This window comes from Cupressus sempervirens, chromosome 11 (assembly GCF_028749045.1).
Source record: "Cupressus sempervirens isolate cs-2001-9-10 chromosome 11, ASM2874904v1, whole genome shotgun sequence".
NCBI classification, from domain to species: domain Eukaryota; kingdom Viridiplantae; phylum Streptophyta; class Pinopsida; order Cupressales; family Cupressaceae; genus Cupressus; species Cupressus sempervirens.
In genome coordinates, this window is record NC_143128.1 from 813,369,294 (window position 1) to 813,513,472 (window position 144,179).

The 144,179-nt window shown below is 34.3% G+C and overlaps 1 pseudogene; it reads right to left on the bottom strand.

Annotated features, from left to right (window-relative positions):
• Positions 1-8,508: 8,508 nt before the first annotated feature.
• On the bottom strand, positions 8,509-118,700 carry LOC149532047 (isoprenylcysteine alpha-carbonyl methylesterase ICME pseudogene; annotated as a pseudogene).
• Between the last annotated feature and the right edge of the window lie 25,479 nt (positions 118,701-144,179).

The following is a 144,179-nucleotide window of genomic DNA, read 5'->3' on the forward strand; positions in this document are numbered from 1 at the left end:
TAATATTATACTCTTTATGTATACTACTTATTATTAGTTAATTTATATAGTGAAATAGGGATATCACAGTCCCCTCCTATCAAATTTGCCTGTCCTCAAGCAAAATCATTCATACACAAACTCCTTCATAGATACAAAACAAAGTTGCATAAAAAAAAGTCCTAAAAGATTTATGAAATATACATCTTAATAAATGAAAACACAAAGCAAACATGATGGAGACAGATAATATATACATTATGTGATTCCTTGATTGTGAACCTGAAATAACAAAATATTATTAGTACACATTTATATATAAATTCTCCTTTTTAGGATTTCCTTATATCAATCCACTGACTTGTCAAAAAAACTCATCATTTTCTAAGTACAAGGGGAGAAACTATAATAGGGTGCCTTGTTACCCAATCATGGGCCTCACCATTCTCCCTCATTATTGTTATCTCTCTCTCTGATCGTCATCTCCAAGATAGTGCCTTTGTATGATGTACCCTGGGATATATGCTCCATCATAGGCCTTACCTAGTACCTATAGGCTTTACCCAGTACCTTCAAGTGGTGTCACCCAACCCATTCCACCACAGGCCTTATCTTATCTTGGAAGATGATGACCTTAAATATTTTAATCTATTTTTCTTAATAAAATTATTTGTGATAACGATAGAAATTAATCTCACTTAGAATTCAATATGAAAATTTGCAAACTTAATTCTAATCACTCATTACTTAATTGTAATCATCTTATTTGATAAAAATTTAATTATAACCCTACCATCTTAAGGATTCAATCAGTTCATTATAAGTAATCAATCATAAGTATTGATAATAGATATTCAAATATTCAATATTCATCAAAAGAAATAATCCTTGTTTCCCACTTACAAGTAAATTTTTACATAATAGTTATTGGTAAAAATGACTTGGAACTACTTTCAATTAAGATTCAATATCAAAGTTGTAGAACTTAGTAATCGAGAAAACATTATTGATTGCTACTTGTAATAAGATATTGAATAATATACATTTATGCAATTATTATCATTCCATTTAATGCTTGTATATAGGAACAAATAAGTGTGACATGAATATTTACCTTTAAGCATGTACCTCACTCACCTTTTCCCATCATTGATGCCACTAGGAGTATCTCTATAATAATTGGATGATGTTCCTCCTTCATTGATAGTTTCCTTTTATTCTCCTTAGTTGGCGGTATCTAATAAATTTAATCATGGGTATAATATTCTTTCTTATCACCCTATCCTTTTAAGAGATGTGAGCTGGCACTTTAGGTGGACCCTTCAATATTTGGCATCCCTAAAAATTCTTGTCTTGTGGCTAACTATCTTGTCATCCATTTGTATTAGCAGTGGGTAATATATTTTCCCTACCTTAATTTTGTAGACTCCATTCCCTTGGTGTTCCAGTGGGTAATTAAACTTAGTGTTCCATAAGAAAATATGATGCGCAATGTTAGATATTCATGAATTAGATTGGGAAATTGTTGTGAAAATTTTTCAATAGGAGCACACGAATTTTTAAGGGAAAGTGTCAGCATATGATTGAGTAGCCTCATAGGCTAATGCCACTGACAGAAATGAAGCCAATGTCACATGCTAGGAACAACTAATATTGATGTTGATTTGTTCTTCAATATTATATAATTTTTTGTTGAATATCTTTAAATCCTGCATCTATGGTTCAATATTTACATGAATATTGAAAGGAACGTTGCAAAGGTGATGCAACTCACTCTTGTTACCAAACTATTATTATCTTTCCTAATGGAAAAATGAATAATTTTACCTAAACAACTCGTATACTTGACTATTATTAATTTTAGTTTGGTCTACCTTCTCTCTGCTACAATTTTTTATAGGGCGCTATAATGGTAATATTTCTATGACTTCCTTCTAACAAACTAACCAAGTTCAACAAATCTCCTAAAGAGCCCTTCTCTAAATCGATTCACTTCTCAAAAGACTCTAGTTTGTGGTGCCATTTTTATTCCTTGACCATCAGCAAACATTTTTCCTTGTTTTCCTCTAGATATTGATCACCAATAAATTGTACCTCTTCTTGTTTTTGGCAGCTTCACCTGTCTGCACTCTATTTGGATGAGTTTTGACTGCAACAAAAAATAGTGATCTCCTTTTTGAGCAGCAACAGAGTTTTCTTGCAGCAATTCTTGAAGTTCTCTTTCTTTAGCAGCAATGAGAATTCTTCTTCTATCTATTTTGGATCATTATCCAATTTAGCTTATTGTTAAATATAGAACTATATTTATCCAAATGTATATATTTTTGGGTGTAAATCTAATATGTATGCAGGTGTTCCTGACATCCTGCTCGGTGTGAGTGCAATATGAACTATATTGTTCCAAATTATACATTGACCGCTATTTATTCCTACTACCAATTCTGTAATATCAAGATGAATACATGTGATCTCTAATATGATGAACCGATCTACAATATATCTTGATCTTTGGATCACAATATTTAAATCATTCAAAAGTTCTTTCTATCTTTATTTATGGCAACGCTGAGAATAATGAAATATTTTTCAAAGTACTCATACATATTCGTCCATTAATATCATCTAAAATCAACTTGACATGTAAATATTATTTTTGTACACAAGCTGGCAAGAAAACATAAGCTCTAATACCACTTGTAATGTCCCCAATTAGGACATTAGGGTTTATAACCTTACTATGCATATATTTTCTCCATTTTCCATTTCTTCCTCCCTATCATATCCCTCAATATTTAAAATTCGTTATGTATATATAGTTTTCAATTCTAGGAGTCACGTCTTTCCATAATATTAATTATATTATATTAATAATAATATAATTATATAATTATATTAATTATATATATGTATATTAATAATGTCATATATTATATTTATATATATATATATAATTTATATATGTTTAATAACATATATTATATCTATAATGATATCATTATTAATAGTATTAGCATTATAAATATTATTTATTAATTTTATATATCATATATATTATTTATATTCAATAGTATATTAAAATAGTTGATATATATATTATTTATAGCATGACAATTAAATATTTAATTATATATAGATAATAATATTCATATATTCATATATATAATTAATATTTATAATTATATAATATATACCGATTTATATTTGTAACTTAGTAAAATTATTATTTATTTTATATAAATTATCAATTATTAATATTATAATCTTTATGTATAATACTTATTATTAGTTAATTTATATACTGAAATAGGGATATCACACTTTTGGTAAGATTATGACAAAGAATCATCCACCAGAGTAGATCATCGGCAGAAAAGATAAAGGTGTGATGACAAGAAGTAGAATCAATAAAGAACTATATCTGATATCTCAAGTAGAACCAAAGAATGCAGATGAGGCCTACAGAGATGATGATTGGAGGCAAGCTATGAAATAAGAATTGGATTAGATAGTGAAGAATGAGACATGGGAATTGGTTCCTAGACTAGCACACAAGAATGTGATAGGAACAAAATGGGTATTCAAGAACAAGATGAATGAACAAGGTGAAGTTGTAAGGAACAAAGAAAGATTGGTATGTAAAGGTTACTCATAGCAAGAAGGAATAGACTATGAAGAAACCTATGCTCCTATGGCAAGAATTCAAGCAGCAAGGTTATTCTTAGCCTATGCAGCACATAAGAAATTGAAGGTATATTAGATGGATGTCAAGTTAGCATTTTTGAATGGAGAACTTGAGGAAGAGGTATACATAGAACAACCTGAAGGTTTTCCTTTAATAGATGAAAAGGACATGGTATGTGTTAGTGTTTTGAAATGTTACAAGTTTCAAATTACCCTGATGAGAACAAGACACATCTAGGGGTAGCTAACTCCCATCCTTAACATGTCCTTTTAGACACCGAGCCAACTATAAGGCTAGACCCTTCTTCTACTTAAGGCTCTACAAAAACTTAGGTGGGTGGACCTCAAATTCACTTATATGGTACCAGTGTAAAACATATTCCTGAATCTAATAAGAAAATTTGGCCCATATTTTTCCTATTGACTCATGAAATAACATATATCTGCAATAGCTAAATTCAAGATAATGCAATTCATAAGCTAAGTGAGGGCACTCTATTATAGCTCTTCAACATGAAATGGAAAAGCATTTGATTAATGATGTTGAGTCTAGCAAAGCCCAAAATTTTTAGCAATAAGAACTAATTGATCCTATAACTAATCAGTGCCTTATCCATTGGGAAATTCTATGAATCAAACACATGCATATGGATACTTGAGACATATTCATGTACAGATATCTGATCTATCCATTCAACATGTAAATAGACATCTATCTTCATAAAGATTCTCACTATTTACTAAATATCCTCCTAATGAAACCTACAATCATGTCAAGGTAAATAAGTGTTTACTTGGCTCTTTGTTCCAATAACAAACTTATCTAGACATACAACCTTAAGGGATGGCAAATGAGTTTAAGCTCTTTGTTCTTAAATGAAAAACATTATAGGTAGTAGAGGAAGAAGATTAGAATTAGAATGAAACTAAACAAATTTCTACTCAATTGTATTCATTTCCTTGAAATTATGCATTCATATGCTTGAAATTAAAACATAGAAATGCCTAATAGATCAGAACTAGTTGTATTATCTTCACTATTGTTGTTCATACAAGAGAAATTGTTGAAGAAAATTTGGTGTCACAATAATGAAAACACATCAAAACTGGAATCATTGGTCTCACAGATCTGAGAAAACTCTAGATTGGAACCCCTATGGTATCACAGCAGTGAGTCTTTTTTCCTCCAAAACTAGAACCAACTAGCTTCATAGTGAAAAACTGGAACCCTTACAATGGATGAAAGAAAGAAAGATAGAGAAGACAGTGAATTCCTAGATCTTTTGTGCATCTGACATGTGTCCACTTGGAAAACATCTCCTAGCAGTGAAAATAATCTCTCTAATCTCTCTCTGCAATTACATATCAAATCCTCAACCATTTTGGCTCTCAAAAGTACAAAATATATCAAATATTTGATGGAAACCATTTTGTTTATCAAAATATCTAAAAGTAACATGAAATGCTGGTAAAACTTTGGGTTTAAACTTTTTTAAGGTGACCAAAATTGACCCCAACTGCATTTTTACCATGTTTTACCAAGCCTATAATTGCATTTTCAATTTTTGCCCATTTCACTAAGAAGGCCCAAATTTTACATTTCTAGCTATAACTTGAACTAGTGAATTCCTGTGCAAAAGCAAACTCCATAATCAAAAATTTCATCTTCTCCTAGTTCCAATGATATATAATATGTCTATATTCGCCTACAAGAAACCCCCTGAATCTCAATTTGAAAAATCTACCCCTCTACTATGGCTCTAGTTTGAACTTTGAAATTTTAAAAAAAAAATTCCTAAAGTTCACACTTTAGAGAAATACTTCTTTAGATTTAAAAGTCTGTACGTGCATTTTTTTGAAAAAAAAATTAAAATTTATTTTTTATCATTTTCAAATTTTTCCCTATCCCTAGATCTTGAGTCAAACCTAGTTTGATTAGGCTGCCATGTGGCAACACCTGATTGGATGACCTTTTCATAGTGACCTACCACTAGGTACCATGTGGCAGCCTCTAATTGGCCTACCAAGAACTGTCATGTGGCTGTATATGAGCAATATTAGTATGCTAATAGAAACCAAATTTAAATAAAGCTTCTACAAACTAAACAAAATTCATAAACTTCAAGATAGACTAAGATGAGCTCTCAATTGAAAATATGAGCCATTAATGGGCTCTCTCAATGAGAAGCTCTCTTGTTGAGTGGCTTTATCTAAATGGATAGGATGTATGCTCAATATGCTTCCAAAGGCTTCAATGGATGATTGTGGATTTTTGGTGTGGATAGATGGCTTTAGTATGAATTTGGCTCTCAAAATAGCATTATAACTTTACTTCATGGATTGTGTTATTTTGCAAAGGGAAAGGATCCAATTTATAAGCAAGAGGCTTGAGGGATTGAGGGCTAAGATGCAAGGATGGGAAAAAGCTCATGGAGGGCTTAGATTGCATGAGAGGAGAGCACATAGATTGTGCTTCCTTACAACCAATCAAAGAGTGACACATGTCACATGGTGAGAGGATGGAGGAAAGGGGAAGGATGAGTCAACAAAGGAGGCTCAAGGGATAAAATCTTCATAAAGACCCTCATAATGACTTGTAAGAGCAATAAAAGGGCTTGTAAGAGTCATTTATGACCTAGTGGACTTCATAAAGTTTTATGGTTGAGATATTTTGAGGGTGATGAGAGCAATTTTGACTTGGACTTTATTAGGAAGGTTTTAAGTTTGTTTAGGCTTGTGCAAATGATTAGAGGATGGATTAGGATGGTTTAGGATTAGCTTAGGGATAGGCAAGTGGATGGCATTTAATGAGGGTGGGTGAAGGAGGAGATATTTGTTAACTTTGGCTTGGGTTAGTAATTCTTAACCCATGTTTAGGGAATGTGACAAGGTTAGGAGGGGATTAGGATTAGGTTTAAAGACATCTTCTAGAAGAGTCTAGACTTTGGATGAGGATAAAGACTTTCTAGAATAGTCTAGAATTTCCTAGGATGAGGATGAAGACTTTCTAAAAGAGTCTAGAACTTCTTAGGATGAGGATAAATTAGATTTTTAGGAAATAAATAAAATTTTATTTATTTCAAGGGTTTGGGTTGAGGAGATATTTATTAAAACTTTTTTAATAAACATGAGGATTAATATTTAATCTTAATTAAATATTTTGAGTTGGGATTAGGGGTAGGAAATGATGGGATTAGCCTTTAATCAAAATTAAAGAAGGATTAGAAGATTTTGGAAGAGGTTAGTGGTCTTAAGGAAATTGGTCAACTTTTGGGCAAAAAAAAAAAAAATTATTTATTTTAGAATTTTTGATCAATTTATTAATTAAATAATTAATAAATAAGGAAATAATGTTTAAATAAGATTTAAACATTTTTGGGAGGGATTCCTTAATTAAATATTTTTAATTAAGATAAAGGGATTTAATGGCATAAAAATTTATTAATTAATTAATTAATTAATGATGATGTCATCAGAGATTTTTTCAAAAAATAAAAATATTATTTTCTAAAGGATTTTTAGGTGTCTACAGTGGCAACTTGTGATTGGCTACCTGATTGCTCTATCGCCTGACGCGTCACTATGCCTTTTCATCTTGACACATCATCACTGGCCAAGTCTGTGGTAGCTTGGTGCTTGCCCCACTTTACTTAACCTCTACGCATCTTCATAATGTGAGCAAGCACCCACCGTAGGATTAGGCCATGTGTTATCATCTTAGCATTTGATCTCTGACATCAGCAGGTGCATTTTGGTTTAAAATTTCCTTCAAGGCTCAAATTTTAGGGTCCACCAACTGACCACAAGCCCCTACACGTGCATGTCTAGGCTTCTAAAGGCTGTTGTCTTGTGGACATCAAGAAACGCATGTGTTTGATTATATAAGCATTCAAAATGATTAATCCCTACCCAATGTGGGACTATTTGTTTTACCATTTTAACCATTCCAACTTATTTGACTGACCTCCCAAACTAATTTCAAGCAAAGTATGCACAAACTTCAATTGGTGAAGGTAAAATAAGATTACGTTTGATGCTCTTGCATCTGATACACAACAATACCTTTTATATGTTGATCCATTTGCTCTTGCTTAGTTGCAACTATCCCTTTTCACAACATATTTGCTATATTTTGAGAGTTCCCAGTCCATGATGGAAATATAAATTACCATAGCAGATGTAATATTTGCACCTGTTAAACAATGCAATTTCTACACGAGATTGGTAGAATGGAATTTAATTCCACAATTCTCCCCATAACCTCCTCAATCTTTTACTTGTACAAATTTTTGAACTTATTCAAACCAATTCTTGATTCTGAGACAGATAATAATATAATTGCAGATAAGTGTAACACAGAGAGGCATACAAATAGAGAACAAATCATGTAACCTTTGCTCTGATTTCGCATGTGTCTTCTCTTCCACAGTGGCTTCTATAATTTTTGGATCTCTTGCATAAGACAAGGTATTTGTATTTCCATGTTCCACTTTAGCAATCATTATAGGTGCTTGTTATTTAACATGAATTCCATGTTCCTTGCCTTTTATGCCTCCCCTGCTGCTCACCTCGCATGTAGAGAAGACTCTCAGGTCCCTATGATTACATAATATGTTTTCATGTGGCCATTGATGATCTAGAATTGAGTGGAGTGCAACCATAGTTGTGATCTATTTTATCACTCAAAGCAACACTAAATGACTGGTCACCAATAGCCACATGTTATGGGGAGTAGTGATTCATTGGAAGGGGATGGCTCTTGTTCTATTATTGTCTTACACTGGGGAATCATCCTTTGACTATGGCTCCTTCCATCTTATATATGTTGTCAGCCTATCTCCTACATAGTTAGAATGGGCTAACTTTGTGAGCTAGCTTCAACAGGATCAGTGGTACAAGGTGTCTTCTTGGAGGTACAGTTGCATCATTTACTAGAGCTACTAGATCTCCTGCATGAATGATAGAAAGAATATCCTCCAAAATTTTATCCTTCCCACCTCACATGGGGTCTAGTATTTCTGGAGAAAAATTAGTCAAAGAGTCTTCCCCTTCCATTACACTTAGAAAAATAGAATGATATAGGCCTAGATTATGGAAATGATCCACTAGTTGAAGTAGATTGTATTTGCTAAAAATACCAAAGTAAGCTTTAATTTAAGAGGTGCTCCATGAAAGGTTTTCTCTTCCTATTTTAGCTTCTTCTATTGCATGATGAACCAATGCACAAGAAGAAATATGTGCACCCCCTGACTACCCCACCAAATATATCCTGCTTGGATCACCACCATGTTCAGCAATATTTTAGCATACAAATGAAATGCCCTATAATCAAGGCATGCAACAATAACATCTCTTTCCACCAATTCTTGACCAAGAAGAGAACCTTCAGCTTTATACCCAATAATCTAGGCACCACCAGTTAAAATTGCTACTACTAGTTTTGGTTCATGGTTATTCTCTGGTATATACAAATCCAACCTATTCCTTCAAAATTTATCAGTCCTTGTGGAATTAGTCGGGCCCTTAAGTGGGTCCAGCTAAAAAAAATTGTTTCCAAACACCTGAAGTGCCAAAGTAATCCATTCACCCTCTCATACTAATTAGAATCAAGTTCAATCACTGAACCATCAATTAAAGCTCATTTTACCATTAATCTACACACTGTCAATTTAATGCTAGAGGGTCCTTTGGCTAGCTTTAAAAACTCACCCAAACCTCTAACCGAGCTCTAAAATCAAACATACTGATTCTATATTCCATATACTTATACCCTATCAAAACTCTTCTCATGAAAAATTATCATTCAAAAGATATTGACCACCAAAGCTTCCCTTTTAGAACTACCTGCAACAAAACATGTCAAAAAACAATAAATTGCGTACAGATTTGGCTTTGAAAACTAGGCAAACTAACACTTGGGGAAACAAAAATTAGGGCTTTAGATCACTATCATGAGGAAAACATGGATCTAGGATTTGGGCTCATTACAAATAATAGGATGCATTTGGTGAATGGTCAAAGTAGGCTACTCAAAAAATTTAGACTAGAAACAATGGTAGAAAGCAATTTTTTGCAAATGGAATGGACCTGGGAAAGTGTGCAGATGGATTCGTCAAGATTTAGAAATTGACACATTTGAAGTATTTTTAGAGTAAAATACAGTGGTACAATCCATTCAATTTCACCTATTACAGATTTAGAGTTATGACATCACAAACAGGGGTTTCAAAAAATCTGCACTTCTTGACACTAGTAAAAAGTCAAAATTTGCATTTGGAATCGCATTTGAAAATTGATCAAACGGATTGATCATAAGCTCAAATTTGATATGTAGCAAATATCTAACCTCTAAAATGCAATGCAAAAGGAATTTTAGCATTTTGGTGAACTAGGTCAAAGGTATAACAAGTCAAACAGGGCCTTCCAGAATTCTAAACAATTCACATCAGCATAACAACAATAAATGACCAAATTTGAGGGATTCAAAACCTAGTCAAACGGATTCAAAATGACTCAAAATATAAAAAATATGCTCTCTGGTATGGACACTAAACACTCCCAAAGTGGCAAGTCATGAAACATTACTGGGTGCAAGATATTCAATTCCAAACACAGCCTCTTGTCGTTATTTGACACTCGAGCAAAAATGCAAAATTGGATATTACTCAAAATGGGACTTCACGAAATGGTGTGAAATGACAATTTATCATCATGTAATGCATAGACATACTAAATTCAAGGTGTGAGAAACATTAAACACCTCTTAGGCCTCAAATGGATAGTTAGGTACACTTGTACTTAAAAAGCATTTGTGGGGTTTGATTTTTCAATGGTACTCAAAATTAGGGCTTCAATTTTGAGTCTCGACTTCAATTTTGAGTCCCAATAGTATGTATATTGAAGAAAGCATTATATGGCTTTAAAAAAGCACCTAGAACCTGATACGCAAGGTTGGACAAGAATTTGACAAAACTTGGATTTAGCAAAGGTATGGCAGACAATAATCTATACTTAAAAGAAATAGATGATGGATTGATGATTTTGGTAATATTTGTTGATGATATCATATTTGGAGGAGATGATAATTAAAGTGACAAGTTTTCAAAAGAAATGAAGAAGGAATTTGAAATGAACATGATAGGGGAAATGAAATACTTCCTAGGATTATAGATTGTGTAGGATAAAGAAGGAATTTTTAATCTCAGACTAAGTATTTGAAAGATCTATTGAAAAGGTTTGGTTTGGAAACATGTAAACTAGTTGGAACACCTAAGCTAACTAGACACAAGTTATCTACAAAGGATGAGACACCTACTGTTGAGCAAAAGAAGTACAGATCTATGATTGGAGGATTGTAATATCTAACTCACACAAAGCCAGATATAGCAAATATAGTTGGAATTATTGCAAGATTTCAAGCTGATCCCAAAGAAGCACATTATTTGGAAATTAAAAGGATATTTAGATATCTGAAGGGAACACTAGAGTTTGGATTGTGGTATGAAAGATCTAATGATTTCACTTTATATGCTTATATTGATGTTGATTAGGTAGGCAATATAGATGATAGAAAGAGCACCAATGGTGGAGCATTCTTTCTTGGAGGAAGATTGGTTTCTTACTTAAGCAAGAAGTAGGATTGTATCTCACAGAGTACAGTAGAGGTAGAATATGTTGTAGTAGCTAACAATTGTAATCAAGTTGTTTGGATGAACCAGATGCTGAAGGATATAAGGATCGAATTCAATGAATTTGTTGTCATACATTGTGATAACACAAGCACAATGAATATGTCTAAGAATCTAGTGTTGCATTATAATAATAAGCATATTTCTAACAAATATCACATGTTGAGAGAAAAAGTTACAAAAAAGGAAATCAGATTGGAGTGTATAAGCACCAAAGAGAAGATTGCAGATATTTTCACCAAGCCTCTTCCAAAATAGAATTTTGAGTATTTGTAAGGTATGCTAGGGGTTATGCCCCTACCTATATCAGAGTAGATGATGCAAGAGTGGATCAGTCCAATAATACAGAGCATTATTGTTTTTCTAGACTGAATGCTAATGCTTCCTATATGGGGGAGTATTTGTGATGGACAGAGACATCTAGGACTATTGATATATGTTGTTTTGAACATTGTCTTTGGACACTTGAGCAAGTCAAATATAGTTTTTGTAGAGATTAATAGGGTGAAATTATAGATGGTTGTTGAAACCTTTATCATGGATGTCAACAGGGGAGAAATTACAACATAGAAAACATTTTGATACATGGGAGAAGTTACAAAGCACATTGAGGTATATCAATGGGGGAGAATCATGTAGTAATTGATGTTAGTAATAAGGTTGAGGAAACATAGAAGCCATTATGATTGATGAAGATGATTTGAAAAGAAGAGATAACAGTCTTTAACAATTGGTATTTTTGGAATTGGATGTTTTTCATCTATGTTGACATCAATGTCAAAGGGGGAGATTGTTGGAAGCATGAATGCTAATGATATTCCTATGGGGGAGTATTATAAAAATATTATTAGGTCATTATCATGATGATATGTTACATTCATAACAGTGTTTCTCATTGATGTCAACATAGTAGTTTTCGGTGATATCTGACAAAAGAAAAATGGTAAAGATTAAGTTGGTACAGATAGATCATTAAGTATTTTCTCTAGCGAGATTATTGGGAGATACTACTAAGTGTCTAGTATATGAAGCTAACCTTGGATGAAAAATATGTTAAGTCTAGAAGAAGTTATACAAGTTTTGGTGAAGAATATTCTAAGAAAGAGTTTACAGAAGCATGTTCTAGTAAACTTGGTATATCTCTTAGCAGAGTTGTTATTCTAACAAGCAAGGCTAAATCCATAAAGAAGACATGTTAGAGATGATGTGACTAAGATCGTTCATCATAATATTATATGTATGGAAAGTTATTCAAGTTACAAGGTGACATATTGATGTTATCACTAAGTAAAAAGTGTTCTTAATTAGGTCCTATAATAATTAATTGAAAAGGTGTAATAGATGACTCAAGGGAATTGTTTTATGGACTTGGTATAAAGGAATGACATTTTCCTTTGTTATGTAAGAAAGAAGAAATTATGAAGTAAGAAAGAAGAGTAAAAAAGAGATGAAAAGATATGATTGTTGAGTAACTACAAAGATAAGCAAAGAAGAGCAGAGTTGAAGAAAACTTCATTGTCAAGGTTTTATTTTGAGATCTAAGGTTTGATATTTGGATATAAGGTTTGTGACCTAGTCTACAAGGTCTAATAGTGATTGGTCTAATTGATAGGATAGAGGAAAGAGGATAAAGTACAATACAAACAATTATTCTGCAAGGAATAATTGAGAGATCAATTGGATAGTGAAGTTCAGTGGTCTTGTGCTAGAAGCTATTTGGATAGTGGGTCCTTTTGCCTTCTACAACTCCTAATAGGTTTGGCACAACTCCTAATAGGGTTGGAATCTCCTAACAGGAATTCAAAGTCTCCTAATAGGGACCCTTATGTATTGAATGTATTTATAGACTCTTAATAGGGTCCATCCTCTAACAAGGAATATATATATATATATATATATATATATATATATATATATATATATATATATATATATATATATATATATATACATGTATGTATGTATGTATGTATGTATGTATACATACATACATACATACATACATACATACATACATACATATATACATATATATCTTTGTGGGCATCATTCCCACTGGGGTTTTCCCTCTGATCAAGGGTTCCCCTAGTTAACAAATCTGGTGTAATTATATGTGCATCTTGTTATGGTTGTTGTTTACTTTGATTCAATGGTTAAGATTAATTAATGTGGATTATTTCTAACAAGAGAATGAAAATTAGTGAGTTGAAGTCACGTGACCCACCATGGATTGAAATTGGTCAAGTTCGAGATCCTTAGGTATGCTAGCTTTAGTAAGAGCTTTGTCAAGAACTTGCCTATGAGTACGAAAAAAATTTAGCTGTTCAAAGATGTTTATCTAAGCATTAGTTTATTACAACTATTCTAGGATGTTGTAGTTTTCATTTTTGGGAGATGTTGTACATGTTGTGTTCTTTTTGGTTAGACCAGCAGCAATTTTTTCTTTAGTTTATTCAATTTTAGATGTAGAAGCTATAGGGCCTTTGAGAACTATTTTGGCATAAGACTATATGACAACATTCATGTAAAATTAGGATTTTCCTTTATCAAATTTAGGAGATGTAGCTCCTCTAAGAATGAATGAAGTCTTTGGTTTTGTCTTATTACTTTTCCCTTTGATTGTGATAACATCACAATATTCAATTTCTATAGGTTCAACCATATTGATTACATTATCTTTATTGGCATATGTATAGTTGACCTTGGTATTGTTTTTCAGTTTAGATGTTTCTCCCTTTTCATACAAAGGGGAAGCTTCCTAAAATTCTTTATGATCCAAGTTTTTTTATGTCCTCCCACAACTACATCACCATCGTCAATTAGGTCCTAAATCTTGTGTCTCGGTTTGATGCAATTGTTCAAGTTTTATGACCCTTTTTTTTGTGGAAATCATAGTATGCAAATTTGTTCCACCATTTAGGTCTCATTTGTGGATAATATGGACAAGAATTGTTTCAAGGAGTGATGATATGATTCTAAATAAGTGTCTTATTGACCACTTTAAGAGGCTTTCCCAAAGGTGTGTAGTTGTGCTTGGGTCTAGAAGCCCAAGGTATCCCTTTAGATTTTTTTTCACATGGTCTAGTGTCTATAGTGGCCTTCTTGGTCAATTTGGTTGCTTAAATTTTATTTTTAAGATTAAATGCATCTTTTGGAGGTTTTGGAGTCATAGTGTCCACCACTCCATCATTCACAATGTCATGGTTCTTATTGATGTACTTGGGTTTGTCTTTGCCCAACTTGGACCCTTGTTTTTTGTCTTTTTGTAAGGTCAACTCACCTTTCTTGATCATGAATTCTTGTATATATATACCATGTTTAATCATATCATCAAAGGTTATAGGTCCCTTAAGTTATATTTTATACCCAAAATCAAGTAAAAGGTTGTCCATGAAGGTGTCAAGTTTCTCATTTTCAAGTATCTTGCGAGAGTATTTGGTGTAGAATTGTCACCATCTTTAAATAAAGTTCAAGAATGGCTCTCCCAATCATTGTTTGAGGTTGAAAATATCTCTTATGTTCATTGGATGTTGTATGTTATGCTAATAGTGTTAGATGAAGATGTTTGCAAGTTCGTCCAAGGTTTTCATTACAATGAGTAACCTTAAAAACAACTTCATGGCCTTTCCACCTAGACTACGTGGAAATAAGTGCATGAGGCATGTTTGGTAATGCATGAACTCCATGGACAAAGTACTCAATTCCATCAAGTGGTCTTGTGGATCAAAAGTATATGAGTATTTTTTGTATTTAAGAAGTTCAACTTCTTTAAGAAAAGGAGGCATGTAGAGGTCTTTGTCAAAAGGAAATGGACAAATGGTGTCAAGTATGTATTGCTTGGAAGGTTTGTCCTTGTCATTCATTATTTGGAGTAGTTTTTCCTCCATGGCTATGACTTTCTTGTGAATTTTAGACATTTTAGTCTCTTCCTCTTTGATTACAATGGTTTCCACATCATAATTTGAGGGTATTTTGGCTCCTTCTTTAGTCATTTTTAGAAAGTATTTTTGTTTCTCTTCCTTCAGAAGGATTTCCATCATCTTTTGGAAGCTTCAACCTTTATGACATTTTTCTATGTCTTCTTGGGGTATTTATTCATTTTCCACATATAAATTCATAAATGATGTAGGAGCATCCTAGGTGTAAGAGCAATCTTGCATCACCCAAAAAAATTAATTTTTTTCAATCTTTTCTATTTTAATAAGGACTAGTAGACTAGGTGGTTATTATTTATGAGAATTTGCTATTTTTAGTTATTTTTTCAAACAAGCTTGGATATTCTCATTTTCTACATGAAGGTTCATTTAAGAGTTATAAGCCTACCATAAAAATCTCATTGCTCTAGCTTAAGTATAACAGAAGTTATTGCAAATTTTTGGTGGAAAAATTTGCAAAAATATCTTTAGGCTCACCATTGGAGGCCTTAGAGTGCTTAGATGAGGTCCAAAAACCGAATAGAAAGGAGCTTTTGTGGTTTTGAGCCTATAGATCAAGAGCTAGCTTTTATGAAAAGTGGTTATAATAGCCAATCGGGGCAACGATTGATGAGTTATGGCCTTCCAAAGTTGAGCTACCTAAAATTTATAAAATAATTGTCAAAGATGTATTTGGTTGACTCTAAAGCTTTGTTAGGGTCTGTCGGCCCTAGGTATTAATTTTCAATGTCTAGAACCTTGTCGGGTAGCATAAAATTGCGTATTTAAGAAAGGCTTGAACATTGTCTAGAACAGCTCTAGGTTGTAGTTCGCAGCTTAGTCTTGCAGATTATTGTAATGAAGGCACCCATGTGGGTTAGCATATTGTACTTGTAAATTCTATAATTATACATTTTTGGTTCAAATAAGAAGTCCATATTTTGTTCTCACATTGTTTTTGTTTCTTTACTTCTATTATGGTTTATGGTATTAAGGGAAGCACCCTTCATCAAGTGGTATCAAAGCTAGAGTTCTTGAGTGTGTGGATAGATCACTGATTGTGAGGCAGCTTGCACCAAGACTATGGTTTGGACTAAGCATGTAGATAGATCACTAATTTTGAGGTAGTTTGCACTAGGGTTTTAGTGGAAGTACAAAAATACCTCCAAAAAGAGTGTGGTGGAAGAGTTATAGGTGTTACACCTAGGGTTTTAGAGCCCTCTAAAGAAAAATGAAATCATTGGAAGAACAAATGTGTAGAGGAATAAATCTTGTCATAAGAGATGAAAGCAAGAATGAGGAAGAATAACAAGAAGAAAATGTTGAACCGAAGGTAGTTCTAAACCCAAAGGAAGAGAGGCTTTTTAGGGCTATCTCCAAGACTGGAAAAAGATCTAAGTTTGAGATTCCTACACTTTAAGGAAATCTTAACCCAAACAAAGCTAATCAATTGGATCAATGAATTGGAGTACTTTGAGTATGAAGATATTGAGGATCTTGATAGGGTCAAGTTTGAAAAGGCAAAACTAAAGGGACATACAAAGATTTGGTGGTAGGATATTTAGATGGAGTGAAATAGAAAAGGAAAGGACAAAATCACCAAATGGGATCGCATGATAGCTAAACTGAAGTGACAATTCATTCCCATGGATCATGAGCTTGATCTATTAAAGAAGATGCAAGGGTTGAAGCAAGCGGTAAAATTTGTTCAAGAGTATACCAAAGAGTTCTACCAAGTTCTCATTAGAACTAGCCATGCAAAAGCTAATAAGGAGAGAGTGACCCATTATCTTAATGGGTTAAGGCCTAGTATTCAAGATGAGTTGAGTCTAGTTCAAATGAATAGTATTGAGGAGGCATACCAATTTTCCCTAAGAGTTGAGGAGAAAATGAGGAATAAGTTTGACAACAAGAATAGTGGAAGAGGTCACAGTGGAAGATCTAGCAAATGATCTTATGGAGGTCATAATGATGATCAGAAGAACAAGGATGAGGCTAGAAGTAGTAGTTAGAACCAAATGGGAAAAAATTCCAATCATTTCCATGATCAGAATAATAGAGATCAAAGAGGAAGAGGTAGAGGACAAGGATCTAAAAGAGGAGGCTTCTATGGGAAATTTTTCATTATGGAGAAGAAGGGCATAGAGTGTTTGAATGTACCTAGTGCCAAGGAAGGATAGATTGAAGAATAGAAGGCTAGGCCAAAGTTTCACATGTTGATGAAGATGCCAGATCATCACATTCTGAAGATGTTGAAAGAGGAGAAGTCCTAGTTAATAGAAGAGTCATGTTAAGTGGTGAGAATAAACTTGATCAAAGAAGCTTGTTTCATGTATGGTGTAGATGTGAAGATAAGTGTTGTGATGTGATCATTGATGCTAGAAGTACTAACAATCTGGTGTCAAAAATGATGGTCACCAAGTTGAAGATGATTTTACAAAAACACCCACATCCATATCATATTTCTTGGATGCAAGATGACCACAAGGTCATGGTTAATGAGTAGTGCTCAGTGAAGTTCAAGATTGGAAGCTACCAGGATGAGTTACTATGCAATATCATACCTATGGACATATGCCATATGTTGCTAAGTAGGTCATGGAAGTTTGACAAGCGTGTTGTACATGATGGGCAAGAAAACACCTACATTCATCCAAGGATGGAGTGAAGCATAAGTTGAAGTTGTTAAAGGATAAAGAAGAAAAGGCATGTAGTGTTGCTAGAATATGTTTTGTTGATCAAAAAGAGTTTCTCAAAGGTATGAAGTATGATCATATGTGTTTTCTTATAATTCCAAAAGATAGTAAAGAAGAAGTAGAGGAGGTACCTATAGAATTTATAGATATGTTGGGAGATTTTTCTCATATTGTATCAGATAATGTACCTGATGGATTGACCCCAGTGAGGAAGATCAGACACCAAATAGATTTGGTTACAAGAGCCATTTTTCCAAACAATAAAATGCATAGAATGACACTAGCAAAAAGTGAAGAGTTGAACAAGCAAGTTCATGAATTGTTGCAAAAGGGGTTGATTCAAGAGAGTTTGAGTCCATGTGTTGTACCAGCCTTATTAGCACCAAATAAGAATGGAGAATGGAGGATGTGCATAGATTCTAATGCTATCAAAAATATTACAATCAAATACAGATTCCCATTGCCAAGGATGGATGATATTATGAACTATTTGAGTGGAGCTAAGTATTTCACAAAGATAGATCTCAAGAGTGGGTACCATAAGATTCATAACAGAGAAGGTGATGAGTGGAAGATTTCTTTCAAGACAAAAGAAGGATAGTATGAGTGGTTAGTCATGCCTTTTGGGCTAACCAATGCACTAAGCACTTTCATGAGGATCATGAATGAGGTACTAAATGAGTTTGTGGGTAAGTTTGTCATTGTTTACTCAGTTGATATATTAATCTTTAGTAAGACATTGGAGGAGCATTTGATTCATATTTGAAAGGTGTTTGATAAGTTGAGGGAAGAAAAGTTGCTGATAAATCTAAAGAAGTGCAGTTTTGTAAAGAAAGAGTTGGTGTACCTAGGATTTTTAGTCTTAGCAAAAGGTCTAAAAATGGACCCAAAGAAAGCGAAGGCTACTCTTAAATAACCTACTCCAAGAAGTGTGACAAAGGTAAGATCTTTTCATGGACTATCTAGTTTTTATAGAAAGTTCATAAGAGGTTTTAGAATTATTTCTGAACCCCTAACTAAAATAATGAGAGGGGATAGGAAAGAATTTATGTGGACTATAGAAGCATATAAGAGTTTTAATCTATTGAAACAGAAAGTTACTAAGCAACCTGTTTTAACACTTCCTAATTTTAACAAGGTGTTTCAAGTAGACTTTGATGCTAGTGATACTAGAATAGGAGTTGTTTTGAGCCAAGAAGGTAGACCTATTGCTTATTTTAGTGAGAATTTGAATGATGCAAAAAGAAAATATTATGTTTATGATTAGGAATTATATGTTATAGTTCAAGAATTGAAGAAGTGGAGACACTACGTTCTTCCTAAGGAGTTTTTTTTATATACTGATCATCAAGCTTTGCAATATTTGAATAGTCAAGGAAAACTAAACCAAAGGCATTTGAGGTGGGTTGAGTTTTTGTAGAGTTATAAATTTGTTTTTAAACATAGGAGTGGGAAGTCTAATAAAGTTGCAAATTCTCTTAGTAGAAGACAACTTTTGCTGATAGAAATACAAATAAAGGTGGTTGGGTTCAAGGAACTTAGTACTTTGTATCCAGATGATCCTAAATTTGGTGAGGCATGGAAGGCTTGTATAGAACCTATTACACTTGATAGGACAAAGTGGTTGAATTTTATAATCCAAGATAGTATGTTGTTCAAAGGAAGCCAGTTGTGCATTCCCAGAAGTTCAATTTGAGAGAATCTAATCAAGGAGAAGAAAAGTGGAGGATTGATTGGACATTTTGGTAGTGATAAAACCATATCTTTGGTTACTTAGAATCATAACTAGCCACAATTGCAGCAAGATGTGAAGAATTTTGTATAGAGTTGTAGAGTATGTAAAATGGAAAAAGGAGTAAATTAGAATATAGGGTTGTATCAGCCATTACCTATACTAGAGAATTCATGGGAGGATATTAGTATGGATTTTGTTCTTAGATTACTGAGGACTTAGCGAGGGCATGATTCTATTTTTGTGGTGGTTGATAGGTCTTCAAAGATGGCATATTTTATTCCTTGCAAGAAGACTAGTAATGTTGTTCATGTAGTAGAGTTTTTTTTAGAGAATTGGTCAGACTACATGGTTTACCAAAGAGTATAGTTTTAGATTGGGATACAAATTTGTTTGGTATTTATGGTATACATTGTGGAAGAAGTTGAAGATGGATTTGAAATTCAATTCATCACATCATCCATAGACTGATGTACAAATAGAAGTGGTGAATAGGAGTTTGGGAGATTTGTTGAGATGTTCAACTGGAGACAAACCAAAAAGATGGGACATGATTTTTCCACAAGTGGAATTTACATATAATAATTCTGTCAATAGGAGTACTAGTAAATTACTACTCAAAATTGTATATGAGAGTAGTCCCAAAAATGCTTCTGAATTGGGATAGTTGGATAAAGGTGAGATAAGTAGTGCTGAAGTGGAAGAATTTGTTGAATATTTCAAGAAAATCCATGAGGAGGTGAGGAAGCACATCATAAAGATGAATACACAGTACAAGGCTAAGGCAAATGTGAAAAGGAGGTATAAGGAATTTTAGATTGGAGATGAAGTCATGGTTCATTTGCAAAAGGAGCATTTTCTAGTGGTACATATAATAAGTTGAAGATGAAGAAGTTTAGACCATGCAAGATAGTGAAAAGGCATGATTTTGGAAATTCTTATGAAGTAGAGTTGCCTATTGAATTGAATATTTTACCAATATTTAATATTTTACATTTGATAGATTATTATGAAGAAGGTGACAGAGATGAATTTATAGAAGTGCAATGGAATATTCTAGAAGCTAGTTTAGCTACAAAGGAGATTGAGGAGATACTAGACAGTCATATTGGCAAAAGTACAATGAACAAAACTTATGAGGAATACGTGGTCAAATGGAAAGGGAGGTCAATAGAGGATTCATCATGGCTAGCAAGGGAGGAGGTCAACCATCTTGGTTTTCCTTTGAACACTTGAGACTATAAGGAAACTCAGGTGCAAAAATAGCTTCCTACACTAATCTCATAAGGAAAGTATGGTGCAAATCCTTTTAAAATCTTTTACACTTACAGATTCAATATCATGTAAACACCAATATAGCAGCCAACCATGCATACAAAAAATAGACAGAGACAAAAACGCACAACACAAAGATTTTCCGGTGGGGAAAAACCTTTCAGTAAAACAACCCCACCCCTCCAGAACCTGCACAATGTATTATCTTCAACACAAGATTACAATACACTTGCAATGCAAGTTCAATAGAAGACTCCAGCAGCACCTCAATACGTGCAAAATTTCATCTATCACACTATTGCATTACAACATGCAATATTCATTTTATGAACATCTTAAGACCCAACCAAATGCCCACAAAGGAGTTGGGCATTTTTTCATGGCTCAACCACCAAGAAACATGCACAATGCCACATGTACATCCAATACCAAGAAAAGGGCATCCATCCCTTGAATAGGCAATGACAACTTGTCATAGAATCCACCAAAAATAGCGGTCACAAGAGAAGTGTAAGGGAATCCATCATACCAACCTATTTTTGGCATATTCTCTTACACACACCAACCACTTATTCTTGGGTGCCCAAATAGGCCTCATGTCATAAGATGCTCTTACACCTATCATAGCTTATTCCTTAAATAGCTCTTATGCATCATAAGAATCTGTCATAACCATTTCAGCCATGATCTCCTTCACACACTTCAAGATGCTGACACATGTAAGTGATCAACATGCCAACTAGACATGTACACTCGCATTTACATATTATTTGCAAAAAATATATTTTACAAAACAAATAATAATAAGACTATGTAATGCCCTACCAAGGGATCCAAAGAATTTTGCTAAGTTTGCCAAACAATTTTTTTTTTTTTTTTTTAACATGAAAGATAAAACCATTCATAACATTTGCGAAAGTAATAGCAACAATTCAAATGAAAATAAACATAACATATATACATAACAGGCTACATTCTTTAAAGATCCCTTAACGTTGTATTACACCTAAACTAACTAAGATACATAAATCCATCTAGTACAACATCCACATGAATAATAATGATAAGTCCAATGTTCCTACATTACATTTCCAAATGCTCAATCATCCACTCTACATGTCATATGGTATGAAAGCTTAAAAGAATATACATATGTGAAATAAGGTACATCATCCTATTCCAATCCATGATACATCAAAGTAGAGATAATTACATGATACATCATCATAAAAGACATATATATCTATCATAAAGATCAAATAAAATAAACTAAGTGCACGGTTCCTCCCAACCGTTAATAGCATCATTAGACCATCGTGGATCCTAGCCATCCCTCCGTGTGTAACATCCCAAAGCACCGAAGAGATCATCGGCTATAACATAGTAGGAATGTCACTCCTAAAACATCCTACTAACATGCAAAGTAAAGCATAGGATACCATCGTCTAACATATGCAAATCATCAATATAAGAACATACTAGTAAATACATCCATCATAAGGTATATCATCTATCATAATGCTCCAAGAACATAATGAAAATAAATATCAACTAAGAATGCTCCAGCCATGGTGTCTTCGACGGATCTCAAATGATAAGAGTGGAAAAATTACTACCACCCGACCGCGTGGAACCTAAGTGGTCCACTCCCACCGTGCTGAGGAGATAGTCTCAAGTCCCAAATAGGATATCAAAACCACAAAGCATAAATCAATATAGTCCAAGAATCCTAAAAGTATGCTAACTCAAAGGTTCCAACACACACAAAATTGACATCTAATTCCCAGAGGCACACAATGACATGTAGGAAACCTACTCTGCAAGCGAGAAAGTGTCATCGCATTTATCTCGTACAAGTTACCCTGGCAGTTAGCTAAACTCCACGGGTCCATACAGATCTCATGCGGCCACTAGTATCCTCTCATACTGACAAGGCATACTATGGAATGTAAGGTCGCAACCATGCGTTCTCACTACTCCCATCCTAGCCTGTACAAGCACTCAAGGCATGGGTGAGAACCAAAACAATTATCTTTTTAGGTTCATTTAATCCCTATTTAGTGTGTAAATGTTATCACTTATTAACCAAACTTACAATGAGTTACCCTGGCAGCCACTTAGGGCCCCGGCCCCCATTGCAAGCCACTTCCTGACACTACAAGTAGATTGCCTACCCTAATGCTCATGGAATCATAAATCACCACAGTCCTGTACAAGCGACTGTAAAGAAAATCCATAAAAAGAATCATCAAATATCCATGATAAAAGCATCAAATATCCATAATAAGAATCATCAAATCTCCAAGATAAGAATCATCAAATCTCCATGAGCATCTGAAAAGCATCCATAGAAAATCATGATCACAACAGTTATCTATTGGCAACTGAAGGCATTACTGATAATCATAAGTATCCATTGGTTCTCAATAACCAAAATATATCATCACAATCCATTGGTTCTCAATAAGCAACCAATAATATCTTAAAATCATACTGATCGAAGACTCCAAAATAGTTGAGTCAAACATGTCACAATATGACATCATCAAGAAATAAATCAACACTTTAGTCCCATCATAGTGACTACAAAGCAATCCAAGGATAACTGATCGATGACTCAAAAATGATTAGCTCAAGTGTCTCATACACATACATCTCAGCTTCACACATGAAGACTGATGAACAAATACAAACATTTCATAGAGCATACGATCACATAACCATGGTTGGGCTTATAAAGATTGAGATCAAATAAGATCAACATACCATCACATCTCATAACCTCCGAGCCTCTGGTAACAACTTAGGACTGGTCAACGCTAGTCAACCCAAAACCCAAAACAAGAAGCATATAGAATACACAATGCAAACACATGTTTTGGTTTTGCTATCTTACATAGTTGAATCAGTGTAGAGGTTTTCTGTTTTCTGTTTGCTAGTATACTTTCAAGTGTCTTAAGTTTCATCATTTGACTTACAAGTCAACCCATTTGTTCCCCAATAGCATTATCCTTCCATTATTAAGAATTACATTCTAAGAATAACTTAAGGATAATTATTTACTTATTGGCTTTTAATTAAATTGTTCTCTTTATTTAACTATGATCCACATTTTAATTAATTAACCTTTCAACTTTTCTAGGATCATTATTCGTTATATTATAAGAGGATCAATTATCATTCTTCGAATAAGAGATTATAACTTTATTAGAATGATCAATTAATATCGGTTCACAATCCTTGACCTTTAATCGTTCTAATAATTCTCAATTATATATTACTAAGTCTTCACCATTAAAATATCTAAAGTCGTTATTCAAGTCATCGGAATAAGACCTATCAACTTGATATTAATATTTCTACAATCTCATTAAAAGAATTATATCAATTAAATCTCTATTACATAACTTAATTATTAACTAAATCCTATTAACTCTAGTTAATTGATTTAATTAATAATTTCACAACCAAACTATCAACCCAATGAATATTAGTTGGCTAATAACTAAAGGTCAGCCATACACAAATATTCAGATTTATAGTTCAATAATAATAATAGCTTGCTAATATATAATGACAAACTATATTGGGAATCTTATTAATAGATCACATTCATCATTCTACAACAATGTTCTCATTTATATTTTAATAATAACAAGTTATAATAAATCCTCAATACCAAGTATTATTATCTCAAATAAGTTTTTCCTATGTACGTTGATTCAGTTAACTGATAATCCTCCAAATTATTAACCAATTCAATTTGATTAATATCTTTTACAGTACTTCAATCATTAACTAATCTCCTTTAGAGTAACTCTGTTTGTATTAGTTGATAACTATTTAAACTATTTATACTATTATTTATTAATAGTTTGTTAGACCCAACAAACATTAATAAATAATAAACTTATCACAACTATAAATAATCAATCTAGAGAACTTTTACATAGAACTTCATTAGCTAACTCTTAATACCATTAAGGTATTCAAACGTATTAACCAATAACATAATAATTCAATCTTAATCCAATATCATTTAGAGTTTCTAAATTTAAATCAACATAATATAAATTATCATCTTACAATTATTTAATCAATATTAAAATCACCCATTAGACTCCATTTTCTAATTGTTCTAATAATATTTTGTCTATATAAAAGTTGTTTTGAAAAAGATCCCTATCAAACCAATGAGACTCATTATAGATTTTAACATGAATAATTTTCAAATTCTTAACATTATCATCTTCATTAAACAACTCTAAAATTGTTTAATAGTATTCAATATACATTATAAAAAGTCCACTATATAAACTATATTAAAATCTCTTTTCTTTTAATTTTCTCTCAATTAAAAATTCATTTACTTAGATTGACTAATAATTAATTACACTTCTTCTACTATTAACTAATCTTAATTAAATTTGATTTAATTAGATTAGATAATAGACCATATAAAACTAATGCATATTAATAAGATTCTAATAAGGGAAGATTGCAATAATATCTTTAATTCATTAAATAATCTCCACTAGATTATCTCTAATCAAATTTGTTGATAACTATTTAAACCATTATTTATTAATAGTTTGTTAAACCCAACAAACATTAATAAATAATAAACTCATCAAACTATATTTCCATAAGTCCCATTAGATATTATTTAACTAACCTTTAAGGCATATCAATAATTCAAATCGTAGCTATGTTATAACAATGTTATAATGTAACTATGACTCCTTGTCAATATAATAATTCTTATTTAAATCTAAATCCAATATCATTAAAATTTGAGTCTCTTAATAATCATCATTAAACACTTTTATAAATTATCACCTCTTAACATTAATATTAAAGTCATCCATTCTCTATTGAATTCAATATCTCTATCCATCAGCTCCATCCACAAACTTTTCATTAAAAATCTCCATTAATTCATTTAGAACATTCTTATTAGTCTTTAGACTAATTAAATAATTATTAAATCTAATTATATTACTTAGATATATTATTTTTGTGAAGTTTAAGCATAAAGAACTCTTGGTTATGGGAGATAAAGGGACATCCATTTCTTGAATAAACAGTCCCAATACGACGGCCATATCTCCCTAATGAACTGTTGGATTGGACTGAAATTTAAATATGTTGGAGAGGGCCAAGCTGCGCCGATTCTGACTAGAGCGATCGAATAAATTCGATTCCAAAAAAAATTTATGAATGACTGAATTCGGGTCTATCCAAGGGGCAGCGACAGGACAATTTGTGATGAATTAAGAATTTCCTATTAAAATAATTATTCTCTAAATTTAACCATAAAAGGGTTTGTTCATATGCATCTAAAAATATAATTGATAGAAAGATTACATCTAATCATTTGAATTTTCACTATAAAAATTTTATTTTAATTCCAAATCTTGTCTTTCTAATTTAATATAAATTCAAACCCAAACCCGATTAAGATCTAATTTCTTTCTCATTTGGAACTAGGGTTTTTTTATTGTTTTATTCTCATCCAAATAAAATATCTAGATTCCAATTTAAAATAGTAGATTCAATCATAGAGAGTATTCAGACACATTAAACAGATATGATGAAGACAGGAAGAGAAAGAGTGCAAAGGGAATATGAGAATATCATGAGTGCACCTAGACACTGATGCTAATTTTCCATGCCTCAAAAGTCCATAGAAAATTCTTCCTTCTCCATCATTCTCAATTCTTCCAAGAATCCAAGCCGATCGAATCCTCCAAGTGATTAGAGGTGCTAGGACCGTAGAAGCAAGTAGAAAATATATGAGCATATGAATTTTCTCACATGCATGTAAGTTTTGAAGCTTCTATTTTTGCTTGTAGCTCGTGGCTTCCATTAATCTTGTAGCTTCCATTAAGCTTTTCTTTTAAGCTTTTATGAATGCTTGAATATCAAGAGCTCTCAAGAAACCTTTGGAATGCTTCTTGAAACCGCTGAAAGGTGTCACCAACTAAGCATGGGTCTTTTCTAATTTTTTTTGATGAGTCATAGAATTGTAGACACCTTGTGCTTAATTGATGCACTAACCCTCGTGTTGTTGACACATGTTAATTCTCACGCAAGCTTATAACTCCAATTTACTTTACTCTTTCCAATTTAATTTACTAAGTCTCATGCACTAGCTTTAATATCTCCACTTTTCAATTTTAATATATTTATATTTTAATCATATGAGATTTAGAATCTTTTAATAATTTAAAATATATTCTCCACTTTTAAATTTCATTTCCAAAACTTTATTGCTAAAATATTTATTAGCTTTAATATTATTATTATTTAGTCATTTATTTAAAAATGAGCTCCAAATATATTATTATTAAAATAAATATTGTCACATTCCAAATTTAAACCTTTAACTTTTATCTTCAAATTTAATTATTTTATTTAATTAATTTTTCCAATTAATTAAATAAAATAAATATTAAAATATTGTATTAATTTTGTATTTAATTAAACCATTAATTAAATCTTTTAATTAGGCTTAATTAATAGAAAAAACTCCAAAGACTCACAAAGGTAAAAAAATATGAAAAATCTATCATAGCCAAAATACATACAAAATCAAACCAAGGGTTAATATCACGAATTACGTTATCCAACGTATTCGAAAGGTACTCAACTCGGATACTTGTCCTAATTTTCCAATTAGAACAAATGGCTTAAAGGGTTGGGATTTGGACTTGAGAATTTATCTCCCCTCTCTTATCATTGAGATAGTGTGATAGGGTATGCTCATCCTGGCAATTCAAGAAAGTCGATACCTGATACCTGCAACCTGCATAAAAACCATGCATGTACAAGCACAATATATACTAAACTAAACAGGCAATGGCAGGAAGTGGTGCACCGTGTAGATCCCGACTAGCAGGTGACTACGACTCCCTTCCTTAACCACATCAGACATGCCATACAAAAGCAAACACACAAAGCAAACACGCACACCATACACATGCAAGTATGGGGTAAGTATCCATAAGAAAACACATATGATAATAAATCATCTTACTAATCATCATTAATAACTGAAAGCAATGTAATAATCATCATCAATAATTGCGAATACTAAAAATAATCATCATACATACATAAAATGTAGAGTTTAAGTAATCTCATCACATATCAACTGAATCCATAGCACAATATCTGATAATCTCAAAACAATACTGCTAACCAACAACATAAAACTAGCTCTAAAAGAGTTCAACAATGATAACAAAATGCAAACTAGGGGCAGGCACTACAGAATAGGAATTATACAAGGTTGAGACACCTTATTCCTAATAGAGACGTGATGGAGTCACTTCCCAAATTACCCTAGGTGTCTGATGCAGGAGCATCCTAGGTGTAAGAGCAATCTTGCATCACCCAAAAAAAAATTAATCTTTTCTATTTTAATAAGGACTAGTAGATAGGATGGTTACTTTTTATGGGAACTTGATATTTTTAGTAAGTTTTTCATATGAGGTTAGAATTTTCTCATTTTCTACATGAATGTTCATTTTAGAGTTATAAGCCTACCATTAAAATCTCATTTCTCTAGCTTAAGTCCTAGAGAAGTTATTGTGGATGCTTGGCGGAAAAATTTATAGAAATATCTCCAAGCTCACTATTGGATGCCTTAGAATGCCCAGATGAGGTCCAAAAACTCAATGAAAGGATGCTTACGTGGTTCCAAGCCTATAGATCAGGAGCTAGCATTTTTGAAAAGTGGGTATAATAGACAATCGGAGCAACAATTTGTGAGTTGTGGCCTTCCGAAGTTGGGCTGCCCAAAATATCTAAAATAGTTGTCAAAGATGTATTTGGCTGACTCTATATGTTTTGTTAGGGTCTGTTAGCCCTAGGTATTAAGTTTCAATGTCTATAACCTTCTTCAGTGACATAAAATTGCCTATTTAAGAATGGTTCAAACATTATCTAGAACAACTCTAGGTTGTAGTTCGCAACTTAGTCTTGCAAATTATTGTAATGAAGTCACTCATGTGGGTTAGCATATTGTACTTATGAATTCTATAATTCTATATTTGTTGTACAAATAAGAAGTCCATATTTTGTTATCACATTTGTTGTTCTTTCTTTGTTTTTTTTATGGTTTATGGTATTAAGGGGAGCACCCTTCATTAGTATAGTTGTATTGCTATTTTTTGTTTGTCAATTATTCATTTTTCATCTCAGTTTTCCTCTCTACTATGTTCTCCTTTTTCTTGGTTTTGGTTTATTATTATTTTTTTTATGTAGGTTTTAAGTATGTAGAGGTTTAGTATGTAAAGGTTTTGTTTTTAGAGGTTTTGTGTTTGATGTTGCAACTATGGGTGTCTTTTTTGTAGTGACATAGTCAAGTTCAAGAGAATAACCTTCAAAGTGGCCTTTGGGATTCTCTCAAAACAATGGGTTTTGAATCTAACTATAGTTTATAGAGAATGAGCATTTGATGATAGGTCTATTAGTAGGTGACAGAGATTGTGATGACCCCTCACTAGATGTGACAGGTGCATGAGGATCCTCCATCACACTCAAACTATGTATAGAACTTGGAACAACCTCTATCTTGATTCCTACCTCTACCTCTACCTCTACCTCTTCTCACTCTATGCATGGGAAACATGTTTCCACTTCTAGTTGTAATAGTCATAGACAACAACATGCAATAGGTTTAGACTAGGACCACACTAGGAACTTCATCTCAAAGTAGGTGTAAGTGGCAGCAAAGATGATGTACACCAATGTATGATTAGTTAGGGTAGTGGCTAGAATAGCTGAGAGATTGACTATCATGATAACAAGGTGCAAAAACACAATAGGAAAAGTAAGATAAAGAAGAAAAGAGAATAATTCAGATGTGGGTCACAAATTTTTAGCCAAAAAAAATTAGTTTCTATTTTAGATTACTGTAGATAGAGAAATAGATAGAGGTTCCTTGACAAAGACCAGATTAAACCAAAGTTTTGACAAGATGACAAAAATAGGTTGTTGTTTTGGACAAGTCTTAGACTGTCTCACATGAGAGAATGCTTCTCTAGGAAATATTTTGATAGCATTGTATGATTAAATACAAAGAGCAAGTGATACAATGCCTTTCCAAGTGAGATAATGAACCAATTTGATAATATTGACAGTGTTTTGACAGCAACTTGGTAATAGCTCACATGAGAATATGGTGATTCCTAGGAAAGAGATAGTTAGTAACAAGGAAAGAAAAGGAATGCAAAAATCCCTAAGATATTAAATAGCATAATATTTTACACAAGAACAGGTGAGTAAAAAATGAGATTTCTCAATTTGTCCAATTTTGAGATAGTTTTGATAGTTTGACAGAGTTTTCAGATTCATAGAGTTCTCAATTCAACAAATTGGCAATTCGACAGGTTTTCTTTCATATTGTTTTAAAATAGACTATAGGGACACAAGAAGAAGTTGAAAAAAATCTAAATAAGGATAAGGCAACTCAGAAGGATGGGGGAGTCTTGACAAAATTTTGACAACATGGACAATTTTAACTCAAAAGACATGCATTGTCCCTAGAAACAGAAAATGCTAGAGAAGGAAAAACCTTTGTCTCACATCTGATGTGCATATGTTCACCTTGCACAGTCATGTCACCCCCTAAAGGGTGCCTGTATTTTTGGTTTTTCCAAGGACTCAATAATATATGTTCAAAGGTTTCCCTTATGGCAAGGACTAGTGTCATATACCACCTTGATGCAGGAGGATCTTGGGTTTCCTTGTAATTATTCACTTTTGTTCATTATATCATTTTAACTGAGTTTATATGTGCTTTTAGAGTTGTAGTTTTGACTAATTAGTTTAGTGTGAATTGATCTCTTTAGTGTCAACTAAGTTCCTTTAGTCTAAACTAAGATCTTCATGTGCTAACAAAGCATTTCTTCATTCACCGAGTGAACCTGTGTTGTTGATGTTAGGGTCCTTCTTTGACCAAGTTGCTTTTGTTTTGGTTCTTAGTTTGAGTTGAATCTTGTATTTAATTTAGATAGTGAATTTAATGATATGACCTTGTCTAGGGATGAGTGTTGACTATTTTGAGGTAGACCTTGTCGGTCTTGTTTTCACTTTAGGTTTATTTGAATATATCTCTAAGTGAATGTTCCAAGTTCCTTTTGTGAGAATTAGGGTTTGGTTTTTTTTAATTTTCTTAACCCTTGGAGAACCTTAAATTCTATTTCAATATTTTTTTCCCTAGGAAGCCTTGGTTTTATGTTTGTATAGTATGCCCTTTCAGAAAAAGGATTGTGCAGGAAGAATCTTTTAAAATACCTTTTTTTATTACTTCCTAGGCACCCTTTAAAATTTTGTTGCATTGTTTAATGTTTCCTAAGTCTCCAAAATAATTCCTTAACCAAAGTTTCCATTTTTTTTTTTTTTGGATTCATGTTTTTATTTGATAAAGTGATCGAGTAACTATAACCCTTGATCTTCTCAAGATCAAGGGTTGTCACTTTGTCGCCATGAGAAATCACATGTTACTTATCGCTAGCAACATAGTGACCAAGCCTGCGAGACCCAGTCAATGAAGAAACAAGGTTTTAAAGTGAATGGCCCACACCATCAAAGCTTTACATGATTGATGGTGGTCACTTTATCATCATGGGAAATCACAAGGTTTTTACCCTTAGCAACATAGCGACTGCCTGCCATGTGGATTTGTGGAAAGACCAACCCCTAAAGATGGTGTCATAAATTTTTGTGTCATTATACAGATGTCAAGCTATCAGAATGTCAAATGCCAAGGAGGATTCACACTGAAGGAAATGTATTGTTGATCCACACTATCAGATCTCCTCAAGATAGATGGAGGTCACTTTTTCATCATGGGAAGTTGCATTAACTTTATCCTTGAAGACATAGCAACCAAGAGGAAATACCATGGGCCCACTTTTTTTATAAAAAAATCATCACAATTTTTCTATCATCCAATGCTATGATCATCAACGATGGTCACTATATCACAAATGGGAGTTGCTCAACTTTTACTCTTCGTGACATAGCGAGAGCATGACATGTGTCTAGAGGCACAAGTGGGTCCAATGTAAGTTGCTAGTAATGAAAGAAGAGGCTTATGTGGAAAGTTTCAATTGGATTGACCACCAACTTGGAGGGTTGAAGTCGAGTCATTAAAGATTTTATTCCTTAATCGTCATATTTTTCAAAAATCAACAGCTTGTTTTCAAAATTGAAAGGTGGTGCCAGTCTATTTCTCTATGATCCATTTATGAGAATTAAAGCTGCTCATGTGAAGTAAAACTAGGGGTATAGTGCATAACTCAAAAAATTTCTTTGTGCAAATGTATTTCTAATTTTTGGAGAGCTAAAACCTATCAAAGAGTTATTTTCTACCTAGTTAAATTGTGGAGAATTTTCCATACCTATGATTCATTAGATAATTTAGAAAGAAGAAAATAGAGAGCCAAGTAAGCATCTCATTCCATATATCATTCAAAGAATTCTAGTTTTTTCTATGTTATTATCAAACATGCCTCTAAAAAATGGTATCTTGGGGAAAGTAGAATATGTGGCTAAAACTATGCATGATGATTTCCTCAAAAAATTGAGTGAATCCATAAATGAGTTAGCCCAAATTAAGAAGATAGTTCATGTAAACCCTAAGCTCTAGATTGCAGATGGTTTGTATGATAAGGGAAATTACACTATGGATGCCATAACATCTAAAATAGGGCTCCAATTGTTTAAGAAATGGTTCTCAGAGAGGAAATTTTTTGCCCCCCATGGGAATATTTGGAACTTTGATTTGGGAAAGCTAGTAGTCCCTGGGGTTTTCATGGATTTAGACCTTCTCATAGCTATAGCCCTAAATTATGACCCAGTAGCTAGGATGGTGAGGAGAATAGATGGGGAGTGTTTGATAAAAATCACTACAAAAAATATTCAAGAGGTTTTTGGGTTGGAACCAATCATAAATTTCCATGAGATCATTGACTTTTAGGGATTGGAAAATGAATACTTGTCTCAAAAGGATCAAGTCAAACAAGGTGCATTGAGAGGACACTTGTCCATAATTGGCAATTTGACTTTTGTCATAGCATCAACTAAAGAGCCTTTCAAGAATTAGTTTTTCAATACTAGGGCCATTGATATTTACATGACTTTATGTATGGTTTTTGGCAAAGATGAACAAGATTTTATGCCAATAAAGTTCATGTATATGATGACACAAATCTCTTCTTTTGGTGTGGATATAATTTTTGATTGGAATTGCAAAGATAAAAGTTGAGAAGACATTTGGCTATTATTCATTGTTGATTCATATGTTCTTGTTTAAAGGGGTTACTTACTTTAAAAAAGAAATGGAATTAAATAGATAATATGAGGGAGAAGCTTTGCTAGTCTAGTTATGGAGTGCAGATATGACCTAGGATGCAAAAGAGGCTAGCTTTGTGAGATTGATAGATACTTCACATCTAGGTTGAGGAGCCTCATATTAAGGGACAATCCCAAAATACCCAAGGTGATGAGAGCAATTTATGTCCTAGATTATACCATATTTTATCCTTCGTATAACCCTTCACACTCCTTTCAATCCCCGTTTTCTATTCCATTTTATCCTTCTATGTTGCATATGATACGATGTATATGAGTGATATTTAATCTAGTTATTTGATAAAATATTTGAATACATATATGTGATTTTATTTACTTAACATGTTAAGTTACAGATCTACCTATATCTCTTTCACCAATCCAAAGCTCCGTCAACTTTTAAATATATGACACATACTTACTTCTATAGAAATATTACTTAGTGTTGGTTACAATAACATGAAGACCATAAGCCTTGATTTATATTACATATCATTTATTGATAGTATGGAGACATATTTTATGAACCAAAGGATGTTGTTGAGCATTCAAGATAATGGGTGTTAGGAACTTCAAAGAAGACATTATAGTTGAGATTCATTTCCATGAATCACGTGGATAGAGAACTCATCTATCCAATTTGCTTTATATTTATACTATTCTATAATAAAACCATTTTAAAACAATGGTTCAACAAATGTAGATGTAGGAAATACCATTCTGTTGGATCAATAACAAAAATGGCCTATTCCTTGCACATAAGAGTTTTTCTAGTAAAAGTTTTCTATGTACTTCTTTGAACATATCAAAGAAATAGTATTAATGCTATGTATAGATAAGTAATAGATATATAATGTAGTTTGTGTATAGCCTTGTAAAAATGCAGAATACTGTAAAGGGGGATATTGCCATTATATTTCATGAATAAAAGGTTGCTCTGCATAATTAGAATAGTGTAGAAACAATGTTTTTTCTGTCCACTATGCAAGCCAGGGGTAAGGGCCCACTCCATGGTGAAACATGGTGTGTTATTCTATTTTGTATGAATTTATATTTCTTGCTTAGATTATCATCAGAGCATATTTTTGTGTTTGTGTCAATTGGTGAGTTTTAGATCAATAATTCAATAATTAGAATATAAATATAGAAATGATTTCATTACTATTTTATCTATAGATTATTGTCATTATTATTTTTATTTTTAGGAAGATAGTTTTGTTTCTAATCTTTTTAGCATCAAGAAGTGACAGTTCCTATCACTACAACCATTTTGATTTCCTATAGATTTAGTTTTGAGTGTTTTAGATGCATTCATAAACCCTCATCTCACAACTATCATCCCTTGATAGCACATTGTCAGATGCCTTTCACAAGCTTATGCTCTTGGGTTGACACATATAGACCAACCGAACTTCATTATAAATCATTAATTATTTACTATTATTTGCCCTAGTGTTGGTCTATCATTTTGGTGTTGTTACCGAGGAAAGGTGTCAAAGGCATGTTATTTTTCTGATTTGAGTTAGGAACAATGCATTAGGATGAAAGCTTTTGCAACTGCTAGCCTTTCTTAAGTAATTAATCTTAATTTGTGTTTTTTAAATCATATATATACATTTCTTTAGAGTTTTGTTTTAGAGTTTGCAAGTAAGCTTAGAAATTAGATTCATTAGTTGCTTTAGAAACTAGATTTAATTTTTTATTATCATCAGTTGTTGTCACCTATTGGTAAAGAAAAGACACTTTTGAGAAAAATGTTTAAAATAATGCATTCTCAAGGTTGTTCAAGTACATCAATTTTGGGTAAAAATTGCTTTAAAAATGCAAAAATTGAAGGGATCACAAAAGGAAAAATGTGCTTGCTGCCCCAGGACCTCGCAAGGGACGTTGTCCCTTGACCCCACTAGTGGTTCATGTCCCCCAAACCCCCACCTTCAAATTTAAAAACAAATGAAGAACTTGGTAGGGAAATGAAACTGACCAAAGGTGTACCTAATGAATGCATCTTAAAAGATATTGAAATTCCATCATCACAGGTATGTACAAATGGTATCTTTATGTCTGACCAAGAAAATATCATTGATGAATTCTTAGAACAATGTGATTTTGATGATGGAAATATAACCTCTTGTTCTAATTTCTATAGGGAAGATGACCAATGCATATGCTCAAACAACCAAGAGTGCATGGTGGATGAGGAACAAGTTATTTGTGAACCTTACCATGATAAGAGTGGAAGTGACCAAGTATTCCTTATAATAAATGAACAATCTAAAGCACCAAAAGAAGATCAAGGTACACATTATGTTGGTAACATGCATTGTCACTCTATTTCATTACAAATCCAACATATTTCTTCAAAATGTACTTCTCCACCTAGCATGCAAAACCAATGTAATCAAGAATGCTCACAACAATTTGTATATTTCTCTTATATTCCACCATATCCATTCTTACCATTTTTATTTTCACATCCTACTTATTTCCATCTACTTTATCTCCTTCACACTTCTTACCATATTCATTATCTCATTCACATCATATTCTACCCACCCCACCATATGCACCAAATGAAACTATATTGCCTCATAGAACACTTCATAATAAGGTGGTTAATAGTACCTATAAACTTTCACATATCCCTTTACCATATAATGATGTGCTTGAATTTGGTAAATCGACATTGGAATATATTGATGCACTTAAGGAATGTGATTTTGGTTTAATTAAATTAGAATAACAATATTATTTATTGAATTACAATCCACTTTGTTCTTCTTTTCTACTTAGTAATTCCAAATACCTACAAATGAGCCCATACTTAAAATTACATCAACTTTAATTAATGGACTCATGAGTATGTGTGTTAATATCAATCATGCACTAAGTAATTTAAGCCATATGCATTCCATACTCCACAAACATGCTACCAAATCCTCCAATATCTATATTTTATTACTCTTGTATGTATACATATTGATATTTGGAGGCCTATGGTTAAAATGTGCATCCCTCACATACTTTTTGATTTGGGACCAATAATTGATTAAGCACAATCATATGGGATTCTATGCATTAATGGCCGAAATGTTAAAACTGGATGACCATTATTCCTCATTATTGATTCTTTTCATTGTCCTAAGATGACCAAATACACTATGGATGATTCATTTATTTAGCAAGGATCAAAGTATTACTATCTATATATTTTTCATTCTTGGTTCTTGTATATCCAACTGATCATTCATTGATTACACATGTTGATTTCTTGATTCCTTGGATGATTTCAATTCCCTATACTTTTATAACCTATGTTAATTTTGGAATACATCCATTGAATTATTGAAATATTTTATTTATATATCATTCAATAAGGCTCACAAAATTCTAAAGATGTGTTACTCTTTGGGTTACCTAATTTCTTTGGTTATCCTAATGATTTCATGACCTTGTAGCATGAAGTTAAGTTTGGAGAATCTCTCCAATCTTGTGGTTCTTGGATGATTTCAATTAAGCTTCATTGGTTGTTTTATTGGTCCTTTTAACAAACCTCCACATGTGGCATCTCCACAATTCAAGGTATATGTTCTGGTGTTAATTAGCATTGCTATTATATGAACACAACAGTTTATTTGTATTTATCCATTCTATCAAGTATCTATTCATAGTAATAACTCTATCTATAATTTGTAAAACTAAATAACCTACTTAATGATAGAGTTATTGAATTGATGCTATGTTTGATATGCTTGGTTTTGAGAATATGGTCATTGGTCTCTTGTTGTGGTGTGATAATCTTAGAACCAATACCAATTAATGATGCTTCTCTACAAAATCATTGCATAACACACTATGTTGGCTTTGTTCACATTGTGTGGGCTCTCTTATGTCTCACTATGCAAGATCACATGCAAATTTTGGCATAAGGTCTTCATCACCTTGAGATGGAATTTTCTTTTCCACATGGAGGAAAATATGCAACATGGTCTATGAGATTCATGATTATTCAACAACACATCTAAAGATAATTTGAATACAATGCTAGCTACTACACTCCTTCCTCGAGTTGTGTCTCTGTAGATTTCTATGGACACATTGGTGACTACTATTGGTTTTCACTCCATACTCATATATTTGGTAATGAAGGTGTGTTACTCACAACTTTCCATTTTCCTACAATGGATATTCACAAGCTACACAAGAATAGGTTTCATATCTTCAGGAGATGTCATCTTATTCTATTAACATAGGGAAATATGAGAATCATCATCCTTGTGAGTAGTACTCTTACCCATGTGTCCTAGTATGTTTTGAAGCTCTCCAATCAATTTTTCAGATTTAATGGTGAGAGATACATAGATAAAAAATGTCTCTAGTACAATGTTTTGTGGTTCTAGTTATAATGAGGGTATTCTTGGTGATCATTTCAAGTTCATTATGCAATGAAGTTTCAATAGTGCCTTCTATAAGGTCATGGACAAAACTCAAACTTTGGATGGTATCATTTTTCATCATCCATGTCAAGATTTCATTTCTTTGGTCATTCTATGGAGTTATTGAAATTTTTGAAAAAAGAAGAAGAAGAAGAAGAGAGAGAGAGAGAGAGAGAGAGAGAGAGAGAGAGAGAGAGAGAGATGCAACAATGAAAACCTTCAGGCATTGACTTAGACCTTGATCCCGTAGCTAAAAATGCTTGCCTAAAAATAATAAATAAGAGGGAATTCAAATAGGTTGATAGGGAAGATAAACTTATCTGGGCAGCATAAAAAGTAGGCAAATATAGTGTTAAAGAAGGATATAAAACTATAATCAGTTCTCAGAAATGGGATGAGGTAAATATACCACTAAACCTTTGCTGGGACACTTCCTTCTTACCCAAAGTAGGAGTCTTTTTATGGTTAGCATTTCAAGGTAAGATACTCACCACTGATAAATTACAAAAAAGAGGTCTTCAAGGTCCATCGAGATGTATTCTATGCAAAAAAGACATGGAAGATGCAGACCATTTACTCTAGAATTGCTCATTTGCTAAATTTTGTTGGGAATGGATCAAACAAAAATTGGATTGGACTGCTCCTCTCCCAAAATCATTTAAGGATCTTCTAATAAGATGGCCCAAAGGGAATAAGACTGGAATATATAGAAAAAATTGGAACATAAGTCCCTCCATTATCATCTGGGGAATATGGAAAGAAAGAAATAGAAGAATTTTTAAAAATCAAGAAAAGAAGGTACCCTATCTAGTCAAAAAATTGAAGCATGTATCATTGAAACCCTCAACGCATATATTAGGGATTCACAATTTGAAGAAGGATCTTTCACCTTATGGGATAGTATGATTAAAAGAAAATGGCATAATTTAATCAACCCCCCTCAAATATTTTTAGCTAAGGATTCAAAAGCTAGGAAAAATTGCAGATGGTTGCCTTCCCCCCCACCCCCCAAGATGGTACAAACTCAATTTTGATGGTGCATCCTGGGGCAATCTAGGAGTTTCAGGCATAGCCCATATTATCAATGATGAAGAAGGGGCATGGATTTTGAAAAGAGAAAAGCTCATCAAACCCACATCAAATAACTTAGCTAAATTAGATGCAGTATTAGAAGGTATTAAACTATGCATTAAATTAGGATTAATAAAGATAATTATAGAAGGAGATTCATAGATTGTCATCAATGCACTACACAAACAATCGACCCCTAATTGGGTCCTAAATTTGAAATTAGAAGAAATTCTCAAACTTTTGGAGAAATTAGAGACATTTCAATTAATCCACATTTATAGAGAAGGCAACACTAAAGCAGATAAACTAGAAAATTTAGGAGCTAATGGTTTAGATTTTATCAAAATCAATAATCTTAAGAAGAAATAGCCATAATTTTTCAATTCAAATTTTATGCATCCCTATTCTAATGAAGATAGATTTTTGCATATATGGGATTAAAGGACTTAATTCCTTAACATATATTTGAATCTTATAAATCATTGTAGATGGTGGACTTAACATTAATATCTTCAATCCAAAAAGGAAATCTTTCATTAAATATCAAACCCTACAACTGATTTGAGAAAATCTCTCAATCATGTCACTCAGTCCTATCTGGAGGAGGTGGAATCTAGCCTACCTAACTATGACAAATCAAGCAGAGGAAGGTGGGCTTTGGTCTTTCCCCCTAGTTCAATGGCCAACAATCCGACTAAGATCTTGAGAAAAAAAAAAAAAAAATTTAAGTCTTAGAATGCCATGTTATGGAGGGGTCGATTTTGTAGTAAACTCTGACCCTATAACTCAATATTTAGTATATGCATAGATTAGGGTGTCCTGGTTTTTAGCTTCTCATCCTTTATTTTGATAGACTTTCGACATACTCTTTAGTTCTCATCCTTCTCGAATGTTGGTAGTAATACGTCTTCTCATGTAGGTGATTTTCTATACTCAATAATATAAACAATGGACATTATATAATTTAAGATAGTGTTTAAAACTAGCAGTCAGTATTAAACTACTCTAGTTATCAGAATTAGTTAGTATAGATGTTGCTAAATTTGATGATTCTTTGGCTATATTTCTTACTTGGCATTCATTGATCTCAAATATCTCTATGCATATTAAGCTAATTTCAAGTTTTGTATATATGGATCAACATTTAGCCATTAGAGTTTTCCGATATGCATAGGTTAATGTATCTCATAGAGTTACAAGGTTTTATTGACATATGTATGTAAGCATACAGCATGGTATTATCTTCACATGCATAGGCTAATGAAACACAGGGGATTGTTATAATTCCATTAACATATGGATCACAGCATATTCTTTTGAGCTAAGTGTACATATATATAGGACTTTAAATTTGGGTTATCTCTTCTAGTGAGATCTCAGATTATTCTGAATGTAGGTGACCTTTTCTTTCCCCTATATCTTGGTGGTTATATCCCTCCCCTCAAGGGGGGATTTTTTTTATATATATGAAGCTTTTGTGCTCTATAGTAGGAGCTTATTCATTGTCGTATGTCTACTAAAGTTATATCTAATTTAAAGAATTCAAATCTATGTTTAACATATCCATTTTTGTAGGAGTTAAGGGTTTTAGCTCGAATAGATCTCAATGTAGGTCATCAATTTTTCCTTATAGTAGTTCTGTTACTCTTGTATGAAGTAGATTTTGGTTAGTTTGGCTATAATAGCTTTCGTCTCTTTTGATTCATAACTTTTTTAGGATTTAGCTTTTTTCCTAAATTGGTAAGCTAGTTATCTGTCTCTTGCTAATTTGCTTTGGAGATTTCTTAGCTGTATAGCATCTCATATTTCTAAAAAATTAATGATTCATATAGGAATTAGTATTTTGGTATTTGATAAGTTTATTTCCTAAAGGTCTAATATAAGTAATATTAGATTATCCTATTATTTAAATATTCTCTCGAAGGGTCAAAATTCATGTTTAAGTCTTTTTTGGCTTAGCTGGAGTTAGATCTGGTTTAGCTTCATATTGATCTTTCATTTTAGGTGATCTAGATAATAGTTTAAATTTAGTATTAATTTTATCCTGGTAATATATTTTTCTCCACCTTTTGGTACTAACTGTACTCGCATACCTTTTTCCTTTAGTGTTTTTTCGTGGTTTGCTTGTGGTGCTTTTTAGGACCAAGCTCAATGATTATTAGGTGGAATCTTCGCAAGATCGCAAATATAATTAATATGTATATTGTAAAATTATTGTATTCTTTCTCAGATGTAAGATCCAATTGTACTTGATATTATGGTCAAGGGTATGCCCCTTTGATATTTTGTATTTTAGGACACTTGTCCTGAGCAAGACTAGAAGTTTTCTTCCCTGTTCTTTCCTACCAGTGCCTGCTTGAATGGAGGACATGTAAAAAAAAAATTATTTAATAAAATATATTATAAGGATTCGACCATTTACTGATCAAAAAAAAAAAAACCTTCGAGCATTGCTGGCCAGTTAATATCTGAAAATTGATTTCCAATAGATGTTAACTATAAAATGAATTCTTAGTGATGAAAACTATTTTTACAGTGCCCTTATGTAGTGAGTGATTGAAAATTGGCTTGCCAATGGTCACTTGTCATTATCAAAATGTGAAAATAAAAAATAAAATAAAATAAGGGGAAAAAATAACAAAATTGAAAAATGCAATAATTGGTGTTCTTGGTTTTTCTACTAGTCATTCCTTTCAGAAACACTCATCAGCTCTTTTCATTCCTAGCTCCTCCTATCACTCACTATTTTAGCTCTACTCCTCTTTAGTATGGTCCTCACATCTTAGGTCACCCATAATCTTAGTTTCCTATTCAATTGAGGTGTCTTTAGTGGGATGTGCTACTTCCTCTATGATCTATACTAGTTCAATTGATGATGGCAACCCTTCCAATTGTAGTCACTCTCCTAGTTTTCTGGTTCCTTCTAATGGTCTTCTCTTCAATGATTTTAGTCAAATGGTGGTATTTTGTGGTGTTGAAATGCAATTTTGGATGCCTTTCTTTGTTCATTTTTGATTGCTTCATCACTTTTGGTGGCGACAGCTGCTAAGTTACTCTATGTTCTCACCTTGGTATCTTTGCACATGCATGTTGGTAAAACAATCAATTTTGTTTTTTCTTATTTTATCTCTTAACTTTATTTGTATTGCTTATTATATTGATCATTGTGCAACACCCCTTTTTATCCTCTCCTCATTTCTTGTGGATGATAAACCTTTTAGTTGGGAGGGGTAATGTCATCCTATTATCTTCCATTCATCACCCTTACTAAACCTTACACATTATCCATTATATCCATTGTACAATAACCTTTGTTTTGTCTCTCATCTCTCCTATTTCACCCATTTAAACTCTTCTTGTGCATCATGAGATAAAATTTTAATGAACCTTCCTATATGTAACCATATGATCCCTAATGTTATTAGTGAAAAGAAAAAAACAAAGAGGAAAAATGGTGATGAACTAAACTAGGAGGTATCAGTATTGGAAATAAAAAATATATTGAAAAGAAGAAGAAGAAGAAAGGAACTCATCTTGTCATGTGACTCCAAGAATGGGCTTTGTGTTCAAATATGAGTTATCATGATTCAAGGTGGAGATAACATCTAAAGCCATAAATCCAAGTGCTTTTAACTCAAACCAAAGCCCTCCTGATCATAATGATTGCACAAGGATGTGCAAAAAGCTAAGTTGGGGGGAATGATGAGAGCGATTTATGTCCCAAATTATACCATATTTTATCCTTTGTATAACCCTTCACAATCCTTTCAATCCCCATTTTCTATTTCATTTTATCCTTCTATGTTGCATATGATACGATGTATATGAGTGATATTTAATCTAGTTATTTGATAAAATATGTGAATACATATATGTGATTGTATTTGTTTAGCATGTTAAGTTGTAGATCTTCCTATAGCTCTTTCACCAATCCAAAGCTCCATCAACTTTTAAATATATGACACATGCTTACTTCGATGGAAATATTACTTAGTTTTGGTTACAATAAGATGAAAACCACAAGCCTTGATTTATATTGCATATCATTTATTTATAGTATGGAGACACATTTTATGAACCAAAGGATGTTGAGCATTCAAGATAATGGATGTTAGGAACTACAAAGAAGACATTATAGTTGAGATTCATTTCCATGAATCATGTGGATAGAGAACTCATCCATCATATTTTCTCTATATTTATACTGTTCTATAAAAAAACTATTTCAAAACCATGGTTCAACAAATGTAGACATAGGCAATACCATTCTATTGGATCAATAACAAAAATCACCTATTCCTTGCACGTAAGAGCTTTTTTGGTACACATTTGTTATGTACTTCTTTGAACATATCAAAGAAATAGTATTAATGTTGCATATATACAAGCATTAGATATATAATGTAGTGTGTGTATAGTCTTGTAAAAATGTAGAATACTGTAAAGGAGGATGTTGCCATTATATTTCATGAATAAAAAGTTGTTCTACATAATTAGAACAGCCTAGAAATAGTGTTTTTATTGTCCACTGTGCAAGCCAGGGGTAAGGGCCCACTCCATGCAGAAACACGGTGTGTTATTCTATTTTGTATGAATTCATATTTCCTACTTAGATTATCATCACAGCATATTTTCATGTTTGTATCAATTAGTGAGTTTTAGATTAGTAATTCAGTAATTAGAATATCATATAGAAATGATTTCATTACTATTGTATCTATAGATTATTGTCATTATTATTTTTATTTCAGGAAGATAGTTTTGTTTCTAATCTTTGTAGCATCAAGAAGTGACAGTTCATGTCGCTACAATAATTTTGATTTCCTATAGATTTAGTTTTGAGAGTTTTAGTTGCATTCATAAACCCTCATCTCACAACTATCATCCCTTGATATCATATTGCAAAAATGTCTTTCACAAGCTTATGCTCTCAAATTGACATGTATAAACCATCTGAACTTCATTATAAATCATTAATTCTTTATTATTATTTGCCCCAGTGTTGGCCCATCATAAGGCACTTTTAGATTTTCTTAGGCCTATGGATAACCTTGTTGGTTTGAAGGTGTCCCACAATTGGGCAAATATCATACCATACCCTATGTCTATAGTTTTTAGAGTGTATGAATTCCAAGGGACTCCCCAAGTACTTCCTTACCAAGTACCTCTTAAGGTGGGAATAGATGAAATGCTATGGAAGATAGGTGGATTAGATGAAGCACAATTGACTAGTCAATCTAGAGGCTCAATTTTCCCATCTTATACAATTTCCCATCAATTCATTATCACAAAGGGTGGTTGGTTGTTTCTGTATAAATTTTTAGATCAATACAAGATGGTTGTTTCTCATGACCACTTCAATGATAGTGAAGGATTTTTGGATATTTTTAGACAAAGGGCCAAGAAAAGTGCTAGGAAGAATCAACCACACTTCCTTAAAGACATAATTAGAAATAAATTTTCTCTCCAAGAATAAGAGATTAAGAAGGAGAAATGGGGAATTTACTCAAGGGTTTTAGAATTTATTAATTGTTTTGATAAGGATTACAAGCCTCTGAAAGATGCCAAGATAGAGGCAAATAAAATAAATAAATTGATGATCATTTTCTCAGAGATCATGGAGGCAATCAATGAAAATAAATTATTCTTTATTAATTCTTATCCTGATAAGGCCCAAGAGTTCATGAAGAGACTATCATTCACCCTTGCAATAAGATTAGGGTAGCTGGTTATTTAGAGGAGACTTGGCAACAATATCATTCAAAATAAAAGGTCTACAATTGAAAAAGGTAAATAGATTATTGGATTTACCAATACTATTATGGAGGAGAGGCCTGATGAGTCAATGCCCAAGAGGAAAAAGATAGAAGACAGACAGGTGCCTCAAATAGAGGAGCACTCAAACTCTCAATCCCCATTACATTTAGGAGATGAGAAGCTCACTAAGGAGAAAATGGAGTAGTTGGGATCCCAAGGGGGAATCTTTATTATTGCTATAGAACTAGAAGAAGGGAATCCTCAAGAACCTCCCATGCCAAGCCTTGAGTTAACTGTTGTTGAATATAGAGGAAGGGAGTTGGGCCCTATTATGGAACACACAACTCATGAATTTATTTCTAATGATAACTTTATTAAATCAAGATCATTTTATCAATTTGCATAGAGGACCAATATTGGATTATTTGAAGAAAGATGCAATGAGAAAAGGGTAGAGCATTCCAAGATGGAAGAGGCTTCCATAAAAGACCAAATAAAAGATGAGATGATGCATGAATTTAAGAGCTTGACCCTTGAAGAGGGAAGAAAAATGATAAAATCATCTGGGGTCTTGCTTCTACCAAACTAGGACATTGCAGATGCAATGGTTTTTAACTCTATTGCTAAAAATTTGAATGCGGATGAAAAAGTGAAAAAGGAGTTAAAAGGTGCCAAATTTAGTGAAGATCATGCTACATTAGTTATTTGGTCTATGAGAAAAGGATCCTAAGCTAACTTCTCTCAACTTGATGATACTAATTTGATAGGAAATTTTATTGTAAAAAGGGTGGAGGATACTCCAAGTGAAGAGGCCACATAGCTAAATGTTGGAACAACCAACGTCACCCTAGCCATGACCCTAAGGGAGAAAAGGGAAAGATTAGAACTATAAGAAAAATATGAAAAAGTTTTGAATGCTCATAATAAAGAAGTATAGAAAGGGATAGAACTTGAGAATAAGTTGATGGGGCATCAAGGATAGTCCAGCAAGCCAAGAATCACTTATCCTCATCCACTAGTGGAGCCTTTTAAATCCACTCCTCTTATTGAAATTCCAAACACACCATAAAGGCCTCAATATTATATTGTTGGGGATTTTGAAGAAGAAAAGAGAAAACTATGGGAATTACATGTAGAACTAGATATCCAATATGAGGATAGATTGAGGAAAGTAATTATGTATTTGGTTGATAAGATTGGTTGGAAAACATTCTATCAATAATTGACAAAGGTAATAAACCTATGGAATGAGTTGAAGGAAAATAAGGGGGCCTTGAAGCCAATTGTTAATAAATGGAATAATAGGGATAAAGATGTTACTCATCTATGTTTTTTAGTTATCAGCCTATCTTGTGAGCATATAGAAAAGACTTATGACTTGACTAATGATCTCTCTAAATTTAATGATAAAAGAATTGCATTATAGAGGAGGATCATAAACTATCTTGCAAAGTATAAGAGTAAAAACTTTGGACTCTTCCCCCATGCCTTGGATAAAAAGGATATATTAAAAAATAAAGAAGATTAGGCCCAGGAATTGGATGACCTATTATGCCTCAAGATGAATAGAGTCATAAATGAAAAGAGAAATGCATAGTGGGAAAGTACAATTGAATAAATTGTAAAACTGTGATTATTTTATGATTGTTTAAGAAAAGATTTTATTGAAATAGACAAATTGGGAGATTATGTGATAAAGAAACAACATGATATTTTGAATTTTAATTGGCTAGATGACACACTTTTTGATACAAGTGGTAAGGGTTTGGACAATGGAAGTTGGGAGAGTTCAACCCACAAATAGACCTTAAGAAGGTTTGAGAGCCCAAATATACCCTAAAACCCCGCACTTGCACCTTTGCATAAAAGAACTCAATATATGAAACTTACCTAAAACATGTAATCCTAGCACAAGACTTAGGGAATATTTTTTTTATACCAACATGGTCATGCTGACTGAATTTGAGGACCCCAAAACAAATAAAAGACATAGATCCTTCATTACATCCTTGGAATGCTAATAGCCCAAGAAATTAGATTTTTTCCTACAACTTGAAGACTTTGGATTGAAAAAAGGAAACCAACCACCAATATAGTTGTCACCTTATATGTACTCCAAGACCCCAAAGTTTTGATATCATATGAACAAAGATGCTAACATAACCCATGGGATAGCAATTAGGCCTAAAGGGCTAATTAGGGCATTGTTACAAAGGAAGTACTATTTAGACACATGAAAAAAACATCAAGCCAATTGGATAGGTTTAGGAATGTTCCAAATAGTCTAAATCCAAAGTTTGAGGCTTTAGAATTGAGTTTTAGGGTCCCAAATTCTTGTTGTAGCAAAATAGTGTGTTGGTGCATACATGGTATATGTACCTAGGGCATCACTTTTCTTCCTTGTCCATGCATGTTATCAACTAAAACCAAAATAATCTCAAAGAAGACTAAGATTTCAAGGATTCCACCAAAGGCCATTAATTTCCTATGGTGGAATCTAGAGTTATGAAACAATTTCTTCCAAAATCCTAGAAACCCTTAAAATTTGGGTTGTTTGGACAAAAATAGGTGTAACTTGAGTTTAATAGAGTCTTAGAACCTCAAACTAGTTGCATTTGAAAGCTAACTCAATGGTTCATCTACTAGTATTAGGTTCAAACTTCTATGCATCTATACACATCCATACTATTTAGAAATCCCGCTCAAAATGTAGAAAATAGGGTTACTTTTATTGATTTCAATGCCAAAAACTTACATTCTACCTTCCACCCACCTGAAAGGGCTATATGAAGGTCTTTCCCAACTGATCCAGCTGATTTTCAAATTTTTTGACCATTGGGGGATTGATTACAAACATTTTTGCTTAATTATGCAAAAAGTTGTAAAGTTACATAGCAACTTTTGCAACTTTTATTGCATTTTTACATTTTAAAGCCTTAAAGGCATTTTGAACCATCCAAATGAGTCCTAACTGAATTAATACCACCAATAGACCCTATATTATAAAAAAATACATCCAAATACATAGATTGTGCCCTTGTGACCTCATTGAGAAATGAGCTTATAAAAACACCCAAATTGCTAATGGGCCACACAAAAGGGTTAAAGTGAACCTAGGAGTCTAGAATCATTTTCTTATTGAAAACATAGAAAAGTAAACTTAGAACAAGGTCATAAATGACCTAAACAACCTAATTTCATTATTTCATGAGAGAGTGCTACTCTAGGGAAAATAAACTCAAGTTCCCACTTGAGGTGAGTTGATCAAGAGTGTATCCATGTTGTTGAATCTGATCTTCAGTCATCCAGGTGGCATCAATGGTAGATAACCCCTTCCATTTAACCAAGTATTGATAATAGGTGTGATTCCTTGTCTTCTTGGGAAAAAAAAATTCCAAGATTGCTTCCAACTCTAAGGGTTATGAAGGTGGTAGATCCTTCAACTAGTCTTCATGTGAATCTGTTGTAGATGTACCTGCAACATTAGAAGTATCCTTGAAAATAGTGAGGTCAGCCACATTGAAAATTGGTGAGATGGCAATGGTAGGTGGTAACGAAATTTCATAATTATTAGGACCAAACTTATGCAAGATTGTACAAGGTTCTATCTTCTTCATTTGGAGTTTGGTATGATGACCTTTAGGGAGTCTTTCCTTTGTCAAATATTCCCATACTTTGTCACCTACTTGGAATTGAACATCCTTCCTCCTCTTATCTGCCTGTGCTTTGTGTTTTTGTGAAGTGTGTTCCAGTGTATCTTTCACCTTTTCTTAAACTTTTTTTATAAGGTCAACCAATTATTCTCCTTGTGCACTAACCTTTATGTTATTAGGTAACACTCTAAGTTCTAGAGGTCCCTTAGGATGATAGCCATAGACTATTTGGAATGATGTCTTTCCTATAGACCTATTAAATGAATCATTGAAAGAAAATTCAGCTTGTGGAAGAATTAGATCCCAATTTTGTGCATATCACTTGATGAGGCATCTAAGGAGGTTTCCAAGAGATCTATTTACAAATTTAGTTTGACCATATGTTTGGGGATGGTAGGCAGAACTAAATTTCAGATTAGTGCCTAACTTCTTGTGCAAGGTTCTCCAAAAGTGTCCTTGAAATTTGGTGTCTCTATCTGAAACAATAGAGTTAGGAAGACCATGAATTCTTACAATCTCTCTAAAGAAGAGATGGGAAATATGAGAGGCATCATGAGTGCTTTTACAATGGATAAAGTGTGCCGTCTTGCTAAAATAGTCTACAACCAGAAATATATTATCATATCATAGTTTTGTCCTTGGTAATCCCATCACAAAGTCCATAGATATTGCTTCCCAAGGTCTAGAAGGAATTGGTAGAGGTTTTTATAACCTTGGTTAGTTCTATTACCCTTTTCTTGTTGGCATATAACACATGACTCTACATATTTCTTGACATCATGCTACATTTTTGGCCAATGATAATGTCTCTTAATAGCTTCTAATGTTTTGTCAATACCAAAGTGACCACTCATGCCTCCACAATGTTTTTCCTTTACTATATTTTCTCTCATAGAGCATTTTGGAATACAAAGTTGATGACCCTTAAAAAGTAGTCCATCATGAATAAGAAATTCAGAAAAATCTGCATGATACTTGTCCATAAGAGTAGTGCAAACCTGATATATTTACCAAAATTTGTATCATCTTTGTAAAGGTCCTTTAATGCTTGGATTTCTATGATTTGAAATTGGATTTCCTACACCAAAAATGATCCTCCAACTTAGAGCATTAGCAACTTTTTTTGCTTTGCCTTTTTCGTGCTTTATGGTGAAGGAATAGGCTTGTAATTGTTCCATCCATTTGATATGTTTGACGCTCAACTTGTCTTGAGAATTTAAGTAACTTAGAGCATGGTTATTTGTAAAAACCACAAATTATTTAGGTAATAAATAATGCCTCCATTTCTTGAGGGCTTGCACCATAGCATAAAGTTCTAAATCATAAGTTAAGTACTTCTTTTTAGCATCATTTATTTTTTCAGAGAAGAAAACCACAGGTTTATTGTCTTGGCTAAGGACTACCCCAATTGCTTGGTTGCTTGCATCTATCTTAATAGTAAAAACCTTATTAAAATTAGGCAGAGTGAGTATTGGATACTGTGCCACTATTGATTTCATATATTCAAATGCATCATTTGCTACTTTAGTACAAACAAACTTTACCTTTTTACCTCCTTTTATTGTATCCAATATAGGTGCACATACATGGCTGAAGTTCTCAATGAAATTTATATAAAATGTTGCTAAACCATGAAAACTTCTTACATCACCTGCATTCTTTGGAGGAGGCCAATTGATGATTGCATCTGCCTTTTTTGGATCCATTTTTAGTGTCCCTTGTGAGATCACAAATCCCAAGAAGATGAGTTCTTTCTACAAGAATGTGCATTTCTCAAGGTTGATCATTATTTGATGCTCTTTTAACCTTTTGAGAACCAATTCAATGTGTTCAAGGTATTCCTTCAAGCTACAACTGAAAATTAGTATATCATCTAGATAAACAACCAAAAACTTACTATTGTAATCATAAAATATTTCATTCATTAGCCTCATGAAGGTAGAGGGTGTGTTTCTTAAACCAAATGGCATTACTAACCATTCATAGAGACATTTTTTAGTTTTGATGGTAGTCTTCCATTCATCACTAGGCTTGATTCTTATTTGGTGATAACTAGATTTTAGACAATCTTTGAGAAGTATGATGCATTGCCCAATTGGTCTAGGAGGTCTTCAATCCTTGGGATAGGAAATTTATATTTGATGGTAATTTTTTTAATGGCTCTACTATCAGTGCATAGTCTCCACGTACCATCCTTTTTAGGAGCTAAAATTGATGGGACAGTACATGGGCTAAGACTTTTTTGAATAAGTCCTTTATCCAACAAGTCTAAAACTTGTTTGGATATTTCAGCATTTTGTGCAGGGGTGAGTTTGTATGGGGCTTTGTTGGGCAAGGATGTTCTAGGGATGAAGTCTATTGGTGGCTTATGTCTCTAATGGGTGGGAGGGATGAAGGTAAATCTTTTGCAACCACTTCCTTGTATTCTTCAAGAAGCTTTTGAACTTCTTTTGGGACTGATTTATCCTTGCTAGGTAATGGTTCATCCTTTAGTTTAAAATTTATTAAATATTCCTCTTTTTCTTCTTTTATTTCTTTTAACATTCATTTTACTCCCACTATTATAGCCAAAGGTTCTTTTTCTTTTTTAGGTTCAAGTAGAGGTTTAAGATTGTAAGTTTTTCCATCTCTCACTATGGTGTATGGATTTTTTCTGCAATTATACATGGCATCCATATCATATTTCCATGGTCTTCCTAAGAGGTGGCAAGCATCCATTTCTAAAATATCACATAAGACTTTATATTTAAAATCACCTAAAGAGAACTCTACCATGGCTTTTTCAGTTACAAGGGTTTGCTACCCTTTCGTTAACCAAGAAACATTATAAGGATATGGATGAGGAATTCTTTCTAGTTCTAATTTTTGAACCATTTCTTTAGAAACTAGATTTTACGTTGATCCCAAATCAATTAATAGATTACATACCATTTCTTTACATTTGATCCTTGTCTTGAATAGGTTCATCCTTTGTGCTAGTTCTTGAGCATGAGGTACTTGTAGGAATGATTGTCTCATCATTAGTGCCACACCTTCTTCAGCCTCTAAGTTTCTTTTTTCTTGCACCGACTGGGTCCTTCTTTCTCCTTAATTGTTGTTGTTTATTTTTTTAGGGCACTTGTTTTGATAGTGTCCTATTTGGTTACATAAAAAACACTTAGGAGGTCCATTAGATCTCCCTCTTCCTCTATTTAAGGATCTTCCTCTTCTAGAGCTTCCTCTCCAACTATATTCACCATAGTCTCTGTATGTTTTCTCCATGGATTTTCCTTCATTGGATGATTGACCTCTTTGCCAAGAGTTACTTCTACCCCTATCATTTCTGCCTCTTCCTCTATTGGATTGTTCATTTCTTCTCTTTAACTTCTCTTCCACCTTTAGTGCAAGTTGTACACATTGTTGCACAATGGTTATTTTTGTAAAACTCAATTCATCTTGGATAGATAACTTGAGACCTTGCAAGTATCTTGCCAACTTGATACTTTTAGATTCAACCTCTTGTTTCCTCATCACCAATGCTTGAAACTCATTAGTATAGGCTGAAACTATCATGTCTTTTTGCCTTAGATTCATTCTTCTTCTATTAAGTTGAACTTCATAGTCTTCAAGAACGTATGCCTTCCTGAATAACTTCTCCATCTTTGTCCATGTGGTTACTAGACCTTTCCCATTCTTTACTCTATCACCTTGGGTGATATTCCACCATGTAAGAGAAGTTTCTTTCAACTTAGACTTGGCTATCTTTGTCCTTTTATTCTCAGCAATCTCATCACATTCAAAGAAACTATTTAGGGCATCCACTCAATCAACTGTAGCATCAGGGTTCATTCTCTCATCATAAGTTGGTAAGCCTAATTTTCCATCCATGATTCTTCTTTCCATGGACTTAAGAGTGCTCACAAGTAGCCTCTAATCTGGAGGTATTTGTTCTTCTTCCTCCAAAGGGATTTCTTCATTGCTCCCTTCATCAAATTCTTTAGAGTTCCTAGCTTTGGAAAGCTCTTCTCTAAGCCTTTTTAACTCATCTCTCATTTGTTTCATATCAATGTTTCTAAGTTCATCTCTTCTCCTTTATGCATCTTCCTTATCTTCTTCTCCTTCAAATATTTCACTATGTCTACATTAGTCATCTTGGATGGCAATCCATCATTCTATCTATCTGACATTTTGACACAAATTTTAGAAGCCCAAAGACCTAGATGGGCTCTGATACCACTTGATGCAAGTGGTGAGGGTTTGGATAGTGTAATTTGGGAGATTTCAACCCACAAATAGACCTTAAGAAGGTTTGAGAGCCAAAATAGACCCTAGAACCCTGCACTTGCACATTTGCATAAAAGAACTCAACACATGAAACCTACCAAAAACATGTAATCATAACACAAGACTCAAGGAATGTTGTTTTTATACCAACATGGTCATGCTAACTAAATTTGAGGACCCCAAAATAAATAAAAGACATAGATTCTTCATTACATCCTTGGAATGCTAGTAGCCCAAGAAATTAGATTTTTACCTACAACTTGAAGACTTTGGATCAAAAAAAGGAAACCAACTACCAAGATAGTTGTCACCTTGGATTTACTTCAAGACCCCAAAGTGTTGATACCATATGAACAAAGATGTTGACATAACCCGTGGGATAGCAATTAGGCCTAAAGGGCTAATTAGGGAACTATTACAAAGGAAGTGCCATTTAGACACATGCAAAAAACATTATTCCAATTGGATAGGTTGAGGAATGTTCCAAATAGTCTAAATCCAAATTTTTAGGCTTTATAATTGAGTTTTAGGGTCCCAAATGCTTGTTGTAGCAAAATAGTGTGTTGGTGCATACATGGTATATGCACCTAGGGCATCACTTTTCTTCCTTGTCCCTACATGTTATCAACTAAAACCAAAAGAATATCAAATAAGACTAAGAGTACAAGGATTCCACCAAAGGCCATTAATTTCCTATGGTGGAATTTGGAGTTATGAAACAATTTCTTCCAAAACCCTAAAAACTCTAAAAATTTGGGTTATTAGCACAAAAATAGGTGTAACTTGAGTTTTATAGAGTCTCAAGACATTAAACTAGTTTCATTTGAAAGCTAACTCAATGAAGCACCCAGTAGTATTAGGTTCAAACTCTTATGCATCTGTACACATCTGTACCATTTAGAAAACCCACTCAGAATGCAGAAAATAGGGTTACTTTTATTGATTTTGATGTCAAAAACTTACATTTTACCTTCCACCCACCTAAAAGGGCCATATGAAGGTCTTCCCCAACTGATACAACCAATTTTAAAATTTTGCGACCATTGGGGGATTGATTACAAATATTTTTTCTTAATTATGCAAAAAGTTGTAAACTTGCATTGCAACTTTTATTGCATTTTTTACATATTAAAGCCTTAAAGGAATTTTGAACCATCCAAATGAGTCCTAATTTACTTAATACCACTATTAGACCTTATATTATAAGAAAATACATCCAATTACATAAATTGTACCCTTGTGACCTCATTGAGCAACGAGCTTATAAAAACACCCAAATTGTTAGGGTTAAAGTGAACCTAGGAATCTAGAATCATTTTCTTATTGAAAACGTAGAAAAGTAAACTTAGAACAAGGTCATAAATGACCCACACAACCTTATTTCATTATTTCATGAGAGAGTTCTCCTGCACCACTTTTTTACAAGTGGATATCAGATTTTGTACATGTAAAGTAACTAGAACTGGGTGAAACCGATGATGATAAAATGAATCAAGATGATTTACATGTAACTAACACATTGGTAAAAGATGAAAAATAAAAAGGAACATGATCAACTACAGTAAAAATCATAGAGGTCCAAACTGATGACTTGGTAGGAGCATAATCAGATGTAACTATTGTTTTGTAAGTGCATGATGATGTGGATGGAGAGCCTTGAGTTGAAGTAAGTCTACAAACATTAAAACTTTGTCCATCATAAGAAAGTCCATTGGTTACATCTTCTAAGGAACAAAAACAACATTAAAGCCAATCATGAAACTCCTCATCAACAAAAAAATATGCAGCAAAAAATTGGTCCCACAAGAGAATATTCATGATCAAACACATTATGTTGCACCAATTTTTGTCTTTTATGACAGAAACCTTGTAAATATGTATATTTCTTAAGGATAGTTATCAATACTCTCTAAGCCTTAAGCTTTTTTCATCTCACATTATATAAGTGAGATCCCTAGGCTAGAGAGTGGATCTAAACTATTGTATAACTTTTTGTTTTGCTAGTTTTATTTCGGTTCAATTTTCATGATGCCAATTCTATGATGTATTTTCACTACAATTCTGAGAATACATTAATTTTCCAAGATCATGGTGTCTTGTCTTCAGTTGTTTTGAATTCTATTCCAATGTTACATAATTTTCAAAGAGAATTAATACAAAGATGAATTGTCCCCATATCATTTTCTCTGAATCTTGTCTCTATTGTTATTGACTGGTTATTTTGAGATTGCATGGGCAAAGCTTGTTCAATTTAATGAAACTAGGATAGGTTGTATGTCAATTCACTATTGATTTTGATTCAATGAATTAATTAAATGCTTCAATGAAATGATAGGATCGCCAAGCAGTAATAAGGATATGCATAAGAATGGGTTTTAGGGAGAATTGTTGATGATATTGATTGTAATGTAGTCAATTAGGTCAAGAAATTGGATAGACTCAGAATCCCAATGGATGAGGCACTGATCAATTATTTCAGCTTGCATATGAAGAGATCATAGATAGACATCAAGCACAATCTTAAAATCAATATCAATTTTACTTTAAATGTATGAAGAGTATCATAACTAGTCAATACTTGTTTGTATTTAATCTTTGTGTTTTAGTTAGCTATTGTTACCTAGAATTACTTGTAAATCTAAGAAGAATTATTGCCAATCTACTGTAGGGGATGAGTATTGTAATAAAATTTCATTGGATGAATGAAATGTGGAAATAGTATCAAGCTTTGAATTTTTTTTTCCCTCAGGTGCACCCACCTTGGTTTTGTAGAGCCAAAAGAGTAGAAAATCTCTATGATTTTGTTGAAGTTGGGTCCAAATCTAAAGACCATCTAGGTGATCATTGGAAGTAGATAATTCTTAGGCTATTTTGGTCTTCACCATCTTGGTATCAAGAATCTTATTACTTGGTAGTGTAAAAGCCACCAAAAGACCTTTCTTCATGTAATGTTCTAGAATCTTCTCTAAGCCATTTTGGCAAATATAAGTAGAGGTAGTTGATTTAGTCTAGGGTATAATTTAGGAGGAAGAGGGACTTAGAGAGTTCAGAGAAGATGTTGTAAATTTGAACTTGTATTATAGATCTTGGAGTTGCATTTTGTATCTGGTCATAATCCAAAAGGCCCTATAGTTGGCCATGTATGTTGAAAATTTGATGAATCAATAAAATTGTTTGTTCTCTCTCTCCTTGGTGATGTTCTTTATGTGTTTTCTTCTATTGTGTTTACTCGATAAGGTGCTTGGACAATTAGGTGTGCCCTTGGCCCTACCTATTCATGCCCCTCCATCCTTATGGAGATTGGATCATGTAGAACCCTGAGTGAATTTGGTTGTAGGGTGGCAGATATGAGGATTTGACCTATAACTTGTAGAGGGTTACAAGAGTCTGATTATAGAGATGGTTCAAGGAAGAGGAAATGCTAACAATGTTATATTGGATACATTGAGATAGATTGAAGCCATATTAGATGTTATGGAGATATCCCAGAGGAGAGGAGCACATCTTGATGATGTTAGTGATGATGAAGCCTTAGCACCAAAACCTAATCTAGAACTTGAAGAAGATCAAGATGAGGAAAGATTGCTGATGCAGGAGCGAGCATCTAGAGGTATAAGGGCAATCCTGTGTCACCCAAAAAAATATACTTAGACTTAGTTTCTATTTCATGTGTTTTCATTTTTGGATACCCATTTGGGTCAAATAAAGGTTCCAACTCTCACAGTTCCACTATCAGTGTTTGTGTAAATCTTGAAAAAATAGGAGTATGTAATTGAGCCATCATTTTGGTGAAATAGGAGGTATAAATTGGCTAGATGAATGTAATTGTAATTTAGAGCATTTCAGAAAAAGAATCAGGTCAAAAGGCCCCACGGTTTGAAAGTTATTGCAATTTTTTAGGTTTTGGAAACCTCCTAAGAATGCTTCAAAGTCAGGTTATGGGCATTAAATGACCTCAAAAAGGGCCAAAAAATGGGGGACGAGTGAATCTAGTCCATAGGGCTATAGAGAACTTTGAGAGCTTTCGAAAAATGTAAACGGTTTGTCAATCGGAGCTACAGTTCAAAAGTTATGCCTCCCAGAAGTTCGGTTACCGTTTTTGGATTCTTCTAGATTTGTGCTGACTTCTAACGCAGCTTCTGGAACCTTCTATTTGGTTGATGGATGTCTACTAGCACTTTCTAGAATGTACTCCTAGTCCTTAACCCTCCAGGGTCTATTTAAGGAGATTTTTGGCATTGTAAAAGGTAGTTCAGAGTGGAGTTTGAGAGGAGGTACTGAAAGGAGAAATATCTCCACATGTATGCTATTGTAAGCCCTTAGGGCATGTTTTGAAGTTTATTTTCTCTATACTAAATGTACTAGCTTATTTTTTAGTTAATACAATTTCCCTTTTCTGTTGTGTCCATTCTGTTCTTGGGTTGTGTCCCCATCAATTGCTGAGAGTATTGTCTAGAGCACATTCAAAGCCTATTGTAGAAGTTGTTCCTTATGATGGAAAATTGGACACCAATGTTGTGTTGGATTGGATCTCTGATATGGAGAAGTTCTTTGAGTTTGAAAAAACTCTTGATAATAGGAAGATGAAAATTGTAGTCACTGGGTTGAAAGGTCATTCCTCAGTGTGGTGGGAGCATTTGCAATCTGATAGAGAAAGGAGAGGAAAGGAGAATATCAGGACGTGGCTAAAAATGGTGAACAAGATAAAGAATAAGTTCTTTTCTATTGACTACCAAGTTAGCTTGTTGAGGAAAATGCAAGATCTGAGACAAGGGGACATGATTATGAAGGAGTCTACTGAGGAATTCTATAGATTGGACATCAAATATGGAGATGTGGATGATGATGTTCAGAAAGTTTCCAGGTACTTAAATGGATTGAGATTTGGAATACAAAATAAGCTTTATGAAATTGGAAAGTGTTGAACAAACATATCAACATGCCTTGAAAGCTGAGGAGATCTTGACAAAGAAGCATGAACAAAGAAAAAGAGGTAGAGGTGGGAATTCCAAAGAGAGAATGGTAGATCTTATGGAGAAGGTGGAAGATCTAACAATACTATGCAAGATAAGGAAGAATCTGAATGGAAAAATTATGACAAAGGCAAGACTGAGTGGAAAGGAAGTAATTCTTACCAAGGAGGTACTACTTCTTACCAAGGAAGATGTAATTCTTATTCTAGAGGTGGTCTTCATGGTAATTATTTCAGATGTGGAAAAGAAGGGCATAGATCCTTTAAGTGTAGATCCTCTAAGAATGAACAAGGTAAAAAAAATTATTTGGTTCAAGGAGACATTGAGGGTTCACCAAGTGAGCCTGAAGCTAGAAAAAATCTGATGGTGAGAAGAACTTTATATAATAAAGGAAGTGATGAGGAAATTATTTTAAGGAGAAGTCTTTTCAAGACCAAATGTAAGATGGCTAGAAAATATTTCAAGGTGATCATGGATAGTGGAAGTTCAAAAAATATGGTATTAGAAGAGTTGGTTACAAAGTTGCGGTTGTAGAGGTTGAAGCATATTAAACCCTATCATGTTTCAAGGATCAAGGATGAGCATTAGATATTGGTAAGTGAACAATGTATTATGAAGTTCAATATTGGACATTATTTTGATGAAGTTTTGTGTGATATTATGTCTATGGATTTTTTTCATATTTTGTTGGGTAGACCCTAGAAATATGATAGATATGATGTGCATGATGGAAGATTGAATCAATATACTCATTGGGTGAATGGGAGAAAGAAAGTGTTATTTCCTTTGATTGAAAGTCCAGATGAGGTTAATTGTAGTAATGTAAGGATTTACATCATTAATGGAAAGCAATTTGAAAAGGAAAAAATGAACCAAATCTATTTTGTCATACTTCCTAGAAGGCCAAGTTATAGTAGTCATAACCAAGTGACTAAAAATAATGATAATTGAGTTCCAGTTAGTAATAACTGAGTACCATTCAATAGTGACCAAGTGACTTAATTTAGTGGTGATCGAGTGATAGCAATAACTAGTAGTATTGACTAAGAGCGAGTAGAAATTACAAGTTTTTAAAGGAATATAAAGATATTATTGTAGAAGATATACCTAATGGTTTACCACCATTAAGAAGTATAAGTCATTACATGGATCTAGTTTTTAGAGCTAGTTTTCCAAATAAAGTATGATATAGATGGACACCTACAGAGAATGAAGAACTTACAGACAAGTGCATGAGTTGTTATAGAAAGGTTTAATCAGAGAAATTTTGAGTACATGTGTTATACCTATTGTATTAGTACCCAAGAAGAATAGAGGATGGAGGATGTGTACTAATTCCAAAGATATTAACAAGATCACAGTGAAATTTATGTTTCTTATTCTAAGGATGGATGACATAATAGATTGTTTGAGTGGAGCAAAGTATTTTGCCAAGATTTCTTTGAAGAGTGATTATCATCATATCATAATCAAAGAAGGTGATGAATGGAAGACTAATTTCAAGACAAAAGATGGTTTGTGTGAATGGCTAGTAATGCCTCTTGGTTTGACTAATGCACCTAGTACTTTCATGAGCTTGATGAATGAAGTTATCAAAAGATTTTTGGGTAAGTCTATCATTGTCTACTTAGATGATATTTTGATATTCAGTAAGACTATGGAAGAACATCTTGAGCATATTAGACAAGTATTGGAGATATTGAAAGAGGATTAGTTGATGATTAACCTAAAAAAGTGTTCATTTATGCAAGAGGATATTGTGTATTTTGGATTTGTGATTTGAGTTGATGGTTTGAGAATGGACCTTGAGAAGGTTAAAGTAATTTTGGATTGGCCTACGCCTGAGAATGTGCGTGAAGAAAGATCATTTCATAGTTTGAAAAGTTTCTATAGAAAGTTAATAAGGAATTCAAGTTTTGTTTGTAATTCTATGAATGAGACAATTAGAGGAGATAAAAAAAGATTTCAAGTGGACACATGGAGCTAATAAGAGTTTTGAGACTTTGAAACAAAAGGTTACTGAGTTACTGTTGTCACAAAGGTTTTCACCCTTGTCCAAATTTTTAACCTAAGGACAACCTTGTGAAACATGGAAACAACCTCCAAGCTGTGGGACTTGAACTGTGAGGTTGAGTCTCTGGAGAAGGTCATCTTCCTTTACTATCAGGGTGCACCTAACTACTCTTGGAGAGGAAAAAGGAGAAGGAATGCATAGAAGCAAATCTACCTATTCTAATCTAAGGGGGTGATGCACCAAAATAGAGTGTTCAAACCAATCTCTGCCCATACATGCACTATTGAACCATCATGACACCAAAAGATATACACATCTAGACTTTCTTTAATCTAACAATCATATGCAGATCAAAAAACCCAAATGAATGACACAAGGAGAGGTTTCACTTATATACCATTCATAGGCCAAAAGAGATACAGTCATACAAGATCGCAAATCTCTACAATACACCAATGAGAGGAAAATAGTTCTTGCACTTTACATCAATGGTTGAAGGAGATAAGGTAGAATGTCATACAATTTAGAGACAAAGGGAATTTATAGTGAAATTGTAGAGCAATATAAGAGAAGTTAGAGAAGAGTCGATTGAACCAAATTCTATTAAAATTGCCTTTATAGCTCAAGCATAACTGAGATATTCTCTAACTAAAGTTACTCTACAACCACTACCATTAAATCTTGATAAGGATCTAGAGAAAATTTGATCTGGGTACAGATTCAGATACAATGAAACTTGATATTTGTTGAAACAAGGCCCTGATACGAACAGCTATTGGGTGATGTGACGCGCTCCCCTGCCCACAGGTGCTTAATTATGTGGTGTTCCATGTTCACTAACAGTCATGGCTTTTGGTGCAACGGCAAATGGGCCCTACAATTGGTATCAAAGCTTAGTTTTGGCCTGTTCAAGGGTTCAAATCTCCTTGGTGCCTTCCCGACCCACGTAAGCACCTGGTATGTGCATCGAGGGGGAGATTGATGGGTGATGCGACGCGCTCCCCTACCCACAGGTGGTTAATTATGTGGTGTTCCATGGGCCCTACAACAGCACCATTAAACCATTTTGACCAAGTAGATGGATAAACTGGGGTAGTGGAGTGTTCTCCTTCATTCATTGAGTTCAACATTCATTAAAGAGTGGTTGGCATTGATCACAAGGATTAGATCACACAACAAAACTTGATCTCCTTCATTTTTGGCTCATCAGTCAACAAAAAATCAGCAAGTCAAACAAGTCCTGTAACCAAAATGGGCCATGTGGGCCAATTATTTCATTTCATTTTTCCACCCACAAAGTCTTCCCAAGTTTGACCACATCTTTATAACTAACTATTCCACCTCCTCGGAACCTTGACCATGGCAGTCTCCCGACTGCCAACCTCTAACTATTAACGCCAACTACAGCATTATCTCCCTAGGCCCACAAGGACACATGTTGTTGAATCACTATCTCACTATACATAAAAAGTGAGCACCTTGCCATAGTGAGATAGCGACCATTATTGATTCTACATTGATCATGTGGAAGAAATTTTATGCATTACTTAAAAGAAATATGGTGGGTCCCTTGTCGCTATGTTGTTGTTTGTAACCTTCGTGCAACTCACCATACTGAGATAGTGATGATCGTAGATCTAAGACCAAATCAAAGGTAGAGAAACTACATAAAGTACTCTAAAGAAGTGGTGGGTCCCATACTCACTATGTCACATAGACTAAACAACTTGCAATTTCCCATAGCGAGATAGCGAGGACTGTTGATCTGAGATGATCTGATGATTGGGATCATTGACATGCTTTATGAATGGGTGTGGGTTTGTGGCACTGATGATGCAAAAGAATATGCACTATTGGCAACAAACCAAAACCTTACTTTCATCCTAGTCACCTTTCCACATTGTTTGAGGTCCCACCATGTGTTTATTTACTGGCTGGGTGCTATGTCAGTAACGACGAGAAGAACAAGTTTCTCGATAGTGAGATAGACACCTCTAGTGTTGTCACTTTTCCCAATGTATATGTGTATCCCACTAGATGTCATCATGTTCCAAAACTTTATAACTGATATCTGATGGAGCATTGTCTAGGAGCCACTTTCTCTAAAATGTTGTCGCAGTATTACTTTCCATCTGGGCACTATGTCACTAACGGCAAGAAACACATATTTTCCAATAGCAACATAGCAACTTTTGAGGACTTATCAAAATTGGCACCGGACTTCATTTTTTAGTACCACAAAAAAAATTTGATGGTCGCTATCTCGCTATGGAAAAAAACATTGCAAATTTTCATAGTGAGAACGTGACATCCATAGATCTTAACAAGATCCAATGGCAGGGAAAGTTGCAGGCCAGCGGAAAGGAATATCATAAGGTTTAATCATTTTATTTTGTATTTTTAGGGCATTAAAATAATATTAAAGATGGGAAGTGGCCATTAGGTGGGTCAAGTATTCAAAATTCAAATTTTGGTGGGGGTAAAATTAGGTAACAGTTACCTATATTAGATTTTCCTAATTTCAATAAGGTATTTCAAGTTGAATGTGATACAAGTGACAGTGCAATAGGAGCTATATTGAGTCAACAAGGTAAACCTATTGCCTTTTTTAATGAGAAGTTGAATGATGCTAAAAGGAAGTATTATGTGTATGATCAATATTTTATACTATTGTTCAAGCCTTGAAGAAGTAGAGCACTAAATCTATCATATCGCATTAGTAAGTATGATGAGTATTTCATTCAATAAGGTATGTTGTTCAAAGGAATTTAGTTGTGTATACCAAGAAGTGCTATAGAGTTAATTTGATTAAGGAAAAGAATTGTGGTAGATTGGTTAGACATTTTGGATTTGATAAGACATTGAGTTTGTTGAAAGATAAGTACTATTGGCCAAAAATGCATAAGGATGTTTAGAAGTTTGTAAGGAGTTGCAGAGTTTGTCAAGTTGCAAAAGAAGTATGTCAAAATAATGGTTTGTACACACCAATTTTTATTCTTGAGAAAGCTTGGAGTGACATCAGTATGGATTTTGTTCTTGGATTACGTAAGATAGTAAAAGGATACAATTTCATATTTTATGTTGTGGATAGATTTTCTAAGATGGCACATTTCATACCATGTAAGAAGATATCAAATGTTGAGCATGTTGCTGAGATTTTATTCAAAGAGATTATTAGATTGCATGGATTACCCAAGAGTATTATTTCTAACAGAGAAAGTAAGTTTGTTGGTTATTTTTGGAGAACTTTGTGGAAGAAAATGAGTATTGAGTTTATGTTTATTTCTACATTCCATCAATAGATAGATGGATAGACAAAAGTTGAGAATAAGCTTGGGTAATTTGCTGAGATGTTTGGTTGGAGATAAACCAAGTAATTGGGAGCTGGTATTGGCACAAGTTGAGTTTGTATATAATAATTATGTGAATAGGAGTATAGAAAAATACCTTTTGAGATCATTACTGGAATGTAGCCTAGAAGAATGTCAAATTTGAGGGATATTGCTGGTGAAGAGAAGAGAAGTGATGTAGGGGAAGAATTTTTTGGTTTTATGAAGTCTTTACATGAGGAAGTGAAGTTGAGGTTGGAATAAAGTAATTAGAAGTATAAGGAGAATTTTGATAAGTCTAGAAGAAATTATATTTTTGAAGTTGGTGATGAGGTGATGGTTCATTTGAAGAAAGGTAGATTTCCTATTGGAACATATGGCAAGTTGAAGATGACGAAGTTTGGACCTTATAAGATCTTGAGGAAGTTTGACAGTGAAAATTCTTATGAAGTTGAGTTACCTAATGACATAGATATATCTCTTATATTCAATGTTACTAATTTATAAAAGTATCATGAGTCAGATGATGAAGTTGTTATATCATATGATTATCCTAAGAAAGAGATTTAAAAGTTTGAATAGGTATTGGATCAGGAAGTTGGTAAGAGTACAAGAGGAAAATATTACTATGAGTTTTTTGTGAAGTGGAAGAAAAGACTAGTTGAGGATGCTACATGGACTTCTCAGTCTGAGTTGGATTCATCTCAAGTTGTGACACTTACATGATTTAGGAAAATCATTTTTTTCAACCCTAGTTGTCTAATGTAGGAGCATCCTGCGTTGCCTTGTAATCCTACACTTTTGTTCATTTTGGCAATTTAACTGAGTTTGTATGTGCTTTCTGAGTTTTATTTTTGATAGAGTTTTTTCAGACCTTTTTGAGTTGCAATATTAACCAAGTATTTCAGTGTGAACCAAGCTCTTCAGTGTCAATTGATTTCCTTTAGTATGAACTAATCTCTTCCTGTGTTTACTGAGCATTTCTTTGTTTGTCAAGTGAACCTATGTTGCTAATGCTTAGATCCTTCTTTCACCTAGTTGTCTATCCTTTGGTTCTTAGTTTGAACCAACTCTTGTATTTAATTTAGATTGTGAAGTTAATGAAAGGATCTTGTCTAGGGATGAGTGTTCATCATTTTGAGGTCAGTCTTTCTTCATGAAATATTCTATAATATTTTGTAAGTCATTTTCGAAAGTATAAGTAGAGGTATTTGGTTTAGTATGGGATAGAACTTAGGAGGAAGAAGGACTTAGAGAGTTCAAAAAAGATGTTACAAATTTGGAGCTATACTATAGATCTTGGAGTTGTATTTTATATCTGGTTGTAACCCAAAAGGCCTTACACCAATGTATGCTAAAATTTTGATGAATCAATAAAAGTGCTTGTTATCTCTCTCCTCGATGTTTTTCTTTGTGTATTTTCTTATGTTGTGCTTTCTTAGCAAGGTGCTTAGATAGTTAAGTGTCTACTTGGCCCTACCTATTCATGCCCCTACTTTCATCACACCTTTGAGTGTCTAGGTGTATACATATGGGGAGGATCTACAGGAGATAATCCTCCCCCTCTTTGCAAAAATATTGTTCTACCTTTCAGAGGTGAACCTATTAGCATGTATGCTAATGATACTAAATTAGGTGACTATTATAATCATTGGAGAGTATTGACATGTTTCATTCATGACTATGTTTTTCATTGATGTCAACATAGTAATAATTATGTGAAGACTGACAGAGTAGCAGATAGAGATCTTACTCATACGGACAAGATTTTGATTGTTTGGTGATTTTTATTCAAGGAAATGTTCCATACAATTTCCTAATGATGATATTATATGTGCAAATTCTAAGTCAAAGATGTACAAAAGTTATACCTGATTTACAGAGAGTAGTATAGAGATAGAGTACCTCACAAGCCATTTTTGATGTTTACATTATATCCTTTGATAGTGATATAATCTAGTGATGAGTGGTTAGCTAGTAATAGAAGACATTTTGATGGTGACATTAGCAAGTGTGTAGGTCTTGAAGTCGCACGTGTGAATTTTTGAATATATTGTGAGCTAACAGTGCCATTGTAGTTGCAATTTAATTAACTATTTTATTATAGCTAATTGGTAAAGCCTTAAGGTCAACTCAAAGAATTATTTTAAAGATATGGTATAAAGGAAAGATGTTTTCCTTGTTTGTAATAGAGTATAAAGTATTGTATTGAGTACAAATTGTGAAAAGGAGTAGAGTATTTATTGAATGAGAGTAAGCAATCCAAGGGATTATTGGATGTAATTTTTTTATCTAGTTACAAGATCAGAAGGAACAAAAGTCCAATTGATAGGATAGAGAAAGAGGAAGGAAGTAAAATTCATTTATATTATTCTTCAAAGAATAATATAGAGATTATTTGGACAGTGGGTTCATTGGTCTTGCCCTTGAAGCTATTTGTGTAGTGGGTCCAGCTGTCTTCCACAATTCCTAATTGGGTTGGAATCTTCTAATAGGAATTCAAAGTCTCCTAACAAGGACTGATATGTAATAAATGTTGTTTGAGACTCCTAATAGGGTCTATCCTCTAACAATGAATATTTTTATTAGTACATTATCTTGTGGGTACCATCCCCACTGGGGTTTTCCCTCTGATCAAGGGTTTCCTTAGTTAACATATCAGGTTTTATTGTGCATGGTTTCTAATTATATTATTCATATGGTTGAATTTTAATAAGGTTGATAACTATGATATTAGTTGAATTATTTATTTACTCCCCCCCACCCCTCTTAGTTATATTGGTGGACTATATATTCTAACAATTGGTATCAGAGCATCATTTCCTTGAAGGATAAATTTAATAGCTTTGGGAGATCAATGGAGAATTTTTTTTATAAAGGATAGTCCTAGATTTGATGGGGCCAACTATGATAGTTGGATGGAGAAGATGAAGACTCATTTTTTGTGTATGGGTCTAGGTTATTGGCTCTTAAAATAGAGTAAAAGATAAAATTCAAAGAAGATAAACTTGAAGAATGTAGTGAAGCATAGAGAGATTTGTTCATGTGCAACATGAGAGCTAGAGAATCTTTACTATCAGCTATTCAAGAGAATGAATACAATTAGTTATATTGGTAGGATATCAAATATTATTGCAATAAATAATACATATGGTGGAAAGAAGGAAGAAGATGAGGTTGTGTGGAAGATCTTGAAGACCTTAACACCACCATTTATGCAAGTAGCTTAGATGATTCAATTACTTATACCCTAAACTAAATAGTTTACTAGAGAAAGGTTGCTTGGAAATTAGAAGTAGCAAAAGTAGGTCTAAGATAGTTAAGAGAACTAACAAGAGTGGAGACATCTTTCAATGCCTTGAATGTTTGGTCAAATCTGTCTAGAAGCACAAAAAAACATGGAGATTTTTCTAGTAGTAGTAGAACCAAGTTTGATGAAGACAAGAAGATTAAAGAAGATATAGAACTTCTTGTAAGAAGAGAAAACGATGGTAAGAATATCTTTAAATGTTGTGCATGTAATGATTTTGATAATTATGCATCTAAATTTCCTAAATAGAGAAAAAGTATAAGGGAAAGTTCAATCCTAGGAGAGCTAGAAATTGCTTGTATGCTAATAAAGAGAGGAATCTGATGAAAAAGGTCAAAGTGAAAGTGATGATGAGCTAGGATTTTTAGCTATTAAGTAAGATGATCTTGATAGAGAAATTAGAGAAGAAAAGGCTCTAGTTTCCTAAGTTGAAAAGAAATCTGATTGGAAAATAGGTAGTGGTTGTTCACATCACATGACTGGTGATATGAATAAATTTGTTAAATTTAGAGACTCTGATGGAGGTATTGTTAGATTTGGTAATAATGTAGCCTATCATATTATAGGGATTGGATACATTTTTTGAGTGTTGGACATTTGGTGGACAAAGGGTATCAATTGCAATTTGGAGAAAATACTTGCACTATCAAGGATAAGGATGCTAAGATAATTGGAATTGGAACTAGGTCCAGAGGTAATATATTTTAGTTGAATCCCACTGAAATGAGTTGCTTGGTTGCTAAAGTGGATAATAGTTGGTTATGGCATAGGAGATTTTGTCATATAAACTTTGATAGTATTGTAAAAGGTAGTAGTATGTTTACAATCAGAGATTTTCTTGAGATAATAAAGCCTACTAATGTTGTCTACAAAGAATGTATTTTGGCTAAGTAGAAGAAAGTATCATTTCCTAGCAAAAGGTTCACGGCCACAGAGAAGCTAGAGATTGTTCAAAAAGACTTGAGTGGTCCCTCTAGAAAAAGAGGATTTTATGGTGAAAGGTATTTCATGATTTTTGTTGATGATTTCACTAGAATGATGTGGGTAGCTTTTTTTAAAGAGAATTCTAAAGCTTTTGAGAAGTTTAAGATATTTAAGAATAGAGTTGAGAATGAATCTAGTGTTAAGATAAAATGTGTAAGATCATATAGAGGAGGAGAATTCACCTCTAGAGATTCTAATATGTTTTGTGAAGATAATAGAATCAAAAGATAATTATCTTCACCTATAACACCTAAACAGAATGGGATTGCAAAAAGAAAAAACAAATTATTAGTAGAGGCAACAAGACCAATGTTTAAGAATGATGTATCCAAGACATTTTGGAAAGAAGCAGTCAACTATGAATAGAGTACAGATCAGAAAAAGTATGAGAAAGACACCTTATTAACTATGTTCTAGTCATTCACCATAAGTTAAGTATTTCAGAATATTTGGAAAAAAAGTGTTATATTAAGAGAGATGATGATGTTGGTAAGTTTGATCCAAGAATTGATGAAGGTTTGTTTCTTGGTTATTCATTGAAAATAAAGGCATATAGATGTTTTAATCATAGAACTAAGAAAATACTTAAGTGCACAAATGTAAATATTGATGAAAAGTTTGGAACTAAGGAAAAGATGTTAGATTAAAATTCAAATGAAGAAGAAGATAATTCTGAAATTTTTAGACAAAATGTTGAATTTTTCTTTGAGAATAACAATGATCTACAGAATGATATGCAAACTATTGAGCAAAAAGGAGAGATGTCCAAACCTAGAGATGAGATGAGATTTGAGATGTCAACTCCTACCCCTAATAGGAATCTAAAAAAGAATCACCCTCTAGAGAAGATAATTGGAAGCAAAGACAAGGGTGTGATGACAAGAAATAGAGTTAATGAGGAGATATGCTTGATTTCTCAAGTTGAACCTAAAAGTCTAGATGAAGCCTATAGAGATGATCATTTGATTCAAGAAATGAATGGAGAATTTGATTAGATTGTAAAGAATGAGAAATGGGAGTTAGTTCCAAGACCTAAAGACAAGAATCTTATAGGAACAAAATGGGCATTTAGAAACAAGATGAATGAGAAAGGAAAAGTTGTGAGAAACAAGGCCAGACTTGTATGCAAAGGTTACTCACAACAAGAAGAAATTGATTATAAGGAGACATATGTACATGTAGCTCGAATGGAAGTAGTAAGAATTTTCTTGGCTTATGCAGCAAATAAAAAGTTCAAAGTATATCAGATGGATGTTAAATTAGCTTTCCTTAATGTATAACCTGAAGAAGAGGTATATATAGAGTCGCCTGAAGGTTTTCCTCTGATAGAAGACAAAGATATGTTGTACATGTTGGCATTAAGTTATTATTGCCTTTAGTGACAACACTTATCTATACCAGTATAGCTACTGAGATCAGCACTCAGTTTCCTACACTCACCAAGCATTCTAGTATTAACCAAGCTTTGAAGTGTTCAGCAGTTTACACTGAGCAAAATAATGGCTACCAAGTGAATATAGGCAGTGTGAAGAATAGCAATGTCTACCGAGCCTCTCAGTATATACTAATCTTCATAGTGTCTATTGAGCAGTATGTTTGTGTCATGGAAATTCAGTGTAAACTGAGCATTGGAAGAAGTAGTGTTTACCGAGTGAAGCAAGGTAAACTCAGCATGCAGTATCTATCGAGTGACACTACATCTATCGAGTCACCAATGGCCATCGAGTTTAGAACTACATCGAGTGATTAGTATGGACTGAACCTTCACTTCTACCAAGTGCATGATGATGTCGTGTAATGCAATGGATGCCAAGTATCAGAAGTTCACCAAGTCAGTTCAGTAAACCCAAGTTATTTACTATTGGGCCAACTTTGTAATGTGTTGTTCACTTGTATTTTGGCTTACCTTGTAGTTTTGTTAATTGGAAAGGTATATATGTAAGATGTATTGTAAGATATCATTTTTTATTGAAGTATTATTGAAGTAGTATAAAGTAATTTTTGACAAGTACATGCAAAGGATTATCAGCAGCAATTTAAGGAATGCAACAAGGTCAATACAAAAGTATAAAAGTCATATCTATCACATAAGGTGATCAGTGCATAAAGGATCTTATCAGCAATCAGTTGTAAGTAGATCCACTACTTCATCCTAATAGGTGAATTAGTTTCTAAATGCTTTAACAAGGTGGACTTAATAGTCTTTGCATAAATCTCTTAATGGAGTGCATACTTCATTGTATGTTTGTAAATCCTCTAACAAGGTGGACCTAGCGGTCCTTTGTGCTCCTAACAGGATAGATCACCAAAAGTGGTCAATGTAAGCCTTAACAAGAAAACTTTGTGTTGTAGTAGTGAAGTTTTGTGGGTACCATCCCCACCCCAATTTTACTTTCTATTTGGAAGGTTTTTGGGTCACCAAAACATTGTGTTCTTTTGTGTGATGAATGTTTTATCTTTCAGCACTAATGTATCTAGTAGTATAGATAGATTTATGGTGAATTTAAAGAAAAGTTTTGAATTTACTGATTCACCCCTCCCCTCTCAGTAACTTATCATATCTTGAATATTTCCAACAATTGGTATTAGAGCATTGTGGTTCTCAGGATAAAGTTTAATAGCTTGAGCAAAGATATAAGGACAAATGGAGATATTCAGACTTGACAGGGCAATTAAAAATGAAAAGCTAGATCTGGAGATGGCCATAGCTCAACTCAAGGAAGCAAAAGAGCATCTTTCCCAATCCCTAAAAGGAAGGAAGAAACTTGCAAGACAAATGAATGGTCATCAATATGTTGAAGAAAAGATTAAAGATTTTTTCACATCAAGTAGTTTAGATGAAGCTAATGAGGTAGTCAAAGAACTCCTAGCAAAGAATGGCTCTTTGTAAGAAGAGGTAAGAAAATTGAAAAGAGAACAAGAAGTTCAGTCAATAAGAATGTGTGAAATCTCAAAACAAAGGAATAAGGCAAATGAAGACTTGGAGGAAAGAAAAAATGAAGAACAAAATCAATCTGATCAGCATGAAGACCTTATTAATCAAATCACTGAAGCAAATGAAGAAATCAGGATTCTCAAAGCACAAAATGAAAGAATAAGAAATGGTCTAAATTTTGAAAGAGAAATTAATGAAAGAATAATAAGATAACTGAGAAAAGAAAATCATTGAAAAACTAAAGAATGACCTAAATGCTGAAAAACAAATCAATGAGAGAATGGTGAAATCTCAAGAAGACATGAATCAATTTAATCAACAAAATGAGCAGAACCTTCATAAGAAAAAAGGTAAAGAATGACTTGGATACAATGAAGAAGAAGGTGAATCTTCCAAGAAAGGTGCAAAAAGGAATCAAAAACCCTCATGCAATCATTGTGGAAAAATTGGTCATACATCAAACAAATGCTGGAGCAATGGAAATGAAAAATTTAATATAAAGTCCTACAACTACAATAAGCATGGTCACAAAGCTAATGAATGCAAGGAGAAACCAAAATTTGAAGGTAGATGTTACAAATGTAAAAAGCATGGTCACAAGGCATCTCAATGCAGATCCAAATCATTCAATCCAACTAAACAACTTGTAAAAGCAATATTTGGATGGGACTACAATACCTGGTACAAATGTCATTATTGTGGAGAATATGGACACACTGGCATAAATTGTGCAAGGCATCACCTAAGAAAGAAGGATACTACTATAAAGAGTTACACATGCACTGAAGTCATCATATAGCTAAAAATTGCATGAGTATAAGCAAAGTTGAAGATGAAAAGAAAGCAACGGCTGACAACATAAGGAAACAAATGAAGTAGCAATGGATTCCTAAATCTACTAAGGATACAAGCTCAAATCATGAAAGTGTAGTCACTCAAGAAGTGGATGACACCATCCTTTCAAACTAAACTCCTAAGAATGTAATGGAGTTGTACTCAGTAAGAAAATCATAAGTAGTTCCAACAAATATGAAGAAAGAAAATGATCCAATCAGTATTCCAAATACACAAGGATCACAGAAAGGTTATATTTCATTGAGTTGCATCAGACTTCATCGAGGAAAGTTGAAGACCTTATCAAGCGAGGTCAGGAGTAAAGGAAATTTGGTTTGCTTGCCAAGTTGATACTCTTACCAAGTTAGGTCAGTAGATGACAATATATCATGCACTGTGTCATTATGGCACCAAGAATTTATGAAAAATTCTCAACAAAAGGGGTAATTTCAACTTTATTTTTCATCGCTTTCACAGCATTTGAAGAGCAAAATGATTTGAAAGAATATTACAGTATTTTCAAGCAATTTAGCAACGAGATCTTCACGAATTCTATCATCTGCTAAGTAATGATGGCATCTATCGGTGGAAGCAGCACTAAACTGAAGAAGGGTTCCAAAATGCTAGTTAAGGGCATCAAATGGAAAGCACCAAACTTCAAGTTCATTCCAGCCATTGTTAAATCACTTGATCCTTATGGTGCCCAATCACAAATACCATCAAAGGTACTCCTGCTTAATGATATAAGAACTCATTTTAAATGTATTGTTCAAGAATTAGGGACATTAGAATGGATAATGCCCTAGCTGAAATGTGTGTTGACGGAGTTTTGAAACCTAAGCATAAGCATTTAGAAATGAAAGGATTAACTCATATCCCTCACATGCCATAGAATTTCCAAATAACATGGATAAGGTACGTATTGAGTCGATTCCACAATGGAAAATTATGGTTGGAGCAACCCATTTTGATTACAAAGAAGATGATACACAAGGTTACAGGTCTACCAATGCTAAGAAAAGCTAAGACAACCAAAACCCTAAGTCAAGAGGAACTGCAAAAGAAAACCCTAGCCGAGTGGGATGGTAGAGGTTTGAAAATAAACAATGTCACTAACATAGAGCTTAGGTTTGGCATCCACATCATTACACACAAAATCTATAGCTTGAGTTAGTCAAACAGTGTTCCTTGTTAGGCAGTTGATACAAGGTTATAAAGAAGAACCTTGAATATGATCTGTCAGATGTGTTACTCAGGCATTGAACAAAAACATTGATAGTGTGAAGACTTCCAAGAACAATTCCTTCAAGTTTGGTTCATTACTTATTTTCTTATTCTTTTATGTTCAAAAATTATTTCCATGTAAGGGCATAGTCATGTGGAGGAAAGATACCCATGTTCTTTATCAGATAAATGAATTTATTGAAGAAATGGGTGAAATTTTTGAAAGGGTGTTGGATAGCTATTTTGAGGTGTTCAAGGAGAAAATGAAAAATAGATTTTGTATCCCACCCAAGCTTGTAGAATACTACAAGGATGATATATGTTTCATGGTGGATAATGACAGAGTGTACATTCAAGCAGTCATACCAAGAGTGGCAAGGGTAAAACCATTGCCTTATGAAATTAACATTGATGAAGCTAAAGACATCATTGAGGCATTAGTAAATGAGCTAGCCAATCCTAATCTTCCTACATTTGGCACATATGATGAAGCCAAGAAGAGGATAGAGATTAGTATTAAGATTCATCAAGCTCTCAGTAGAGGCAAGAAAAGAATTGCTAAATTAAAGATAGTTGAAGGTCCTCTAATGCTTACCGAGGGCAAGGGTGAGGATAAAGAGGAGGAATATGAATAAGAAGAAGAAGAATCAAAGAAAGAGGAACCAGCAAGGAAGAAAGGTAGAGTGATTATCACCAAACCTTAGAAGTAACCAACTATAGTGTTTACTAGGAGAACTAAGAAAGGTAAAATTGAACCAATATTTATCCGCTCTGCACCTACATTTGAGGAAAGGATGAAATAGCTAAGAGTTGGAGTAGGAATTTGCAACTTCAAAGTTCTCAAATATGAGACTCGGACTCCAACTGAGCAAAAAGAGATTGAGGACTTAGTTGTGGAAAAGATGGGTATTTGGAAATACTCCCCTACACAAATTCAACCTCAAATCCATGCAAATTTTTTTGCTAAAATAAATTTCAGATGGGACAGGACGGTGCAAACTATAAAGTACATCTTTGAACAATAGCTAAGATAGTTATTACCAAATCTTACTAATGTAGAAGTGAAGAAGGCATTAAAAGAACATAAAGATAGAATGGTTATAAAGCTTAACTCATGCTTCATATTAATGAAGAATATAGAATCAATGGTTAAGCATGCCTCAAATGTTTGGAGAGAGATATATCATCTCAACAAGCCATCAGAAGAAACTATTGAAATTAAAGATGATGACAGTAGTGATAACAATGATGATGATGATGAAAATACTCCTTCAATCATAGTTAGAACAGGAGACTTGCATGCTCTAATGGAGGAGAAGGAAGAAGAAGAAAAGGAGGAAGAAGTAGAAGAGGAAGAAAAGGATGAAGATGATCTAGTCAGAATAGCAGCTGAAGCAATTACATCTCTTCCTCACACTCCACCACATACTATCACATCTATGGAGATAGCTTCTACTAGTGAGATTGTGAGCACATCAGTAACATCAATTTCCAATCTTCACCAGCAGCCTCCTAGCTCTAGGTATCTGCAATTGAAGTGTCAAGCACTTCATCCACTGAGTTGACTATTACTTCTTTAGCTACCAAGTTAGCTCCCTCTACTCCCACATCATTAATAAGTGCAACAGTTAGTTCTACAATTTTATCTTCATCAATTCTAGTTAGCTCTACAATTTTGTTTTCATCAGCATTATCTGAATTTGCTTCGATTCTAGTTAGTTCAAATATTTCTATGGGTGTTCTACCAAGTGTGGCACCATTTTTGGGAAGTGTTTTGGTTTTTGATTCAGTTAGTACCTCTATTGGCATTCAATCCTTGAGTCCTATACCATTTTTCACTGCTAGACCTTCTATCTCCACTATTGTGTCTATTCCAAAGGTCAAACTAGTAATTACAAAAGTAGAACAAAGGCAACCATTGAAACTTTTGATCACTAGAAAGGAAATTGAAAAAGATATTGACTTAGACATAGAGATAGTAATACCTAAGATTGACTTTGACACTGCTACTATTGAAGAGATGAGGTTAGCAAGTTAACTCATAGAGAAGAAAACTACGCAAAAATAGTTAAGATCAGAAAGGGACAAGGAGTATAAAATAATTGAGAATGCCAAGAATATAATTATAGATGCTATAGGTGTTGAAGTAGATTCCACTCAACACATTTTGATTTAGTTAGAAGAGGTTGTATAAAAATATAATGAGGACTCTTTCGGACAAGAGAAACTGATTGAAAAGGCTGAAAGAAATTTTGATAACAAGGTGCTAGAGCATATTGCTCAATAGATTGCAATCAAACAAGTAGAGTTGTCCACATTTTTGGCTAACTTTGAAAATTCTTTTAATAGTGCAGCATCACTTTTTGCCAAGCTTTGTGATGTCTCAAATTTTACTAAAGAAATAAAGGAGAAGCTAAATAAGATTGATGTTGATATGCAATCAAGTGCATCAAAGTTGTAGACTGAGCCCTCATCCAGCTCCTCTCATCACACCAAGGTGAAATATTTGGCAGACATGCAAGAAAAAATTCTAAGAGAAGAAGCAAGAATAAGAGCAAACTTGATTGATATTCACAACATGGTTTTGCCAATAATGGATACAATGTAGAAACATATTGCTCATTGCAAAACATTGGTCCAGGATTAGAACTTCTTAGTAGCTGATCACATGATCCAATTATCAGTAGAAGTTCAGATTGCTCTATCCACCTGTCAAATTTTACAAGAGAATTGGGATAATTCATTCACTCTCATCCTCAAGGTACATCAAGAATTTGTATCTCATTTTGGTGCAACTATATAAATAGTATATGTAGCCCTTTGGCATTACTATCAAAAAGGGGGAGTGATATTAGTATAAGTGAAAGGGGGAGTTAGCACTCAACAGAGTTAGCATGTATATGTGTATAGCTATAAGTATCTTTGTATATACATTGTGTGTCATCAAGGAGATATATGTAGGAATGTATATGCAGCAACTTTACAAAGATCAATTTTGAAAAATCAAAATTCAGTAAGTAAGATGTGTACATATATTTTGGCTTATAAGTGTTTTGTCGCTAATGCCAAAGGGAGAGATTTTTGGCATTAAGTTATTATTTCTATTAGTGACAACACTTATCTATATCAGTATAGCTATTGAGCTCAGCACTTAGTTTCCTACACTCACCAAGCATTCTAGTATTAACCAAGCTTTGAAGTGTTTAGCAGTTTACACTAAGCCGAATAGTGGCTACCGAGTGAATACAGGCAATGTGAAGAACAGCAGTGCCTATCAAGCCTCTCAGTGTCTGCTGATCTTCACAATTTCTATCGAGCAGTAAGTTTGTGTCATGGAAATTTAATGTAAACCGAGCATTGGAAGAAATATTGTTTACCCAGTGAAGCAAGGTAAATTCAACGTGCAGTATCTACTGAGTGACACTACATCTACCAAGTCACCAATGGTCACTGAGTTCAAAACTACATTGAGTGATTAGTATGGACTGAGCCTTCACTTCTATTGAGTGCATGATGATGCCATGTAATACAGTGGATGTCAAGTATCAAAAGGTCACCGAGTTAGTCTAGTGAACCTAATTTATTTACTATTCGACCGACTTTGTAAAGTGTTGTTCAGTTGTATTTTGACCGACCTTGTAGTTTTGTTGATTAGAAAGGGATATATGTAAGATGTATTATAAGATATCATTTTGTATTGAAGTATTGTTGAAGTAGTATAAAGTAATTTTTTAGAAGTACATGCGAAGGATTATCAGCAGCAGTTCAAGAAATGTAGCAAGGTCAATACAGAAGTAGAAAAGTCATATCTATCACATAAGGTGATCAGTTCATAAAGGATCTTATCAGCAATCAATTGTAAGTAGATCCAGTACTTCATCCTAATAGGTGAATCAGTTTCTAAATCCTTTAACACAGTGGACTTAATAGTCTTTGTATAAATCTCTTAACCGAGTGTGTACTTCATTGTATATTTGTAAATCCTCTAACAAGGTGGACCTAGCATTCCTTTGTGCTCCTAATAGGGAAAATCACCAGAAGTGGTCAATGTAAACCTTAATAGGCCAACTTTGTGCTACAATAGTGATTTTTTGTGTGAACCATCCCCACCCTAGTTTTACTTTCTATTGGAAGGTTTTTGGGTCACCAAAACATTGTGTTCTTTTGTGTGATGAATGTTTTATCTTTTAGTATAATGTATGCAGTAGTATAGATGGATTTATGGTGAATTTAAAGAAAAAATTTGAAGTTATTGATTCACCCCTCCCCTCTTAGTAACTTATCATATCTTGAATATTTCCAATAATGCAGACTAAAGAAAGTTCTATATGGTCTGAATCAAGCACCTAGAACTTGGTATGCAAGTTTGGATAGCTATTTAGCAAAGCTTGGATTTTCTAAAGGTACGATAGATAGTAACTTGTATTTGAAAAAAAATGAGAATGGTTTTTTGATAATAGTAATCTTTTTTGATGACATCATATTTGGAGGAAATGATGAAGCAAGTGATAAGTTTGTTGAAGAGATGAAGAATGAGTTTGAGATGAGCATGATAGAAGAAATGAAGGTTTTCTACTAGGATTATAGACTCTACAAAATAGTGATGTTATTTTCATTTCACAAGGTAAGTACTTGAAAGACTTGTTGAAGAGATTTGGATTAGAAAGTTGTAAACTTGTTGGTACACCTATGATAACTAGTCACAAGTTATCTAGCAAAGAAGAGACAACTACAATTGAGCAGAAGAAGTACAAATCCATGATTGGAGGTTTTTAATATCTGACTCACACCAGACCATATATAGAAAATGTAGTTGGGATTGTAGCTATATTTCAAGATAATCCTAAGGATTATCATTATGCAGCAATAAAGAGGATGTTCAGATATTTGAAAGGAACGTCTGATTATAGAATATGGTATAACATATCAAGTGATTACACTCTATGTGCATATACTAATGTGAATTGGGAGGGAAATATGGATGACAGAAAAAGGACCAATGGTGGAGCATTTTTTATTGGAGGAAGATTGGTTTCTTGAGTGAGCAAGAAACAAGATTGTATTTCCCATAGTATAGCTGAGGCAAAGTATGTTGCAATAGCAAATAATTGTAATCAAGTGATGTGGATGAAACTAATGTTGAAGGATGTTAGAATTGAGTTTGCAGAACCTATTATCATATACTGTGATAATACAAGTATAGTAATTATATCTAAGAATCATATATTGAATTCTAAGACTAAGCATGTATCTATTAAGTATCATGTCCTAAGAGAGAAGGCGGTCAAAAAAGAGATTAGATTGGAATATGTGAGTATTAAAGGTCAAATTGTAGATATCTTTACAAAGCCCTTATCTAAAGATACATTTGAGTACTTGAGAGGTATGCTTTGATTTATGCACCTATCTACTTCTACGTAGATGATGCAAAGATTGCATTAGTCTAGTGGCACATAGCACTATTGTTAGACTAGACTGAATGTTGATGCTTCCAGTATGGGGGAGTATTTGTTATGAGTTCAGTCAATGAGGACTCTTGGTATTTGGTCTTGAATAGTATCTTTGGGCACTTGATCTGGTTAAAGACTTGGAGCAATTAATTGACATAATGAGGCCTTTGTCATTGATGTCAATCGGGGAAAATATGCATGGAAAACATCTCCTAAGAATGTATGGGGAGAGTGCATGGAAGTCTCTACTTTATTAGGGAGATTTAGAAAGATTCATGTAAAGAAGGAGGAATATCTCTATGGGGTAGATATGTAGCATGAGGAATTATGATGTATGGTGAGTTGTTTAGTGTGAACAACTATTGCCAATCCTAAGAAGAAGAACATAGTAGTCTTCTAGAAGATTTTAGATTTTATTGATGAAGAGGATTTGAGAACATGAGAACAACAATAGCAGGAGTATAGTACTATTTTGGTATTCATGGAAATTAGATATTTTTCATCTATTTTTCCATCAATGCTAAAGGGGGATATTATTAACATGAATTCTAATTACACTACATTGGGGGAGTATCCTAAGAATTGGAGAGTATTGACATGTTTCATTCATGAATGTGTTTTTCATTGATGTCAACATAGCAGTAAGTCTATGAAGACTAAAGAGTAGCAGACATAGATCTTAGCTATACGAACAAGGTTTTGATTGTCTGGTGATGCACATTAAAGGACATGTTTAGTGAGTGTCTTGATGACGAGGTTATTGTTGGTCTTATTTTCACTTCAAGTTTGTCTGAATATATCTCTAAGTGAATATTTTAGGATCCTTTTATGAGAGTTAGGGTTTGGTGTTTTTTAAATTTTGTTAACCCTAGAAGAACCCTAATTTTTGCTTAATTAAATGTTTCCCTAGAAAGGCTTTGGTTTATGTTTGCATAGAATGCCCTTTTAAAAAAAGGTGTACATGGGAAAAATCTTTCAAAGTATCTCTTTTATTACTTCTCAGGCACCTTTTAAATTTTTTTCACATAGTTTAATTTTACCTTAAGTCCCTGAAATGATTTTAACCTAATTTTTCATTTTAATATTGTCAAAGGATTCCTTGAAAAATCAATCGAGTCATGATTATTTCTTTGTCTCCATAAGAAATTACATGTTATTTATTGCCAGCAACATAGTGACCAAGCCTGTGAGACCCAATCAGTGAAGAAACAAGGTTTTAAAGAGAATCGCCCACACCGTAAAATCCTCTTGTGATCGACGGTGATTGTTTTTCCACCATGGAAAATTGTAAGGTTTTTATCCTTGGCGACATAGCAACTACCCACCACGTGGATATATGGCAAGACCAACCTTTGAAGATGGCACTATGATTTACATGTTATTAAATGGATGTCAGGCTATCAGAATGTCAGATGCCATAGAGGATTCACATTGAAGGAAATATAATATTGATCTGCACTGTCAAATCTTCCCATGATTGACGGTGGTCACTTTGTCACCATGTGAAGTTGCATGAATTTTATCTTTGGCAACATAGTAACCAATAGGAAATACCATGAGCGCACATCATGTACAATGAAATAATCATATGATCTCTACCATTCAATGCAAAGATGATCAACAATAGTCACTATGTCACCAACAGGAGTTGCTTGACTTTTACCCTTGGTGACATAGCGAGAGCATGACATGTGTCTAGAGGCACAAGTGTGTCCAATGTAATTTGGCAATAATGAAAGAAGAGGCTTATGTGGAATGTTTCAATCAGATTGACTGCCAACTTGGAGGGTTGAAGTTGAGTCATTAAAGGTTTTATTCCTTAATCGTCATATTTTTCAAAAATTGATGGCTTGTGTTCAAAATTGAAAGGTGGTCCCACTCTATTTCTCTGCAATCCATTAATGACAATTAAAGCTCCTAGTGAAAAGTAAAGCCAGGGATATAGTACAAAACTCATAGAATTTCTTTGTGCAAATGTATTTATGATTTTCTAAGAGCTAGAACCTATTGAAGAGCTATTTTCCTTCTAGTTAAATTGTGAAGAATTTTCTATACAACGATTCACTGTAGAATTTAGAAAGAAGAAAATAGAGAGCCAAGTAAGTATTTTAGTTTATATATCATTCAAAGAATTTATGTTTTTTTGCATTATTATCAAACATGCCTCTAAGAAAGGGTTTCTCAGGGAAAGTAGAATATGCTAGTAGAAACATACATTATGATTTCCTCAAACAATTGAGTGAATCCACAAATGAGTTTGCCCAAATTAAGAAGATAATCCCTATAAACCCTAGGCTTTAGATTGTAGATGGTTTGTATGATAAGCGAAATTGGACCAGGAATGCCATAACCTCTAAAATAGGGCTCCAATTATTCAAGAAATGGTTCTTAGAAAGGAAATTGTTTGTCCCCTACGGGAATATTTGGAACTTTGATTTAGGAAAGCTTGTAGTCTCTAGGTTTTTCATGGATTCAAACCTTCTTATATTAGTGGCTCTAAATTATGACCTAGTAGCTAGGATAGTGAGGAGGGTAGATGGGGAGTGTCTAATAAAAATCACTGTAGAAGAGATTCAAGAGGTTTTTGGATTGGAGCCAACCACAGATTACCATGAGATCATTGACTTTCAGGGATTGGAAAAGGAGTATTTGTCTAGAAAGGATCAACTCGGACAAGGTGCATTGAGAGGACACTTGGCTACAATTGGAAATTTGACCTTTGTCACAGCATCAACTAAAGAGCTTTATAAGAAGTTATTTTTCAATACTAGGGACATTGATATTTACATGAATTTATGTAGGGTTTTTGGTGAAAATGAACAAGATTTTATACCAATAAAGTTCATGTATATGATGACACAAATCTCTTCTTTTGGTGTGGATATAATTTTTTATTTTGCATCCTATTTCGTAGAGGAAATTCACACAGGCCTTATTAAAATTGCAAAGAGCAAAGTTGAAAAATATTTGGCCATTATTCATTGTTGATGCATATGTTCTTGTTTAAAGGGGTTACTTACTTTGAAAAAGAAATGGAATTAAATAGAGAATATGACAGAGAAGCTCTTCCAGTCCAATTATTGAGTTTAGATATGACCTGGGATACAAAAGAGGCTAGGTTTGTGAGATTTGATAGATACTTCACATCTAGGTTGAGGAGCCTCATATTAAGGGACAATCCCAGAATACCTAAGGCATTGATGGATTTCCTCAGGCCTATGGATAACCCTATTGGTTTAAAGGTTTCCCATAACCGGGCAGATATCATACCATACCCTATGTCTATAGTTTTTAGAGTGTATGGATTCCAAGGGACTCCCTGTGTACTTCCTTACCAAGTACCTCTAAAGGTGGGAATAGCTTAAATGCTATGGCAGATAGGTGGATTGGAGGAAGCACAGTTGACTGGTTAGTCTAGGGGCTCAATTTTCCCATCTTACGTAGTGGCTCACCAGTTCCTTATCACCAAGGGTGGTTGGTTGTTTTTGTATTAATTTTTAGATCAATATAAAATTGTTGTTTCTTTTATCGCTTCAATGATAGTGAAGGATTTTTTGATATATTTAGGCAAAGGGCCAAAACTAGTGCAAGAAACATTAGCCTTACTTCCTTGAAGACATAATTAGAAATTAATTTTCTCTCCAAGATCAAGAGATTAAGAAGGAGAAGTGGAGAGTTTACTCAAAGGTTATAGAATTTATTAATTGTTTTGATAAGGACTATAAGCCTTTGAAGGATGCCAAAATAGAGGCAAATAAAATAAATAAGTTGATGATCAATAGAGATCATGGAGGCTGTGAATGAGAAGAAATTATTATTTATTAATTCTTTTCTTGATAAGGCCTGAGAGGTCATGAAAAAATTATCTTTTAACCCTATAGTAGGATCAGAGCATCTTGTTATTCAAAGGAGACCTGGCTACAATATCATTCAAAATAAAAGGTCTACAATTGACAAAGGTAAATAGATAGTTGGGTCAACTAGTACTATTATGGAGGAGAGGCCTGATGAGCCAATGCCCAAGAGGCAAAAGAAAGAAGAGAGACAGCTGCCCCAAATAAAAGAGTACTCACCCACTACATATAGGAGATGAACACCTTACTAAGGAGCAAATGGAGCAATCAAGATCCCAAGGGGGAATCTTTATTACTACTACAGAACTAGAAGAAGGGAATCCTCAAGAACCTCTCATGCCAAGCCTGGAGTTAACTATTGTTGATTACAAAGAAAGGGAGTTGGACCCTGTTGTGGAATAAAGAAGTCATGAATTTATTTTTGATGATAACTTTATTAAATCAATATCTTTTTATCAATTTGCATGGAGGACCAATATTGGATTATTTGAAGAAATATGCAATAAGAAAAAGGCAGAGCATCTTGGGATGGAAGAGGCAGCTCTATAGGATCTAATAAAAGAGGAAATGATGCAAGAATTTAAGAGCCTGACCCCTAAAGAGGGAAGAAAAATGATAAAATCATCTGAGGTCTTGCTTCTACCAAACTGGGACATTGCAGATGCAATGGTTTCTAATTCTATTACTAAAAAGTTGAATCTAGATGAAAAAGTGAAAAAGGAGATAAAAGGTGCCAAATTTAGTGAAGATCATGTTGCATTAGTTATTTGGTCTATGAGAAAAGAATCCAAAGCTAGCTCCTCTCATCTTGATGATACTAATTTGATAGGAAATTTGATTGTAAAAAGGGTGGAGGATACTCCAAGTGAAGAGGTCGCAAAGCTAAATGTTGGAATAGCCAACCTCACCCTAGCAACAACCCTAAGGGAGAAAAAGGAAAGATTAGAACTACAAGAAAAATATGAAAAAGTTCTAGTTGCTTATAACAAAGAAGTACATAAGAGGATAGAACTTGAGAATAAGTTGATGGGGCACCAAGGACAGTCCAATAGATCAAGAATCACTTATCCTCATCTGCTAGTGGAGCCTTTTAAATCCACTCCTCTTATTGAAATTCTAGACACACCACAGAGGCCTCAAAATTATACTGTTGAGGATTTTGAAGAAAAAAAGAGCAAACTATGCGCATTACATGTAGAACTAGATATCCAATATGTGGATAGATTGAGGAAAGCAATTATGTATTTGGTTGATAAGATTAGTTGGCCAACATTCTATGAACAATTGACAAAGGTAATAAGCATATGGAATGAGCTAAAGAAAAATGAGGGGGCCTTGAAGCAAATTGTTAATAAATGGAGTAACAGGGATAAAGATGTTACTCTTTTGTGTTTTTCAGTTATTACCTCTTTCTTGTGAGCATATAGAAAAGACTTATGACTTAACTAATTATCTCTCTAAGTTTGATAATAAAAGAATTGCATTACAAAGGAGGATCATAAATTATCTTTCAAAGTATAAGAGTAAAAACTTTGGACTCTTCCCCCATGTCTTGGATTAAAAAGATAAATTAAAAAATAAAGAAGAGTGGACTTAGGAATTAGATGACCTATTATGTCTTAGGATGAATAGAGTCATAAATGAAAGGGGAAATGCATGAAGGGAAAGTACAACTGAAGAAATTGTAAAAGTGCAATTATTTTATGATTCTTTAAGAGAAGATTTCATTGAATAGACAAATTGGGAGATTATGTGATGAAGAAACAACATGATATTCTAAATTTTAGTTGGCCAGATGACACACTTTTTGACAAGTGGATGGTAGATTTTGTTTATGCAAAGTAGTTAGAACTTGATGAAACTGATGATGATGAAATGGAACAAGATGAATTGCAAATAATTGACACATCAGTAAAAGAAAAAGAGGATAGAGGTAAGCAAGCAAGTGTAGTTATGAGCACAAAGGCCCAAACAAATGAGTTGGCAATAGGACAATCAAATGTAACTATCGATTTGTCAGTGCATGATGATGTAGATGGAGAACCTTGAGTTGAATTAAGTCTACAAACATCACAATAGGGCCCATCACATGAAATTCCAATGGCCATGTGCTCTGAGGAATTATTATAAAGCTAATCACAAACCCCTCAGCAAAGAGTGCAATAGAAGTGGTCCCACAAAGAATATTTATGATGTAAACCATTATGTTGCACCAATTTTTTCTTTTATGACAGTAACCTTGTAAATATCTTTTTGTCTTAAAGATAGCTATTAGTACTCTCTAAGTCTAAAGCTTGTTACATCTCACATTATATAAGTGAGATTCCAAGGCTAGAGAAAGGGTCTAAACTATTGTACAACTTTTAGTTTTGTTAGTTTTATTTCGATCTAGTTTTCTTGATGCCAATTTTGTGATTTATTTTCTCTGCAATTCTAAGAATACATTAATTTTTTAGGATCATGGTGTCTTGTTTTGAGTTCTTCTGAGTCCCACTCCAATGTTACATAATTTTCAAAGAGAATTAATATAAAGATGAACTATCATGATTTTTTTTTTCTCTAGATCTTGTCTCCATTGTTATTGATTGGTTATATTGAGGTTGTATGGGAAAATCTTTTTTCAATTGAATGCAACTAGGATAGGTTGTATATCAGTCCACTGTTGCTTTTAATTCAATAGATTAAGTAAATGCTTCAATGAATATGATAGGATTTCCAGGCAATAATAAGGATGTGCATAAGAATGAGTTTTAGGAAGAATTATTGATGATATTGATTGTAATGCAATTAATTAGGTCAAAATAGTTGGATAGACTCTAAATCACAATGGATGAGGCACTGATCAATTATTTTAGTTTGCATATGAATAATCTAGAACAATCTTAAAATCAATATCATTTCTACTTTCAATGTTTGAAGAGTATCATAGCTGGTCAATACTTGTTTGCATTTAATCTTTGTGTTTTAGTTAGTTGTTGTTACCCTGAATTACTTGTAAAACTAAGAAGAATTGTGGCCAATTTGTTGTAGGGTATGATTATTGTAATAGAATTTCATTGGATGAATGAAATGTGGAAATAGTATCAAGCTCTAAATCTTTTTGTCCCTCAGGTGCACCTGCCTTCGTTTTGCAGAGCCAAAAGACTAGAAAATCTTTATGATTTTTTGAAGTTGGGTCTAGATCTAAAGACCATCTAGCTAATTATGGGAAGTAGCTAATCTTTAGGTTATTATGATCTTTATCATCTTGGTATTAGGTATCTCAAAACTTGGTAGTCTAAAAATACCAATAGTTATAAGTGTAGAATCTAAGTCAAAGATGTAAAAAAGTTGTAACTAATTTACAGAGAGTAGTATAGAGATAGAGTACCTGAGAAGTCATTTATGATGTTGGAATTATATCCTTTGATAGTGATATAATCTAGTGATGTGTGGTCAGCTAGTAATAAAAGACAATCTGATGGTGGTGTCAGCAAGTGCACAGGTCCTAAAGTTGCACGCGTTAAGTTTTGAATATACTGTGAGCCAATAGTGCCATTGTAATTGTGAATTAATTAATTATCTTATTATAATTAATTGGTAAAGCCTTAAGGCCAATTAGAAGAATTATTTTGAAGATATGGTATAAAGGAAAGATGTTTTACTTGTTTGTAATAGAGTACCAAGTATTGTATTGAGTGTGAAGTGCAAAAAGGAATACAGTGTTTACTGAATGCAAGTAAGGGATCCAAGGGATTATTGGATTTGAGTTTTGTGATCTGGTTACAAGATCAGAAGGAGTAGAAGTTTGGTTGACAGGATAGAGAAAGAGGAAGGAAATAAAATTCATTTCTATTATCCTACAAGGAATCATATAGAGATCATTTGGATAGCGAGTTCATTGGTCTTGCCATTGAAGCTTTTTGGGTAGTGGGTCCAACTATCTTCCACAACTCCTAAAAGGGTTGGAATCTCCTAATATGGATTCAAAGTCTCCTAACCGGAACTGATATGTACTAAATGTTTTTATAGACTCCTAATAGGGTCCATCCTCTAAAAAGGAATATTTTTATTAGTACATCATCTTGTGGGTACCATACCCACCAAGGTTTTCCCTTTGATCAAGGGTTTCCCTAGTTAACATATCTGATGTTGTTATGCATGAGTATCTTGTTGTAGTTTCTAATTATATTACTCATATGGTTAAATTTTAATAAGGTTGATAGTTGTGATATTAGTTGGATAATTGATTCACCCCTTGCCCCCCCCCCCCCCCCCCCCCCCACTCTCATTTATATTGGTGGACTATATATTCTAATAGAACTAAGTAGGTAACCAGCTACAAAGTGTTTAATAGGCTTATGTTCACATTAAACCTTAGTGGACCCACAAGCAAGGTTTAAGCCTCTTAATCACACTAATACGTGAAAGTGTACATCCCTAAGAAGCAAGGCATAAGGGAGCAATGTCACTCAATACAATAGTCAAGGAATTCTCAATATATGTGATATCAACAATCAAGGGGAAGGATTTAACATGGCTTTGGAGTCTTCTGATCTACAAGGCTACTTTATTATAGTGAGTTGGAATCACTGACGAAATGTGCCTGCTCACTTGGGTCATTCTTGAAGGTTGACTACTCTAGTAGGCCTACTAAAGGTGACTCAAGGACTTGGTTTGGATTCAAGGGTCCAAGTTTTTTTATTCTCCCAAAAGGGAGAAGAGCATACTCCTCTACTTCTTCACCTCACCCAAAAATGCCAGACATGTTCATCACTAAGCTAATGTCTCTCCTACCCAATCCAAGAGCTTCTAGGTTTTTGATTCTCTTAAAGAGAGAAGAGCATAATCCCCTCAGTAATGAATAGGCTAAGTCATTTTTTACATTTTCTTTCCTTCAAAGGGTACCATCATCCAAAGGGGTCTATATTTTTTATTTACTCTTGGGAATCACTTCCAAGTAGTAAAGAGCATAATCCCCTATCCCTAGAGAATTTCATAAGGTCTTATTAAACTAGTTTAAAAAGCATTAAAAAATCACATTATTTTGTGGGTTTTAATTGCATCTTTAATAGGTGTTCTTTAACAAGCATCCTCCAATCAAATCATTAGTAAGTTTGTTTGTGCTTTAAGGAGTCTTCGATGTGTGTCATGCAAAAACTCATTATGTTATTTAGAAAACCAGACAAATCACACAGAAAAATTAGGTTAGCATGATCTGAAGATGTGAAAAAATAGTAAAGTTGAAATGTAAATCAAGTAAACAAGACATTGTTGCTAAAACTTACATGAGACTTTGTAGCTTCTAGGCAAGAAAATGATCTCCTAGGTGAGATAGAATGCAGGTCTTAGGTAATAAAATAATTTGTCATGCAAGATTGTGCAAACATTTATGTGAGCCAACATGAAACTTGCATCAGGAAATAACTTCCCAAACAAGCTTCAATGTAGTGTACAAAAATGAAAAGAAAAATGACAAAAATAAACAAAAATGAGGCTAAAAATTTGATGTTTTGGCCCCACAGTGGGTGCCATAAATGTGAGTGCTAAATGTGGCCTCATACCTTAGTAACATAGTTCAATGTAGTCATTCTATGATAGATTCATCTAAAAATGAACATCATATTGTTCATCCTAAAAGACCCAGTCATGTCAACTTGTTGCCTTCGATCTAGTTGGGGCTTTAAGTGTTGCTCTCAAAATCAAGAGTTTAATGACTAGATCAACTAAGAATGAAGGATTTAAGCTAGAATGAATGCAATATTACACTAGATTTTTAGGATTTTCTATGCAATAAAAATGAATTTAATCTAGATGAATGTACAGATTTAAGCTTAAAAAGAAAGAACAACTAAGCTAGACATGATATCAAAATAAACTAAATGAAAGCACTATAAGAAAAATGCAATTGAAAGCTCTTGAATGCACAAATGTTGAGTATTCAAATTGGTAGAGATTCTTTACTCACAAATTGCATCCTCCTGAATGAGAGACAAAGGTTTCCATTTTATAGAAACCCAAAACCAATCAACGGTGGAGATTAAAGCAGATGAATGGTCAAGATTGAATAAGAGTTGAGTTCAAATGGAAAGTTTACCTTTGTAAGAGAAGCTTTCAAGGTTTTTGAGGAGTTAAGTGATTTGTTTCCATTACTTATTTGAGTTAACTCATTCTATCCAATTGTAAACTAAAGAAGAGATTTGGAGAGAATATTTGAAGTTTTAAATTAAATATAACCCCATATTTGAATATTCTCAATAAATTCAATAATTAGATTCAATAATTGAAATGCAAGTATTTAAATAAATCAAATACAATTAATTAATTTTTCATCTATATTTAGCCAAAGGGGTGATTTAATTTAATAAAACTGCACTATGACCTTTAATTAAATTAATTTGATCAGAGGGTTTTATTAGCCAAATTAAGTCAATTATTTAAGAATTAAATATAGTGTAAGATTATTACAGAATTAGGGTTTTCTACTTTTGATACTCAAACCAAGTAGACTCGATTAGGATCAAAAATGCCTAGCAAAATTAGGACTTAGTTGATTGAGAAATTGATGTTTTGAGATAAATGTACCAAATTGGTTTAGGATGCCAATTTTGGGGTATCGAAACTTCTTCTTTCCAAAAGATTTTTGATACATTTTTTTCAAGCATAATTGTTCTTTCTACCTTTGTTACTAATATGTTTCTCCTTTATGCTATCACATTCTACTCACATGTATTAGGGGCTTAAAGTTATCTCTTTATGTTATTATCTTCACAAAAATTGTTAAACTCATTTGATGTAAACTCTCATCCTCTATCAAATCTCAAGAATTTAATATTTAAACTAGATTCACATTGGACTAACTTCCAACATTCCCCTTCAAGATTCATGGCATGGCTTAACCCCCTTATGTGTTTATAAGTCTAGTGGTTGTATCAAGCATTGACAAGTCAATCTTTTGGTGCAAGGGAAACTCTATCTTGTAAAAAGTTGTATCTTAGCTTAGTCATAGGTTTGAATCTCCTTGGGTAATGCTAAGGGGGGGTTTTTTTGGACTATCTTCCAACATTTCCCTTTAAGATTCATGGCATAGCTTAATCGCCTCATGTGTTCTATAATTCTAGTGGTTGTATTGAGCATTGACATAATGATCTTTTGGTGCAACTAAAACTTTAGCTTCTTACAATTCATTCTCAACTCTACTTTTAAATATATTGAATTTCTCAAAAGCTTCATATTTTTCTCTAAGAAATGGAACCCACATCATTTTAGTGAAATTAGCAACAAGAATAATAAAATACCTTTCACCATAAAATGCTCTTTTCTTTGTAGGACCACACAAATTTGTGTGCACAATCTCTCATTTTGTTGAAGTGGTAAATTTCTTACTTGGAAATGAACTTTCATTTTTTTTTATGTTACACATTATTTACCCATCATGTTAGTAGGTTTCACAATCTTTGGAAAATCTCCAACTGTAAATGCAGTACTAGCCTTCACAATGTTACCAAAGTTGATATGACAAAATCTCTTATGCTATAACCAACTATCATCCACTCATGCAATTAAACATGTTATCTCTGTAGGATTCAAGTGAAATACATTATCTCTTGTCCTTGTACTAATACTAATCAATGTGTCATTCTTATCCTTGATAATGCAAGTCTTCTTTATAAACTACAACTTATATCCCTAGTCAACTAGTTGTCTGTCACTCAAAAGATTATGTTTTAAACCATCCACAAAGTAACATCATCAATGTTAGTCCTTCCATCAAGTGTAATAGATCCTTTTACTTTTATATGATAGGTTACATTATTTCTATTTCTAACTACTCCTCTGTAATACCTATTAAATTCAACAAACTTATTCATATCTCCACTCATGTGATGGTAACAACCACTATCTATTATCCAATTAGATTTATTCTTTCAACTTTTAATACTAATGTCTCTTCTTCTCTAACTTCTTCTTTTTCAAGACTATCTTCCTTAATAGCAACAAATCCTATTTTATCATCCTCGTAATCACTTTCTATCAAGAAGTCTACAATTTTGAAATAAAATTCACCATCCTTATTAACAAAAAAGCAATACTTAGGTACTATTGATTTATAAGGCTTTCTAGGCTTAAACTTCTTTACTCTCTTAGGACATCTAGAGGAATAATAACAAACTTCATTACAAGTCCAACACTTAAAAAATTGTTACCTTTAGGTTCTCTCTTCATAAGATAGGAAACTCCTTCCTCAATCCTCTTCTCTTCATCTTATCTTGGTCGGTTTCTACTCGCATAATTTCCTTTTGTACTTGCACTTCTTGTCAACATAGGTTTGTCTCTTAATATGCTGAAAGAAGTTTCTACCCTAGGCAATTCTCTACTCTGTCTCATCCACATTTTAGCTGACAGCAATCCCTCAAGAAGAGTCTCTCTTGTAAAATCAAATGTGCAGTGAATAACTTGTTCAATCATCTATGTTGTTTGTTTGTATGCAAGTATCAATGTCTTCAATATTTTCCATGCAACTTCATCTTTTGATTTCTCTCATTTTCAAGTCTTAATTCCTATAACAATCTCTAATATTCGACCAAAATAACTTCATATAGATTCATCTTCCATCATCTTAGCATCTTGAAATAAACATATCCAACTCTGTAATCTAACCTTTTGAGCATGTTTATCACCTTGAAATATATTTTGCAACGTATTCTAAATTTCATGAGCAAGTCTTAAATCTATTTTACTTGACCAAATTTAGTTTCAGGAAAACCTTATAACAATGTTTATCTAACAACCATGTTGAACATGAATGTATCTTTCTATGTTTATTCACAACCCTCAAGGCCTTTTTCTTCAATCACATCCTTGCTATTTTTAGTAATCAACCAGTATTTCGGACCCATGCATAGGAAATGTGTCTTCATCTTTGGTTCCAACTCTCATAGTTAACTCCATCAAACTTTAGACTATCTTTCCTAAAATGACTCATCATAGATCTCCTTAAGTTGATAAGTTATTCCTTCAAGGACCTAATGCTCTGATACCAATTGTTAGAAAGTAAATTCCACCAAGATAGGTAGGGAGGTATCAGATATGAAATTAAGACAACTCTTGGTATCTTCTTTAACTATGAAACATGTAAACAATTGATAGAAAAACCATAGAAGATAACCATACATGATAACACTAGATTTATTAACTAGGATAACCCTTTATTATAGAAAAAACCCCAATGGGAATGATGCCCACAAGGTGATGTACTAATATAAAATTTCCTTGTGAAAGGATGGACCCTATTAGGAGTCAATAAAACACAATCAGTACATGTGAGTCCCTATAAGGAGACTTTGAATAATTGTTACAAGATTCTAACCATGTTAGGAGTTGTGCCAGCCCTATTAGGAGTTGAAGGGAAAAAAATGGACCCACCATCCAAATAGCTTCAGTACTATCCTCACTAAATAATGCAAGTGTACATCAACAACTTTCCAACAACAACTTATATTACCAAATACAGTTCCTTGTAAGCTCACTATGCCTCTATTGCACCAATCTCTTCTATGATCCAAAATATATTTGCATTCAAGATCACACAATACATCACATAGATATGACCACATATCACACTATCCACATTGGATACCTATCCACAAGGAAATGACCTTTCTTTTATACTACGTCCTAGAAAAAATTATTGAGTTGGCCTTGAGGCTTTCTCTATTTAGAATAATAATATAGGACCAACTTAAGATATTATAATACACATTACATTACAATATTACATCTTTTTATAATTACAAGAAATCTTTTGGCTTACAGTCCTCATAAATTTACACTCCTTGATCATCTAATTATGTGTTTAACTAGCCTATCTTCATTGTGTCTTCAACCTCTATCTCATCTAGTCAACCATATTCCACCTTTGTTAGGAGATAAAATCCAAATAACAATATATTTTTTTCATAAATTTTTTTTGAAAGTTGCCTTCACAAAATTCTCCATAGCTTTTTCCAATCTTTATATTTTCATACACGCTCTTAGTTCTATTATGTAGACATATTGTAGAACATCTCTACAAGTGCACATAAGCTTATCACCAATCCTCAAACTTCACAAAATCGGTCTATGTTTGTTGCTCTATTGGTCTTCGTTGAATAACCAGTATGTTGACATCAATGACAAACTATGTCATGAATACAACATATCACCATGGAATCATGTCTCCAAAACTAGTAGGATACTCCTCCATAGGAATACTATCAACATTCATGCTAAGATAAATCACATCTAGTTCTTGTTAATATTTTAATTTATTTTTTAAAACCTTACTCAGGTGGTATTCTAATTCCAAAATTATGGGACAAATGCAAAAAATGCATATTCTCACTTTGAATTCCAGGTGAACATAATGGTTCTAGCCATATTCAAAAAATGATTTTCTAGATTCAAATCTTCGTGTATTGTCAAATATTGAAATTGACAATCCAACCAAACAAACAGGCCATAACCATGTTACTCTTAGCTAGTTTCAAAAGTTACTTGAAGTGCATCAGTGAGTGTTGATTCCTTGAATTATGTACTTTGATGTCAGCCCAATCATATGTTATCGATTTGACTTTTCAAAAAATATCATACTATTTATCAATTTATCAAATTTATACAAATATCCTTTTTTGGTTAGTCGTTCTTCACACAGTGATTGGTAAACCTCATGAAATCTATACTTATGTGACTACCTAGTAAATATTCTTCCACAAATAACTTTACATGTCCCTAGTAGATATATCATGTAATCCACTTTGCATAACTCATCAAACATATCATTGTACATCCAATTCACTATAGATGTATGCATTTGCCTAGCACACTTCATATTTAACCAATTTGCTTGCCTCATCAATCTGATTGCTGGTATGACTAATTTATGACCTGTGGATCATCTAGTTGCTAGCAATGACAACATATGAATGAGGATCCAACCAAATGTCTCATTTAATCTTGTTGCACAACATCATCATGCCAACAAGTTTGATGTATAACATTTGATTGGGTTAGTAGTTTATAATGAGATCATGCCACACTGTCCATAATGACATCATCAACTTCCTTTCCAAACCATTTTTCTTCTTGCTTAATACTCCTAATTTAATCATTTTTATAAAGTGGCTTGAAATTTTAGTATCTTACAGCTCAACGACATTTTGATCCAAAAACTTGCCATGTTAGAGGAAATGCTATTAGGATATCTCCATAAAGGATTAGAACCATCTCTTAAAGATTTCAAGATTTAGTTATCTTCACGATACTTGTCAATCCACACAACTACTCTTGGGGCTGAACCAAAACAATGAGCAACTTTATTTCAAGTGAGTGTAGATATTCCAAATTCAATTCAATTATCTTGTATAAATAAATTGACTACTAAGACTAGGAACAATTGTCAATAGCTACACACACAAAATTAGTGTAGATGACTTGCAACAATAATCATCAAAAGAAAACTTTGATTGAATAAATGACCTTGTTATTTGAAACACAAAAAAAGACCCAACAGTTGCATCTGACCCAACAAAAGATTTTGTCAAAAGAAAAAAAAATTAACATTCTTGAATATAGGCCAATAACCATAAACTAAAAAAATATCAAAGCATCCTCATCACTACCAAAGGATAGGCTTCAACTTTATATAAGCCTATTATAGCTAATGTGTTCCATGTTTCTTAGTGTATTGGAGAACTAAAACTTTCTTTAGATGACAAGAATATTTGGTGTTATGAATAAATGTGGAAAAAGAAAATATTTACAACAAATTGACATCATGGCACTGTGATGCAAGAACATCCTGGGTGAATCGACAATCAAAATCAACTAAAAATATTTCAGCCATTTGCTTGCTTCAATTTTGGTTTTGTCTTGGCTTTGTTTAATATCTTTATGTTTTTTTGTAAAAGTTTTGTTTGAAGAGGCATGTGGATCTTATCACACAAAGCATTGCATTTGATGAAGAGGAAAAATGTTGAAACATAGAACTACTGGACATGTCTCAAGAAAAATGTTATCTCATGAAGTGCAAATATTTTAAGCAATGCAATTAGCTAACTTAAATCTATTCTCCGTGAATTTTATCAACATCCTCCTTGACTAAACTAAAGAAAACATAAGATATCCTATTATTTTTATTATTTTTTGATCCTAAAAGAGAACAACAAAAGTATATTCTATATTTGATGAGAATACATAAAGATGTTATATGTTATTAATACTTGTTATTTATACATTTTGATAGGCCTTCAAATCCTTTTATATATATATAATCGATTAACAATAATTATATGTATTTCAATTACCGTACATGTAATGCCTCTTTCTTGGACCATGTCATACTTTTCCCTAATTGCACAAATCCAAATCAAACAAATAGAAAAATATAGTTAAGACAAGTAGATATGTTTTTCTAGAAAAGACCAACAACCAAACTATATATATAGGGTTTAAAGAGAAACACCTATAGCACAAATTTTTTATTGACTCATCCATAATGAGGATTGAAAAGGGAAGTACATAATGAAAGTGTCCTGATTATCTCTGACCTTAGGCCCAAGAGCAGAAACTTTGTCCCTCTTGGCCTCACACAGTCTCAAACATGCTTATAAGGTAGCGTACCTAGTACAAACTGTACACCATTCCCCTCCATCATGTTATCCTTATCTCTTTTTATAATTGATTATCTATTTCTTATTTACCTAATACTAACCCACATAGGCTTGTTAGGAAGATTACAATAGGGCGCCCTTAACCCAACATTAGGCCCTAAGAGTGAAATCTTTATCCCACTTGGCTTCATGTGTTCATGAACCAAATTCATGAGGACTCATTGTTTTCATCCTTTCAATTCATTTCCTTCTCTACTATGGTTGAGTATTGCATTAACTTGTATAGGTAAATGTATAGATATTTAGATTCAACTGTTATTTTCTACATGTGATCTATATAAACATATATACTCAAACCTATATATAATTGATATAACTACACCTGCATAACTATTCTATCATACCACAATAATTTAAGTGATTATAAATAGAATGTTCTTCTCTATATATGATTGTAGTTGTTCCTTCAATGATTATCTATGTTATTTTTTTAATGTATTTATAACGCTCTTATGTTGAGTATATACATCTTTTGTTGATGATTGCTTTTGTTGTTCATTTTCTATTTACTTTTATCCATATGTGCATTATTTCTCAACTATGCATATTGTCTCCTTCCAATCTGCATATTCTCCTCTTTCAGATCTGCATTTACCATAGTCATATATTTGACTCTCTTCACAACCTACACCCAAAATCTGAATGCTATTCATTTTTTTGCACTTCCTTTCCAGTAGGGGAGACTAAATAAGTAAGGTCAGCCTTTAATATAGTTGGTTATCATCATGGGATTAACATATTAAACATTCCCTTAAATTGCTACTATAATTTCTCAATTACTAATTGTTGTTTCAAAAGTCAATAATTGTAAAGATAATTATAATATAGTTTGAGAGTTCACTCGTTGTTAGTATCTTGGTGGTTAAGGCTTTTGAATTTGCGACTACAATTTCAAATGAGAGACTTGACAGTCTACCCTTCCCAAAAGTGGTGTCCTCAAGCAATATTTAAATTTTCATGATTCATTTGATTCCTTAGTAAGATGGCTTGATCTTTGTAATTTTCTCCCACACTACTATGATTATCACAAGTTGTTAATTTGGATTGCTTAACCAAGGTGTTGAGAATTTACAATGTTTGCGATTTTAAGACAAGTTCTCTCATTAATTGTAACCATGAGAAACAATTTTGGTTGATACAATGGATATCTCCTTAAATTGTACCAAGGGTGTGCTTTCACACATTAAAATGAGAATTAGAAGCATGACACATGTTAGCCACAATTTTGTCTTGTCGATTGTAGATATTGGTACCCTAAATTTTGCTAAAATGAAGTTGAACTTGAACCTAGTACCCATTTATTTCAACTTCTACTTCAAACTGGTATCTTTTGTGCAAATATTGAATCCTTCTTTTTTGTGTACTCATCAGTCCAACAGACCCCATGCAAAGAAGGAGCTGAAGTTGAAGCAAAAAAAAAGGGCAGTTTCAACTTCAACTTCATCTCTTTATTTCTAACAATTGCACTTGTTTTCTTCTTGCAAGGATTTAATTAAACAAAGAATGTATGTTTTACTTAAAGGAGGCCCCACTTCCTTGTCATTTGTTGAGATGTAAAAGGCAATAAATGTGATGGTTAGGTGGCATGTGTCAAAAGTACTAGTTATATCCGAGAAAGTAAAAGCAATGATTATTTGGCATCATTAAAATGAGTTCGCATATTGATGTGATAGAGATGAACAACGATAAATGGCTAGAAAGTCTTCTCAAATAAATTCACACGTCAGCATTAATGATTTCGCACACTCCATATCTATCCTTGATTTTCTGAAATCTCATGTTTTAAATCCTTCCTTTTCTGGTTTAATTGCCTATCTTGCTATGTTAGAGCCCAAAACGTCAAGCTAGTAATAACAAAATTGGATGTGCTTGACTTAGAAAAATCCAATGAGTGCACATTTTGACTTCCCCTATCTATTTTGCTTTCTTTCTCTTGTTTCTCTAGATTAAATTTTTAATTTTAAAGCATTTAAGTTTTTGATTTCATGTCAAGGTGGTCATGACTCTTTTCTGACCTAAGCTTCCTAAACCTAAGAAACCCTATTTGTTAAGTTCTCTTTCTGAGATACAAGATAATTTTCTAGTCAATGTAAACCTAACCTGACTAGTAGAGAGAGTAAAGAATGCACAAGTTGGACCCATTTACTAGAAACTCATTAGTAGTGGTCTGATAGAAATTGTGATAGGGTGTCCAGAGTTGATTATTGAGTGTATGAATCACTATGATCCTCATACCAGATGCATAAAGAATGTCACAGGTGAAGTTCTAGTCAGAATTGATAGAGTTACGATTAGTTCCTCCTTAAGGATACCGCATAAAGAACCCTCAGAGCCATGGACTTTTGAAGAATCTGGGCACTTGTATGAAAAGAAAAAGAAAGATTATGATTCTATTATGGCACAAACCTGGCTTTTTAATTTAGCAGTAGAAGGCTCAAGGTTACCCAAACCACTAACTATTGTGCATTTCATCAAAGACATTGCTGACATAGTTTTTTTGCTCAATAGAGTAAAAGGAAATGAGCATGTCTTTCATTGGGATGACAGGATGTATTTGTTCATTCACAAAATTGTTGAGGGATAGAAATTCATTGATTGGGTAGATTTGATAGCCAAAGGTTTGCACTGAAATCTTGTAGGTTTGAATAACTTTGGCCCTTTCTTCATGTCCTCATTTTTAGTTTACATCTTGGTTATGCCAAAAGAATGGGAAGGGCTACCACATGAACCTTGGATAAAAGATATGACCATATATTAGTATTATGGTAGTCTACAAGCAAAATAACCCTACAAAGAGTTTCGGAGGATTAATTATGGTTTCCTAGGGAGACTAGTTTTTGAGCTCCGAGGTCAAGAGAAATTTAGGATCTTTCAAGAATCTATGCAAGCTATTAAGATTTATGGGTGTTTTTATATACAATTCTCTAGATTCACCTATATTAGAGTCGAGGGTTTCACTGGGGAACCTTTTAAGTTGCCTCGCTATTGTCTTGATGACATTATTCTTTCTGAAATCTGTAGGCAACTCCGCAATGCCACTGATTTGTCTAAAAATATTTTTAAAAACTTGTACTTCCTTTTTTCCTATAGAAATCGGTCACTATAAATGTCCTAATGTTAAACAAGCTATGTTAATAGATTCAGCATTGTCCAAGTTGTGCCTCAAGCCCTACCTTGCTAGAAAGAATTTTGATCATGTAGGATTTGCCAGGGAAAATCTAAAATGTATCCTCCATCAAGCGCTTTCCTCACTTAGAAGACTACTGGGCCAATTGCTCTAATGAGTTTGAAGTAAGAAAAAGATTGTGGTCGAGATTGACCATAAGTCAAATACAAGCATTTGAAGTTCAACTTGACATCAGAGGGATAAAAGAAATTGATAATGAGGAAGTGGTTGATCCTCTATATATTGAACAAATCAAATGTATCCCTATTCCTAAGCTAGATTGGAACAAGAGAGAAGAAGATGAATTTTATTCTCACATGACAAGAGTTTTAAAAAGAACAGAAAATTGGTTAGCTTAAAAGATGAATCAAGTATGAATTCGAGAAAAGCCAAAAAAAGCATTCAAGAGCTAAGAAAGAGAAGCCTTCAAGAAAGCTAATTATGCCCTCTATTGTTGCTATTGGTGATTCTATTACAGATCTAAACAAAGGTAAAGTTGAATTATTTGTTCCTCTGGTTCAACTTCAAACAATGAGTACTAAAAGAGCTACTCGTTCTTACACCCAAAGCAAGAAGGTTGTGCAAAACAAAGTAGAAAGTGAGATTGCAATAAACTTGGATTCTTGAGAAATCGAAGAGGTAATAGAACAAATCATTTCCCCTAATATGTCTGACTAAATAGAAGTCTAGCAGAAAATGGAAGAAGGTGGTAGTGCATCAATGAGTACTTTGGTCCTAATTGACAATAATGCCACACTTGGAAAAGAGCCTTTGACACCTAAGTGGTTAGAGACCTCTATAGAAAAGAAAAGCATGGTACCACTTTCCATGCCAGTGGACAACTTGGTGAGAAAGTTCCTTGGAAGGTCTTCTAAAGTTAAGAAAGCAAAAATGGAGTCTTGACTCGATTTTAACAAAGAAATAGGATGGTGGTTGGCAGAAAATGCCAAACCTCCACAAGATCAACTTCAAAAAGAACTCATGCCTCAAGATTATCAGGTGTCAAAAGTAGACCTAGGTAAAGGAAGTAAAGTCATGGACATAAAAATATTTGAAGTGTCTAACAAGAAGATTGCAAATCGGGTATGGAAAGATGCTAAAGATAAGCAAAGTATGAAGGAAGCTATGGGAAGTATGGCCCAATATATCAATGCAATTCTACATCTTGAACCAAAGCCAATCAATGAAATGTTAGCCACTGTTGATGTCAAGTCTCCAGCTAATCAACAATTCTTGGATAATTTGTGAAAATGTAAAGCCATAGCTAAGACATTTGAAGAATGGATCTAGGTTGTGTGAACCAAACTAGTAACACAAGTGAATCTCCTGAGTGATACTCATTAAAAAGCTTTGATTGTCACTACGAAGGTTGAATCAAATATCGAGGGATATGAGAAGGAGAAAAATAATTGCACAAAAGTGATATTGTGGATTGATGAAATACAGGGGCATGGCCTATAGAAATTTCTCTCTGAATGCCCTATGGCTGATCTTGACAATAAAACTTTCCACGTGATCCTAGAATACATTGAATGGAGGAACAAAGCAATCACACAAGGTGTAGCTGAAGTTAAAGAAATGCTATCTGAGCTTGGGGTCATAGATGACATAATTCTCGAGGACCTGAAGTGGTTTTATAAGCAGTGTGCAGAAGGAGAAAGTGACTCTGTCTTATCCATAGAAGATATCATCAAACAAGTATAGAAGAGGTTCTTGGAGCTTCAATAAAATAAATCACCTCTGAAACAAGATTTTTCAAACATTGCCCATGTCGAGGCCTATTGACATATCAGTCAAGTTTTTTATTAGTGACATACACTTATTCAAATTGTAAGTATCTACTGAGCTTATTGTACAATTAACAGTTTTTTCCAAGCATTTCAGCTATTTTTTAGTTTTATAGTTACTACCGAGTCCATTGGACAAATTCCAGTGTTTACCGAGTAGTTACAATTACAATGAAGATCAGTACTCTAAACTGAGCATCTCATTGAATGCCGAGTTTACCAATGCAAACCAAGTTGTAGAGTGCTTATTGAGTTCACAGTTTATGTGATGTAAGTCCAGTGTTAACCAAGTGACTTAGTTTATATCAAGCTTGAGGTGATAGTGTTTATCGAGCTATGCAGAGGTAAACAAGTCATTCAGTTTATATGACGAGTTTCACAGTATCTACCAAGTCACCAGTGTAGACCAAGTTTAAGGCTACTTGAAAGTGATCAATATAGACCAAGCTTCTACGTCTACTAAGTGCATGATGATGTTGAGCATTGACAATGGATGTCAAGTATCAAAACTTCTCCAAGTCAATCTTTAGAGCCCAAGTGTCTACACTTGAGCCAACTTTGTAATATTTTTGTAAACTTGTATAGTGGCTGACTTTGTAATTTGTATAATTGGATTGGCATATATGTAGTGTATTGTATCGCATCCAATGTGAGTAGTAATGATGCATATGTAATGTAATCTTAAGAGAAGAGCCGAAAGTGCAAATTACCAAGGCTATAACAGTATAAGGAGTAGAAAAGATTCATCTATCACTACAAGGTGATTTGTACACTTAAAGGAATCTCATTCAACAAACCATGTTGCAGATCAGAGATCAGCTACTATTTCATCCTAACAAATGGATCAGTCAAATCCTTTAACAAGGTAGACCTAATAGTCTTTTGTAAATTTATTTATCGACTACATACTTCATTCTATATTTGCAAATCCTTTCACAAGGTGGACCTAGCAGTCATTATTGCTTCTAACAAGGTAGATCATCAAAAGTGATCAATTTAAGCCTTAACAGGCCAACTTTATACTACAATACTGAAGCTTGTGGGTATCATCCGCACCCCAGTTTTACTTTCTATTTGGAAGGTTTTTGGGTCACCAAACCTTTGTGTCAAAGTGTTATTAATGCTTTCATGTTTTCAGTTTCTTATGCATACAATTATATCATATTATATGTGAAGGATTAAATGCTAATTAGATTTTTGGATTAAGAGTTAAAATTGTAGAAGTTTTAGAAGTTACTGATTCACCCCTCCCCTCTCAATAACTTAGCTTTGTTAAGAATATTTCCAATAATTGGTATCAGAGCATTGTGGTTCTTAGAAGAAAGTTTAACAGCTTGAGCAAAGATCAAAGCGATGGAGATATTCAGACTTGACAAAGCTATTGACAATGAGAAGATAGATTTGGAAATGGCTATTGCCCAACTCAAAAGAGCAAAGCATTGTGATTCTCAGAAGAAATTTTAATAGCTTGAGCAAAGATCAAATCCATGGAGATATTTAGACTTGACAAAGCTATTGACAATGAGAAGCTAGATTTGGAAATGGCTATTACCCAACTCAAGAGAGAAAAGGAGCAACTCTTTCAATCCCTGAAAATAAGAAAAGAGCTTGCAATTCAAATGAATGATCATCTCTACATTGAAGAAAAGATTGAAGATCTTAATTCAAGCAATCAAGATGAAGCCGATGAAGCAATCAAAGAACTCTTAGAAAAGAATGGTTTCCTACAAGAAGAGGTAAGAAAACTAAGAATAGAACAAGAAATTCAGTCAGTAAGGCTATGTAAAGTCATGGAAGAGAAGAACAAGATAAAAGAAGAGATAGAAGGAAAGAACAATGAAATCCAGCACCAATCCCTTTAGCAAGCAGACCTCATTGATCATCTCTCCAATGCAAATGAAGAAATCATGAATCTAAGATCTAAAAATGAAAGATTGTGAAATGATCTAAACTCTGAAAGACAAATCAATGAAAGAATGATGAAATCCTAAGCAGACATAAATCAATTGAATGAGCAAAATATCTATAGAAAAAAAGGAAAAGTAGGAATTGGATATACAAAAGAAGGAGAATCATCCAAGAAAGGAGCTCAAAAGAATCAAAGACCTACTTGCAATCACTGTGGTAAGATAGGTTACACTTCAAACAAATGTTGGAGCAATGGAAAGTGTTACAATTGCAATCAGCATGGTCATAAGGCTAATGAATGCAAAGAAAAACCAAGATTTGAAGGCAAATGTCACAAATGCAAGAACCATGGGCACAAATCATCAGAATGCAAAACCAAGTTATTAAATCTAGTAGAACAAATTGTGAAAGCTATATTTGGTTGGGACTACAACCTCTAGTGTAGATGTCATTATTGTGGAGAATTTGGACACATTGGAATGAATTGTGTAAAGCATCATTTGAGGAAAAGAGATACTACTAAAAGATGTTTCATTTGTACAAAACTTGGTCATCTTGCTAAAAACTGCATGAATATTGGTAGAATTGAAGATGAGAAGAGGGCAAAAGCTGATAACATCTAAAAATAGATGAGACAAAAATGGGTTCCAAAGTCTACCGAGAATGAAATTCCAAGCAATGATGAACAAGCCACTCAAGAATTGGGTGACTCCACAATCTCTACTTGATTTCTCAAAGGAGAAACTGGGACTAGGCTACCATAGAAGACATTCAAAACAGTTCTAGATTGAAAAGATAGAAGATCCATATCTGTATTCAAGATACAAAGGGATCACAAAGTGAAAAGGGCACCACTCACTACTGAGTTACCTTCTTTACCAAGTGAGGTTGGGTCACAAACTTTATCAAGCGAGGTCGCGAGTAACTAAAATTTCATATGGCTACCAAATGATGGAAGACTTTGCTAAGTAATCAATGCAAAGAAGTGGATGACAGTCTATCAACTTGATCTACCATCCGTACCGAGCATTTATGGAAAATTTTGATAAAAGGAATGGAATCGAAGTCATTTTCACCATGAATTTTTAAGTGTTATTGCGTAGTGCAATCTTTAGAGCTTCCAAGTGATTTGAGTGAATTGTTACTAAAAAAATTGAGTTCTCTCAAACCCTACCGAGTGAAGATGGAATCTAGTAGCAGCAAGGCAAAGCGAAGTTTTGACATGCTAGCTCATGGTGAATGGAAAGCCCCAAACTTCAAACTCACCCTTGCAATCGCCAAAACCCTAGATCCAAGTGGAGCGCAGTCTCAAATCCCTCCAAAGGTACTATTGATAAATGACATTCATTCTCACTTTAAATGCACGATTCAACATATTGGCACTTTGGAAATGGATGAAGCCCTGGGACAGTTGTGTGTTAATGGTGTCTTGAAACCCGAGCATCAACAATGGAGACAAAAGGGTTGACACACATCCCTCATATGCCTCGTTAATTTCAAGTAAAATGGATTAGGTATATTCTCAGTCAGGTGCACAATGGTCAGTTATGGTTGGAGCTACCCATTTTAATCATGAAGAAGATGATTCATTGAATCACTAGTCTCCCAATGTTGGCGAAGGCTAAAATGACCAAAACCCTAGGTTGGGTTGAACTTGAGAAGAAAACCCTAGCAGAATGAGATGGTAGAGGCATGAAGATAAGTAGTGTGACTGATATGGAACTAAATTTTGGCATTCATATCATAGTACATAAGATCTATAGCTCTAGCAAGTTGAACAATGTGCCTTGTGAAGCAATTGACCTTGCTTACAAGGTGGTCAAGAATAATATTTCACTTGACCTTGTCGAGCTTCTGTTGAAATAGTTCAACAAGAACATGGAAAGCATCTGGATGTCAAAGAACAACCCATGTAAGTTTGGTTCTCTATTGACTTGTTTATTCTTTTATGTTCAAAAATTTTTCCCTTCAAAAGGATCAGTTGTATGGAGAAAAGATGTGCCAGTTCTTTACCAAATTAATGAGTATATTGCTGAGATGTGAGAGAATTATAATAGTATCATGGATAACTATTTTGATGCATTTAGAGAGAAAATGAATTATAGATTCAGGATTCCAAAGAAATTAGTTGAAGATTACAAGGATGATGTATGTTTCATGGTAGACAGTGATAAGGTATACATTCAAGCAGTCAAGCCTAGAATATCATGGGTAAAACCTCTTGGATATGAGGTTAATATTGATGAAATTAAGGATATCATTGAGGCACTTATAAATGAATCAGTTGATCCCAAGGCTGCATAATTTGGTACTTATGATGAAGCAAAAGCCAGGATAGAACTAGAGATCAAGCTCCCTTAGGAAATAAACAAAGGAAAGAAAAGAATTGCTAAATTGAAAACCAGCTCCATCCTTTTGTTGACCGAAGAAAAAGGTGAAGATGAGGAAGTAGAGGATGAACAAGAATCTGAGGAAGAAGAACCATTAAAGAAGAAGAGCAAGGTAATTATCACCAAGCCTACCAAGACATCCACTGTTGTATTTACAAGAAGATCTTCAAGAAAGAAAGCTGATAAGGAAGGAGGAGATATAATATTCAAGAAACCTCCACCCACCTTCCAAGATAGACTAAAAGAACTGTAGGAAGGAGAAAGTATAAAAAAATTTAAAGCATTAAAGTATGAAACTAGGACTTAGGAAGAAAAGAACCAGATTAAAGACCTGGTGATGAACAAAATGGGTAAGTGGAAATACTCACCAAACCAGCTTACTTCATAGCTCCCTAAAATTTTGTTGGATAAGATTAAGCCAAGATGGGAATTTTCAATGCAAACTGTAATGGATTTCTATTGGAAAACCCTAAAGCAACTTATTTCAAGCTTAATAGACAAGGAGATTAAGGAATCTCTAAAGAAAAATAAGGAGAAACTAACTATAAAGTTTAATACTTGTTTGGTTTTTATAAAAGATATTGAACATGTTGTAAGGAATGCAACACATACATGGAAGAATATATATCTTCTTCATAAACCGAGTGATTTTGTTGTTGAAGTAAAAGATGATGATGATGATGATAAAGAGGAAAATGTTGAAGAAGCAACTCATTTTGACAACATTGATGATGAAGAGGAACAAGAGCAAGAGGCTAACGAGGAAGAAAAGAAAGATGATGAGGAAACCAACCCAGTCAAGATTGTTGCAGTGGTTATAGCCTCACTTCCTCATTCTCCAAGCAAGGTATTGACCACATCAAGCATGGAGATGGCTTCTGTAGGATTGATTATGACCAGCACTCAAAGAAAAACTAGCCAATCAATCTTTGCACCAACTTAGCTAAGTACACCATCAACTGAAGTGACCTCCACTTCATCTATTGAGCTACAGACTCTTCCATCTTCTACTGTGTTAGCAACATCAATTTTGAATTCATCAATTTTGGCTACTACAGGTATTACTTCAGGTATTTCTACAATAAGTGTAATATCAAGTTTTACAGCAAGCCCTAGTATGTCTAGTATTGTTTCTATTCCAGGTACACAAGCAATAAGTGCAAGGACAAGTGAGACCAAGGCTCAACCAAGCAAAAAATTTTGGGGCAAAGGAAAGGAGATGGAGGAAGAAATAGACCTAGATGAGGAAATTGTAATCCCAAATTGGGACATTTCTAAACTCACTCCAAACCAAATGCAGACATTTGGTGAACTCCTCCAAAAGAAAGCCAAGCAACAGAGGCTTAGAGAAGAAAGAGATAAGGAATTTAAAATCATTGAGGATGCCAAGAATATTTTGACAGAGGTGGCAGGTATAGAGGTTGATTCTTCGCAGCTAATTTTGTATCAACTAGCAGAGGCGGTTCTGATGCAAGAGCATCCAGAGGTATAAGGGCAATCTTGTGTCAACCAAAAAAATGTACTTAGACTTAGTTTTTGTTTCATGTGTTTTCATTTCTGGATACCCATTTGGGTCAAATAAAGGTTCCAACTCTCACAGTTCCACTATCAATGTTCTAAGATAGAGTATTTGAACACCTTGGGATATGTGTAAATGCCAAAAAAAAGGAGTATGTAATTGAGCCATCATTTTGGTGAACTAGAAGGTGTAAATTGGTCAAAAGATTGTAATTGTAATTTAGAGCATTCCAAAAAAAGAATCAAGTCGAAAGGCCCCACGGTTTGAAAGTTATTGCAATTTTTCAATTTTTGGAGACCTCTTAAGAATGCTTCAAAGTCAGGTTAGGGGCATTAAATGACCTTGAATAGGACCAAAAAATGGGGGACAAGCATAGCTGTCCATAGGGCTATAGAGCGCTTTGAGAGCTTTTCAGAAATGTAAACGGTTCGTCAATCGGAGCTACGGTTCAAAAGTTATGTCTCCCAAAAGTTCAATTATCGTTTCTAGATTCTTCTAATTTTGTGTCGACTTCCAATATGACTTCTAGAGCCTTCTATTTGGTTGGTGGATGCCAACTAGAACTTTCTAGAATGTATTCCTAATCCTTAACCCTTCAGGGTCTATTTAAGAACATTTTTGGCATTGTAAAAGGCAATTTGGAGTGGAGTTTGAGAGGAGGTACTAAAAGGAGAAATTATCTCCAGACTTATACTGTTGCAAGCCCTTAGGGCATGTTTTGAAGTCTATTTTCTCTGTACTGAATGTAATATCATATTTACACAGTTAATACAATTTTCCCTTTACTGTTATGTCCATTTTGTGCTTGGGTCATGTCCCCATCAAGTTCAAAAGTTCAATGAAGATATAAATGGACAAGATAAGTGATGCAGAAGATAGAGAAGAAGTTTGAGAATAAAGTGTTAGAGCACATTGCTCAACAAACTGTTATTTATCAAGTAGAACTCTCTACCATTTTGGGTTCTCTAAAAACATCTTGTACAAATGTATCAATACTTTTTGGTAAGCTATGTGATGTTTCAAATTTTACCAAGGAAATAAAGGACAAACTATCCAAGATAGATGAAGACCTCAAGGCAAGTGCACAACAGCTATAGCTTGACCCTAGTTCAAGCCCTGTACATTTCCATAAGATTAAATTTTTGATTGAGTTGCAGGAAAAATTGCTTAAGGAAGAGGCCAAAATCAAATCTACCTTAGTAGATATTCAGAACATGATTCTTCCCAGCATGCATGCACTTCAGAAACATATTTCACATTCCAAAACCCTCATCCATGACAAAAACTTCTCCATAGCAGACCACATGATTGAGTTGTCAGCAGAAGTACAGATTGCACTTCACACATGTAAGGTCTTGCAAGACAATTGGGACAAAATGTTGACTATAATACTCAAGGTACATTCAGACTTTTTCTCTCATTTCAGCATTAACATGTAAATATATAGAATAAATCTTTGGCATTAATGTCAAAAAGAGTGAGTATATATTGTGAATAAGAAGATACAGATAAGATATGAAAATAATAATTTATGGGGGAGAAAATACATTGTAGAATTGATACATAAATTGTAAAGGAAATGAGGGAGACATATGTACAGAAATATACATTGTATATAGCAAGGAAATGTATTCAGATGTACAGTATAATGTATAGGAGCCTTACTATGTATAGATATATATCTTACAAAACCAATTTTGAAAAATCTCAAAAAATAGTATACTCTACCGAGCTAAGAATCACTAGGTGATGGATAAAGGTATTTAGGAAACATTTTCAATTCAATTTTGGCTGATAATTGTTATTGTCACTAATGCCAAAGGGGGAGATTGTTGACATATCAGTCAAGTTTGTTATTAGTGATATACACTTATTCAGATTGTAAGTATCTACCAAGCTTATTGTACAGTTAACAATGTTTGCCAAACATTTCAGTTGTCGCCAAGTTCTACTGCTACTACTGAGTCCTTTGGACAAGTTCCAATGTTTATTGAGCAGTTACAGTTACAATGAACATCAGCACTATAAACCGAGCATCTCAGTGTATGCTAAGTTTACCAGTGCAAACTGAGTTGTGTAGTGCTTACCAAGTTCGCAGTTTATGTGATGCAAGTCCAGTATTAACCGAACTACTCAGTGTTAACCAAGTGACTCAGTTTATAACGAGCTCGAGGTGATAGTGTTTACTAAGCTATGCAGAGGTAAACAAGCCATTCAATTTATATGACAAGTTTCATAGTATTTGTTGAATCACCAATGCAGACCGAGTTCAAGACTACTTGAAAGTGATCAGTATGGGTCGAGCTTCTATGTCTACCAAGTGCATGACAATGTCGAGCATTGACAGTGGATGCCAAGTATCAGAACTTCACCGAGTCAGTCTTTAAAGCCCAAGTGTCTACACTTGAGCCGACTTTGTAATATTTGTGTAAACTTGTATAGTGACCGACTTTGTAATTTGTATAATTGGATTGGTATATATGTAGTATATTGTATCACATCCAATGTGAGTAGTAATGATGCATATGTAATGTAATCTTAAGAGAAGAGCAGAAAGTGTAAATTACCAAGGCTACAATAGTATAAGGAGCAGAAAAGATTCATCTATCACTACAAGGTGATTTGTACACTTAAAAGAATCTCATTCAACAAACAAAGTTGCAGATCAAAGATTAGCTATTGTTTCATCCTAATAGGTATTTCAGTCAAATCCTTTAACAAGGTAGACCTAACAATCTTTTGTAAATCTCTTTACAGAGTGCATACTTCATTGTATGAAGGTAGACCTAGCAATCCTTATTGCTCCTAACAGGGCAGATCATCAAAAGTGATCAATGTAAGCCTTAATACACCAACTTTATACTGCAGTACTAAAGCTTGTGGGTATCATCCCCACCCCAGTTTTACTTTCTATTTGGAAGGTTTTTTGGTCACCAAATCTTTGTGTCAAAGTGTTATGAATGCTTTCATGTTTTCAATTTCTTATGCATACAATTAGATCAAATTATATGTGAAGGATTAAATGCTAACTGGACTGTTGGATTAAGAGTTAAAATTGTACAAATTTTAGAAATTACTAATTCACCCCTCCCCTCTCAGTAACTTAGCTTTGTTAAGAATATTTCCAATAGAGGCCATGCTGATAATCAATCAAAAGCACCTAGAGATGTGCAAAGGAAAGATAGCAGAGCTGAAGAGGGAAAAAGAAGTCTAGAAGTAGAGGATCGCTTTTCTCAGTCTACCACATTAGTTAGTCATCTCATCCTTTACTACCATGTATGAAAGCTGGAAAGCTGGAAGGATTACTACTAGCATGGACAAACCCATGTGACACTTGGAATTTCTTGGTTGCATGCCTTCTAGTTTTTAGTTTCTCTCTTTTTTTTTAGTTGGTTAGCTTGGTTAAGTAACCAAATAACTATCTACTCCTGGCAAGGTAATTTTGGATTCTGTTATCGAGCCCCGAAGGGTATATATATGTAATAACTATTTTCAAAAAGACTCTCTCGATGGATCTAAAACCAAAAATATTTTTTGGATTTGGTATCTACATTTTGAAAAGAAAACTTTGATGTAAAATTTTGGTTGTGATAAGGAAATATAAGATTATGCAGTTTTATATTCTAAAGCTTTTTCTGGAGTAGATAATATTGTATGTTCTATAATTATTTGTATCCTTGAGGAGATTGGTCATTTATGAAAAAAATTCCATTGTCTTATTGCAATTTAGAATCTTGTTGTTGAGTTTGAGAGAATTCGAATAGATAGTGGTAAAAGTGAACTTCAAATCATTTTCATATATAAGGATTAATCATGTGGATGATCTTGGTTATAAAATTTAAGTGGTTTTTCAATTTGCACATTCTTTTCATTTTTATGAATTTGATTGTTTAATCTTTTTCAGTATTTTCTTTAAAATACTTGTTGGGAAGGTTTTCCCTCAAAGGAGGAATTAAGCACCTTATAGTGTTGTGAAGTAATACTAAGCAGAGAATTCCTTACTCATTAAGGGAATTTCAATCTATTAGTTTATCAAGAGTTTTTCTCTCTTTAAGTTTTAAATTTAAAAGGGAAAAACCTGTTTACTAATAACACACATCGATGACCTCAATTGTAATGAATTCCCTTCTTGTAGATCAAAAAAATTGAACAAACATAGAGCATACACTTGAAAACACAAAGTATACACATGAATGTATGTAGACACATGACATACACAAAGTATTTACATAAATATATCAAAAACGAAGCTTAAACAAGAGTATGCACATTATTAGATCCTTCTTATTGTCTAGAACGCATTTATTGCTTCATCTTTATCCTACAGGTTGGAAACAATGTTGCCCTAATACCACTTGTAATGTTCCTTTCATGGACCTCCTTATGCTTTGCCCTAAATTCACAAATTCAAATGAAACAAATAGCAAAATAAAGTAAGATATAATCATTACTTAAGAATAAGGTGAGATAAGCCTATTTGGAGAAAACCTACAGCCAAATTAGATTATAATATAATATACATGTATCTTTTTTTAGAATTAAAAGAGAAACACACATAGAACATAATTCTCATGGGCTCGACCATAATGACAAGAGATAGGATGGTGAGGTGCCCTACTTATCCCTGGCCCATAAGCTTGTATAAAGTTCCCCTTGACTAATATCCTCTCTCCTCCTGTGATTGAAGATCTCATTCTTAGTTGTATTAGTAACTAAGCCTATAGGCTCAAAGTGAAGATTATAATAGGGTGCCCTTCTACCCCACTTTGTCCTTACACACCCCTTAACTGATATCGTGAGGTGGTGTACCTAGTAAGACCTCATTTTTCCCCCTCCTTGCATTTCATTTCCTTCTCTCATATGGTCAATTATTATAGATATTCATAATGATAAATGCTTAGATAATTAGATTCAACTTTTATTGTCTCCATATGGTCAGTATAAACATGTATATTCAAATCTATATATAATTTACATAAATGCATACATATATTCGATCATACCTCTTTTTAAAGATTATAAATAGATCGTTCTACTCTATGAATGACTCTTATGTTTTTCCTTCAAGGATTAGTTTTGCTAGTTGTTTTATGTATTTCTACTTCCTTGTTGATATTGTTGAGCCAATATATACTTCTTTTGCTACTGATGAGTTTTTCTAGTGTTCATTCCCTATGCACCTTTAGGCTTTATCCATATATAAATTCTTTTTCAGAGCCACATATGGTATTCTTCCAATCCACTTATTGTCCTCTTTTAGATCTACATAAACCATAGTCATATATTTTATTATACTTCACATCCTACTCCTAAAATCTGAAAATTGTTGCTTTTTTCTACTCTTCCTTTTTCCAACTATCTTTTCTTATCTTCTACTTCCCTCACATAAATACCCATGACACCTTTTCATGAAGAAGTATGTGTGTCTTGAGGGATTCAAGTCTTTTTTATGTTTTTATTTTGTTCTTAAAATAGTTCACAAACAACATGTCATCTTATGGAGAAGTCAGCACTCTCCACAATGAAGGATTTGATAAATACAAATCCACAAAGCTCGAAGAATACCTACATGTAAAAACCTGTCATAGAGAAAAAAAAGATGAGAAGAGGCAGGGTTTTCTCTAAAAATATGAACATTGTATTCTCAGAAGTGAAAAGATTAGAGATAATTACAAAAGATCAATCTTTATAGAAGGAGATCGAAACCCAAAAAAGGGTAACCTAAAAGGTAAATGTCATTTAATAATTACTAATTAATTATTGAATGTGAATGCATAAGAGGATAAAGTCAAATCTTAAGAAGGGGGAAAAGGTAATTTAATAAATTAAATTAAATTAACCTTTATCTCTAACAACCCCCTTAAGATAAGCAACAATGCAGCTACAAACAATGCAAAAAAAAAAAGGAAACTAAAATGCTAAAAGCAAACTTAGGTCCTAGCAACAAGGCCTAATGAGGTACCCAATCACAATCAAATCTCTATGAAGTGGAGAAATAGAGAAAACCCAGTGGAAAAAATCCTACTCCAAAAAGAGATAGAAAAGGATGCCCAAATGAAACATCTCAAGAGAATCTCTCAAGACCATAAGTACAATGAAAGCCTCCATGATAGAAGCTTGAGACTCCATAGCCCCCCCAGAATGGAAGAACTCATGTGTCGATGAACATACCAATGTGACTCCAATCTGAAGGAAACAAAGGCAGTGAACAAGGATGATAAAACCCATGTATGTAAGGTGTAGGTGGAAATCCTAGCTGATGCTTAAAGGAGAAAGCACAAGAATCCTGAAATGGAATCTCCAATGGAGGTGAGATAACAGGTGTGCTAAATCTGTCATCTAAAAGGAGATGGGTGTCCTCTGACATATCCTCAATAACTGCAGTAGGTGGCTCGATCACTGGAGCTACAATAGTGAGCAACGCTAAAGAGTAATCTTGTGCAAGAGATTAAATATGAACAGGAGGTGGAGGTATAGAAGTCACAACACTGATCTCAAGAAAAACACATAAATTCAAGTGACTAGACTTCACCTTAGTAGACTCTCGTGAAAATAGAGAGTGAGTCATCGATAGTGGAGATGGTGGACCAAAATGTGAGAAAAAATATAGGTGGGAAGCGTGATCAACAGTCCCTATAGCAATAATATTACATGTCTCACTATCTCTGATGTGCACTGAATCTTGTGCAAACTCAATTGTCTTTCATGTTCCACTATGTGTAATCTAATAAATAGAGAGAAGGTTAGAGGACAAAGATGGAACACAAATTACATCATGAAATGTACCATCATCAATGTCAATAGAACATTTCCAACATACAGTCATAACAGTGTTGTTTCCCATCAAAATGTGTGGAGAAGGAGAAGCCTCAAAAGAAGAGAACAAGTCCTAAGAAGATGTCATATGGTGTGAAGCACCTGAACCATTAACCATCTAGAAGAATGAGGAATAGTAGTTGCACATAGTGCATGACCCTTTCCTATATCTTTACCATCTAATTGAAATGATGATGATGAAGAATATCTGTGAGAAGTAGAAGGAATATCAATGTTGCTCTTCTAAAGGAGAGTTGTTAAATCTAAAACTTGTTTGGCATAGTCATCTAACTTCTTCTCACGACAATGTGACTCATCATTATTAGACTTATTACAATAAGCGCAACACGGTCTTTTGGGCTTTGGTTTACCCCCTTTAGGAAGAGGTGGTCATGATGAACTGTGAGTGCTAGAATCAATTTAAGACTCTGTAGAATGAAATTTATGTCTTCTCCTTTGTCCCTGAAGATGGTTGAGCTACCAATGCATAAGTTTGTGAGCCTAGGAGAGTCAAAGAATCCAACTAAGAGAGCTTAGCTTGATCTCGAGTCAAACGATCACAAAAAACCTCAAAGGATGGCATGGTAAATCTATTACCCAAAGCATTTTGGTGGAATAGAAGGTCAAAGCAAAAATCTAAAAGTTTCTACAAGGCTTAGAAAGAATCAAGTAGATGCACTCAGTATTAGTCTTGGTCTTCCCATAACCTTGCAATAAAGATCTATGTTGATTGAACTTCATCGAGAAGTCCTTAATGGAAGGAAAAAAATCTGGTACAAGAGAGGTAAGCTCTACCTCAATCTAAAGTGCCCTGAACTCATTCACTATACCAAACAAGCCTTCAAGCTTGGTCCACATAGATAGAGGAGTATTGCACCAATCAAGATGAAACTATAGATTGTCAAAGACCTGTAAAGCAATCAATCATATTGCCTCATCCATCTTGTTCCTATGTTGCATGACCTCAAAAGGCCTCTATAAAAATGGTTGCACGACATCTAAACAAGACCACAACCCTTTTGACAGAAGAAGTTGTGTCATCAAAGTCTTTCATGTGTGATAGTTATGAGGGGTCAGAAGTTCTAGATAAGAAGAGGTCTCGATCATTGTTTTAGAAGGTGTTGGATTGTTTTTTGCAGGCAGAAAAATGACCAAATGCTTAAAGTACTATGTCCACTCAATATTACTCCAAACTGATACCAGATCTGGAAAGTAGACAAAAAAAATTGCATTTTAAAAAAAAATAGCACCTGAATGTGTCCATATGAACCCGAACGAAGCCTTTGAAGTTGCAAAAATCGAGATTTGCAATTTTTAGAAAAAATCAAGAAAATAAATTACAAACAACCTGCAGCAATGTGTAGATCACAGAATTCTACTCCAAAACAAAACAAAAAAATGCTCGGAAAAAGGAGTTTGTATGAGTGTGATATCATTGTTTGAAAATCACCTCTATAATTTTATTTTTTTTGAATCGTCGTTGTCGCACCTCCAAAAATCAAAAAAAATGCCAAAAAAATGTTAAATTTGTTCTATCAAACCCTCATTCTCCTTTTTCTCCAAATACCGAACAAGCTATAGCAAATCTAGCTCTAATACCATGAAGGATTTGAAAAATACAAATCCACAAAGCCTGAAGAATACCTGCATGTAAAAACCTGTCACAAAGGAGAAAAAGCCAAGGAGAGGCAAGGGTTTTCTCTAAAAAATATGCAAATTGTATTCTCAGAAATGAAAAACATTATAGATAATTACAAAAGACCAATCCTTATAGGAGATCGAAACTCGAAAAATGGTAATCTAAAAGGTAAATGTTATTGAATAATTACTAATTAATTATTAAATGTGAATGCATAAGTGCATAAAGTGAAATTTTAAGAAGAGAGAAAAGGTAACTTAATATATGGAATTAAATTAACCTTTTTCTCTAACACACTTGGTCTTGATTATATATTTTTTTAATTTCCCAATAAGGTTGACTCAATAAGGAAGAACGGCCTTAAATATGGTTAAACATCATCATGGGATTAACATGTAAAAATATTCCCTTAAATTGCCGATATATCTACTCCAATAGTAGTAGTAGTTTCAAATCTCAATCATTGTAAAGATAATTATATTATTTTTTGATAATTCATTTGCTGTTGTAAGTATTTAGGTCACTAGGTTTTCATGTGGGGCATATGACAATAGGGAGAAACAATGTTTACTATTTTTGGTCCAAGGCGAAGGCTGAAGGGGCTTAAGGAAAATGAAAGAAAGAGCGTTGGGATGCCAATACATAACATCACATGATGGATGGTGTATGAGGAAAGCAATACAACATTATGTATGGTTGTGATAGAGACTATGGATGCAACACAAAAAGATTGGGTTGCATGTTAGAGAGACATATTGGCCCAAGAGAAGGGGTCCACGGGCTTGCGCAAAGGAGAGACCCAAGAGCAAACATAGGGGCATTGATGGGTTGCAAAAGGTATCTACTTGAGTTACTAGATTTGCACCTGTTGATGTAAGTTTTGTTCCACTACAACATGCGGAATCAAATACTTAATCTTTCAAGAAGAAACACTAAAAACTCAATCCTCACACGATATAAGGTAATCTCTAATGCTAAACTTGCAAAGTAATATCATGAAATGACTTCAAGGTTCCTTCTTAATCATGGACTTCACTCAATTTTATGATGTGATATGTTGGTTATCACAAAGGAACTTATGTTATTCATTCAATGGATATCAACTCTTGCACTTCTAAAGATTTTGCTTCACAATGTGCAAAGAAAATATAGTTCAACATTTCCTCTTCAACCCCAACTTAAACTTATTGCTACTTCTATCTCTACCTACAAATGCAAGGGATCATGGATGACTTGGACTCTACTATGTGTAATCTCACCAACAGCTCCACCCACCTAGTGCAAGCTTCTAAGGAATGCACAAATGATTTTCACATCAATATCCTTTCTCCAATCCCATCATCAAAATGCAAATCTAAGATTCAACATCAATTGGAGCTAAGTGTTTTCATCGGCTTACCATGTAAGGTATCCTTACCATCGGCAAGAGGCTAGTGGCTCGGATTAGTTCGATCAAACAAGTAAACATCCACAACAACTTCCATTCAACTAAACTACTTCAACATGAAAAGAAATCTACTCCAAGTGAAAGATTGAGGAAACCATGCAATATTACAAAAAAATGACAAGTAATCCACCATGAAGAACCAACAATGAATTATTAATTACTTTAACAAGCATTATAGCAACAACTTCATCAAGTCTCTCTCTTAGCTAGCCTACTCTACTCTATCTCTCTAATCTTTCCTTCTAGCTCTAATCCAATCTCTCCTCCAAGCTCTTCCAATCTAACTCCATACAAATGAGAAGACCTTGGCCTTTTATAGTAGTTCCATTACAACGAAGGGCCAAAATTGATTCAAGATCAAGGGTCGAGATTTCTTCCCACAAAACCTAATTAAGATTGAAAATTTTCAACCAATTACATAAAGGCACCAATTTATGAGCCAACAAGAAAATTGCAATGATTTTGATAGCCAATGAGAAAATGGGACACTTGTCACAATTTGATTAAGTGTGCTTGAAACTGAAATTTTCTAATTGGTGGCAAACAATTGCCACCTCATCATCCTTATCCTGTGCTTGGTGTCTTAGCTTGAGAAAAAGGTATCTCTCAACACTACGATTTTCTCCATACTTCAGAATTTTCTCATGGAAACGACTGGAATCATTTCCATCTTCATGAACCTGTGAACTCAATCTCTCTTGGTTCTCCTTGAATATATCCTCATGTAGCTAGATCCTCTATGCTTTCCTGAATTTTCTCTTCATTATGACTTGAGTTTATGGGTTGATGGCTTGACCATGAATTCCTCCTTCTCACTTGAGTCCTCAGGATTGAGCCATCTCCTTGTAGTATCCACTTGAAGTTTTGAGGCCTTGATCATCACCTTTCTCTCTAGCTTCTCCTTCTTGTTGGTGAGATGATGGATGGTATGTGCACCAACAATGCTTTGATCTTCGAAGTTGCTCCAAGAATAAGCTTCCATTCAGCCCTTCTCCTTGAATCCACCTTGCAAAACAAAGGAGAAAAGCACTAAGCTTGTGGAAAATATTCTGAAAATAAAATCACATCGATAATAAACAAACTTCATCCCAATTTAGAACCAACCATCTTGCAAAGTAGACAAATTTTAATCTCATCATAATCCAAAATTATTATTATTATTATTTTAATTTTATTTTATTTCTAATATCTGTTACTTCCTCTCTCCTCTTTTTTTTTTTTTAAGTTATGAGAGGTAAGATGGTTTTGGCAATTAACAAAGAATGATGGAGAAATTTTAGAAGATGCGAAATTTCCACTGGAGTGGAAAATTTTTAAGTTGCAAAATTTCCACCAGGCATGGTGTTCTTAAAATTTCCTCATTTGAACATTCCTTGGTGATTACTTACTCTACTCTTGCATAATGTTGTGTGCATGTCATAAACCAATTTTCTAATGCCTTAGAGTATGGCGAAGTTTGGAGACTCAATGTGGGAGAAATGGAAGATGCAAAATTTCCACCAATGGAAAATTCTTAACTTGCAAAATTTTCACCAAAGGGAAAATGTTTTGGAAAAATTATCAATTTGTTCCCCTCATCGCTCTAAAATTTCAAAGCTTGAGTTTCCACCGAATAAAGGTTAGGGTCTAGAAATTTTTTGGGAGAAATGAGGAAGGGGGAGATTTCAAAAGATTTGAAATTCCCACCAATGATTAATTCCCTGATAAACTTCATCCCCTTTTCCAACATAGAAAACCATCTCTCCTTAACCAAAAAATTTCACTTTCCAATTGGACTTAGACCACGAAAATTTCTTTAAGTGGCATTAAAATGCTTGTATAAACTTGAGACCAAAATCATTTCCTCGTGAGCCAAAACGGCCCAAACTCATCGTAAACTTAGAGACTTGAAAAAAGAAAATTGCCAACTAAAATCACCTAAGACAACTACTCCTACATGCTACAACGAAAAGAGGGGGTCACCATTTGCAATGGGGCAATGGTGTGGAAACCATACAACATCTAGCACCCACCCAAAAAAATGTTCTTGAAGATTTCAAGGATAAGACTTGTGCAAAACCAGGAGCCTTTGATCAAATCTCCTTCCACCTATTAAACAACTAGAAAATGCACTCAAAATGAAAGAAACCATGAAATTGGGCTAAGCACCTTCATCCTCAATTACACACACATGTGCAAGTGTATTCATTCCCTGCCCGACAAGAACCTTGAAAGCCTCTCAGATCCATTGGATATAGCCATTTTGATATCCTTACTCCAAAAGGATCCTAGATAGAACATCGCTACCAATCAAGCATCCATAGCCTGGAGAAGGTTATCATTGTGGTCAACCACGAACATTGCTCTATCTTTAGTGATTTTTGCTATAGCACCAACAGAGATATTTGCACAGGCAAAGCCAAATTCTTTTCTTTTCTTTTTTCTTTTTTTCTTTTTTTCTTTTATCTTTTCTCCTTTGATATTGTATTTCTTTCTTCTCGATCTTTTATTTTGGCTTACAAGTAGTAAAGCTTGTAGAGGGTTTGTACGACCACAATGGCGTTGAAGCAGGTGTATGATTTTACTAATTCCAATCTTACCTCGAGAACTCTCAAAAAGCTTGGAGCAATTAAGTGTGAGCAAAAATGTTATGATCAAAAGACTTAGATACGCAAACCCAGCGAATGAATCTAATTCAAATTTAGCACAAATACTTTTCACAAGGTTATTAGGAATCATAACTCTGATTCAAGGAAACCTCAGAAAGAGATATCCAAGAAATATACCAAACAAATCTACTAGGAGAAATAAAAAACTATTTTGTTTAACACCCTACCTTTCTCACAAATTTCGATCCCTCTAGCTAAACTAACCAAGTAGGAAATTGAAGTAAAGGAGGCTAGACAACTAAAGGAAACAATAACTAAGCTACTTGAGTCAAATGACTCAAGGCAAACCTACAGACTGACTCTGTAAAGGAAAACTTAGCCAAGAAACTAATTGAGTGACTCAAAGAAATCTCAAGTCAAATGACTCAAGGCAAATTAACTTCCCGACTCAACAAGGAAACAATTGTTCTAACCAAAGGTAAGGAAGCCTAATCTAAACCTCTTGAACCAAGTGGTTCAAGAAAAACCTACTCTAACTATGTACAAGAATCCCAAAGGAATGATGCAAACCAGACTAATATATACACTTGATCTAACATGGTTTCTCCAAATGTTCGAGAGCAACAAGGCTTGGGTGATGATTCTTAGTTTGGCATTCTTATCCTTATACTCTGAAACAATATTTACTACTCCATAGCCTCATGAGGTCGCAGTTAGTGGTGGATTTCTCCTCTAGTAGTAGCATCGAACACACAGTTGTTCAAGGCAGGATTACTCTTGAGATCAAGTCATTAGAATGTTGCTTTAGGTGGCTTGCCCTTGTACAACACGAACCACACATCCTTGTGTGTATTGGTAAGTGTATCCTCAAAAATCAAGGATTCCTTGATGAGGTCTCCTTCAATTGTCTTCCCAAGTTGACTAAATGCAATATCCAATTATGTCATCAACCCAAAATGTTCTTCATTTTCTTCCCCTATGTTGTTGCATGTAGATTTTTCTTTACAAACATCTCAAAGTTCTTCATGTGGAATTTCATCGTTATAGCATCCTCGCGACCAAAAAGAAGATCATCCAACATCTTCATTAATTTGTCATCAAATTCAATATCGAGTTGCAAGATCTCTGGAGGTTGAAGTTGATGGTGAACCATGCCACTTGCAGCAACTTGATCATCTTGAGGTTCATTTGGCAATGAATTAACTTCCTTCATGATATCATTTAGCACGCCCCCAAAGAACATGGTAGTGGAAATGTCTTGTAATGAATTATTGAATTGCTCTTCATACGTTGATTCATCTATGATAAATTGTAATTCTTTGTTCAACTCATCCATCTAATTATCTTGTTTCCAAAGGGTAAGTGAAATTGCTTGCAATTCATCCTCAAGAATTCATCCTTTAAAGCATGAGGGAAAGTTCACCAAGGATCACCTCCCCAAAATTTTGATGAATTTCTTCTAGTTCTTCAAGATGTTTATCTTTGTCTTCTATGTCTCCTCTTGGATGAAATTGATTGCATCCTTGATTTTCTTTTCAACACCTTCTTGTGACAAGACGCATGAAAACTCTTCCTCCTGATTATCATTATCATTAGACTCAACCATGATTGTCTAATCCAATTGATTTCTTTCTTCAACATTTGGTTCCCAACTTGAGTTACGACTACCACCTTTCTTAGACATGCAACTCTAGAGTTGGAAGAAATCCTTGCCATCCCCCACAAATATTTCCTCATACCAACCCATTTGAAACTTGATCAAGTCAATGGTGTCTTGACAAGAAGGACAAGAAGGTTCGAAATGTGAAAGGAAGAGTACACTACACCAAGTATTTCCTCCATATCTACATATTGGTTTCTTATTGATATCCACTTTGAACTCAAGAAACTCTGCTTCTGAATTGACAAGTACCATAGGCTCATACACTTGTGAAAAAAAAATTCTTCCTCCAACCTCGAAAGGAAAATCAAGCAATGAATGCCTTCATGTCTAGTGGTGCCATATATCCTACATTGTCCTAATGCTACAAGTTGGGTCAAATAACATGGATGCAACCACCTGCTTGCCCATCTATTTGAGAAACCTTTTCTTCTTTTATTTTTTAACTTTGTTTTTTGTCAAATTTTCACTATGCAAGGCACCCTTACCATCAACAAGAGGCTAGTGGCCTGTATTTGTTTGAGTCAAACAAGCAAATTTCCACTTCAACTTTCATTCAACTAAACTACTTTGACATGAAAAGAAATCTACTCCAAGTGAAAGATTGAGGAAACCATGCAATAGTACAAAGCAATAACAAGTAATCCACCATGAAGAACCACCAATGAATTGGCAATTACTTTGACAAGCATTATAGCAACAACTTCATCAAGTCTCTCCCTTAGCTAGCCTACTCTACTCTAGCTCTCTAATCTTTCCTCCTAGCTCTAATCCAATCTCTCCGCTAAGCTCTTCCAATCCAACTCCTTACAAATGAGAAGGACCTGGTCTTTTATAGTAGTTCCTTTACAACGAAGGACCAAGATCGATTCAAGATCAAGGGCCAAGATTTCTTCCCACAAACCCTGATTAGGATTGCCAAATTTTCAACCAATTACATGAAGGCACCAATTTGTGAGCCAATAAGAAATTGCAATGATTTTGATAGGCAATGAAAAAATGGGACAGTTGTCATGACTTGATTGAGTGTGCTTGAAACTAAAATTTTCTAATTAAAGGAGGTAAACAATTACCACCTCATCATCCTTATCATGTGCTAAGTGTCTTAGCTTAAGAAAAAAGCATCTCTCAACACTCATGATTTTCTCCATGCTTCAAAATTTTCTCATGGAATCAACTTGAATCACTTGCATCTTCATAAACCTGTAAACTTGATCTCTCTTAATTCTCCTTAAATATGTCCTCATGTAGCTAGATGCTCTATGCTTTCTTGAATTTGCTCTTGATTTTGACTTGAGTTTGCAGGTTGATAACTTGACCATGAATCCCTCCTTCTCACCTAAGTCCTCAGAATTGAGCCATCTCCTTGTAATATCCACTTGAAGTTTTGAGGCCTTGATCATCACCTTGCCCTCTAGCTTCTCCTTCTCGTTAACATGACAATGGAGGGTACGTGTACCAACAATGCTCTAATCTTCAAAGTTGTTCCAAGAATGAATTTCCATTCAGCCTTCTCCTTCTTGATTCACCTTGCAAAACAAAGGAGAAAAGCATTAAACTTGTGGAAAATTTTCTAAAAATAAGATCACATCGTAAATAAACAAACTTCATCCCAATTTAAAACCAACCATTTGGCAAAGTAGAGGTAAGTATTAATCTCATCATAATCCAAAACCATTCTTTATTATTATTATTATATTATATTTCTAATTTTCATCACTTTCTCTCCTCAATTTTTTTTTTCATTTTTTTTATGAGGTAGGATGGTGTTGGCTATTAACAAAGAATGATAGTTGGCAAGGGAAATTTTAGAAGACATGAAATTTCCACTTGACAAGGTGTTAAAATTTCCCCCTTTGAAGTTCCTTGGCGATTTCTTGCTCCACTCTTGATCATGATGTTGCCTTCATGCCCTAATGCCTAAGAGGATGGCAAACTTGGAGACTCAATGTGGGGGAATTTTGGAAGATGCAAAGTTTCCACTGGTGGAAAATTCGCAACTTGCAAAATTTCCATCGAAGGGAAAATCCTTTGGAAAGATTATCAATTTCTTCTGCTCATCATTCTAAAATTGCAATGCTTGAGTTGCCACCAAATAAAGGTCAAAATCTAGAAATTTTTTGGGAGAAATGAGGAAGGGGAAATTTTGAAAGATCCAAAATTTCAACCAATGGGAGATTTCGGAATATCTGAAATTTTCATGAAGGCTTGGTCTCTCACAAACATCATCCCATTTTCCAACATAGAAACCCATCTCTCCCTAACCCAAAAATTTCCACTTTCCAATTGGACTTTGACCACGAAAATTTCTAAGTGGCATTAAAAAGTGTGTACAAGCCTAGGACCAAAATCGCTTTCGATTGAACCAAAACCAGCCAAACTCATCCCGAAATTGTAGACTTGAAAAAAAATGTAACCAACCAAAATTCCCTAAGACAACTACTCCTACTTACTAAAATGAAAAGAGGGTGACCCCATTTGCAATAGAGCTATAGTGTGTAACCACACAATAGGATTATGTCGCCCAGATTCGGGTCGAGGTTCGTGTGGGTCCGAATTCACTATAGGTCCAAGCAGGGTCTAGATTTTGGATTGTGTGCATGTCCTAGTCTGCCTAGGACATTGGAGAATAAGTACCATTTGACAAGCTGATTTGAGTCTAAGAATAGGAGCATTGGTGGGTTGCAACAGTATCTTATTATCTGCCAGACAAAGAGAGGCTAATTAAAGGGCATGTATGCAATCATTACTTTAAAATTTGATTAGGTTTCTAGTTGCAATCATTGAGTATATTTGATAACAAAGACTCTTTGTATTTAGTATGTTTGACATTAAATTAGAAGCGGAAGGGGACTGAGGGCAAGCTTGTTTCTTGCATCAACTGCTATCAGAGCCAATGGACCTAAGTGTGTGGACATATTGCCAAATGTGAGTCAATCTATACCAAGACTTGTGGGTGAAGAGTGGACTCGTGTAAATAGATAGCTAGCCAAGAGGCAATTTGCAAATAAAGGTGTGAAGCAGTTATGGAGAATTCACACGAATCTTTCTAGGTTTGTGGACTCCTGAGCAATCGAGAACTTGAAGCCACACGAAAAAGTGCATGAGACTGAAAAATTGCAATGAATGAGAAAATGATGAGTTTAAAGAGGAATAGGAAGTTGGTCATGAAGAAAATTTCATTCTTGGAACAATATTGGGAAGAGATTTATGGGATGTGAAGATTCCCATTGAAGAAGGATAGTTGTAGTCGCAAGGAGAAAGATATGAGAGCAACCCACACAAGAAAAGAGAAGAAATGAGATGATGAGAAAATAGAGGAGAAAACTAAGTGAGAGCAGAGAACGCAATAGAGAAGAAAATAACTCGAAAGTTGACATAGTTGACGAGGAAGAATTCAAAAGGTAGAGGTTTTTGCATAGGTTTATAAGGGCTAAATATTTGGCTAGGGACTAGAAGATGGTGTGTTGCTTAAGGAGAAGATCATGAAGATTGAAGAGGTGTTTGTGTCGGGTGAAGATGTAACTAATCTACCTAAAGAAGTTGCAGATGTAGTAACTGATGATGAAGAGAATATTACAGCATAGATAATTATTGACTTTTGTGAAGTAGAGAAGACTGGAAGTGAGCTTGTTTCGAATGTGCCTCTAGAAAGAATAAAAGTAAGTATTACAGTTTGGTGTCAAAAGGTTGTTTGTTTGTGAGTAGACCAAGTTGAGAATATTGTAGGACATAGGTAGAGGTAGTCAATTTGGGATTGGCAAGATTGAATGGAGAGGAGAGGTGAGTGCTTTTAGCAAAAAAGGTTGTTGAACTACTCTTTCACGCTGTAAACAACTAGCATTGAATTCTATTGCTGATGTACACACACACAGCTTCTCCCTTAGCCTCTTCTTACACAAAACTGGCTTGTCGTCCTCCACGGAGTGTTCACCAATTTTGTGAGACCATTCCTGATGAATTGATGATCGACACCAAGCAAGAAATATTGCCTATTTGCTTATTTCTATTTTGGTTTCTTATGGCTTATTTGGTATGTTTGTCTGTTTGAAGAAGTTTCGTTTGAAGAGGCACATAAATCTTATCACACGCATTTCATGATGAAGCAAAATGTGGAAACATAGATCTGCTCGACATAATGTCTCAAAAAAATGGTATCTCTTTAAGTGTGAATATTTTTAAAAACTGCAATTAACTAGTGTAAAGCCAGTCTCAACAACCATTGCAAGTATCCTCCTTGACCGTGCTAAAATGGGCACTTCGGTGTAAGGTATCCTTTGTTTTTTAACCCTATCCTAAAGGAGATTGGCAGAAGCATATTCTATCTTCGATAAGAATGCAAAAGCATAATCTATGATATCAATAATTATTGTTTATATATTTTGATACGCCTTCCAAATCAATTTAATTTAAAATTGATTAACAGATTATTGTAATCACAAACAAGGCAGGGAGATATAATGTTTAAGATTCTTGTGCCCAAGGTGATGACTAAAGGGAGTTATAGGAAACAAAGGGAAACCACTAGGATGCCCATACATGGCATTCAAGGATGGATGAAGTATGAGGGAAGCAATGCCATGTAGGATAGGGAGTAGAGAATGCAGCATAAAGAAGAAACTGTTGCAGAAAAGAAACTTGTAGCATAGCAAAGGAGCTTGGTTAAGCTGTATACTAAGGCCAACACATTTTTAAAAAAAATTAATGGTGAACTAAGTCATGGAGTGATTGAGGGAAGAGAAAATGAATAGATGAAAGTGCAGTTATTAATATGTTTCATAACTAAGGAAAGAAAGGGGAATTTAGTAGTGGCCAAGAGGATGTGGAAGTGGCTCAAGATATGAGGTAGCAGTTTGGACCAGTGTAGAGAATGTGATGCAATTTAGACATTGTCCATGGCTGACATAGTGAGTCTGTGGCTGCAAACCAAAAAGAATAGGATATGTGGTGCAGAGACATAGAGGGACCTAAGAGAAGGGATTCAAGGCATTTCGCAGATGATGCTTGACAGGAAAGGAGGAGCGTTGGTGGGTTGCATAGGTATCTGCCAGAGCACAGAGACAGAGAGAGAGAGACCATGTACGTAATTGCTAATTTGCAGAATTATTTGGCTTCTGTTTGCAATCTTCTTCTTTATTTGATAACAGAGACTTTATTTTGCAAGTTTGAAACTGGATTAGACTCAGCAGGAGCTGAGGGAAAGTTTGTCTCTTGCATTGCGTTGGTATCAAGGCCAAGAAAACAATTTTGAGTCCAGAGAAAGTGACAATCATGAATCTCTTTTTAAGAATGCATACATGTGATAGGAAGAAGTTATAGTGTAGTTTTTAACTGTCGTAAGTATCAGAACCTCTGTATTTGCTATCTACTATATGCCATCGATTGATTAAAGAGGCCATGGAATCAACAAATATACATAATGTAGATAAATGCTCCCATGCCACACAAATTTAGTAATTGCCAATATTTGTGATGCCTCATAGGCTGTACCTATAACTCTCAACAACATATTATTCTGCTTTGTATTGCAATCTTAGAAATGGCAACCTTCCGTTTTTTCTGGTTTCATAATTTATTGGAACTTCTCAAATATGATATAAATATGCCCCTTGTATTGTACATAAAGACTCACTCTCTTGTGAAAAACCTTTCTGATTTCTAATACCTTCACCATGTTTGAGCTCCTTTTTTACATTTCTTGGTCTAGAAAGAGCATTGTAAGGACATTTTATTCCTTATCTGAATTTTACCAAAGTATTGTTTTGCAGACAACTGGTTAAGTGTGGTTCTTCAATGGACAGAAGAATTGACTTCATGTGATTCCTTGGATTAATAGCGCCTACATGCCAAATATAAAAGCCATTTTTTAGTGGATTTCACTTGACACTGTTTTAAGAAGACACGCTAGCTCCTACAGGGTTTCCCTAATTTTAGAAAAAGAGAAGACAAAGAGGAATAAACCAAAAATGACTTCAAGCTTTCAGGTTCCAATTTTCATATCCCAGGATGGAAATACATTTGTCTCCGGAAAATTTCCAGTCATAAATATTCCTGTGTTGTAATGAAAGAGAAGGATACATTCTACTGCAACAGCTCCTTATAAAAAAGCTTGATTTAGCACGACTCCTTTTTTTCCCACTTATGTCTACATGAAGAACTAGAAGAGATCCATTAAGGTACTTAGTCCCCATTTTCTCTAAGATGGCACTTTGTCCACATTTACATAACATTCTAATTTCTTCTCACCCGTCATTATATCTTTCACCAGCTATTTTATCCTCTTGTCGCTACATTTACAGGTCAGAGTGTCAATAGGCTTTTTAACTCCTCTAAAATCTCTTATCAGGGAGAAAGCATAGAGGAAAATTTTGGTAGCTTAAACTAAGCCAGAATACACCCTGAACGATCATTGTGACAGATTATTTTGTAGCTCCTTGCATATAATGCAAACAAATTCTGCATTATTAATGACGAACCTGAAGCGATGATCAGTTTAATCATATCTTGCACTAAATTGCACTGTGCTATCTATTGTAAACTAATGTGTGCCGTATATTGTAGTTGTAAGGACCAGTACACAATTCACTGGACACAAATAATGCAATTTTGAGCATAGTGAAATTGCTGCGGAGCATCTCTCTCTCTTACTCGCGTTCTAAGGTAGAGTTCAGGAATGTGCTATTTTTGGACTTCTATATTTTGTCTTGTTTATTCAGTTTTGCCTGTTACATGACAGTTTTGTAACCGCCGTTTTGAGATGCATCAGTTTTGACATCAGAGCAAATAGATCCACATGAGAGGACACTGGCACGAAGGTTGTGTAAGGAATACTGCTTGAGAGCTTTTTTCTTTGGCTTGTTTAAGTAGTTCTTTTTTATTTTTGTTTTTCTTTTCTGTGGTTAAAAAGGGAAGCATGGACACTTGCATGTATAGTTTTGCATGGTTAAAGGGGCCTAGACTGTGAAGGCATTATTAAAGTAGGGGAGATAGAGTCCTTATTACAAAAGGATTGATGCTATGTCACTGTTGCAAACTGCCATGTGTAAAAGAAGAGCACTGAGAGTAAACAAGGAGGGGCAGTTGTTTGTTTGAGCTTTGCTTGTGAAGTCAATATGAAAGATTATAGTGGAAGCAAAATCATGAATAGGGTGGAAGAGAAAATAAAAGGCAAAGGCAGAAGCTAACAAAGAACCAACAAAAAGAGTCGCAAAAATTAGAGATTGAGTTGGAAGAGTTAAGATGCCAGTTGGACGAATGTAAGTTATGCAACAATAAGTAAGCAAGGGGAAAAAAATCCACAGCAAAGGTGTTGAAGCGTCACAAGAAGATGAAAAAAAATGATAAGGATAAATACTTACTTTGTAAGAAAGAGCCATTTTCAAAGAGAAAAGCTATTGAGTTAAGAATTGGCCAGGGGGCGACAATGTTAGAACACGAAAAGATTAAATCTATTCAAGAGTTTGTAAAAGTAATAATGGATAAAAGACCCTTGAATTTGGTCTTCCAAGAGTTAAAGAGAGCATAAATAGACGAATGGGACATAGATGAGATAGATGACCCTGATGGAGCTGTTCACTAATGTTACCCTGGAGACTAAAAAGAGAAGAGTTGTAAGACAACAAATGAGAAGGAATGCAGGCAATCACAAAAGAAGGCCCAAACTGTTGTGGTAGTGGAAGTAGTCCACGTTGGAAAGGAAGCTGCAACAAAGACAGAGGTCTTTGGGAGCTACAAATGTGATGAAGATTTAATGTTTTTAGAGAGCACATGTTGTCAGAAACAACTAGAAGAGTGTTTAGAGAATTCCATTAATGATAAAAACAGAGTAGAAGATCAGTACTTATGTAAGAAGGGGAGAGGATGATTTAGAGAGAGATTAGAGATGTGGTATGGTATAAAGGCCAAATCCCAAAAGGATTTGACTTGTAAACCACATCACACTAAGATAAGAAATTAAGTCCACCTTTCAAATATAAGATGGAAAGCTAAATGACATTATTTAGACTAGAAGAAAATATTTATGGGGAAATTTTATTCCCTCAACTTTATTTCTGATCAGAATGATTCATGTGTAACAGTGTGAGTGATTTAAATGGGAGCTAGTCGGAGTGATGCAAACAGCAATGATGTTTTTTAAGTGGAGGAGGATTGCTCAAGGGGCTGGGAAAAGAGAAAAGAACAAATCAGCAGAAGACAATGATCTTTGTTCTAACAAAAGGTTGCAAATGAAAGAAAATAATGTGATGATTTGCAAAATACCTAATTTGAAGGAAGGAAGAAAGGTTTCAAACTTGAAAAGAATAAACTATGGAGCAATTGAACGCATGAAAAGACTAGTTACAATGTTAATTAAAAATGAAGATTACAGAAATAAGACAAAATCCCCCAGTCTCAAGCTATGCGCCAGACTAAGTATTCTTGTTTGAGCAACTACACTCCTAGAGCAAACAAATAAATTTATTATCCAAAATCATCCATAACAAAAACAAAACTTGCAACAATACTAAATACCCGCCAGAAATGTGAGACCCTTATAGGTCGGCCACAAGAAAAACAAATATTAAAAATGTTTAACAAAATGGGTGCCAACCTAAGATAGGTCAGCCTAACTTATTTTAGGAGATTACAGTGCCCAGCCTCCAGATGATTGCTTGCCCTCAAGCAACCTCAAATTTGGATGCTCAAAGATCTCCACTCCTTCCCATGTAGTGCCATCCACAGGCAAATTCTTCCATTTCACCAGATACTGTGAAATGACATTGTTCCTCAACTGCTTCTCTCTTACGTCCAACACAGTCTCAGGTTCACGAGTGAGTTTGCGTTCGTCATCAAGGGATGGAGGCTCTACTGATAGCAGCTCGAGTTCCTAGTGATCCTGAATGGGCCATAGAACATTGGCTTAAACTTCTCAACTCGATTCCCCTTAACGGATGATTGTCTAAATACCTGCAGCCTTATGTACACCACACCATTAATATCAAAGGCCCTCTTGGTATTATGCTGATCTGCATACAATTTTTTCTCATTTTGGGCACATTGCAGATTTTCCGTCAAGGAGTTCACAATGGCAATATTTTGTTGTACCATATCCCTGGCACTTGGAACTCAACTATTTACAAGAATCAGATTCATTGAGGAGATAGCCTTGTATCCATAGAGAGCTTTGAAAGGGGACATTTCGATGGACATGTGTGGTGTTGTAGTGACATTCTACTAGGCATAGCCATTTTACCCAGGCTAATTGCTGTCCTGTCACATAGTTTTTAAAATATCCTTCAATCCATTTGTTTACTATCTTCATCTGCCCATCCTTTCAACGGTGATAACTGGAGTTGGGAGTTAACTCTGCCTGGGGCAAGAGAAATAGTTCTTGCTAAAATATGTTGATGAACCTCTTGTCTTTGTCACTCACAATGTTTTCTAGCAAACATACAGTCCAAAAACTTCCTTAAAGAACAAATCTGCAACTTGAGGGGCCTTAAATTCTGGAGTAATGGAATAGAAATGAGCCTATCTACCACAATGTAAATACAGTGTTTATCTTGCACTTTTGGAAGTGCTCTCCCATTTTTGACTTGGGATGAGCAAAGGTTGCTACAGTCCTACTAGTAACACTTGCTCTATTTTATTTTGCTGCCACACAAAACAATCCCTTACATGTTGTAACACATCATTTTTCAGCCCCTTCCACGCGAAATATTTCCTTGTTTGTATATCTTGTAGAAACCCAAGCGGCCAACACGGTGTAAATGTTTATAGGATCCCTGATAGGGATATACAGAAGATTCAGATATTATCTGATTGAAGATCTAATGCTCTGAATATTTATTATATTGTAGTGAATAGTTCAATACATAGATATCAGACTATATATTGCAGAATTCATTGTAACAGACATGTGGCAGATATTATATATGCTGCAGAAGATACTGAACATGTTAAAAACTTGGCGTATTTCCCTCCGCAGCAACTCACGATATATATAGGTTGGGATGGAGTCATGTCTACGTAGAGACATGACTCTACGTGGCTATGGGTCATGTCCCTACATGAACACAACTCCACACAATCGTGTCCTTTCTATGTACACCGATACACTCTGCCGATATGTAATCGCAGATCAGAAATTGATGCCCGATAGTTATTAAGGAAAAGGCTCGATTTGTTATGAGTTTATCATATATATATATGATTAATATCAGAGATATACAAGTATAATTATATATATATATATATATATATATATATATGAGTGTATTTCAAATACATATATAATATGTACTTCACTTCTACTGAAGCTACATTTTAAAACAAGGGGAATATCATGGCATGCTCTAATGATTCTATTTTTGATCTTGGAATGTAGCACAAGGTAGATCTGCCCCTTGCAGAGAATGAGCTCTTCAATTATCTTGTACTTGTTATCAACCATCTTTCCTTCCAAGACATTGTTAGCAAATGAGTAGATATATCATTCAAAGCACAGAGATCAAGTTTCCACAATACAGCATCAGTAAACACATTGTTATTACCCTTAACAAACTCAATATCGAAGTCATAGGCTAGGGGCTTGGTCACCCATCTCTGTTGCCTATCATTCAAATCTCATCGACTGAGGAAGTATTTTAGGTTGTTGTGATCCATCTTTACCACAAATTACCCATAGACCAAGTACAACTTGAACTTAGAAAGGGCGTGCACGATAGCTAACATCTCCTTGTCATAAATGGAGAGTGTTCTCTAGAAAAGTGAGCTTTCTACTCTCATACACAATGGGGTGCTTATTCTGCATCAGCCCAGCTCCAATACCTTCCCTTGAGGTATCACACTCTAAGACAAATAGCAGGCATGGCTAAAACATGACACGAGCTCATTACCTCTTTGAGTTTATCAAGGGCTTTCTGTATTGTGGGATTTGATGTGAAAGCTCCTTTCTTTGTCAGATTTGTCAACAGTGTTACAAGTTGGGAAAAGCTCTTTACGAATCTACTGTAATAGCTCGAAAGGCCTACAAACCCTCTCAACTATGTTAGATTCCAAGGTCTAGCCCAATTCTAAATAGCTTTAATCTTTACTTCATCAATACTGACACCCTGATTGCTGATCTTGAACCCTAAATACAAGATTTTTGATAATCTAGTAAGAATTTTCCTAGAGCAAAGAATGAAAATGTCAAGATTTAGAAGCTCAATTGATAGCACAAATAAGAGAGACAAAATAATATTATCAAATGATTAATTCAATATTTGATCAAATGATAATGTAAACACGATCAATAAATACAAATTAGGTGTGTGAATATATAGTTAATACATGATAACTAGGAGATATGCATGAGATAACCTATCCATCACAAAAAGTGGAATCAAATGTCCACCAAAAGTGGATCATCCTCCATTGTACAACAAAGTATATACAACAACAATGAAAGGATGATAATGTGATAAAAGCACTAAATGTGGACCTCACACATAAAGAGATATGAGATAACAACTAACTCCACCTCTAACGAGTTTCTCCTACACCATGTTCTAAACTGAAATGCAAACTCTTATGTGTGTATATGATAGCTAATATGCAAATGCATTATCCTAAGTAAACTTAAGTGTAATTAGTAAAACTTAATTACACCAATGCCCAAGCCCTCATGAGCAACCTAGGAGAATGCACTTAAGCTCACAGAGCTAGATGGCAATGTATGATGGGTTCTAGCTACTAAGTCATGTTAGGTACCCACATGATTATACATGATGGGTTATGGCTACTAGGCCATGTTAGGTACCCATGATGCAAAATGAAAGAGCACAAGAAAATTTGAAGCACAACCACTCGAGACACACCCACAAACTCACTCAATCAAAGAACCTCCCCAAATTAGATTATTTTTTAGTGCATGTACAACTACCACTTGCCAAAATGGACCAAATTGGACTTCTAATTTTGATCATTACAAAAACAAATATAAAGCTATAACATACACAAAATCACTCAAAGATCTAATCAATTACAAGCGCCGAAATAGGCCAAAATAGACCAAACACCAAAAGTGATATTTCACCCAAATAAGCCTATAATCTGATAGCAAATCTGGAAAGTTATAGAAAAATTATGCACTCTTAAATAAATTACACCTAAGAATTTGTTCATATGCACCAAAAGAAGCCTCAAAAGTTGCAAAATCAAGGATTGCTCAACTACAACTCTGGAAAAAAAAAAAATCTTTGAAAATTTTGTGCACCAAAATCAAAAACTAATTACAGATATGGATAGAGCATGAAATTCTACCCCAAATCAAATAAAAAATGGATTGAGAAAGAAGTCCCAAATGAGTGAGTTATGTGTATTTGAAATGAGCTCCAAAATGAAAAAATTGTCATCCGTAAAGAAACAGCCAAAACAATTATCCCACATTGTTAAGGCAACAAAAGTTCTAACATTTTATATACTCCAGCACACAAAGGGGGAAATGAATCAAAATTCACTCTTTTTTAGTGGTTGTGTTGGGTGGATATTTTGCAACCAACAATTTTGGGTAAAATCCAATCGCAAAATATGTAGACCAATCACGTGTGAGATGAAGTCTCTCCTCCCTTAAAGGGAAGGCTCCCCTTTCTCATCGTTCCTTGGATCAACTCAAGGTAAGCAAGAAGTTGAGAGATTTGAGAGGGTATTACCAATATTCTTTTCTCTTTAACTTTTAGAAAAAAATCCACTTACTTATAGAGCGAGTAATGGGCAACATGAAACCTCGAACTACACTTCTATCTAAAGTTGTAAACGGTGATGCCAATAAACCAACACTAACTCAAAGGCTAGCTGAAAGCAAACCAGTTTAGCTCTAAGTCTGGTCTTAATCTATACTATAAGAATAACTTTTACTATTGGGGCACAAAGACTTCCAAAAGTAAAGAATTCTATCTATTTTTATGAATTAAGAAAGAGATACAAGCTATAGTCAAAACTCTTAGTCTATATATCTCCACAACTGCTTCTAGTCGAAGTTGCGGCTCCGATGGCTTCCTAACTCTTTATTATCAAGAACGTGAAAAACACATGAATCAAAGATAACAAATGCAAATCACAGTCAAAGCTTCCAATTTGCACAAGTCACAACTGCACTCAATCAAAGTTCAACTTCAATTGTTTCTTTGTATTCACTTTTCTTTCAAAATAGTACTACACAATCAAAGTTATGCTTGCACAATTTCTCCAGAGCTCTCTTGCATATAGTAAAAGATAATTTTTACAATGAGGAGCCACTTCTTTATAGGCAAAGGAGTTGAGAAAAAGGAGGAAAAAGTGAGAGCAACTCAACTAACTTTGGCCCATTCTAACTAGGAGAGAAATTATTGGATTACATGTCATAAGGACATGCAAAACCTATTACACTGAGTTACACAATTTCATGCAATACATCCTCTTTGATTACATGCATAAAAAGAAAGAAGAAGACGGAAATAGAGGGAATATTCCTAAGGATTATTCTTAAGTGCCTTGTATCTTGCGATGCAATCACGCACTTTAGGAAGATCTGAGATCTCCATTGATTTTGATATGGCCTCAATCCTGGTTGTATCGGTGTATGTTGATCTTACAATCTTGTAGTTTGTTACAATTGAATCCTATAGATGCTATGCCACTAATTTATATACTACAAATCTATTCATTGTTTGTGAGCCAAATTCCTAAAATCAAGTTCACCATTGACTTTGTTTGTGTATTTTGAAGTCATTTCTTCTATTGGAACCAAATTATCATGCTCAGTAAGAACAATGCACCCTATGTGTTCGATTTGTTTCAAATGTTCGATAGTCTTCTAAGGCTCATTGCAATTAAGTCAATAGTTTTCCCAGTGTCTCATATATGTGTCCCATAAGACCCTGGCATCTGTAAAACATCTTTAAAGACGGAATGATTTCACATGCCACCATGCCATCTAAATTAGAATTAGCTATCTCTTCCCATTCTAGCAAAAGTCCTTTAAGAGTGTTGGCTTCTCGATTCATAGAAATAATCAAGTCATGTAAAGTTTCTTCAATTTCTCTAATGCATCCAAGAACTCTGAAAGCATCTTTGATGGCCTGCACTCCCTCTAAGACAACTTCTCCCAACCAAATTTTGGATACTTCAATCAGTTTTTTCTCCTTAGTTGTATGAGAAGTGGTAGCCACAGGTTGTGATGACTATCGTCGGATAACCTCATTTAGGCGAGTGACTTCTTTCTTAAGCTGATTTTTCTTTTCCCAAAGCTCATGGTTGCTTCTAGACACATTAGCAAGCACATCTTGAGCATCTTGCAAACATCCCAACCGTGTTTGTTTACCAGTATCAATCCTGGTGATCTTATAATCTGAATAATTAAATTCTTCGGTTGGTTTATCCATTAAGGGTTCTACAACTTCAGCATATTTGGTTTTCTCAAACCCAACCATAATTCTCGAAACAATCTTGTCTTTCAAAGATTTGGATTTGGTCTTCTTGACAAGCAAATTGTCTAGAGGCAGCACTACTTTCCTCCTCTTCATAGTAATATTTCCCAACTATGAAGGCAAACTGAAACCATCATCAACTGAAACAGGAACAATGGCTATGGTAGACATTGATCCTAATTGTATTTCAGTTGTAACTGTACATGCCTTAGTCTATATAGCTGAATCCATAGGTGCTTGTTGAGATCATTCCATCATTAAAATATCAAAACCAGCAACTGAAGGGTCAAGTTGGGAAACTTGTCCTTCTATGAGGGTTGGGAAATCCTCAAAAACATCTCCCAAGTGTTCACACTGTTCTATCGTGAGAATGGGAAGAGCTGCAAAAGAGATAGGAAAAGCTGACATGTTCACCTTTGTGGTAGATCTAAAGACAGTGGAGAAATTATCATGATTTCTCCTTCTTCCTCTTCATCGGATTCTTCTTCAGATGCAGTTTCTTCTTTAGCTTCTTCCTAAATTGGTGCTTGAGAGGGCTCCTGTGATTATTGAAGTAACATGGATCATTTTTTGCAAATGTACTAACATGACCATTGTGATTGATGTTTTTCAAATGCAAATTCGGATCTCATATAAATATGAGAAGAGGAGACATGTCTCTATGGTGTAGTCATCATTTAATAATATTATATTAACATAAATAATATGTATAACAATATTTATATAATAATATAGATAGATTATATACAAATATTTAACATGAATAAGTATATATAGAAAATGATGATTTACCAATAATAATAATGTATCTCAAATCGAATCAATCCGACTAAAGCTATAACCTTAACACTCCCTCTTAGGTAGAGATGATTTGTAGAACACATTTTGCTCTCAAGTATATGAAGAGATATCATCTCAGTATGATATTCTCGAAATGGCATATTTAAGGATATCAACGTAAATCCATCAACTTAGATGTTATCTTTTAATATAATCTAAAGTATGATTCAACAAGTAATATCAATCATATGATATTCATCATATGCATATTCTTTTGGTATGTAGAATATGATATATCCTAGAAGGAAATGAGTTATCTAATTTCCGGGACAACAACTTAACAAGAAATCACAATCCAGTCTCTATCGTGACAAGCATAATGATCTCCAACACTCCAAGACAAATGAAGTTTGATCATGACACATTCATTATCATGACTTCTAGCACTTTGGGGCAACAACTTAATTAAGTTTTTCATGATAACAAGTCTACCATTTAGAAGATCGCCACCTTACAATGGATACCTTATGTATTATACGTTTGTTATCATGACTTCCAGCACTCTGGGACAACTTAATGAAGTATGTTATGATAACAGGTCTACCATTTATAAGATCGTCAGCTTACAATGGTTACCTTGTGTTTATACGTTCGTTATCATGACTTCCAGTCATCATAACAAGTCTACCATTTATAAGATCGTCACCTTTCATTACATATCATATGTGAAATAGTAACCACCATGAACCAAGTCAGAGGTGGTACAAAGGCTTTCACCTTAATTTTCTCTCACAAAGAAGAATGCATTTCAAGGAGTTTCACTTAGAGCTTCTCATAGAGAAGATAAGGATTGCACTTCAAAAAACTCTCCCTCAAAATGATGATCTTGGGAAGTTAGGTCTAGTAGTTACTCCCTTAGAGGTTCTCTTCCCCCAAGGATTGATGGGGGCACAATCCAAGACAAAAATGAACACAACGGGAAAGGGAATATTATTATCAGAAATGATATGCTATTACATTCAGTACAATGAAAATAAACTCCATGACATGCCCTATGGGCTTACAATGTTATCAAATTTTGATGAAAACCCTTCTCACAGTGCCTTCTCCCAAACTCCACCAAAAACTCCCTTTACAATGCCAGACATGTCCTTAAGTAAACCAAATTAGGTTTAGGGTTAGGAATACATTTTAGAATATGTCATTTGGCACCCACCACCAAAACAAAAGGTTCTAAAAAATACGTCAGAAGTCAGTGTACAATTAGAAGAAATGGTAGTCCAACTTTTGGGACGCATAACTTTTGATCCAGGACTCCAATTGACGAACCATTTACATTTCCGAAAAGCTCTCCAAGCACTCTATAGCCCTATGGACCAGCTTTGCTCATCCCCCATTTTTCGGGCCCATACGAGGCCATTTAGTGTCTCAAATCTGACTTTGAAGTGCTCTTATGAGGTCTCCAGGCAACTTAAAACTGCAATAACTTTCAAACCGTAAAGCCTTTTGACCTAATTCTTTTTCTGGAGTGCTTTATTACAAGTATAATCATCCCTCCAACTTACACCCTCTAACTCATTATAATTATAGCTCAATTACAAAATAACCTATTTTCTACATTGGCAAGTATCCCAAGGTGCTCAAAAACTCTAACCCAAAAAACCAATAATGGAGCTATGAGAGCTGAAATCTTTATTTGACCCAAATGGGTATCCAAAAATGAAAACACTTTAAACAGAAACTAACACTAAGCATATTTTTGGGTGATACAGGATTGCCCTTACACTGCTGGATCCTCCTGCATCAGACACCCAGGGTAGATTGAAAAGTGACAGGTAGCTAGTAGAGGAAAACCCAAATGGGCAACCTCCGTTGCGGATATCCAAGTTGAGTCTTCTATTGGTTGTCTCTTTCCACTTCACCAAGTATTCTTCATACTGCCTGTTTCTGGTACTTCGGCCCACACGACTATCCAGAATTTCTTCAATCCCTTCCTTCGTAGAAGTAGGAATTGGACATGGCTCCAACATCAACTCCTCATCTGCACCATCATCATGATATTCTGTTAAGCCTGCAATATTGAAAATAGGAGAAATGTGAATCCCATCTGGCAAGTCCACCTCATATTCATTCCTTGAATCATGTTTCTTCAAAATTTTGCAGGGGTCAAATTTCTTCATCTTCAACTCGTCATAGGTACCCACTAGAAATCGTTCTTTCCTCAAATATATCATAACCTGATCTCCAACTTGGAACTCTTTATGTCTCCTCTTTTGATCTGCCCTAGCCTTATACTATAGGTTCATCTTGATAATATGTGCTCGCACCCCCTCATGTAGGTTCTTCACATGTTCAGCAAAGTCTTCTACCTCAGCACTTGTCCTCTCACCTTGCTCCATCTTCCTTAGCTCTGGTGCAGTCCTTGGACTACTCCCATACACAATCTGGAATGGTGATCTACCAGTACTCCTATTTATAGAATTATTGTAAGCAAATTCTGCTTATGGTAGAATCAAATCCCATCCCTTGGGCTTATCTCCTACTAAACACCTCAGCAAATTGCCCAGACTTCTTTTCACTACTTCTGTTTGTCCATCAGTCTACGGATGATGTGCAAAACTGAACTTCAATTCTGTCTTCAACTTCTTCCACAAAGTCCTCCAAAAATACCCAACAAATTTAGCATCTTTGTCAGAAACAATACTTTTTGGAAGACCATGTAGCCTCACCACCTCTCTGAAAAACAAATCTGCAATATGCACTGCGTCATGAGTCTTGTGGCATGGAATGAAATGTGCCATCTTGGAGAACCTATCAACCACCACAAATATTGAGTCGTTACCCCTTTGTGTCCTTGGCAATCCGAAAACAAAATCCATACTTATGTCCTCCCAAGGCTTCAATGGAACAAGCAATGGCTGATAGAGTCCAGTATTTTGACTAAATCCTTTGGTTGTTTGACATACTTGACAACTTTGCACAAACTTCTTCACATCCTGTGACAATTGAGCCAAAAATAATGTTCTCTAATAATGGTAATGATCTTATCTCGACCAAAGTGTCCTGCCATACCTCCACTATGCTTCTCCTTGATCAAGTTTTCCCTCATAGAACTTCTTGGGATACACAATTGACTTCCCTTGAACAACATACCATCCTGAATCATGTAATTTAGCCACCTGGTCCTGTCTAGAGTAACAAGTTGTTTACAAGCCTTCCAAGCCTCTACAAAGTCAGGATCCTCAGGGTACAAATTCTTAAGTTCATCAAACCCAATCACTTCAACCTGCATTACTGCCAACAATAACTGTCTCCTACTTAATGCATCTACAACCCTATAAGACCTTTTGCTTCTATGTTTCAATACAAATGTATAGCTTTGCATGAACTCTACCCACTTCGAATGTCTCTGATTCAATTTACCTTGGCTATTTAGGTACTGTAATCCCTGGTGATCAGTATATAAGACAAATTCTTTTGGCAACAAATAATGCCTCCATTTCTTTAAGGCCTGAACTATTGCATAGAACTCATGATTATAAACTGAATACTTCTTCTTTTCATCATTCAATTTTTCACTAAAATAGGCAATAGGTTTACCTTCTTGGCTCAACATAGCCCCAATTGCATTGTCACTAGCATTACAATCCACCTAGAATACTTTGTTGAAATTAGGAAGTGCCAACACAGGTTGCTCTGTCACCTTCTTTAGCAATTCAAAAATCCTTGCAGCTCTTGTAGTCCACTTGAACTCTTTTCTATCTCCCCTCATTGTTTCAGTTAGGGGTGCACATATACTACTGAAATTCCTAATGAACTTCCTATAAAAACTAGCCAGACCATGGAATGACCTTACCTCAGTGACGAACCTTGGAGTAGGCCATTCCAAGATGACCTTCACCTTCTCTGGGTCCATTTTGAGACCCTCAGATGATACAACAAACCCCAAATACACTAACTCCATTTTGACAAAGCTGCACTTCTTCAAATTAATCAACAATTTCTCTTCCCTCAACCTTTCAAGGACACTACAAATGTGCAATAAATGTTCATCCAAAGACTTACTAAAAATCAAAATATCATCCAGATAGACAATAACAAATTTTCCCAAAAGTTTCTTTAATACCTCATTCATAAGCTGCACGAAGGTGCTTGGCACATTGGTCAGTCCAAAGGGCATGACTAACCACTCATATAAACCCTCCTTGGTCTTGAATGCAATCTTCCACTCATCTCCCTCTCGTATCCATATCTGGTGATAACCACTCTTGAGATCTATCTTTGTGAAGTACTAAGCTCCACTCAAGCAGTCCATAAGATCATCCATTCTTGGCAAAGGAAACCGATACTTGATGGTTATTCTATTTATGGCCTGAGAGTCTATACACATTCTCCAATCTCCATCCTTCGTTGGTGCTAGCACTACAAGTACTACACATGGACTCAGGCTCTCTCGAATCAAACCTTTCCTCAACAGCTCTTGAACTTGTCTATTTAGCTCCTCAGTCTCAGTAGGAGTCATCCTATGAGCAGCCTTGTGAGGCAAACTAGCTCCAGGGATTAAATCTATTTGATGACTGATTTGCCTTACTGGCGGCAACCTTTCTAGAACATTATCAAAGATGACATCTCCATACTTAATAGACCCGAAACTTCAAGTGGAACTTCACTACTACCTTCTTTATCTTCTCTAGGAATCAAAGCATAACACATATGTTGACGTTTCATGCCATCCAAAAATTTTCTTCCATCAAAAAGACATACCCTAGCACTACTACATACCTTTTCACCCTCCTTTATCAAGGGTTTCAATTTGTGGTGAACTCCATCCTTTGTTAGAGAGTATGTATTTGCATGACCATCATGTATAGCATGCCTATCAAACTGCCACGGGCTTCCCAACAATAAATAGCAGACATCCATAGGAATGATGTCACAAAGAGCCTCATCATGGTAACTCCCAATCTTGAACTTTACCAAACATTGCTCACTAACCAGGACCTTACAATCATCCTCCACCCAAGCAATCCGATAGGGTTGGGGGTGTTTCTCCCTCTTGAGCTTTAGCATTAAGACCATCTCCTCTGACACCAAGTTGTCAGTGCTTCCACCATCAACAATCACATCACAACATTTACCCTCACACTTGCACCTGGTATAAGACAAACTCCTTTGTCCAGGTTCAGTCTCACCGCTTAGTAAGACCCTGTCATTAACTAGAACCTCTCCTCTTTTTGCATCCTCTAAATGTGATGACTGTGCATCATCATCCACATGAACAACCCTTGCTTGACCATCAGCTCTCCTACCTGTCCTTCCTTGGCATTGGGAGCATTCAAAGGCACGATGACCACCTTTATTGCAATGAAAACAAGTACCACGGAAGCCTCCTCTTCTTGAACCTTGTCCATGTCCTCTACCTCTTCCTCTCTGATCTCCAAAGTTTTGATCACGAGAGCAGTTGAAACCCTCGTTTCTCTAATTTTGGCTAGTACCCACATCTTCATTTTTCTTCTGGTTCTCATTTCGGCCTCCATATGACCTGTCACCACTCCTTCCTCCTTGACTGTGCCCTCTTTGTCTTCCATAAAACTTTTTGTTTAGCTTCTTTTCAACTCGCAAGGCAAACTGATATGCCTCTTCAATGCTAGTCGTTTTAACCAAACTTAACTCCTCCTACATGCTAGGTCTTAACCCACTAAGGTAACGGACAACCTTCTCTTTGTTTGCTTCTACATGCCCCGCCCTAATAAGGACTCGGTAAAATTCCTCTGTGTATTCCTAGACAGATTTTCCTGCTTGCTTTAACCCTTGCATCTTTTTGAACAAATCAAGCTCGTAATCAACAGGAATGAACTGCTTCTTTAGTTTGTCCACCATGCGATCCCATCTTGTGATTTTCTCCTTTCCTCTTCTATTTCTTTCCAACTAAATCTCTTGCCACCAGATTTTAGCATGGCCTTTCATTTGGGCCTTCGCAAACTTAACCCTATCAGGGTCTCTGATATCCTCATACTCAAAATATTCCTCCGGCTCATTGATCCAATCGATCAACTCATTCGGGTTTAGATTTTCCGAAAACATGCCTACGTCAATTTTAGGTCTTTTTCCAAGCTTGGCAATGGCCCTAAAAAGCTTCTCCTCCACCTAATTTAGGACTTCTCCATCTCCTTCCCCTTCCTGCTCAATATTTCCTCCTTCATTTTCATCCTCACTTTCGCCGCCTATGGCAACATTCATCCCTCTACAGATCTCCTCTTGCAATGCCTAGACTTGTCTCTAGAGGGCTTTAACCTCAGGAGTAAAAACTCCTACCCTTCCACCACACTCTCTTCGTAGAGGCATCTCCACAACCACACAGTCTTGGTGCAAACTACCTTAGTCGACGCTCTATCTACACACTTAGGAAAACCTGCTTTGATACCACTTGATGAGGGCACAATCCAAGACAAAAATGAACACAACAGGAAAGAGGAATATTATTATCAGAAAGGATATGCTATTAGATTCGGTACAATGAAAATAAACTCCACGACATGACCTATGGGCTTACAATGTTATCAAATTCTGGAGAAAACCCTTCTCACAGTCCCTTCTCCCAAACTCCACCAAAAACTACCTTTACAATGCTAGAAATGTCTTTAAGTAAACCAAATTAGGTTTAGGGTTAGGAATACATTTTAGAATATGCCATTTGGCATCCACCGCCAAAACAGAAGGTTCTAGAAAACACATCAGAAGTCGGTGTAAAATTAGAAGAATCCAAAAATGGTAGGTCCAACTTTCGAGAGGCATAACTTTTGATCCCAGACTCCGATTGACAAACCGTTTACATTTTCGAAAAGCTCTCCAAGCGCTCTATAGCCCTATGGACCAGCTTCGCTTGTCCCCCATTTTTTGGGCCCGTACGAGGCCGCTTAGTGCCTCAAATCTGACTTTGAAGTGCTCTTAGGAGATCTCCAAGCAACTTAAAACTACAATAACTTTCAACCGTATAGCCTTTTGAACTGATTCTTTTTTCGGAGTGCTTTAAATTACAAGTATAATCATTATAATTATGGCTCAATTACAAAATGACCTATTTTCTACATTGGCAAGTATCCCAACGTGCTCAAAAACTCTAACCCAGAAAACCAATAGTGGAGCTATAAGAGTTGGAATCTTTATTTACCCAAATGGGTATCCAAAAATGAAAACACTTTAAACAAAAACTAACACTAAGCATATTTTTGGGTGATACAAGATTGCCCTTACACCACTGGATGCTCCTACATCAAGGATTCTTGTCAGACTCACTCTGAATACTTCCTCATGATGCACTCAAGAGTAGGCCGATCAAAATCATGCAATCACACACATGTATTTCTAGACTCCTCTGAGTATCCATCTTCTAAACTCCTACATTGCCTTCAAAGAAGTGACATACTCCCTCTTAATGTAAAGGGATACTCATAATCTCAATCATCAAGGATGTTTTCTTCAAGAGCCTCACTTTATCTAGCCTTATCAGAACTTCTTTTACGCTACTGCCATAAGCTGCCTAGTGTGTCATTCTTCTTTTCCTGCAAGACCAACTTCAAATACAAAGGAAAAGATCAAGGAAAAATAACTCTTATAGTATGTGTAGAATTACAAATAAGAGAGAATACAATGAGAAGATAAATGTAATATTCAAGACTATTGAATACTTCTCTGTACATCCTACATACAAGTTTCTCAATGAACGTCCATATGCATCAAAACTATCTCCATATAGGCATTTGTCAAATAATGGGAATAAAACATTGGTCATTCTTCCCCCTTTCAATGTAAGGTTCCCACTTATTCCATTTTATAGAGTTTCCAATCCCTATTAACCTCTATATCATTGTCTTTTAAACTTTAATATGGTGAATGTACTTTCAATTCAACTTTCCTAGTGATGAATCTCATACAATAAAACTTGTAGTTTGAATATCAAATAATGACTAGTAAATATATTCATACTTTCCTCCAAATTGATCTATGACCATACAACAAAATTGATAGAAGGAAATTTAATGTCAATACCTCCAAGCCTTTGCATTGAAAAGATGTGATTATCTCATAAAAAATTGAGTTTAAGGATATTTGATACACCATGCACCATAGACCAAGCTCTTTACAATATGTTTCTCTTTATATATACATATCCTATCCATTTCTGAAGGTTTCTCATTACAATAGAATTCAGTAGCTTCCTCTATGCCTACCTTTGTAACGGTCTATTTATATCATTGACAACATGACACACTTTTAATGTTTGCTCAATTTAATTATTTCCAAGTCTTTTGTCTTATCTCATGTTTGATGATGTACAGGGAACACAATATGTTTGCCCTATTTTGTAACATGTGATTTCATCTCCTTTCATTGTATGTTCATGGTGTACATCACTTCCTCGTGATGTACACGAGGGTAGGCCCATTAAAATCACTTAGTCAAAAGGCATATTCATGAATCACAGTCCTCTTGATTCCTACAATTTATTGATAACTGGGGAATCCCTCTCAACATGGTTTACTCCCTTTGAATCAATATGATCATGATCACCGAAACTTGACTGAATCACTGTCTCCATCTACTCCCTCTCTTTCAAGTTTGCCTCTAATTAAATGTCAAGCTCCCTCTGAAAACCAATATTCTAAGCTTCTTATCCAAAGTTGCCTTTGATTAAGTGTCAAACTCTCTCTGAATTTGATATTAATCTCCCCTTTCCTTATATGATCATGAGCAACGTCTTCCTTTTACTTACCCCTCATACCTTGCTTGACATGCGATTCAAAACCAATTGTCTTTCTTGAGATACACTTGTCTTTCTTGACTTTTGGTTCTTCCAAGTCATGCATTGGACAATCTGACCAATAAGAGGTCCTCATTCGCGGTCCTTTCTCTGACTGGACATAACCGTAACTTGATCTAAATTCCAATTTATTTTGTTCATCTTTATTGGTAATGGTTTGTGCGAAGATATCATTTTATGTTGGCCAATCCATCGGGTTCTACGTTGTCTACACTATTTACCATGTCTTTCCTTACAAAGAAAACCCACTATTGTGTTCCATATTGAACTTGAAAATTCTACTCCCTTAGAAGATGCAATAGAATCAATGAAAAGAGATTTTTGACAAATGTATTCATTTATACTTTGATTAAAGCCTTCCCCAAATTCGCTTTCCCACTTGTCAAAAATATGTCTTGTATATCATAGACATTCAATGCCTCTTCTATTTCTCGAGGGTCATGGGGATCCATCACTGAGCTTACAGTGGTTTCTCATTCCTCTTCTCTTTCTCCAAAGACTGAGGAGGAGGAGGAGGATTTCAACTATGCAGCGCCTCACAAGTTTCCACAATACATTGCTTCCCTTCCTCTCTACAAAGTAAATGTCAGGGACTCTTTTAGGGACTATGAAAGTTTGCTCCATGGGATGCGAAATAGAATTGATAGGTATCTTATAAATTTATTCCATTAACTTGTTTCTTCATTGACACCGGATAAATATAAGGCCCTCTAGCCACTTTAGTACATAATTCAACACCCAACCACAACAATCATTGCATACTTTTCTTTCTCCAGAACTCATGGTATTCATATTTCCTTGCATAATCTAGTACTCCTTCGTTTCCTTCTTCACAACACTACCATACTACCAGATACAATAGTCGTGACCCAACTCGTTGGACATGTACGATCTCTAATCACCCTTGTGTCATAAACCTTGCACCACCAACTACGATCATTCCTATACATGGCATCTTTTCCCATCGTCAAATCAAGCTTTGTTGGATATGTTTTTTAAGTTATTCTTTGTTAATCTCTAGTTTATCTTATGAAATGTCCCTTTCTCTGATTTTATATGATATTTCAAGCCTCAAATCAGATCTTTAAAATCAAACAACCAATATTTCAAAGATCCACCAATTTC